The 121,896-nt window shown below is 37.8% G+C and overlaps 1 protein-coding gene across 2 annotated transcripts; it reads right to left on the bottom strand.

Annotated features, from left to right (window-relative positions):
- Positions 1 to 3,161: 3,161 nt before the first annotated feature.
- sema4ba (sema domain, immunoglobulin domain (Ig), transmembrane domain (TM) and short cytoplasmic domain, (semaphorin) 4Ba) lies at positions 3,162 to 86,086 on the bottom strand. 2 transcript variants are annotated; one of them, XM_051724625.1, is made up of 15 exons: positions 85,976 to 86,086; positions 51,493 to 51,893; positions 29,761 to 29,921; positions 29,038 to 29,100; positions 27,967 to 28,065; positions 23,505 to 23,616; positions 22,726 to 22,842; positions 22,021 to 22,178; positions 16,603 to 16,784; positions 15,947 to 16,097; positions 14,225 to 14,435; positions 10,986 to 11,101; positions 10,348 to 10,505; positions 7,878 to 7,966; positions 3,162 to 7,595 (listed from the first exon to the last, which is right to left on the bottom strand). In XM_051724625.1, the coding sequence occupies exons 2-15, from the start codon at positions 51,602 to 51,604 to the stop codon at positions 6,820 to 6,822; spliced, it is 2,505 nt and encodes an 834-aa protein (XP_051580585.1). In that variant the 5' UTR covers positions 51,605 to 51,893; positions 85,976 to 86,086; the 3' UTR covers positions 3,162 to 6,819. The 2 variants fall into 2 exon arrangements, with proteins under 2 accessions (XP_051580585.1, XP_051580584.1); XM_051724624.1 differs by lacking the exon at positions 85,976 to 86,086 and adding an exon at positions 73,043 to 73,199.
- Positions 86,087 to 121,896: the final 35,810 nt, after the last annotated feature.

The following is a 121,896-nucleotide window of genomic DNA, read 5'->3' as shown; positions in this document are numbered from 1 at the left end:
GATCTCCCCAGAGTGGCTCAATGATATTAAGGTCAGGAGACTGTGATAGCCACTCCAGAACCTTCACCTTTTTCTACTGTAAGCACTGGAGGGTCAACTTGGCCTTGTGCTTAGGGTCATTGTCATGCTGGAAAGTCCAAGAGCGTCCCATGCGCAGCTTTCAGGCAGAAGAATGCAAATTGTCTGCCAGTATTTTCTGATAACATGCTGCATTCATCTTGCCATCAATTTTCACAAGATTCCCCGTGCCTTTAGAGCTCATACACCCCAAAAACATCAGTGAGCCACCACCATGCTTCACAGTGGGGATAGTATTCTTTTCACTATAGGCATAGCACTTATGGTTGTGACCATAAAGCTCTATTTTGGTCTCGTCACTCCAAATTGCAGTGTGCCAGAAGCTGTGAGGCGTGTCAAGGTGTTGTCGGGCATATTGTAACCGGGCATTTTTGTGACATTGGCGCAGTAAAGGCTTCTTTCTGGCAACTCAACCATGAAGCTAATTTTTGTTCAAGTATCATCGTATTGTGCTCCTTGAAACAACCACACTGTCTTTTTCCAGAGCAGCCTGTATTTCTCCTGAGGTTATCTGTGTGTTTTTCTTTGTATCCCGAACAATTCTTCTGGCAGCTGTGGCTGAAATCTTTCTTGGTCTACCTGACCTTGGCTTGGTATCAAGAGATCCCTGAATTTTCCACTTCTTAATAAGTGATTGAACAGTACTGACTGACATTTTCAAGGCTTTGGATATCTTTTTATATCCTTTTCCATCTTTATAAAGTTCCATTACCTTGTTACGCAGGTCTTTTGACAGTTCTTTTCTGCTCCCCATGGCTCAGTATCTAGCCTGCTCAGTGCATCCACATGAGAGCTAACAAACTCATTGACTATTTATACACAGACACTAATTGCAATTTAAAAAGCCAGAGGTATGGGAAATTAACCTTTAATTGCCATTTAAACCTGTGTGTGTCACCTTGTGTGTCTGTAACAAGGCCAAACATTCAAGGGTATGTAAACTTTTGATCAGGGCCATTTGGGTGACTTCTGTTATCATTATGATTTAAAAAGGAGCCAAACAACTATGTGATGATAAATGGCTTCATATGATCACTATCCTTAAATAAAATGTTTTTGCATGATCAGTCATATTTTCTAAATCAATGCTAAAATTTCACAATTTCTGCCAGTGTATGCAAACTTTTGAGCACAACTGTATATATATATATATATATATATATATATATATATATATATATATATATACACACTGATCAGCCACGACATTAAAACACCTGCCTAATATTGTGTAGGTCCCCCTCGTGCTGCCAAAACAGCACCAACCCGCATCTCAGAATAGCATTTGTACAGAGTGGTTATCTGAGTTACCGTAGACTTTGTCAGTTTGAACCAGTCTGGCTATTCTCTGTTGACCTCTCTCATCAACAAGGCGTTTCTGTCTGCAGAACTGCCGCTCACTGGATGTTTTTTGTTTTTGGTACCATTCGGAGTAAATTCTAGAGACTGTTGTGCATGAAAATCCCATGAGATCAGCAGTAACAGAAATACTCAAACCAGCCCATCTGTCACCAACAATCATCCGTGCAATTATCTAATCAGCCAATTGTGTGGCAGCAGTGCAGTGCTTAAAATCATGCAGAAAGGGGTCAGGAGCTTCAGTTAATGTTCACATCAACCATCAGAATGGGGGAAAAAATGTGATCTCAGTGATTTTGACCATGGCATGATTGGTGCCAGACAGGCTGGTTTGAGTATTTCTGTAACTGCTGATCTCATGGGATTTTCATGCACAACAGTCTCTAGAATTTACTCCGAAGGGTGCCAAAAATAAAAAACATCCAGTGAGGGGCAGTTCTGCAGACAGAAATGCCTTGTTGATGAGAGAGGTCAACAGAGAATGGCCAGACTGGTTCGAACTGACAAAGTCTACGGTAACTCAGATAACCGCTCTGTACAATTGTGGTGAGAAGAATAGTATTTCAGGATGCTATTCTGAGGTGTGTGTTGGCGCTGTTTTGGCGGCACGAGGGGGGCCTACACAATATTAGGCAGGTGGTTTTAATGTTGTGGCAGATCGGTGTGTGTGTGTGTGTGTGTGTGTGTATGTATGTATGTATGTATATATATATATATATATATATATATATATTATGATAACGTACACATATCCAAAGTGCACACAAACATATACAACTCACCAAAAATAGATTTAAAAGTTGTGTGAGAAATAAAAATATAATACTTTTATAGTCAATGGTGTCTTTTACAAAAAAATAACATGACATCATACAATTCCATTTGTATCAAAGTTCCAAAGGTCCTAGAAAGAAAGTTAGAGACATATGTCCAAAATATTCGTGAGTATACACATTGGAAGAGGACTGAACTAATGATCACACGATTGCGGCCATTGAAATATACTCAAAGTAAACAGTGTCTTTCCAACAATTGCCACATGATGACAGTATAATCAAGGTAAAAAAGGTAAACATTTCTTTTTAGAGTTAATGTTGTTTTTAAACGTTTGCTATGGTAGTGAGAAAATATGAGAAATGAGAGTCGTGTTTTTAAAGTAAAATATTTTCAGGAAAATTTAAAAAGAAAGCCTATAAACCTAAATCAATAATACATGTGGGGGTTATTGATTTGTTTCCATGAATCATACTGGATATGTTTGTTTGCCAGTAGAGGGCATTAAACCATCAGCTACTGAAACAAGACCGGTGAATTATGTCTGGACAACGTTGCTTTTACAAGTAAACTGAATTTTCCATCATTTTTGCACAATATTGCATCGTATATTTACATTTATCTTGTAGCCTATTGTCTACTTTCATTAGGTTCAACAGGTTGAAACATTTTGTTTTGTGACCTGCGACATTTCCATGAAAAGGGTAGCCTACTATTTTTATTTATTTATTGACAAATCCAAAATAAATGTTATTGAAATATTTACCTGTTTATATTTACCTTAGCACGTACAAATGACTAAAGGCAACGTGTCAGTGAGAAGTATGACCTTTAATATATTTAATTCAAATTAATAGTTTGATGCCACTTTCTTCTAAACTTTAAATTGCAAGTTTCAAAAACTATACATTTGACAGTACAAAAGAATGATGAAACTTAACTTGGGTTCATTTATTTTATTTAAAAAAATTAAATTAAAGTGCTTTTATGTACAATATAATAAAAACAACAAAAACAGTAGTGATGTATAATACAAAAAATACATTTCACAACAGGTTTTTTTTTTTCTTTACATTGGCAGCAAAATGTACAAATACACCTTTACATTAAAGTTTACAAGACATTAGGCCAGAGCATCTTGGTGCGCCATTATAAAGAATGTATCTGAGCATTTAAGAGTATAGCAGACTAAGTCCAACAACTTATGTCTGAGTCAATTCAGCACTGAGTCAAAGAGAGAAATGCGAATATATGATCTATATGTGACTAAATCTACCGTTTGCAGGTAGCAGCTGATGTACAGTGAATTTTTCACATTGTCTACTCTGTAAAACAGCACGCTAGTGATAAAAATCAGATGAGTTACTGAAAAGGATTAGTAAATTTACTTACAATTTAAATGATTTTGCATGACATTTTGAAAGTGATTTTCAAGCAGAGGTCAGAGAATATGTAAAACAGTTATATAATTTTTACAAATACATAATGTATTTCTTTTTTTGTGCTTTAAACATATTCAGTAAGTGTAAGTGTTCTGTGTGTGTGATAAATGTGATATTAGCGGACCTCTGTAGATATTAGCACAGTGGAGACATACCCTTGCAGTGGACTGTTGCACAGATGACCATTCAATATACAGTGGTTTGCGACTTTACAAGGAAATAGGTAATTCTACTGTGTAGTCCACCAGAGCAGACATACATGTGAGGTTTGCTTTCTGTTCACATGTGTTTGATTCACGAAAAAGGCTACACGATTACATTTGTTTTTCCACACAACCTTTGACTCACAAAATATTGCTTGGAAGCATTTATAAAAACCATCTAGCTACAGAATTGTTGATAGAACATTCATTCCCAGAACATTTCATTTAAACCTTTCCCACATTCTGTGCAAAAAAAACAAAACAAAAAAAAAGCAGCAATATGCTGCCTGTTTCATCCAATCCCAATATAACATTAAAGTGGTAGTTCACCCAAAAATGAAAATTCTCTCTTCATTTACTCATCATCATGCCATCCCAGATGTGTATGAGTTTCTTTCTTCTGCTGAATACAAACAGAGATTTTTAGAAGAATATCTCAGCTCTGTAGGTCCATACAATGCAAGTGAATTGTGGCCAGAATTTTGAAGTTCCAAAAAGCATACAAAGGCATCATACAAGCAATCCATATGACTCCATTATAGTCATATGATGACTATAAATTCTCATTCCTGCCCAGTAGGTGGCGATATGCACAATGAATGCAAATCGCCAAAAACAAAAGAAGAATGTGGAAGTGAAAGTGGAGATTTATAGTAAAAAAAGGATCTGTTTCTAACCCACACCCATCATATCTCTTCTGAAGATATGGATTTAACCCCTGGAGCCTTATGGATTACTTTTATGCTGACTTTGTGTTTTTGGATGTTCAAAATGCTGGCCACCATTTACTTGTATTGTATGGACCTACAGAGCTGAGATATTTTTCTAAAACTCTTTGTTTGAGTTCAGTAGAAGAAAGAAAGTCATACACATCTGGGATGGCATGACGGTGAGTAAATGATGAGAGAACTTTCATTTTTGGGTGAACTATCCCTTTAAAACCTTTTGAATACCTCCCCTTAAAGACACAATATAATTATACAACTTTGTGATCAAAGTCATAGTCCATCAGCAGCATCGCCAATGCACAGCTACTTTGTCAGATCATGTAAATGTCCCTCTTTCTAACATTTATGATAAATTTAAATAAGACACGTTTCAGTTGAAAGAATATTTTTTGAACACTTTCAATCAATATGTAACTACATTCACAACACAAATGTCTGCACAATCTTTGAAGATCAATAGCTATTAAATTACACACTTGGGTGGTGCAATATACAGTGCTTGTCTTTGGGATTTTTCCATGTGGTAAAACTCTTAATAGATGATACTGGAACTTAACCATACATTTTTACACGGATCCTAATGTTGATGCTATGCAATATTAACATACATATTTGTGTGTCCTGTTTCATTGTTTCCATCCTCATTGCTTCATAGCAACCAAGTACTGTAGCACCAAGTCCAATTTGAAATTAACACACTACAACTCTTTTGGCAGCTGACTAATTATAATGGACTGTTTCATGTACCTATTTGTCATTGCTCCCACCCAAACACATATGTTAGCCTGCCTTTGCCTTAAGGTGTTACAGTGAACATGGCATTTTTTCATGAAAAAAATAAAAAATAATAATCTGCTGGGTTCTCTACATTTTTCCAGAGCATAGATCTCATAACTTAGCTTAAAATGGGCATGTAAAGCCTTAACCACAAAACTGTATGCATTTGCATGCAGCGAGGACAGGAACATTTCCATTCTGTCCAAATGCAAATACATCATTAGAATTTAGAATGTTTGAGTTAACATCATGGCAACATTTATGTCTTTACTCAGAGAGAAGTACAATTTTGGGTCAAGAAAATAGAGCTCTTGACAGATCTAAAGACCAGTTTGAAAAAAAAAAAAATCATTTGGCACAACAGACGACCAATTTGGATCAGTAAACAATCTCAAGATACTTTTGGTCACTTCAATTGACTTCTATTACATAGAGGGTCTACTCTATTTTATTGGTCTGTTAACTACTGATTTTTGTTGTATATATTTTGGCGGTATAGGCATATCGAGATATCTGTCCTATAGACACTGCATTCAAATTTTGGTGTCTCATGTTCAGAACTTAGTTTTTCCTTGGATATACTCATAGTATTGCTAATGTGCCTTATTCGGAGTTCTAGAAACTGAAACCCCACTGTGGGCTCATCTATTATGGGAATGTGCCTCAATCTCACTTGCATACTTTATTTAACATGTGTATCTCTGAGAACATGTGTAGAATACTGAGAACGTGGCATCACTTATTGTACTAGGACAGCTGTGTGCTGTTAGTTAGCTCTCTACATGATGCTTCTCCGTTCAGTTTCCTCTATGTGATTTGCATAGTATGCCTGCTATGTGCTGAGGTCACAATGATATACTGCGTAAAGGTTTTTGCATATATCATCTGGCTTTTCAAAGTTCTTGATGTACCACTTAATGATTAAATGTAAGCTAATCATCTGATGTCACTATATTCAGCAGAGAATCCTAGTCGACTCTGTTATAGACTAAAGTTTGAATTTGTTTCATGTTGTTCAACTATTGCTGGTTCCATTTGCAGGACAACCAACTCTAAATGGCAGATTCAGGGAGAGATGGGAGCATGACAGTTTATTGAACCCTAAGAGCATCATATTGCTTTCAAACAGATGCCACCGGGCAATTAGGACGGACTGGGCAGGTACATGTCGGACCACTGGATCAATGTCACTCAATGCCCATCATAAGTTTACTCTAGCATAGCTACAAAGGCCTTGCGTCCCACTCGTTGCGGCTCTGAGTGCTTCACAGACTTGGCAGTGACTGAGAAATGTGAACAGATCACCAAGACAAAATGAGAGGACAAAGTGCAAAATAAAACCCAGTGATGGTATGTTTCCAGTTATTTCAGTCTGTCCCTCCCTTGGTGCTGTTCAGTCAGAGGCCACTAGTATTAACAGTCATTCCAAACCACGGCTTCACCGCCATATTTCTAGACTTAAACAATCGAGTCTTTGATCTCCGAGCCCAGTCGCACCCGAGGCCGCGGGCACGTCGGCGAGATCTCCACGTGACTCTCCTTTAAGTTCAGTGGTCTCTTCTCAGATTCGGAAAAGCTCTTACTGTTCTCTGGAGAGGAGCATTCATGGGTGGGTGTACTGCAGATGTAGTTATCATTGAGCGTCTGGTAGCCCTTGTGGTCGGACACAGAGGGCGGGATATTGTTGCCATTTAATGGAAGGCTCTCCGTATGCTTTCCAGGAATCCGTGGTTTCTTTTGTTGCATGGCACTCATTTTGTTGGGGCACTCACCTTCCTTTAACACGGACTTCATACGGTCTCGGTTCCGGTAAGCCACAAACAGAGACAGGACCACCAGGGAGAAGACAAGTAAGGCACACACCACAATCAGTTCATTCCAGTAAGTTTTGGTTTTCTGCGGTGACCATGTTTCTCCAGGTAGGATAATAGCCTCCCCCTGTGGCACTAACTGTGTCCGGGAACGTCCAATCAGGGTGGTGCTTTCGGGCTCAGCTTTAATGCAGTAATTAGCCTGAAGTTGTCGGTATCCTTCTTCTTCAGACCAACATTCATAGATTTCCTCCCTGTCCACTTGGGCAACCACCACTAGCCCCCCTCCAGGACTCGGATAGACAAATCGCTCTACGGTATTGCTGTATGCCCATCGTCTCTCGGCTAAGTTGGAACGCAGCTTACAAGGTAGAACTGTAAATGTGTTGGCTGGAATTTGTATCACTTGACATGATTGCAAACCTGTGGTTTAAATTGGGTTATTAGTAACTCATATATTAATAAAAAAATATACATCTTACATAGCGAACCACTTCAGTTACTTACACTCTATTAGAATCCATTGCTGGAGGCACTAAATAAATGTGTTTTGTCATGCCACAATGTTTTACCACAGTGCTTTCAGAATTGGCATAGCTTGATTTAGCTTCATGCACTCTATGGCACTTTGTGGTTTGATGGAAACAGGCTCTTCAATGTTCAAATGTTCAAACTGAGGTTAGATATTGCAAGACTTCTACTTACGTGGTGAAGATATTCTTGCAGAACGTGGGCTAGGCATTGCCAATTTACACATGGCAGTGTTGGCGTCATCTACATCTTGTTGCCATTGACTAGGAGGAAAAGAACAAATATAAGACTAAATGACATTTCAGTTGTAGCTAAATGTAAATTAGGGTTGGGAACCGAGAACCAGTTCTTATTCAGAATTTTGGTTCTGTAAGCAATTCTCGAACATGTATTCTTCCACCGATACAGATGGAACACAGTACTAAAATATTCTGACAGTGTTTTGCTAGCTTTGTGCACAGCTATTGATTCTACAGTGCAACCAGTGTAGTTTGATTCCCGAACGAATGACCCTTTTGGGCCGGTTATTTTAAGAGAATAAAAAATAAATATTTAGCATTTCTTATTTCCAATTATTATACGGCTTTCTAGAATACTCGATTCTGATTGATCAATGGCGCCATCTAATGGTCTGATATTTCTCCGTAACAACCGCACATCCACTCATCCGGGTACTGCGAGCCATCTTTCCTGCTTCTCGGATCACTCTGTGATCTCCACAACTGTAAGTTAATAAAGTAATTAAGCTAATAAAATAAGCTAATAAAATCATTTAAACTCAGATCAATGTCTCATGTCCATTTATTTGTTTATTTGGCAAGTAGTCTTGTAATAGGCTGAATAATGAGGAGTCAGATGGTCATTTTCACATCAACAGAACTCCGACGCAAATCGGAGATGGATTTTAGCTATTCAGTGATTTCTTTCTTCTCAAATTACATAATTTCAATGCAAATCAATATTTGATGTCCATGTATTTATTTATTTGGTTAGTAGCAATGTAATAAGTGGGATAATGTACAGTCAGCCAGTTGTTATCGAAAAATAAACCCCTTCAGGATGATACAATACCCCTGATCACCCTGTCGGGTTTTTTTGTGCGATAACAACCAGCTGACTGTACATTACCCTTCACATATTTACTCAAAGAATCGTTCATGTAACCCTTAAGGAACTAACCTTACTATTCCCATCCCTAATGTCTATGAAATAAAGACCTCAAATGTAATTTTGATCATTCGATCAATTAAAACGATCATTCCTACTCGTGATCGACTGATACCGATAATGGCCGATGCCGATATCCTGAGAGCAGGGTGGCCGATAGGCCAATTCAATGCCAATATATCACACAACTTAATATAGTAAATAAAATAAACATAAAATTGCTAAATAATGAATAAACTCTTATTTAACACTATATTTACTCAATTTCACACTAAACTTTAACTTTAATAATAATATAAAATATAAAATAATATTGTATTTTAAATGGTAGATAGCAGTTTCTTCTGATTTCTGTTTAGTCATAAAAATTTAGTAATTTAATTGCACATGAAGAAATTGTTAATATATTAGGAAGAAGGAAATAACAGTACACACAGTAGTCCAGCAACCACGGATGGCATGTCCACGTTAGCAATCGCATTTTCTCAAAAACACAGAATCAAATCAATTGTACATACAGTACATAGTGAAAAAGACATTTAGCGCACGTGAAGCGCTATTACTTTGAAGTTGCACTCACGCGCTTGTGCAGATCGAGCGCGAGCAGCAATCTCCTGACAGTTTAAACGGCCTGGATCGCCTGTTTGGATTGTCACGGAGTGACCATCATGATTTGTGAATCAGAGGAACTTTTGATCCTGATCCTGAAGTTTTGATTCTGGCTGATAGAATATGCGCTTCAGAGAAATATATTAGATAAGTGCTTGACGGGAAGAAATTTTCATGAGGATTGTGAATTACATCTGTTTAAACAAGATATCGGCACATTTGCAGATTGTATATAATAGAAGTTTTATTGATATTTGCCTTTTATCATTAGAAAAGAAAGTTAAAACTGGGAACAGGGAACTGTTGAGGAGAGAATGAAACATGCGAGCACTTTAACATTATGAGCTCGAATGCGTCTGCCGCGGCTCTGATATGCGGACCATTTAAATGACACTGTGTTGCACACTGGTCTATTATTGTAGTAACACGATGCACGAAACAACAAAACGAACCATGACTGGTTGTTTACATGTCTCAGTCATTTCACATGCAAGCAGGCGATTCTCAGCGCCCTCAAGAAACAAATCGGCCAAATGGGAAATGTTATCAGCCAATGCCGATAAGTAAAAAAAATCTGGATATTGGCCAATTTATCAGCCTTTGTGATATGTTGGTCGACCACTAATTCCTACCAATGTTTTACCAGTATAAATCATTGTCAATTGCGTTGTTGTCTATGTAAGTGTACTCTAGTTCTAGCACTGATTTGAAGTGCACGCATGATTTTAGTATGTGAATGTTAGAAATAGACTGTAACATTGCAGTATGCTTTTCTGGATACAGATTTAAAATTGTTAGTATACTGTACTTGTTGGCTTGTAATTGTAACTGTTGTGGATGGGTTGTACAGTAAGTGAAACATACAAACCCCTTGGGTGGAGCATGTCTGAAATTTGAACACTGCTTCCCTGTCCAGACACAGTAAGGATCTCTAGACAGCACACACTCTTCACAGCTTTGGTAGTTGGAGCAGTTGGCTAAAGGAATTTCAACCAAACCAGAATAGCTGGACACAAACAACAGTCCCTGTTGGAAATGAAAACACAACAGAAATGAGGAAGGCCACTCCAAAGGACAACCACTATCTACAGAACTATGACGCATACTATGTAGACAGATGCAAGTATACATACTGTAAATGCTAATAGGTGATAATTGCACTGACAGAGGCAATTAGACATTTTCAAATAGTTCTTATGGTGTAAGTCTAAACATATGAGCTGTACAATGCCCCATGTCAGCAGCCTGAGTTACACACAGCTGAAGTATAAAGTGAGTGGTGTGTAGACAGAGCAAACTGTGTTTGTCTCCCATCTGCTCACAGTTCCCCAGAGAGGAAACAAGGATTTAATTATTTCAGTTAGCATATAGTCTTTTCTATGTCTCATTCTCAATGGCTGAAGGGGTCCCTTTTCTGGCCATAATGGCATTTCACCAAGACACATTTTCTCCAGTGTGCATAACAAGGACAAAAAGGTAGATGAATTTAAGAGGACAATGAAGTACCTTCTCATTGTCCAGTTCAATGTGTTGTATGGGCTGAGGCTCAGGGAAAACCTCCAGCTCCTCAATGATGTGCATCTTGTTCTTAACGTTGATGGCTTTGTGAATTCTGCTGTCATCTGAAACGTAACATGAATAACATGAGATGTTGTATTCAAGATCCTGGACCATTTTATTACCAGATAGGAAAACATCAATGTCTGCATTGATCTGTCAAGTGTCTTGGAAGTTATAGCGATAAGTAGAAAGAGTTTTGCGCTGCATTATCGCGTTCAGTTGCTTGGAGCTGGAATCTTATCACACTGTGTCTGGTAAAGGGCACTGGGTGCATAGAAGTGCACAAGATCTGTTTTAAGGGTGTGAAAAAACCAGGGGCAGTTTGAAATATAACAGAAATAGAGTTAATTCGATTTCCGAAAAGCACACCTGGAATGTGTCTAAAATTCTCATTGGCCAATGTATGCCTCCGTCAGAGTGTTTTGCAGCAAAAGTTCACAATTTCTCTTTCGAAATTTTTCTTTTGGACACATGCCAGAGTATCACTTTCACAAACTGTTGTGTTTTTCCTCTTCATCCTTGTGATGCACAATCCTCTTTGAAATCAATGGATTCCAACATTCTCTGACATAGCGACTTAAAACTATGTGAAGATTCAAAAATGATTTGAAGCTGCAACAAAACAAGATGGCATCAGTAGCAAGTAACTTTTTCAACTGGATTAGCACAACAAGGGATTAGGGCTGTCAAATTAAAATTAGAATTTCGAATATTTTTCGAATTTAAGAAAAAATAAATAAAAAAAGGAAAAACTGTGTATTCTAATTTTGGATTTGTGCCAAGCACTGATGATGATCTAAAATCATCTAAAAAACAGCGCTCCTGCACGAGACGCTGAAGAAACAAAAACAAAAGGAAACAAAGACGTTCGTCTAGCGTGCGTTTACACAGAAAAACAAATTGATGGTTGCAAAAGCGTTCGGTGTGAACAGCCCCTTACAGTTGGTGGAGGTTTTTGGCCTTTGCATCTTGCTCTCTTATAAGCATTTCTTAGATTAAGTAATGAGTTGTTTAAATGTTTTGTCAGGAAAGATGTTCAACTTGGAAATGTGTGTGTCGAGATTCTCGCATTCGGTTCCAGTCTGTTGTGTTCCGTCTGTTTGAACAGCCTCTGGCCTGGGCTCATAGTCTGAGCCGCTTCACCACCGAGTTCAGCCGAATACCACTGCTATCTGTTAATATTGCTACTCTACATACAGCTGTACTGAATAAAATCAATGTGGTATTTCGCTTCTTATTATGAAGAGTCTGGAGTAGTATACTGTGGCATCAGTAAGTGTAACACCATGTGAACTGTCTAGTGAAGCCCCCTCTCATATTTCTTTTGACTTAACATTTGAAAATATGGACCGGCTAAAACTTTTTATTTATTTATTTTATGCACATGAGTTGAAAATGGATGCTCTTTTTTAACAGCCAGGAATGTTATTTTCAGCAATATAATGGTGCTGTATGGTTTATGTATTTAATGCGCCCTCTTGTGGACTAAGGAAATAACGTCAATTTAAAAAAATCAGCTGACTATAAAATTCGAACTTAGTTTCTCTGCCCAGTTGACAGCCCTACAAGGGATATTTGTTATTTAGCAGATTTCTTTCCACTATGTGCGAAATCTGTTGAAATCAGTCCAGGTTTTCCTGGTTTTACAGAAAAAAGAGTAAAAAAAACCCAAAGGCTTATTTAAGGGCTAAATCTGTAGATACACACCTTCTCCAGTATCTAAGGCAAAGGAAAACATCCTGTAGCATTAGATAAACGTTTGATTTAAAAAAAAAAAAAAAAAAAAACATTCCTGGACTTAAAAGGATAGTTCACCAAAAAATGAAAATGTTCTCATCTATACTCACCCTTATGCCATCCCAGATGTGTGACTTTCTTTCTTCTGCAGAGTACAGACAAAGATTTTTAGAAGAATATTTCAGCTCTGTAGATCTTTACAATGCAAGTGAATGGTAGCCAGAACTTTGAAGGTCCATAAAGCATATAAAGGCAGCATAAAAGTAATCCATATGACTCCAGTGGTTAAATCCATATCTTCAAAAGAAATATGATCGGTGTGGGTGAGAAACAGATCAATATTTAAGTCCTTTTTACTATAAACTCTCCTTCCTGCCCAGTAAGTGGCGATATGCAAAACGAATGCAAATTGCCAAAAACAAAAGAAGAAGAAGAATATGGAAGTGAAAGTGGAGATTTATGTAAAAAAAATTACTTAAATATTGTTTTATCACCCACACCTATTGTATAATATCGCTTGTGAAGATATAGATTTAAACACTGGATTCATATGGATTGCTTTTATGCTGCCTTTATGTGCTTTTGGACCTTCAAAATTCTGGTCCTCTTTCAGTTGCATTGAATGGACCTACAGAGCTGAGATATTTTTCTAAAAATCTTCGTTTGTGTTCAGCAGAAGAAAGAAAGTCATACACATCTGGGATGGCATAAAGGCGAGTAAATGATGAGAGAATTTTCATTTTTGGGTGAACTATCCCTTTAACACACACCACACACATTATGTAATGGATGCGTTACTCCACCTCCAATAATACTGATGAGCAACAGAACAGCAAACTGTGAAAGTGACCATTACAGAATAAAACTATCCTTTTAAATTCCCTTGTAGTGCAGGTACTTGCTTGGGACAGGAATCAGAAAGCCTCTAATGCAAGAATGCTTTAAAATCATTTTTATTCCATTTTTTAATATGATTAGGTGCTAAACAAAATGGCAAATCTGATCCTGACCTGGTACACTTTCTCTGATACTGGGGACAAATGTATTAGCTCAAGCCTAGTCTAGATTTACAGGTGATTAGTCTGATTTCAGCCTGTACTGAGACTCCCAAACTTAACCTACAAGTTACAAGTCTTACAGTAATATGTTTAAATGGATAGTTCACCAAAAATAAAAATTCTGTTATCATTTACTCACCAACTCATGGTGTTCCAAACCTGTATGCTTTTTCTTTTCTTCGTAGAATTCAAACGAGAATGTTAAACTAGGTCACCATTCACTTGCACTGCATCTTTTTTTTTTTTCTCCATACACTGAAAGTAGTGATTGAGGCTAAAATTCTACCTAACACCTCCTTTGGTGTTCCACGCAAGAAAGAAAGTCACATGGGTTGGACACAACATGAGGGTGAGTAAATGGTTACAGAATTTGTGGCTTTTTGCCCTCACCTGTGCCGATGAAGAGCACATCGTAGATCTTATGGAGAGCCTGGACCCGGTGGACAGCAAGCTGTGTGTAGCGCACATTACGTTTGAGCATCAGAGGCTGGCTGCGAATCACGCTATCCATGAGGAAGTGGTCCTTCACGAAGTTCAGCACTTTATCAGGCATGTGCAGGGAAGAGGAGATCCTTTGGGCACGGGCAGCATTGGTGATGCACTGCAGGAAATAGAGATGGAAAAACAGGGTTGATTTCAGGACATGCAGACACTTCATAAAACATTGCAAACCTCTAGCACTCTTTTCCTCAGGCTAATCATAAGATGGCCATCCAACCATGTAATGTATAGGAATGTGATATCTGGTGAGCAGCAGGCTGAGTACCCTGACATTAAAGGGATATTTCACCCAAAAATGAAAATTCTCTCATCATTTACTCACTTTCATGCCATCCCAGATGTGTATGACTTTCTTCTGCTGAACGCAAACAAAGATTTTTAGAAGAATATCTCAGCTCTGTTGGTTCTTTTAATGCAAGTGAATGGTTGCCAGACCTTTGAAGCTCCAAAAATCACATAAAGGCAGCATAAAAGTAATCCATACAACTCCAGTGGTTTAATATATGTCTACTGAAGCGATGAAATCACTTTGGGTGAGAAACAGATAATTATTTATATTCTTTTTTTACTATAAATCTCTACTGTCACTTTCACTTTCAGAAACCTACAGAGCTGAGATATTCTTCTAAAAATATTTGTTTGTGTTCAGAGATGGCATGACAGTGAGTAAATGATGAGAGAAGTTTCGTTTTTTGGGGGAACTATCCCTTTAATGCAAATTTCAACACAAACACCTTTGTTCAGCCAGACTGGAACTGATACAGAGGTCTCACACTCGGATGAACTGAATACATGGTCACTCTGTCTGAGGATGAAATTTGGCTGCTAGAAATTGCATTTGAAGTTCTAAAAGGCAACCAATCACAAACAAGATGTTCTTAAGTACTCAGCAAATGTCATTGTTCCTTTTTACCTTTTTTGTAGGCATTATGGATTTGCAGTGACACAGCTAAAGCACAACAGAAAAGTTTTTTTTAATTGATTGTTCACCCAAAAATTATACATTCTGTCATAATTTATTCTAGCTGATGTTGTTCCAAAACCTATTTCCTGGACACTCTTTTGCATATATATAAAATGACAAAAAAATAACCCATAAAAGTATCTTAAAAGCCATTCGATGCATTGCATCAGGTTTGACATCAAACGGTATTGGTTCACACTTGTCTCATGACCAACCATCATTGATTAAACCTGAGTTGATGTGAAGATTTTCAGTGAATAATGACTTATTCGTCACGCAAATCTATCGTATAGTTTCAGAAGACTTATGCATAAAGCACATGAGTTGTATGGACAACTTTTATGATGCTTTCTTGACATTTTGGAGCTTGACAGACCCAGTCCCCATTCACTTTGATTAAATGGAAAAGTAGCTAGGTGGCTAAAATATTCTTAAAAGATTCGTCTTTTGTTTTCTATGGAAAAAAGTAATATGGGTTTGGAATAACAAGAGGGTGAGTAAATGATGACAGAATTTTCCTTTTTGGGTGAACAACAGTATTCCTTTAACAGCTTGTATTTGCAGAGTGATTTGACTTTAGTAAGTCTACAAAGTAAAATCGACTGAACATGTTTTAAAAATGGCTAACAGAGGACAGTGAAACGTACGGCTCCAGGTCTTGGTTCTGGTACTGGGTGGTTGTAGGTGTACCACTGCTGTGTCTCACGATTAACTTCCCGGTAACGGCCATTAAACGCCTCTTCAACCTGGTCCATGGTGAACGCACATACAGCTGAACTCCCTGAAGCACCTTTGTACCTGCACACACAAACACAACATTTATTTACAATCTGTTTACAAAACAGACTGTACATTACAATAGCAGCCTATTGGACTCACACCTGTACTGTACAGTAGCTCACAAAAATCTAAATGCACACAAAATGCAACATCTTGCTTCTTCTCATTTAGCCTCAGACATAACAGGTATGTAGGTGAGCACAAGAGGGAGGCTATTTTGAGCCACTGCACTCTTGCTGTCATCTCCTGCCTGTTCTCTGTTTTTTTGCCCCTGTTTCAACCCATGTTAATACACTCAATAAATACACATAACTCCCACACCATGTATGGCAAAAGGAGCACAATCTGACTGATTTCCAGGTATAGATCAATAGCAGCATTATAGGAACTGGGAGCAAACTAAATTTCCTCATTTTGAAAGGTGTAAGTTTAAAGAGAAACACAAACAAAGCCACAACTCTATGTATTGTATTGCATATAAACAAAATGTATTTTCTGGTAATATAGCATAATAATATGTTACCACTGAGAGGTGAAGACTCCATAAAACACAGTATTTTTCCAGTCTTCTTTGCTGGGGGTCAGAACAAACATGTCCTGGATGATGTTGAAGGGAAAGCCGTCATCAGGAAGCGAACACAGGAGCTGGGCTTTCAGAAAGGTTGTCCATTTCTTCTGAAGAACCCTCTCTCCACCTTTATCACCCTGTGAGATAACCACAAAAAAGGAGATATCAGTTCAGTTAAGTGTGGAGGATGTGCATAGATTTGTTTTCAACATTTCTGACCACAAGGGGGATCTAGAACCCTCAGTTGCCATCAAGAAATTCAACTCAATGAAACAACAATTCAATGGATATTATCAAGATAATGATGTCTGCAGTCAAATATGGGGGAAAAGCAATGGAACAATTATTAGATAATCAAATACATGCTGTCCTGTGATATATGCATGTCTGATCTGGGGACAGTTTCTCGTTGCCTAAGTGTTGAAGTTATAGTGTTTATGAGAAAGATCAAGATGTAGAACTGGACAATGACCAGTTCCAAAGGACCACTGCTTCTATCACATGTTGTGCATTAGGACTAAGTTTAACAGTATGTTTTTCTCATTGGGGCCCTGGGGGCTTAGTTTTTAACTTTGGTCCTTTATAGTTCCCTTTAAACAAAACAGACAGGATAATTCAAGGGCCAATTCAATGTCTATCAAAAAAAACAAAAAAAAAACAACATGGTCAGTTATGATAATTATCCCTTTAGTGGAGCTACATTGTGGATTTGTTTTGCTTTTCAACATAAATAACATAACAAAATGAATAAGAGAAGGAAAAAAGGGAAAATCTGTTGTGTAATATTTTGTGTATACAAGTCTAAATCTTAATTCATTACAGCTCAGAGTGGTGCAAATAGGCTGCATTTTGGTGTGAAAAACAAGCTATTACAAAAAAGGGAAACCTATCATTTTTAGCATAGTAAATTACAGAATATGCATGCAACTGACCACTTTTTGAAATTACATGAAAGAATGAAGAAAATTAGACTTTCCCATATTATATTATCTGATGAGCAACATACAGTATATACATTGCCTTCTCACTAGATATGAGCTTGTTTTTTTTTTCTTCATATTTACATAAATAAGGACTTGTCCATCCTTTCTTTAAAAAACAGCAAAATGGAGGTTACAGTGAGGCACTTACAATGGAAGTTAATGGGGCCAATGTTTGAAGGGTTTGAAGACAGAAATGTGAAGCTTATGATTTTATAAAAGCACTTGCATTAATTATTCTGTTAAAACTCATGAATTATTTGAGCTAAGTTGTTTGTTTCATCATTTTTAAAGTCCTTTTAGGGTTTTTTGACAATACATTGTCATGGCAACAAAGTTGTAAAATTGGCTATAACTTCAATAATCCAGAAATGGTTAGTAAGTGATTTTATCACACTAAAACTGAGATTTTTGCTGTAAAAATTAGCTTTTGTGGTAATCGACATTATGTCACAAATGCTGTGGATTGAGCTTAACTTGTATTAAACCCACAGTGAATGAATCACACTATGAATCAACTAAATATTTTTGTTTTCCAGGGCAACTTTGCATTATTCCCTCATTTGAGCAGAACCTTCACACCAGACCAAACAAATGGACAGAGAGATAAAATCTAAAACAAGAAAAGAAAGAAAAGTTTAGGCAGAGAGCAAGGCAGAGAAACAGACAGATATGAACTACAAATGGACCGGATTGTCAGCCAGAGTTGTGTAAAACAGAGATCCCAAAAGAACTGATTTATTCATCCATCTCAACTGCTTCTCCAAAGAAAATGAGCTTTCCTCTGATTATAATATTATTGTAATCCAGCACTCTGGACAACGCCTTCTTCTAACAGCAGGACACCAACAACACATTCCAATAAAATCTTTTAAAGGGAACGCCCACACGTCATTGAACAGCAGTGCCAAAGAGTTGAAGCTTTGTGAACCAGCTGAAGGTTGAGTTACACTATAATTCAGGCATCTTAAAACTGAAACACCAAGACCATAAACCCTCTTTCTATACAGCAACATACACAATTGTACAGCTAATAAACTAATTATACTGCCCTAGTGTCACAAGATAAAGTGTCACGTCAATCACTGGCTTTAGTTTCTGAAATTATTTCACTTGGGTCACTGTGATTTTGCCAATTGTTTCAGGATCAACATCTTTTCTTGGTCCAGGAACAATATTTATGTCAGAAAAGATAATCCTAACCCTAACTATGAGCCCTAACCTTTTTCCAGTCTCTAAAATCTGATTGGTTGACAGAAAAGTTTTCTAGGACTAACAAGGATATTTATGCAGGAACATGTCCAACCAAATCAGTCACACTGATCATTTACCATTCATTTCAGATTGGAAATCAAAGGATTACAGCACATGAACAGTCTTTTTTGGTTTTGGATGTCTTTTGCTCATCGTCAGATTAAGTGGAAATGATATAGTACAGTTTCAAATCCAAACCCAGGGCCCTATTCTGAACAATATATCTTAAAAACAATAAGAAATATAGTTCAGAGTTTAAATCTGTTCTTGTAGCTCAACTGGTGCATACACTGCAAGTCAATGAAAAAGTGTCCACCAAATACATAAATTCAAATGCATGATATGAATCACAGTTTCCACTTTAATTTTCCACTGTCATCACTTTAAAAGTGTACCAATACTATCACTGGACTTATAACATAGAGTGAAGATGGAGTTTAGGTAGGATTTAGAAGGGGAGAAACCAAAATTTAGAGAGAGCAGTGGAATTTAAATCATTCTTTGACTTCAAAAGCTGGACAAGAAAGCAAATTAATTTTGCAGACACTGCACTCTGCTCATGCACCGTTCAAAACAGGCAGGGTCAGTGCTGACGGGACTCTGTTAAGATTCAGATCACTCCTTGTGCACAAATGCACCACTGCTTAAACCTCTTTGAGACAAACAGTGAAGCAAAGGAATTTAAATTTCAGAAAAATAAAAAATGTGATAGAAAAGGACTCGAGCATTGGCTCGTGAGCTTGGCTTTGTTCCGTTTCATCACACAGAATGTACAACAATTAAGCCTGCTAATGGGCTTATGCAGGAGTCATTACATTTGTTTACTATATGAGAGGAGATAAGGTACCATACCGAGAAAATGCGGCTTACAGACATAATCATTGCATTCCCTTTCTAATGGCTGGGTTCCAGTGAAACTGGCAAGAGGAATATGGGGCATTCTAAAAAGGGAACCTGGGATAATGTTTAAGGTACTGGAAGCAAATAAGCAGGCCATCCTCCCCTGGCATGCCAGCCATTTAACTGTCAGAAGGTATTTCATGCAGCTTTTGTGAAAATCCATATTACAAGCCAGGCAGTCAGAAGAGCATGAACCTTCAATGAGATGTAAGCAAAATCTCTTTCTTTACTTCCTGCCACTTGGTGAATTGGAAGACAGCAGCCATTAGTTAATTATTGTGAGTAAAGCTGGTTTTAAAAGCCAAATTGATTGAGCCCCACTGCAATCAGTGAAGGTTTCTATTCATCTCTGTCATCTTTCAAATGAGTTTAAAATACTGAGAGTAATGTGTGTGTGTGTGTGTGTGTGTGTGTGTGTGTGTGTGTGTGTGTGTGTGTAGTAGGGTTGTCACAATACCAAAATTTCAGTAGTCAGTACCAGTAAAATTTCACATTTCTCGATACCTATTTCGATGCCACAAAAAATAGGTAATATGTTATTGAACACACTCTTTTAGCCTATTTAATAAAGTTAAATGTATCAATGTAAATAATACATTAAAACAATTTCCTGTTTCCTTGAAGTGTTTCTCAATGAAATAAACATTGCTTCAAGTATTGACTTGGTACCAAAGTACCTGTACTTTTGACATCCCTAGTGTGGTGTGCATTTTCAGCTGCCTTCTATACGAGAGTTGAATGCTAATATTTGCTGAGCAGTGATAAGATTTGGACCTGGACCAAGAAAAGGGAGAGCTCTACACTGATGGAATGCATCTTTGTAACACAAACCTCCAAATCTCTCTGAAAAGCAGTGGACCTCTTTCGCATATGTTGGCAGCGAGACACATGAAACGCTCATACATCCACATTTGTGCAATATCAAAAACATGCACAAACATGATATTTACACAGATGTACAGGCTTCTTTAAGGAATAGACACATTTTTTAAATTCTGTCATTATTTACTCACCGTTATGTTGTTACAAACCTCAACACTGTTATTTTTTCCATAGAAAACATTTTTTTTTTATTATCTTCTCACACACACACACACACACAAAAAAAAGAAGAAAAAAACACATACATACAGTACTGTGCAAAAGTCTTAGGCACATAAGATGCTTCACAAAAACATTTGTCTTAAGATGGTTATTTATATTTTCAGCTTTAGTGTGTCAGTAGGAAATATACATTTTAGACTCCCAAACATTTCTTTTGCAAATAGAATAGAATAGAAGAACAGGGAGCCCTGCAACATATGGCATGGTCTCCACCGAGCCCACCACTGAATACTGAGTCAGTCTAGGATTACAAGAAGAGACTGAAGTAATTGAGACAGCCGAAATAGATAGAAGAACTGTGGCAATTTCTCCAAGAAGTTTGGAACATCCTATCTGCCAACAACCAAGAAAACTGTATCCAGGTGTACCTAGGAGAGTTGGTGCTGTTTTGAAGGCAGAGGTGGTCACACCAAATATTGATTTAGCTTTTTTATGTTTACTGGACTTTGTATGATGGTAATTGATAAATGAAAACTATTTATGGCATTATTTTTGAAGACATCCTCACTATGCAACATTTTTCCCAAGTGCCTAAAAATTTTGCACAGTACTGTATGTACTCGTACATAAAGTAGTACATATGATTTGTGTGCTACAGTATATTTCTAGTTTTCTGAAGCCACTCAATAGCTTTTTGTGAGGAACAGACCGAAATTTATGTCACTGATGACCTTCCCCTCCAGTGAGCTCTTAACTTGAGAATCATTGCGGACCGAATCCGAACTGTGAGTCGGATCCGTCCGATTCATGAACAAACCGGTCAGTCCATGAATTAAAGACTACATTTATGGTGCTTTTTTGTCCTTTTAGGAGCTTAACAGATGTGGTCCCTATGAACTGTTGTTGCATTGAATAGAGCTGCATGAAGATTCTTCCAAAAATTCTCCTTATATGCTCCACTGTAAAACAATATCATAGAGGCTTAAGACTACATGAGGGTGAGTAAATACAGAATGTTCAATTTTGGGTGAACTGCTCCTTTAATTCAGTTCTGATCGATTCCTTTTCACTGCATTGTGGGGAATTCATAAATTGTGTGCATACATGTAGTGTGTGGTTTATCGCTGTAGGGGGAATGGCCCTCATCCAACCCCCTTCCACATACACATGCTGTTTTTACTGAAGCGTCCCTCACCTTACAGATGCGAGCGATGCGTGACACAATGGTATTGTCAAAGAAATCAAACTCCTTTCCCGCTTCACTGAAGAAGAAGTAAATCTTATCATCATCGCCCACTGCATTGCCTTTGGGCAAACTCTCCTGAATGTAGGCTGATCCCACAAAAGCCGGGTCTAAAGGGAATAATAAAAACAAGTGTCAATCCAAGCCATGGAACATACACTCAGATAGCAGAGTTTATAAGTAATGTGGAATTTATGTCTGCTCTACACTAAAGAAAAAAGCTTAAATATAGCCACTGGTCTACTTGATAACACTTTCATATGACAATTTTTATTATATTAGTAATAATTACTGATACTGCATAATGAAATACCCTTGGCAATGTTTTTTTTTTTTCTCTCCCCTTTTTCTTTTTCCACTCGGATTGAGGCGAGTCACTATGCCACCACAAGGACTTAGAGCGCATTGGGAATTAGGCATTCCAAATTGGGGAGAAAATGGGAGAAAAATGTAATTAATAAATAAATAAAAATAAAGTACTATTTAATAAAGTGATTAGAGTATGACTGTGTAAACTGTTGCTACATTGATTTGTTTTGTACTCTGTAGTCTTGTTTTACATAAATAATTGTCTCTCAGTTGTAACTCAGTTTAGAGAAGATGAACATACTAAGAGCTGGAGGGTAGTGGATAGAAGCAGAATATTATGGCTCTTACCATGAAGCCAGTTCAGTGAGTTTTCAGTTTTTAAGGCTGTGCCCTGGCCAAGGCTTTTGTAAATGATGGGTTCATTTCCTTGAAAGTTACTGACTGTGCCGGCATACAGCTCACCATCTGAAAATCAATCATTGTTTCAAATAACAAACATTAACCATGCAAATCAAGCAAAAAGTTGGCAACACAGTGGTTCTTACTGTAACTAAGGTCTGCTCTGGTAGGGTCTTGGACAACACGGAAAAAACAATGATAAATGCACATAATAAAATGCAACAAACTATAAAATTGAGCATAGTTAAGATAGCAAAATAAATAGCCTTATCAACGCTTCCCATATCTTTTGTAACCGACATCAAAGGTCCATTCAAACTCAGGGTATTTTGGCACAAATTCATCTAACACTTGTAAGAAGCTGGACAAATTAGGCAGATGTATGCACATGGACAGATGACATGACCTCATCCTCAAAAGTGTTTATTCCATGTGTCAGGCTGGTAAATCACACTTGTGCTGTTGATATACATTTGCTAAATTAGTTTTTATATTCAGCCTATGTCATGTTTATAATTTTGCCTGTTGTTGGGCCTATGTAGTTCATCACATTAATAAATAAAAGGACATTTTGGCTTAATTTTGTATGCTCAACAATTTTGTTATTGTGTTGGATCGCCACTCAATGTCTGATGTCAAATATACAGTACTGTATGTCCTGAAGCAAACCCAGTTGAGAACCACTGGGCTACACCACATTTACTTCCAATGCTTTTTGTAGCACATACCTGCCATTATAGCGGTAGACTTGTATTCAGGGTTGAATGGGCAACGGCTTCGACCATCTTCTGTGACTATCTCTCCCGTTTCACTTTGCACCAGGGAAAAATCTGATGTATTCTGAAGAGAAACAACAACACAGAGATGTTCTTGTAAAGACAGCATGTCTATTGTCTTAAATGTCCTGACAGCTTGTTGGATGTGTAGATCTAAACACAGACCTTATGTGGCAAAGCAGAACTTCATGTTACTGAGATAAGCCGGGACAGATAGTAAGAACAGGGGAGCACATTCAAAGCAAAAGGGATGGTTATGTGTACACTGGACTGTGTGTGGGACAAGGACACTGATAAAAAGATGTTTAGAGGGAGTCGGCTGGATGCACTCTGATTCATTCAAGTCTCATTGCTTATGTCTTTATAGGGGCAGAAAGGTAAAACTAAGCTAAAAACAGTGGTTAAACAAACTGAAATGAAATGGTAATCAACAAAAATAATTGTTTTCGTAGTTACATTAAACTTTGTTGTTATTATGACAATCAGCACACAGCTTGCTTCCTGACGAGAATCAACAAGTGGCAGACATTGATTGAGTTGATGCATTGTTTCCTGCGATTGTGATTCCTGTATAAATACAGATTATTTTAGATGTAAATCAAAACTCAGGAAATGTTTTATTGGTTTTATCAATTAATTGCTTAACTATAATTCCTAAAACTACATGTATAACTGAGACTAAAATATGTAAACAACGAAAGAGAAATACGTCCATAAAATAAAAGCAAAACTGTAATTAAAGTGATGGTTTATCAAAAACAAAAAAAAATATTTTGTGTTCCATGAAAGAAAAAGGTCATACAGGTTTGGATCAACATGAGGGTGCGTAAGCAGACTTTTAACCCTTTAAGCTCGGATGAAAAAAAAAAATTGTCAAATTATTAACAACTACAGTTTTGACCAACAAAAATAGATATAATTTCAAAGCTTAGAAGCTCTACTTTCCACTGCATGCAGGCATTATGACCAAAATTGAACAAGTGCTTTGAAATTTGCAGACAAATCAGAAGTGTTCTGTTTTGATAATTTATATATAAAAAAATTGCACTGTACATATTATTGCAATCAGTAAAAACATCAAACTGATCAAATAGCCATGTGTCATATGTTGTTGGAAAGCTTTCAAAGAGTAGAATACAATCAGCCTATTTGTTTCACTCACAGACAAAAATATAGCAAGTAATACCTAAGTATATGTCTTTTCCAATTATGTTGCTTATATGCCGCATTTTCACTTATAACTTCACGAAAAATAAATGGAACATAAAATATCACATACCTTACTTAGAGGAGGTGATTATCTTTTAAACGAGCCCACACACAAGTTAATCAAATGCATAGATCAATAGATAATCCACATGAAGCACAATGTTACATAAGGCTACCAGGAGATGGCGCTAAGTACATGACACAGACTCGATGCAGACTCATGGTGTCAAAAGGCATTCATTCTGTGAAATCTCATTACTAAAATCATGTTTCCATGCTATGCATACTTTTAGTCATTGTTGTGTTTGCATGTGTAATTAGTTCTTATGTACAATTATTATGTTTTTTTTTTTTTTTTTTGCTGTTTGGAGAGGCTTTTGGACTCATGGAGAGATTTTTGGACATTATGATAAATTGCTTTTGTAATGCTATAACTTTTGATTGCTTTGTTGTATCAACACAACATTTTTCTCAGATACAGTTGACATGATTGTGAACAAAACAAAAGCAGTTTTTCGGAGCTGCCTTTTTTTACACCCAGAGATATAAAATGTAAAATAAGAAGAAAAAAAAGAAGAAAAAAAAATTATTCTTTTTATTTTATTTTTTATTTTTCAGCAGTTTCTTAGGCTGAGAGTCTCAGAATGTATCATAATCTATATCATTAAAACAAATTCTTTATAGTGATACCAAACACCTGACCCTCCTTGATTTTTTTTTGTTTTTGTTTTTTTGTCGAGTCATAAGCCTATAATTATGGGTATGCCATTGAAACAGGATATCTTTAAAAAGTCCTTCAGAGCATAAAGGGTTAAGAGGACAGGGCAGGATTTTTTTTTTCTGAAATAGTTTTGCATGCCCTCGCAATAAGTTTTGTGTTCCCTTGCAATAGTTGTGTTCCCTCGTAATAAGTTTTGTGTGCCCTCGCAATACTTTTGCATTCCCTCGTAATAAATTGACCATGGTTTTACTACAGTAACCATATTTTAACCATGCTATTCGAAGTGAAACTATAGGAAAACGAAAACTATGATAATATAAATCATTATTTTGTGGTTATTATGGTTTTACTATACAATACTGTAGTTTAACTATATTTTACTATAGTAATATTGTAGACTGTAGTAACCATAGTTTATGGCGGAAATAATTTTTCTATAGTAATATTGTAGTAAACATGACTTTTGTAGGCTAACCATGTTCTGTTTTTGCTTTTTGGCAGAAACCATGGTTTTACTATAGTAATATTGTATTAACTATGAAAAGTAAGTTAATTAACCATGTTTTTTTTTTTTTTTTTTTTTTTTTTTGGCAGAAGCCATGGTTTTAATACATGTATCCATATAGTACAACCCGTTCAATCCAATTTTGACGCTTGTGCAGAAGCCGTCGGCGTCTGCGTGATGACGACAATGGTGCCCCCTGGCATCTCTCATTGACGCTAAGAAACCCCATTGTTTTCAATGAGAAAACTTTATCGTTAGTTATCAATCTTTGAATATTATTTTATGCGTTTAACCTGAATGTTTTATTATACTTATAAATACGTTAGTGTGATATTACATACAATCATATATAATATTTGAGATCCCCTAACCCAGCCCCATTTCTAAACCTAACCGATAATCAACAATATAAAACATGAAAGAGACACTTTGATATACATAATTTGATATACATTACACTATTTATAGATATTTTTAAGCACCCAGCCGCACATTTATGCCTAAACCTGACCAGTTTTCAACAATAGATAAGACGTAACAAACAGATAAAGTACAGTCATGATCATTTATTTTAAAAAATGCACTATAATAATATTCCAAACCATACGATGGCATTGTGTGAATAGTAGAGTGAAACTGTAGGTTTTAATTGGTAAAAATATTCCCCCACCATGAAGGCATCCTGATCCTGTGTCATCCTGATTCTACCGGCACGTCTCATTAAAAAAATACATGTACATCCGAACTTGAGGTCGTTTTTATCGGTCACAAGACATGTGAGTGCCAATGGCATAATCGCTGACATCAAACCTGTGTCATTACGCTTGAGGCGGCAATTTTTGAATGTATTATAATGAAACTTGTGCAGGATGTGTTACGGTGGACGCCGGAGGAACATGATCGGTGACTAAAAACCTACATTTATGTTTGTTCTTCACATGATTGTAAGACTCGGAATACACCCGGAAACGGGTCACTTCAGCAGTGCAGGATGTGTACAGACAGATTAAATAGACAAATAAACAACAGATTATATATTAACCACTGTAAATAAACCTTGCTGATTTCAAATTAAATGAAAATCATTCCCCCAACATAAGTCACGATGACAAAATTGTACCCCAACCTATAATTAAACAATGCTAAAGTTCTAATGCCCATCGCATCAGTCAGTTGTCGTCAAAAAGGTCTGTCGTTGAAAAGAACGCACTTGCCAGATGCGTTACAAACTGAAGCCAGAGGGCGCTTTTGCCGTCTGTGATTGACACGCTGGGCTCTTACACAAGCATCAGTCTTTTACGCCTTGGGAGTGAGAACATGTTGCATAGTAACCATGGTTGTATTATAGATTGACCTTGGTAATTCTTGTGGTTACTGTGGTTTTGCTAAAAATAACATGGTATTTGTAGTAAAAACTTTATGTTCACAAAATTTTTATTTTTATTACCATAGTTTAAACTTTCCTGTATTTTTACTATGGTTTTACTACAAATATCAAGGTTAAAATATGCTTAATATAATAAAACCATGGTAAATGGTAAATTTTTCGATGAACTATACCTTTAAGAAATCCTTTGCTGAAACGAACTAAAACAGAAATGTAAATTCAATTTGAAAATAGTATTAAAAAACAAACAAACTTGGATATGTAAAACTATAACACGCTTGGTAATGCAAGTCCTGATTCAATGAGAATATTCAATGTTACTGGTCAGTGTTGACCTCTCAAGAGCACAGATTGATCTAAGCAGAGCCTACAGTTTGAGGGGTCTAAATAAAGTGCAGGGCAATAAATATTTCTCATTCAAACGGCATTCACCCTCAGGGCGAACGGAAGAGTGTATTTCACAGAGGAGATTTTGATTGACTGAGTAAATTACATGGATAATTAATTCCTCCTCTGCAGCCAGTTAAAAGCATTGAGGGGGGTGGTGAAATCCTACTGCAGCATAGAGCAAAACCAAACATGCAGTACTTACAATGTATGCACAGATAGGGCTGAAGGCATATGTTCCACACACATAGAGATGAGTGCTATTCAAACGCAGTAAAATCTTGACGTAATTGAAGCAGTCAGTCTGAATTAAGAAAGGGTGAAAAAAGAGTGCATTAGAGGGAGAAAGAAAGAGAGAGACATAAGACACTCATAGATGCCTACACTGCAGTTGATACATAGCATGTAAGTGGACTTTTTTAAAATCAACATCAAGATTTTAGGTTAAAATGTAAAATGTATTTGAATTTACAAGGAAAAGTGTACATTTTAGGTCTTGTAACTGGCCATCTCCCCCCCCCCCCACCATTTTTAAACACCCTTTTGCCTTCACAAGTTTATTTGAAATGGTCCTACAGTGTTACAGTGTGACATTTTATAAATATTTACATTTAATGAGCTCATAAAAGCTGCATGTACAATATTAACAAAATGCAGCTTAAAATTGTTTTAAATGGTGTATAGCATGTCAAACGGCAGGACATGTCAACTTCCCAAAAACATTTCATGTCAACAACCGATGTGCTGTATAAAAGTGAAAATTGTAAGTAAGCACTAGGTTGCATGCACAAGAGTTGCATGGCTGGGCCTTAAAACTGGATATCACATCACTAGGCTTGATCTAAATCCTCTTTAATAGTCTGGGAGAGATTTCTGGCATCTGCATGTCATCTATCTCAAGAAACAGCAGTTATTACGGTGTCTTCATCAAGGTCCAAACATCCATCCAAACCTGGCTCACAAGACAAATCAATCTGGCAGCAAATTAGGCATGCAGATTTTTTTATCTAATAACAGCCCTTTCACAGTTTCAAGCTTTCAGGCAAATTACAACGTGGACGTGTCAAGGCAATAATAGCTCTCATTAGCTAAAAGTGGTGCGAAGGCCACTTTCTCTGATTCAAATTTAGCACAATTGTATTGCAAATAACCTACTTTGCAGACTGTTCAAACTTGAGTTGGTTTGAGCACTATCTGTCATTATTCAACTGTAAATGGCTTGACAAGGGACTTCCAGCATTTTTTTTTTTTTTTCATATGAATCTTATCCACTCACCTGTAAGTCTTTTCCTTTGAAACTGCACTCGTCTCTCTTCCTCTGTGGTGTGTGCCATGTTAACTGCAAAAGTGAAAAATGCAAACTGGCATTAGGCAAACTCAAATAGAGTTGAGCATTCTCAGCAGCCATAGTGCATTTACAGTAACATAATGCATTACCACTCACATATACAGTATATCCTTTGACATTGAGTAGTGAGTCACCTTGGCTATAACATTTAAGTGAATTCTGTTAAGTTTAAAACAAATCATGCAACACAGAATATTTGCATTGAACTGTGAAGGTTTATTTACTGTATGACTTCAAGTTAATTTGTTACGAAGTATAATACAGTAATACATATGCAAACAAAGGTTATGGGTGTTATGCTTCAGTAATGGTTGGATCCAACATTAAAGTTCACAAGATATAATCTATATTAGTGCTAACAAATATGGCTTGCTCTCTGCCAAAGGACGGGCTTAAGCATGAGACTTGGCTGAAGCTCACAGTCCACCCCCCCCCCCACCCCCCACCCCCCACCCAAAGGTAATTTGGGATCATGAGTGAAGTGAGATTGATTATACAGTATACTCGCAGTGCGGTAATTGGTGGGATTATATAAACATGCTGATCCTGAACTCCCATTTGGAACTCCATTTACTAATGCTCGTACATACTGTAGAATGCACATACAAGTACTTTTACATCCTTCAATATTAAACTCCTAGACATACTCACATTGCGCTGCAGCTGCGTTCTGCTGATATCGGTGATATTGAGTGCGAAGAGAGTCTCTCGAGCGCCAACGTACAGCATGTTATCCTCTTTACTGAGGAGCAAAGAGGTGTAATTGAAGACTCCATTGGGTGAAAATCTCTTGGCTGACCTCTCATTTGCATCTTTGAGCAGATATGGAGAAAAAAAAAAAAAGAGAGGGGAGAGTGAGGAATGTTGGCAAAACTGAGCCAACAGGATTTACTACTGCAAACATGACAATTGTGTATAAGTCAGATATGTGACACATACTTTATAGTGTATTAGATAATAATGTTACATTGCTGGATACAGAAATGGTTTCCTACAAGCTGGTACTGACAAAGCTACTAAAACTTGTTGCAACCACAAACTGTTTGAATCAATGAATACATGAATGAGTGTGTGTGCATGTTTGTGGTCACATATTGCTCAGAGACAGATGTTCATCTCTTAATCAAAGATACTGTGCTGTATTATTATCAGCTCCTGCAGGCTGTTTCTCTGTTTCCATGACAACCGCAGCAATAAGTAGTGGTATCTTTCTTACCAGTAGAGGGTCTTGGCTCACACCACATTGTATGTTTCTTTTCCCCCTCAAACTGACAAAACATATTTTAGCATGGCTTTTTAGAACTTGAAGAAGATTGAGAATTTTGTGATGACTAAGTCAATGTTAAGGAAGTTGAGGGACCCCCCCCCCACCCCCCGTCTCATTGAATTAAGACAAAAATCTTTCAAATTATTAACATAAAATGACTGAAGGTCAAGTTAATCAAGTAAGTAAATTTACGAACATTAATATCTACACTAAATTGTATCTTGTCTCTCCATAGGTTGGCACAAACTAGCAGCACTCTAATATTAGAATGACAGCCATCCAAATCATCTAAGTCTTAAGATGCATGTTGAATCAATGCCCCAGTTAACAGGCTGAAACACAAGCTTCTTCAGTACATGGCAGCTGACAGTGTCCTCCTCCCTTGTTGTTGGCTTAATGGGTGATCTCACTCATCTTTTCAGTCCAGCAAAACAGAGATCCAAAAATCTGTCTTAAAGTTAACAAAATTACTGACTATAAACTGCACATACTGATGGTCTCAAGCACCGACTGGCACACCTTGTTGATTTGCATATTGCAGTAGTTTTATAAGATAGTCTCAGTTTTACGTGCTGCTTTCTACATTTTGCTGCAGTTTCCTGGTGAAATAAACACTAGAGGCCATAAACAACTGTGCATTTTACTTACTTTCAAGAAAATCCCGGGTATTATGGCTGTTTAGGACTTTAGTTTTTGTTTAGTTTTCACTTAGTTTTTGCTCTTCTACTCACACCCTGCTATGCCATTATATAAAAACACTTTTACTCTAACGCATCATTTGAAAAACGATACATTTTAATGCTTGTATTACAGACCCATATACATTTACACACTTATTCCAGAGTGATTATCTTGCGCGGTTGCTCACCTGACAGAGACCGAGCCTCGAGCCCAGCCAAGGACACTCGAAATGAAAGTAAAGCGAAAGGTTTAGGTAAGGGAGGTATGTTTTACTAATTAAAACACCCATCTACAATATTCACCTTAAAAACCTTGTCTGATTACAACATAATTTCACTCGCATTTGGCACCCCTCGCTGGACATTTAACTGGGAAACAGCAGCCAAATGTGTAATGAAGCACGTAAATTTTGGTTTGCAAAATGTTGCTATTGCCATGTAAATTTCATGAGAATGAAATAGATGAACTTGAGAACTACTCCGACTGGATATGTCTGATTTATGACCAAAACATTGAGTCTGATTTGCAAACCAGTTCAACTGGTTCACTGAAAAGATCCAGATCAAAATAATGATTTGTTCATGAATCGGACATCATTACATCACATCAAATAGTCTATGGGTATAAATGGGTATAAAGCCTTCAAGGCATACAAACTGTGCCATTGATTTACTTGATTTACAAAATCCTAACAATCCTTAATGTGATCTCTTCTAGTAGATCTTACTTAGAGAACATGTAATCATTACACTGATTATGCTCCCATGGGTGACTTTGAGCTGAGGTAAGACTCTAAGAGCAGCAATATTTTGGGTGTAAAGAGTCTGCACGTTCACTTCCTGAGCCCCGGGAGAGACAATGCGGTAATAAAAGAGCATCAGCCCTCAACCAGGAGGGCTTATTGCCACTTAATCCAGTCTGCTAAACCACAGGAGGGGATCAACACGGCACATTATCGCCAGGCTACTGGGGTCTCTGCCTCTTGTCTTTCTCGGTTTTCCTCTGTCTGATTTCAGGATGAAATAGGGCACCACTCAACTCTGGTAGCATTAATTTCAGAGAGTTTGGGGAGAAATTCAATGGTGATTTAGTAAGACAAGGACAAAGGGCAATTGCTGCAACCAAACAGGGCTTTAGAGGGATTTGCACAGACAGAAACTGCTCCCCCAGTTATTCTCTAGAGTAGCATTGCTGTAGCACTCTCCCTGCAGCTCACACATAATTGTGCCCCATTAGGGAAAAATCACACATGTAAATGTTTAGCTTCTAAAGCAAATCTAAAAGAGCATAGTAGGGGTTGTTTCAGCTTCTAAAGTGTTCTAAATACATTATACTTGTCAATATAAAATACATACGACTGTGTCAAAACTATACAAATATACTGCCATGAAGCTAGGATGTTGTGGATGGTTGCCAGGCCATTGCTACGTGGTTGCTAAGGTGTTCTGATATGTTGCTAGGGCTTACTTAGACGATTGCTAGGAAATCTATGATATTGTGCTCCTTCAATTTATTTATCTATTCTTAATAAGCTGCATGATTTGAGGTATCATTCATGTCAGTAGCATAAACTGTGCGGTTATGTGCTAAAGTTCAGTATTTGGGGTTATGTGTTTTAAAAAAATACCCTAACTCTAAAGGCTCCGGTATACTCAAAGTTCTTTGTTCTTTCTTCAGACCCAAAAAGAATTTTGAAACAGCTGAGCAAAGGTATAATGTTTGCGAACATTCAGACACCAGCCACGCCGCTAGGGGAGGCATTTGAAGAGCATTTAAATATGAGGATGTACTAGACTGCATTTAAAACATCAACTGATATGACATTAAAATGTGTTATCAATGATTATATGCCTCATTCTATGTGTAGAATTCATATGAGATCAGTAAAAGAAGCTGTTATGACCACTCGATGATGATTTAAAGTAAAATATATGCAGTATATAATGTGTAATTTGTCATGTTTACATTCTGCATTCATGGCGCTAATGCACTAACACGCTGTACCCGGCCATAATATGCACCGGTTACACTCTGTTATTGTAATTTATAATAACACTGATGCAAAGATTGGTATATTAAAGAGTGCTAATGGGCAGAATACAGACAAATTTAAGAATGATTAGAGGCAAATCTCGCTTTGGGCAGAAGTTTTCCTGAAAGTTTGTGCTGGCGAGCTGTTATGAACCACCAAAAAGAACTCTAAAACACTGTTTTGTCCAGATTTTGTTCGAAATGATGTCACACCCATTGTGGCCCCGATATACATCGATTTCGTATATGAAGTATATCGGGGCCTCAAGTTTAATAATAGTGATGTCAGAAATGACGTCACACCCATTGAGGCCCCGATATACTTCAATTTCGTATATGAAGTATATCGGGGCCTCAAGTTTAATAAAAGTGATGCCAGCACCACTTACACTCACATTGCACTTTATTAGGAACACCTGTACACTACTTATTCATGTGATTACCTAATCAGCCAATGGTGTAGCAGCAGTGCAATGCATACAATCATGCCGATACGGGTCAGGAGCTTCAGTTAATGTTCATATCAACCATCAGAATGGGGAAAAAATGTGATCTCAGTGATTTTGACCATGGCATGATTGTTGGTGCTAGACGGGCTGGTTTGAGTATTTCTGTAACTGCTGATCTCCTGGGATTTTCACGCACAACAGTCTCTAGAGTTTACTCAAAATGGTGCCAAAAACAAAAAACATCCAGTGAGTGCCAGTTGTGCGGATGAAAACACCTTGTTGATGAGAGAGGTCAATGGAGAATGGCCAGACTGTACAATTGTAGTGAGCATAATAGCATCTCAGAATGCACAACACATCGAACCATGAGGCGGATGAGCTACAACAGCAGAAGACCATGTCGGGCACTTTATTAGGAACATAGTGTTCCTAATAAAGTGCTCAGTGAGTGTATAACTTACAATTAGCATAAAGATTTGGAGCACTCAGTTATTAGATCACAATGCAGCTGCAACAAGCTATAAAATGTAAACAGAGCTGTATAAACACCTGTCCAAGTCCATCAGTAAAAACTAAAAAAGCAGAACACTGCACAATAGATGTGGTATTTAAAAAAAATTTTTTTGGAAATGCTGGGCTGTTTTAATTTATGTGATGTGTGATCGCATATGTTATTTTCAAGATCTCTGTTACCATTTATGTTGCCTTTGGTTTTAAGAAAGTGTGATTGAAAATCTTAATGAAATGATTTTCAATGAAAGAACTGAGCTATATTGCAAATGAATTTGAACAAACAACACTGATGAAAAAAGACACAGAATGCAGTTCCAGAGAACTAAATATTAGAATTTTAAATATGCTTGCATGAGGGTGGTGGAGTGAAATTATCTGACCCCATGAAATCCCAGAATTTCCCCACTCTGGTTATAATTTCTGATGCCCTGGTCATCAATTCTCATGTCTTGAAACAGTTCCATTCCCCCCATAGACAATACAGTCTATCTCTGTCTCTCAATGAGTCTGTGGTATTATTGTTTGAATTGACTGAGTTCAGTTCCCCTAGGGCAATTCCATGACGACGAGAGCTGCCATTTGCTTCCTCAAAACTACAATGATGCATGCTGGGAAAAAGGCTTATCTTGTTCCCACTCATGGGGAAAGAGGGCTGAGAGTGTCAACAAGAGAGAGAGGTACTTAGAAGGCAAGTAGATATTGTCTCATTGTTGAAGTGGTACAACATATCATAACTTGGATGTCCTTGTGTTGTTGACCTTCTCTCTCTTTCTCTCTCTATTTATCCTTCAGACCTACATGCCATGGCTCCAATCCAGTTATGCTAATATTTGTGTAATAACTGTGTAATAAAGGCCTTATTATGTTTTCTTTTTCTTCAAAACCAAAATATGATAAAGGCCACATGTGAAGAATATAAAGAGAGCGTGACCAAACAGTAGCAGAAGGGAAAGCACCTAGTGTCTCCCCTCATTTCCTGTAAGTCTGTGACTTTTCCTGTATTGTTTGGCAGGTAAAGAGGTGCTATTGTCTTAGCCAGGTTTAGGCCAGTGGTGCCTGTTTCATGGTTTCATTTTTACAGGTTCCTGACAGACTCTACATTTTCTTAAAGCTGAAGTGTGTAGTTTTTTCGATGTTAAAATTCTCTTACTGCTTAATATGCAGAGACAACTATAAATAAGCATTTTATAGGGTGATTTCCCAGGAAAGTATAAACATTTTGGCTCTTTGGTGCTTTTAATAGCCCTTTTCCACCAAGATTTTGATGGTTCTCGTGCCAAGCCTGTGCTCCACTGGTTCACGGCCGGGGAAATCTGAAGCCTATCGCAAACCGGCCGCACTTTTCCACTGACCTGAGAGCCAAATGGTGACGTAACGGGTTACCGTCTACGTGGTAGTTTCATGTGACTACCTCAAACATAAACAAACATGGCGCATCACAGTTTGTTTGTATACAGCTTTTCCTCTTATTTTGAGGACATATTTAAACATACGGATTAATGCAATCCATATTACATTGCTCAACATGATTGTCAGAGACAACATCTATGCTAAAGACGAAAGGTTATGTAATTACCTTATATTGTATGAACTATGGCTTAAATTGCTATGTTCTATAAATTCTTACAGTGGAAACATTATTAACATTGGTGTAGCAGATGGTTGTATTTGGATTTTTGCCACAGTATATAATATTATTGATTGAGAATCCCACCGTTTTACTTAACAGTTAGCCACGATCTTCCAAACTTAGTGAGTAGCTGGTCAAAAATTCCCTTACAGAACAAAACAATGCACAAAATACGATGACAACAGTGTAAGAAAAGCTAACAAAGTTATTGAGATCAGCTGCAGAGGACACCAGCGATTCATGGTTTATCACGAGTGTTACTGGCTGAATTCAATGCCCCGGTTAGTTAGCAGGCTGGTCGGTGTCCGAGTCCAAAACATTGTTGCTCCGTCCACTTTCGCTTTTATGGTCCCTGTACTCCTTTAAGTGTTTTTCAATTTTTCTATGATTTGGTCAATTGCCTGATTGAAGGCAGCATGCATCATTTTGTGTTGTATCTTCAATCTCGTAGAGTATTTTTTTCCTTTGCAATCTCTCTTGTTTATCTCGGATCTTCGTGAATACTATATCTCAAGTAGAGCACTTGTTTCATTGTGTTACTTGAAGGCTTTTGATGTCTGATAATTTTGTGGGTTTTTCATTGTTGTTATAGAGCGAAGAAGTACTCCTTGCTGCAGACGGTAGCTACTGTTGATGTTTTGGAAAACTTTACCATGGTGACGAAACATTATCCCACCCTACGTCCCCTAACGTAATCAGTTCCTGCATAGAGACCAGCAAGCTTTTGTGGCCTGGGCAGAACCAGGTTTTTGGCCCCGGAACAGCCTTTTCTGTCAGCATGATCTCACAGTGAAATCGGAAAGAGTAGACCAATTTTACTTTTGGCAGACTTTTATACGTTGACCGAAATTTCAAAAACACTGCCCCCAGTGGCAAAAGCGGTAAGTGTTGTAGGGCATATGGGCACGTGTGAGCTCCATTTATGCCCAGGAGAGTTCGCCAAAAGCTAGTAGTGAAGCAAGTTGTTTTCAGCTTTACAGGACATTATACAATGAAGAGAAAAGCATATATTTATAGATTCTATCCCCCAACCCAAACCTTACCTTAAACATTAGCGGAGTAAAAAAGTAATGTTAGAGGGAAAAGTGAAACCTCCGAATCATGCTCGTCATTGATTATTCAAACGTGGTTACTGCCTGGCTTTGAACCCTAGTCTCCCACACAGCTGATGCAACATGCTACCAGTTGCTCCAGGTGGAAAGGTAAACACATGGAAACCACTGCAAACATGTCTGATAAGAATGCTGCATGTCAGCGCGTTGGCATACCGTTGCCGATCTTAGGGTACCTAAACTATCGGAAACATCATGCCGACTTCACGTGTGATCATGTTATTTCTGCGGTGGAAATGCGCGGAACAGTTCGAGAATTCGGCCCAGGAACCCGCACCCGAACCATGTCAGTGGAAAAGGGCTATAAATCATTGCACATACAGTACAAACATTCGAGCATCCTGACTAACCTTACATAGCAACATTTGTACAAACAATGGTGTAAATTTGGGGAGGGAGTATTTAGGAAACCTATTTGAAAACAATCATGATTTTGCAATTCCGCTTAGTGACACTAGTGGTGCAGAAATTACTTCAGCCACTGTGCTACTCTTCTCCATCCTTCTGTTATGAGACACAATAAATCACACAACAGCCATGTTAGATCCTTTGTGTTTCTGTGAGCAATATGAGATCATTACCGCCATTATGCAATTACATGTCATTTTTTGGGAGAAAGCCACTACTAAATGGATTGCCATATCCGCAGCGTTTTGCTTTCTAATCCGTTTAGAGGGAAATTAATTATGCAAGCTTTTAGGGAACCCTTCCATGTTCAGTTTTCAGAGCGAAAATCCCAGTGGCTTTTCTAACAGTGCATGCCCAAAGTTAATCAAAGACACAGAGCATCCAATGCACAAGAAAGAGTGTGTGTAGCAATCTGGCCATCAGTGTGAAAGATCAAAGGCCTGTGTTTTGCTTAGTCCTAAACAGACGGCTCACATAAATAAATTGTAAGTGTTTGATGATAAGCTTTCTAAGAAAAAACTTTCCACAAAATGAAATGCCTGTTACAATACTCTTAAAGAGACAGATCGTATTTTGTCTCACTGTAGAATTGGTAGTGTTACAACAGTCAGTAGCTGAAAGCACTATACTGTAAACATAAAAAACAAGCAATTTACCAAATTAAAAACTATAAACTGACGGGGGAATTTTCTATTAATGAACTGCGCTCACTGATAGCATGGTTTATTTGCTTAAGCTGCCTGCACTGATTTAGCGCCCTATTCGCTAAAAGAATTGTGCAAATCAGGTTACACCGCAACTCTGCCCAGGAATTTAGTGCTGGATGTAATTCGCATGTCGCAACTCCTGAACCTGCAGGTCGATTCTGAGAGGAGGATCCAGCAGACTACCACGATCTGGCATACTATACTGGGACTATACAGCTACAGACTCATTATCACTATTTAAAATGCCCTTTTAAAATGCAGAAAGTGTAGAAAGTGTTGAAAGCTCAACTACAACGCATGACTGGATATATGCCATTTTAACACTTTTCTCCATCATATGCTCATCATTTGAAGAAATAATGCTGTGAATTAGCTACAAATTAATAGAAAATATACACAAACATCTCTTCATAATAAAATTTTATTTTATTAATAAGAGATATTAAAGCAATATTCCAGGTTTGTTACAAGTTCAGCTTAATTAACAGCATTTATGGCATAATGTTGATTTACACAAAATGTATACTCATCCCTCATTTATAAAAAAAAACAAAAATAAAAATGTGGTTATAGTAAAGCCCTAGGTATACTCTCATTTTAAACGAACGTTCAGCATCTGCCTTCATCACCTGATGTTTAGCGTCAATTACATCTTCTTCTAGCGCTTCTACATGACAGTAACGGCTCGAAATGTAAGTGTTGCCACTTTGTGGTCCCACTAATTAGTGCAAATAACTCTAGGCGCATGTGCATTCTGTGCGTTCAAAGACGCCCGGTTAGAAAAATTGGGCTGCACGTGTTCAATGCTCAAGCACTCTGCTGATGACGAAATTTGCGTCACACGTCCTGTACGAAGTATAGCCTACTTAAGGCATAAGGCACTTACAATGGAAGTGAATAGGGTCAGTCCATTAACACTAAATTACCATTGTTCGTTTCAAAAGTATAGCCCTAAGTAAAGTTAAGTTATATCCAATGTTACAACTTTGCTGCCATGTAACCTCGATGTTGATACAAATTTACACAGACAAGGTTAGTAAGCAATTTTATTATACTAAAGTGATGTTAATACATATAAGTTTTACTTCTTTTAACTATACTTTTAAAATAGTGTTTATGGACTGGCTCCATTTACTTCCAAAGTCCATTACTGTAACTGTTTTTAATGAATGAGGGAAGTGGAAATTACTTTTTGTGGTAATCAACATTATGCCACAAATGCTGTTAAATGAGCTTCACTTGTATTGAACCCGATATATTCCTTTAATTGAGACATTAAGATAGCGAGCCATTAATTGCACCAGGCAAATACTGCTGAGTTTGTGAATAAAGTGTAATCTATTATAAGCCTAATATGCATAGAAAGGAGGTGTATTTGCACTGAAAAAAATTTAAATTTCTTAACTAAAATACACATATTACAGCACTATTTCAGTGAATTTAGTGCCTGGTTAAGCTTGACTATAGGTAGTTTGTGATTAAGACGCAGGCTTTTGCACCAAAATACTGTGTAAAAGTGGCACAACTCTTTAGTGAATTCGCCCCCTTTGTGTTTAATGTCAAGAAAACAGTTGCGTTCACATTATCTCTCACCTTCCCATGTGCCAAGTAAACAACTGATGTGGTGCAGGAGAAATGATGTCATCCCCAAGTGTCAAGAGAATGACAAGCCCCCTGTTGCCATAATGACAAAGTGCTGTCTGCTCAAGCCATTTTTGATGTTGATGCTGTCTGTACAGCAACCAATCTGGAAAAACACTCTCCTCAATTATTTTGTTGTAAACAGTGCTTAAGAAATATGATGACAGCTTTTTCAGAAACATCAAGAAACATTCCTTTTTTGAACAGGCTATAAATTTAACATCATGTGCTTAAGGCGTTGGCAGACAAAGGTGTTGTTCATGAGTCAAGGTGAACAGATGAGTTACGCAAAATGGAGCCATACACCACCATTTTTGTTGTTTTATTTTTAGGGCATATACTGTAGCTTAAGTAAATGCACATAATGCGCATTTCAATTCGATATCAGCATTCTTTCATATCAATGATCTTATTACGCTTTGGTAATTTTTTCATTTCATTGACTTTGGAATCAGAGACCTAGCCTCAAGCCCAGCCAAGGACGCTCGAAACAAAAGTGAATAGCCATAGGAGCAAGACGATATGACATGGTAGCTTCAGTAAATGTGCTTTTCATGTCGAATTTGCTTTTAAAACACTATCGGTTAGGATTAGGTGTAGGTTATGGGTGAGGATGTCTGTTTTGTTTACCTTTCATTTATCTTTCAAGACACTATTTGTTAGGTTTAGGCGTTGGTTAAGGGTAAGGATGTCTGTTTTGTTCAGCTCTCATTTATCTTTTTTTAACACTATTGGTAAGGTTTAGGTTAAAGTTTAAGGTTAGGGAGGTACGCTTCACTCATTAAAACATCCATCTAATATTCACCTTAAAAATTTTGTCTGATTACAACATAATTTCACTCGATTTTGGCGCCCCTCGCTGGACATTTCACTCGGAAACTGCAGCCAAATGTGTAGTGAAGCACGTAATTTTGGTGTGCAAAAATGTTGCCATTGTCACATACGTTTTATGAGATCAGGCTGCCAATAACAGGGTGTTACAGAGATAGTGAATCATTTTCAGTGGGTTATATGATCTGAACATGATGGCCACCATGAGGTAACCCACTCCTTTTAAAATTGACTGAAGTCGTCATCACATGTAAGCATACATGATTTTAAACATAATTTTAAGTGCTATTGATTTCTTTATTTCTAAAACATTTTAATTAGGAAAAGAATACTGAGTGCACCTTTAAGAACAAAAAGACATGCATTTCTTCAGCAAACAGCAACAAGAAGCAACTGTTGAACCATCTGTAACAGAAATATCTCAGTATCATCTTACTGCTTCCAGATCCCTAGCTGGATGTTTTAACTTTTGAACACTCCATTTTTTTATTCTCTTATTTTATTGCATGGGCACATGCTTTGTTTTACCCTAAACAGAATGAATTAAAACTGCAAAATCTGATTATTTTCAAATAGGTTTCCCAATCACTCCCTCCCCTCTGCCACTGGTTGATAAACAGATAGTCCCGTCCCAAAACTCACGCCATTGGTGGAGTCAGTGATGTTGTGTTGGGCTGATCAGGATGCTCCAACAAACAGAGAAATACTTCAATAGGGCCACACTGTTTACACTTTCTGGAGAAATCAACATTCAAATGGCTTACTTATAGTTGGGTGTGGAGAAAGTATTTTAACATTGAACAAAGCTCAATTTCAGCTTACACAATATGACATTATATGTACTTCTCAAATGCTTAGTAACATCCAGAGGAAGTGGTCAGTAAAGTGCTCATGGAAAACTGTATACTTTTATACAGTGTGTTCTTAGTGTCTTTCCCCTTTAAGGAAAAAACACATTCCCAAGAGGGTGGGGATTAGAGAGAATTGTACATCTCCTTCTCACACTGTTCTGTTTTCATTACTGCCCCAAACTGATGAGAAATGGAATTGAGAAATGAATGACGCAAAACTATACACTCCCAAAACATTCTGTACTCTTTCATTTGCCTAGTGTGGCTGGGTCTCCATGTTGCAAACTTAGAACATCAACATGAAATATTGAAATACAGATGATATAATAAGAGAGCAGTTTGAAGTCACAGGAAGGAAGAGGGAGAAAGAGACAGAAAATATTAAGATATCAAGTAAAGGGGGATGATCTGTGAAGACATTCAGTAGAGGGTTTAGTGTTTGTTTTGCGAGCTGGCACAGGATCTTTCTTGTTAGAGTTAGAAGAACAAATGTGGCAGCTTTCACCAACACCTAGGTGACTGCTGAAATTCTGTGTAGTCCAAACAAAGTTTAATTTCCAGTTCAAATGCTTTGTTAAGACACTGACAGGTAGCAAAGATCTGATATTTTGTCATATCCAACTCAAATTTGTGTAGTTATTTGTGGTATAAACAGCATAAATAAATAAATAAATAAAATCCATATGTGGTTTGAAATCAAAAAGTCTGAATTTGCTGATTTACGCACACATGGCAGTCTCTGTCTAATGAACGGTGAACGCGTGAGCGGTTTCAGACACCTGCATTAATGAAAAAAATTAAAGGGATAGTTCACCCAAAAATTTAAATGTATTCATTATTTACTCAACCTTGTGTTGTTCTAAACCAATTTGACATTATTTATTTTTCGTTACACAAAGGGAGAGAGAGAGAAAAAAAAAACATTCTGCTCAGTGACGTCATTCAATAGCAGTGGATAATGACCACCTCTTTAACTCTGAAAAGGACGCAAAAGTGTAATTCAGAAGTCTAATAAATTATTACATTTGACTCATGCCTTGTTCTGAAGGAATCTATAAGTTTTGGTGAGGAACAAATTCCGAAATCTTATTGATTATTTAGTGAAAATCTTGATCGACTGTTGCTCTCCTGTGTGCATAACTGCTGCTCTCATGCACTCTCATGAATGCACACAGGAGAGCAATAGTCGATCAAGATTTTCACTAAATAGTCATTTCGATTTCCATTTGTTTCTCACCAACCCTTAACAACAAGAACAAGGTTCTGAAGAACCTTCAGAACAAGGCATGAGTCACATTGAATAATTGATTAGACTTCTGAATTATCCTTTTGCATCCTTTTGAAGCTGGAAAAGGTGGTCGCTATCCATTGCCATTGTATGACATCACTGAGCAGATTTAAAAAAAAAAAAAAAAATCAAATATCTCCCTTTGTATACCGAAAAAGAAAGTCATATTGGTTTAGAACAAGATGAGGATGAGTAAATAATGAATTAATTTTCATTTTTGGGTGAACTATCCCTCTAAGAAGTTTGGAATACAAAATATTCTTACATTAAGAATATTTAGTGCAATCAGCCCCAGATTTGAAAAAGTCAAAAAGATGAACCCTCCAAAACAAAATACAAGAGAAATAATGTGCATGATGCCAAGTTCTGCAGTTAAAAGGTCAATCAAAAATATGTGTTTAATGAATTTACAGCAATTTATAAGACTGGAAGGTTTTTGAAAGTTGCAAAGAAAGGTGCAATTACGAGAAGTATGGTAACATTTACAGGGAAAAAGGGGCTTGTTAAACTTACCAATGAAACAACAAAACAACTCCTGCACCTACACAAACCTGCAATTTACAATAAACTATATCTATAAACAATCTGTATGATATAACTAGACAGGATAGTCCCTTTTCAGGGTGGCTGCTTGAACTCCCAGGTAACATGGAGCAGGTACCAATAAACAAAAAAACAAAAAAAAAACAAAAAATGCAGGATGCAGTTCCACAAACACATACATCTAGGGTGCCCAGGAAATGGGTGTATGAGTTTTTATGGGTGTTTTTGCCTGACGGGTCTGACAGGTTTGATTTATTGGTAAAACTCAGCAGTATTTCACAATGTGGCTCTAACATACTCCTCCCTGTGCCAAGATCAATTCAATCACAGTAGATATGCAATGAAAATTAGTGGGTTCTATTTTGCAGCTCATGGCTATATTAGTGCCGCGACAGCAGTGTGTAAAATTCCTCCATGCTGTAACTGAGTCTGCATTTGCTGAAGTCTGATTGGCATTGCACTGAACTACCTTAATACTGTGTGCTCAAGACAGTGTCAAATGGCATAGCGTGTAGGTTTGGGCAATATACTGATGATTCATAATATATCCGTGATGATTTTGCAGCCGATATAAAATTAAGCAACACTGTAAATATCTGAATGACTTTAATGCACTTTTGTGTTGAAGTGTCCTAAAGAGGGTGTCATTTTCTTGCAGCAGGTATGAGGGTGTTAAGACAGAGATGTTTAAATAGTGTCTCCAATTTAAACTTCAGAAGCAAAAACAGCTTCAGTCCTAGTAAGTTCGAATAATTTCAGTGAATCAGTTCACACTGTGCATTTAAATGAATTGATTCTAAACTGTGATTCAATAATTTGTTTGCAGCACCACTTTCAGCCTTTGCCACAGCCTTTCTGCATGGCATTTTTCATATATTTAAATGTTTAAGTAAGATGTTTATTACTATGAAATTTTATATTGGTGCATATAAATGAAATAATTAAATATTCTGCTTTAGTATTACAGTAATTAAACTAAAACCGTGTGGAAAACATGCTTTGGTTGTTTTAACAAAATTCTTACTGTATTTTACTTCTTTCATTAAGCACTTTGAATCTTTCATGATTGTTCCTCTGACAGTAAAAAAAAAAAAAAAAAATATTGAGATACAATATATATATATATATATATATATATATATATATATATATATATATATATATATATATATATATATATATACATATATAAAACTGAATATCATCAAAAGGCTGAAATTTTGATTAAATATGTTAGCTCTCTTGCACAGCCCTAATAGCATGCATAGGTTTTCATTTGTAACTTTTGGTTGTAAGGTTTAAAAAACAACACCTCTAAGTAAACAAAAGGCACTCCTTCCTCTCACGTTACAGTGTGCCACATGAAAAGCTACGTGATGTATGGGACTGAATATGAATGGACCATTCTTTCCAGGAATGTAGTGTTTACCACTTGATGTATTACGTTTTGGATGCCTTCCATGGGCATCATTTAGCACAGGTCTCTGCTGCAGCAGAACGTGTTGATTGTTGAGCATGTCTGATCACCTCCAGCCAAAATACTTATAAGAAAAAGCCACTGCACAAGCTTGACCACTAGGGGTGTGCAGCGGAGCCATTATATGTATTCGTATCTGTATCTGTTCATATGACAACATTATCGGTATCTGTCTCTGTATACGGATAGAACCAGGTGTGGTTAAACAGGAAGTGTGTCAAAACTAAATGAAAAACCCATTTTTAAGTATTATTCTTGTAGTTTATATTAATAAAATATGCCTTTTCATAATAATAGCCTAATAATAATAATAATAATAATAATAATATACAATTATTATTATTAAAAAAAATATTATTTTATTTTTATTTATTTTTTCTTACCAGATGAAGCTAAATTTGTAGGCTATATTAACTGTGGAATATGTTGTGTTTTCTCTTGGTATTTCAGATAATAATACCTGCATGAAACAGAATTTTCATTTGTCTGTTCATGTATAACAACAATATTCTGGAGGCAGGAGGTGTCAAGTAAAATGCTAAATGTCAAGCACACATTTAGCAGTGAATAATAAATACAAATTCAAACATTAAAATAATTTAAAATCAATATAGCCTACAAACAGGTGAAAGTTCCATAAGTCTATCAGGAATTTTTACAATGGGACACCATTATTTAGTTAAATAACAACAATAATAATAATAATAATAATAATAATAATAATTTATAAAGTTCAAGAACACTTAACATTCTCAAATTTAGCACAGTTTAAAGAAGAAGAAGAAGAAGAAGAAGAAGAAGAAGAAGAAGAAGAAGAAGAAAAGCATGTTTCAGTTTCTTTGTTTTACATAAGGAGGAATATTCCTAATAGGCTAGATGAATACTCTATGAAGCATTTAAACCTTTATGGAGCATTTAACTTTTTTGGAATAAGTCTTAACCAGTTAATTACCTTAATCTCTGATGTGAATATAAGTGTGGTCAACTTTAAGAGACGGCTAGATGAGCTCCGACATGAAATCATCACTTCAGGTCAGGAATTTCACATCGCGCTCAGGTTTAGGCTATAAATAAATACATGGAAATCACGTGTGAATCGTGTGATACATTAACAGACATTTCAAGATATGGAAAGTGCATATAATGTCGTATCTTAGTTAATGTTACATTTGACAAGCTCCAGACGTGCACAGTTAACAGAGACCGCAAACTGAGGTAAGACCACGCCCATCCGATCTGAAATCCCAATGTGCGCATTTTCATTAATAAGGTTTACACTTTAGAAACATTGTCTGCACAGATTCATAAATTCGTTGTAATTATGGATATGTTTATTTAAAATGTCACTTTATCCTTGTGCTCTTTGAATAATCAGTCAAACAAATATTTTTTATATTATTCGGATGAATCCATTAATCATTTTGAAGTCGTTATCCGTGCCTTTCCGAATAAGGTATTTGGCTTTGGGCACATCCCTATGGACCACCATACCATATGCATGCTATATATTATACTGTTTTGAACTCAGATGTGCATACACTTGACAATGCTGTCACTTTAATTTTAGTCTATGCCAATAAATCTAAAAGTATTACATAGCTCAAGGACAAATCACAATGCATGGATATGCTGATTGTAACCTCCACTCATATAAATAGCAGTAGCAGTGCAGTTAACAGCCAAAAGCTTCCTTCTGTGCCGTAGCTGGGAATGCATTTTCCAGCTTTACCAGGGAGAAAAACATATAGATAAGCAAAGAGCTCTAGTGTAAACCGTTTATAGGTTTCGTTTTAAATAGCCTTCTAATGCGCTTTAAGCACTGCAGCATAGTGTGTATTAAAGTGAGGAACAAAAGAAGCGAGGCTGAGCAGATGTAGTCTCTTCTCTCTCAACCCCTGATCCATCCTGATAGGCACATAATGAGAACCAGACCAACGTTCATACTGTAACACGCACACACGCAAATCCCCATTCATTATTCATGCCAGATTACCTTCTTTATTAGCATGGAGGGAAGGTGGAAACCATTAAAGGGAGGAGCACCTAGGAGAATGTTTGTCTCACTGTGATGGAGGGACAGTCCAGGCCCTTTCCTTTGGTGAAATGTGTGCTGATCTGAAGATCTGAGTCTGTTTTACATCACTGTACAGGGCAGCGTTTCCTGATAATGATCGATCTTAGCTCTTAAGACCATTCTCTATGTGCAAAGTTACGAACGTTCTTTACTTTTTTTGTGTGTTTCTCAAAACTGAACTTAACACGAGCGCTCAGTGATGCTTTTTAAGTGCTTCTTAACTTCAGCAAAGTTAAACCTTTAAAAGTGATAGCAATGAACAAAAGAATGGGACAACCTTTGCTGAAGTTGTGTCCCAAAGTTCTTTTTGTTTGGCTCCTTTTTAAATCATAATGATAACAGAAATCACCCAAATGGCCCTGATCAAAAGTTTACATACCCTTGAATGTTTGGCCTTGTTACAGACACACAAGGTGACACACACAGGTTTAAATGGCAATTAAAGGTTAATTTCCCACACCTGTGGTTCTTTAAATTGCAATTAGTGCCTATGTATAAACAGTCAATGAATTTGTTAGTTCTCACGTGGATGCACAGAGCAGGCTAGATACTGAGCCATGGGGAGCAGAAAAGAACTGTCAAAAGACCTGCGTAACAAGGTAATGGAACTTCATAAAGTTGGAAAAGGCTATAAAAAGATATCCAAAGCCTTGAAAATGTCAGTCAGTACTGTTCAATCACTTATTAAGAAGTGGAAAATTCGGGGATCTCTTGATACCAAGCCAAGGTCAGGTAGACCTAGAAAGATTTCAGCCACAACTGCCAGAAGAATTGTTCGGGATACAAAGAAAAACCCACAGGTAACCTCAGGAGAAATACAGGCTGCTCTGGAAAAAGACGGTGTGGTTGTTTCAAGGAGTCTTTTATTTAAGGATAGTGATCATATGAAGCCATTTATTATCACATAGTTGTTTGGCTCCTTTTTAATTCATAATGATAACAGAAATCACTCAAATGGCAGTCATATTTTCAAAATCAATGCCAAAATGTCACAATTTCTGCCAGGGTATGCAAACATTTGAGCACAACTGTATATATATATATATATATATATATATATAGGGCTCTCAATTTAATGCGTTAATTCAATGCAATTAATTATATAAAAAAATAACATTTACACAATTAACCATGACTCCGGACCATAATAAGGGATATTCCTATCATCAGAGCAATTCCTTTTTGAAGTACCACCAGTTTCCAAATGACGCAGGTGTACATTGACGTGCACTCAGACAGATTGATTAGTCAAGTGCAAAATGGATTGTTGTGGATTGTAGACCACTGTAAGACTTATGTTCAATAATATAGAAATACAGTAAACAATACATTGTTTCGAAAGCCACTTTTTGTATTGTTTTATCAATGCTTTACTCATCTGCCACAATGTAATGCATTTTAATGATCTGAATTATAATTTTTACAATATACATAATATTTTGATTATTTCAATATAACTTTTTGTAATTATTTAATCATTATATAGTGGATTATTGTTATTTGAGAAGCTTTCTTCACAAATATTGATATATGACAGCTGTTCTATCTATCTATCCATCTATCTTTCTATCTGTCTGTCCGTCTGTCTGTCAGTCAATCAACAGGCTTTTTTAACATTTATACAACTGCATTATTCTGCTTTTAGTAAACAAACTGTGTATATCTTAAATCTACAATTTTAGTGCAGGTGTATTTCACAAATAAATATCCACAGGAGCTGGGTGTTTTTTTTTTTTTTTTTTTTTTTTGGCATGTAGTGTAAATGTAATGAATATTGAGACATTGCAAAGACCGGAAAACACTTACAGTTTTTCTCAATCGCTTTGGCTAATTTTTTGAAACAGTCTTAACATTCTCTAAACTGTAAGTGCAACTGTCACAACTGTTTTATGGGACATCACAACTCTATTGCATGTTTGTAAAATGTAGTAACTCACCCAAAATATTTAATTCATGCTTCAAAACCTAATTATTGTGTCAGTAAATTGGCCATTGCCACCAAAATGAAACGTTTTTTTGTCATCACTGGTCAGAATGTTTAGATGTTTTTTCACCATGGCAGTCAACCCGGAAATGTTTGTTATATACAAATTTCATTTTTGTTCAACTTTTTTGTTGACACTGACTGCTTACTGAACTGTACAAGAATGTTAGTTTTGTCTAGCTGAATGCTATTGTGTTTCACAAGCTTTTTAGATACTGATTTCAACAGTAGGTAAATGTTTACTGGGAAAAGTCAATACTGTACAATACTGTAGTACACAGAAAAAAGGAACTGAGTTTATTATTATTATTATTATTATTATTGTCATTATTATTGTCATTATTTGTTGTTGTTTTTACTATTGTTATGTCTGTTATACATTTCTAGATGTTCTTTTGTTTATATGGTTCCACCCCAACACCCAGATACACTTATACACACACACACAATATATATATACATACAGGAGATAGACTTGTCATGTTGGCTGTTGGTATGTATGTTTGTTTGCCTAGGTTATTTTGTATTTGTTACATGTAAATACTGTCAAATTCCTTGTTTGCATAATAAAAAAAATAAAAAAAGAAGAAAAAGAAAAAAGGATTTGCACATTTGTATGTATACAGTACATTTATTTTTGCAGCAATGTGTGACATGTAAACAGAAAATTCACATTTGCATGTCCATTTTTACACATTTCTTACATGTAAAGTCATATGTAGTGAACAGAAAATTGCCACAAAATGACATCCAAAAAAAAAAAAAAAAAAAAAAAAAAACCCCACAACAATGAAAAAACATTCCATGTCATAGATATTTATGGAATATACCTGTATGTCTGACAGAATTTGATAACTGAATGGATCATCTTGCATGTGATGGCACACACGATGAAAGAATGTTTAGAAGTTGTGAAGAGTATAACAATTTCACTGAGAATCAACTCATCAGTTTTGATCAGCAAGCCATGTGCATTTAGTTATTGTGCAAATTGTAGACAATTGTACTTACTCTTTTGCACTCATGTGACAAAGCACCTGCAATTTGCTTAAATGAATAAGAAATTCAAATCTAATGAACAAGAAACTAATAGTTCAGAGATTTGAACAATGTTTTGAAAAAATAATTCTCATTCGAGAATTGAGCCAAAGCGATTGAGGAAAAACTGTAAACAGAGAAAGAGCAGAATTCCTTGTGGCATTAGAGAGACAGGTAAAAAAGGCCAACAGCATTATTCCGAGGATAACACAAGAACAAATAGCAAAGAAACAAAACACTAAAATCAAGAGAAGAGAAGAGAAGAGAAGAGAAGAGAAAAGAAGAAGAGAAGAGAAAAATTTATGGGATGTGTAGTTGTCAAATGCAATGTCAGGGCTCTAAGGGACGCTTTTTGTGTAGGTTGGCAGGCGTGCAAGACAAACTATGCAGGTAGACCCTCAAAAGAAGGATCAGGCATGTTTAGGCAGGTACGGCTTAACCCCCATGATTCCCTTTTTAAATAAAGGTTGAGAGTAAATGTGGAAAATCATTCACAGGTGGGTGTAAATAGGTTGACATAAATCTAAACTCTTTGTCCAACACAATGAAGACACATAGGACAAACATAACAAGCTCACAATAACTTGCCTTTTCTTGTTGACCACTCTGCCTCAACAGAAGTAGTATTTGTGGACTTGAAAATAACAAATAAATAAATAGTCCCAGACATCAATGCCTCTGACTATGTATTATGCAATTCTTTTTAGTAAATGAGTATGTGTCTGTATATTCAAACCAATGACAGACAGCCACGTACATGTGTCGCATGTCACAGCTTGAATAAATCCATGCTTTTGTCTTAAAAGGCGTCAATGCTCTTAATCACAAAAGATTTGTGATAAAAACATCATCACTAACACCATCAATAGTGCCATGGTAACTTAATAGTGCCATAGTGTACAGTGTTTACAGACACATTGTATTATATCATGCATCTTGCCTTCACAATTCACCCCAGCCTGCAAAAACTTGAATGGACCCACCCTAAAGCAGCTGCCATTCATGCGAGAGGAAGTGGGCTGTCTTTAACGTGACAGAGGTTAAGTTTTAGATGTTGCAGAAGGATCATTATAAATAAAAGGGGAATTATTACGCTGTTGTAGAATAAAGGAGCCACACCGCATCTGCTTGAAAGACAGAATGTTTCCAAAAAGTTTTAAATAGATGCTTTGTTGTCCTTTGATGACTGACAAGGAGATGCATGTGTATGTTAAACATTAACTTCTCAGCGGCACACTGGTTATGTAAACACAGTAATCCACCACTAGATATACATGGTGGAGGCCATCGTGAGCCAATCAGCCCCTGATATCTGTCTTCTGTTTATCAACACTTCAGCAAGTGTTACTGTCCATGGGAGATCACAGGGGATCCAACAGCCTGTAGCCCCCTCAGAGCTCTTCGCAGTCGGACTGCGTAAGGTTGGCTCCACACAAGGCTTTATTTATAGTCTCCTACCAGCCACAGGAGCCAGCTCTTTTACACACTTTTCAGTAAATGGATGATCTACACACATGGGTCAGTGAGGGAGGGGCCAGTGTAAACATGGCTGCCCACCAACCCCCAGTTCTGTGGTACTCTAATGGAGACTGGAATGTGAGGGGTAGGACAGCTGATGCAGGGGCAAAGCAACAAGTCAGTGTATACCAGCCCAGTTTGATATGAAGTAGTGCTTGCACAACTACTTATTTTTACTAGTCGTCTTGTTGTCCAGAAAGGCAGTCAACTAGTCTTATCAATGTTTACCTCATTTAAAAGACTCACCACACATCAGCAGTGTGAGTTGCTGCTGTGTGCATGTTTGTGTGTGTTTGTACATATGTGTGTTTCTGTGTGTAGAATGAATCTATGTGCTTACTGTAAGAGAAACTGAGGCGTGGTGTGACGTCATCCTCTGTTGCTTGACCCAATCCAACCAGGAGAAGATGGAGCAGGAACAGGCCACTGGCTAGGAGAGAGAAAGAAGTCATTTTGCTTCTTGCGTCTCAATGTGTTGTTTAACTCTCAGGATTTTCTGGCACTCATGAAGATCTTTTTTCTTTTTTGTTTATTTTCCTTCTTCTCCTCCAGCAGGGAACTTGTGCTCCCTGAACAGGAGAGCAGTGTGCTGATGTGGCGAGCAGTGATGCTGGTGCACTTCCCTAAGCAGGGCTTCACAATGGTGGATTTCCACTAAGAAAGAAGTCCTTGAGGACAGTGGTACAGCCCAAATCAGTCTCCATGTGGTTGTGTAAACTTTCACACAGGCTTCTCACCAACCTGTAATAAACAAGACACAAAAATTGTTCCATAAACACTTTGTGCGAAAAAAGACAAGATGAGAAAAGACATTTTAGTACTAGTGAGAACTGCTACATCAAAACACCTTATAGCTACTCAGTAGAGATGTCATAAAATATCTATATTTTGATTATTGATCGGCATGTTATTTTATCGATACATTTTGAGGCATCGATATATTAAAATTAGCTGACATTTAAATTATAATCCTAATTCGAGTGCTTTCCATTTCACTCAGTTCGCCTTCTGTTAAATGTAGAGTGGCGTAATAGTGTCGGGAGATCACAAGAGGGTGATATAACATCAACATTTACTGATTGAAGCCAGTCATGGGTAGGCCAAGGCACAGGTTCTGTTGCAGTCCTAACTAGATTGTGGAACACCATATACACAAAAGTTACGAAGAGTTTTGCACTTCTTCAAGAATGAACAAAGTGACGTTGATGAGTTTGCAGGTTAGTGTATGAAACGGGTACAACTGCAAAAACTGAACGATTAGAAATGACGGCATTTATTTTGCAATTTTTCTGTATGTACTCGTGAATAGGCTTCATTCAAGTGGTCAAACCACAAAAATACATATCTGTAACTGAAAATACTTTGTTTAGGCTATATGAAAGATTCAAACACATTATATCATCCAGTACTGGCTATATTTGGGTCAAATTTAATGGAAAACTATGCGAGTTGCACTACATAGCACTGCAGAATTTTGAACAGCTTCCTCTGGAGTCGTTGTTCGGCATCTATCGGCGCGGTGTGCATAGTACTGTAACAGAAAATAATTGTTTGGTATTTTAGAACTTGCCACATTGTCCGCCAGATGCATCAGGTGTGCTAATCCCTTTTATTTACACTTCCGCTCACACTTTACCAAAATTGTGTTGAGAAATATGTTAGAAAAGACAAATTATTAAGACAATTGTGCAACAAACATCCCTATTTATATCTGAAAAAAATCTGTATATACATCCTATGATCATCAGGAAAATCTTTTGATTACCGGTGCGTGAAAAAGGCATCGATCCCAAGCCTACTATTCAGTGCTCATGGGATATTTAGGGGCAAATTTACTAAACAGTTGCACAACTTTTGCATGCATTTCTCTATTTTAGCACGAAAATACTGAAATTAAATTGAACTAGGTACTGAATGTGCTTAAATAGCACTGCGCCTTGAGTATTTAAAGTTCCTTAAGTTACTTATAGCTGAAATATTTAACTTTTTCTGTGTTAAAATACTTTCTCCTATCCCAGCTTAATATGCAGACAACTATAAGTGAGCCATCCATAGGTAAATTTTCTTGAAAACTGTAAACAATGTGTCTCTGTGGTGCTATGAAAATTCCTCTTAGTTTTAAGCAACATGACTCAAAAGAGACAATAACATTGACTCAACCAGTGGTGTGAGTTAGGGGTGTGACTATCTGTTTGTTTGAAAAATTCAAAATTCAGCTTTAAAGTTTAATTTCTGCAATAACTTTTATCACAAAATAGAATTGCAAAAATAAACACTGTTTACAAACAGATTCCAGGAACTCCACCTGTCTTCTATTAGTTGTACAAGCAGATAGCACCGCCCCAAACTCACAACATTGGTCAAGCCAATATTGCAGTGTCAGGCTGAACAGGCATGTTTTATTAGCGCCACAGTGTTACACTTTTAGGTGAAATCAACCTACAAATTGCTTAGTTGACTCTGTATGTTAAGCAGGTATAAAAAAATAAATGTAAAAAAATTACATCGAAAAAATGTTACACACATCCCCTTAAAATTAAGTCAAAGACACACCTCCTTTCTATGTAAAAGAGCCTTATTATAGCTTGGGATGTTGTACAGTCCCAGTAAAGCATGCCAGATTGTGGTAGTCTGCTGCATCCTCCACAACCAAGCACTTACAATCAACCTGATCTTGTGTTCAGTAACAATTTTGTGGCCACATTTGCACTGTTACCTGGTTTGCCCAATTCCTTCAGTGAGTCTGGCACTACAAGAGGCAAATAAATGGGCAAATAAATACAGTAAATACCACTATTAGCAGGCACAATTCACCCTCAGTTCCTTGCAGTGGACTTGGGAGTACATTCGTCCATTGTCTGTGCTTTGTTCAACTTAATTAAGACCATGCATTCTTTTAAACAAGCATTTATCTATTTCTAAATGGAGCACATCGTCTTCATGTTAAACAAAACCCACAATACCCAGTATGAGCAAGTCACAACAGGTCACGCTTGACAGCACAATGAGACGTGGGAGTATAAACCAAGTGCCTTTTACCTGCATGGTCAGCTCTCCATGTGGGGTAATATCACTGAAAATCATCAGTAAACTTCTGGTTTGTGCCAAGAATCTCTGCCTGAGGAAAAATATATAGCCTTAAGGGACACAGATTTATAAAATATTTACTCATTGCTTAGCAGAACTCTATGTTTGAGCTTAATCTTAGCGCTAATCACTAAGGTCAAAGTGTGAGTGTGTGTTTATAGAATGTAGATTAGTGCAAGAATGATAAGGCAATAAATGAGAATTTCCTGGAATCTGTGGTTTCGCTTATGAGACAATGGAAATGTGCTTCATCCTCTGTTTACACGTCAGTTAACTAAGACAGTTTGGAGATCAGTTTGCCATAATCACCTACACTGGCTAGATCATCATTCGTCTGTTCCAATCTATAAAGTACTGTTCTCTGAACAGCTATTCTAGGTAATGTCATAAAATTTACAGCCTCCAGCAAAGATGACTTCATTTGGTCCCATTTAGATAAGCATATAACGGCATACATTGGGTTTGACTGCAAGTCGAATGTAATGGATTGTAAATTATTTGAATAGCTTGATATGCAATCTATAGTTAAAACACCCAACCCAACCCTGTCATCATCCCAATATGTCAGTGGTTTCCATTACTCTGGTTAAAGAGACCAGCTTTTAAGTACAACCACAAAGCTAATCCGACTGCACTCATATTAAAAGTTTAAGATTTAATATGAATGTAAAGTGCCTTTATATTAATGAACTGCCAACTGTACAGAGTGTCATGCAAGAAAAATCGGTTTTGAAGGAAGAAAAAAAGATAGTGCCAAAGGTTACAACAGACAGTGGGTCTCATTCATTAATAATTGCATCGATTTTGTGTACTTATATGCACAGGAAAACTTCTCACATTTTTTTCCCGCCAGATTCACAACAGGTGCGTACACACACAAATTTGTTCTTACCCTCGTTCTATTGTTAATGAATCCAGATTACTCTAAATAAAGGAATGCGTGTCTGTAGAAGGTAGAACACGCCCAAACCATCCCCATATAAGGGCTTTCAGCACCACCGCATCTGTGAGTTGCAAATGTGAAGAGAATGATGCATTAATTTTTCTTATCTTGCCTCGAGCCCCCTCAAAAAATATAGGTGCATGACACCCCTGGAAGCTGACTATACTAGATACTAGCTAATACAACATACAACAACAGCCTCCCGACAAAATATTGTGTCTATTTATGCTTCATAACCAAACACTAAGAGCTTCAAAATTGAGCCAACATTCTCATATGGCACCAAACTCTATAGTTGTATACTGCAGGCCAATTCACTGTACAACTGCCAAAACAGCAGTGATGCTTTGCTCTAATATAGACAACACGAGAGAGCCCATCAATCTAGTCACATGTCGTCCCTGAAGAAAGTGAAGACAGAAACAAGGCTACTTTTCCATCTGGAAAACGATAGAGCTGAGACTCCCACGGAAAAATTCACGTCCTGAATCGGAAAACTGTTGCTTGTTTAAATAGCATCTGAAAATTAAATCATATAGGCACAAATTTGAATGCTGGAACTTTCCTGTTCTTCTTTTTTCTTTTTTTTTTTTAGGACTGTGTTCTTGTGCTCTTTATCCAAATAATTTTCTGAATAACTGCTGAATATTGATGATCATGTTTTATCTACATCAGATAATGACTGATCCATGTGACAGCTAAAGCAATATTTCAAATGTAAGATGGTGTGATACCTACAAACAATATATGGCAAACATGAAACAAAGTGGTATTGAGTAACATTTAGCTGCATGAAAAAGACACTGTAAGTTCAATTTGAACAACATATATACACGCTGCATATAAGACATCCTGAAATTACATTTAATGCATTGTCTGATTATGAAAATACATTTTAAATTTTTTTTTAATTTATTATGTTTCATTATTTACTTAGCATTTTCTACAATGTATATCTAAAATCTTCTGTATGAATACTATCTCAGTTCACACTCAAGGTCACACTCCCACTGCCACTGTCCATATGCTGGGGTTGGAATGTGTCCTGCTGGTCAAGGCTTTGGAATCAGCCATATTGGTGTGGGAGGCTCGATTACCAAGCACCACTGGTTAACTGGGACATCACAGTTAACCAATGGCAGTGTGATCCCATTAATTTAAAGTTTTGACAAGAAGAGGATAAATGCTGGTGAGGCATGTGGGGAGCTGAAGTAGGATGTTGAAGGTCTCTCAGATCATTTCAGATATATATGCAGTTATATACACATTTCATTTATCTCAACAGTCGTGTTAATCCAAAAGCAATGAATCAACTCAATTCTAGTCCTCAAAGGCATTTACTATGATGAATGACCAAACACTGATTAGTGATTACAATCCCCAAATCCTGAGACTAACAGCCCAAGTGAACAAGAATGATATTTAAACATTCATAATTTAGATAAAATAAGATTCAACCACTACCAAAACAAAATGATAATGATTTAAAATGATCTGTAATATGGAAATAATCATCATTCAGAGAGATTTGGAGAGTCTCTCTTCGGTGGATTGGAGATAGGTCATTGCACATTTTTTATTACATTTTTCCATTTAGATGTTCATTTGAGGTGTTTACTGTAATGTAGGTGTTACAAATGTGTCCAAGAGGACAAGAGGGCTTTGCAGAATGGAAATGGCTGGGCTACTGAGCTGATAGAGTCAGGCCAATCAACTGAGTGTTGAAGTGGCCTGTCAATCATTAGTCTGATAAGTGTCAGAATCCTTTCAGGCTGTCCAATCACAGTTTTGAACCAGTTACTGGCATCAAAACACCTTCAAGTGTCCCTTCAAAGCATCATCCAAAACTGATGAACCTGCATGAATGGCTTTAAAGTGCATAATGGCTTTTTTTCAGGCACAGGCAAGTGGAATACAGTTCATTTAGCACAAAAGTAGGAAACATTTTATGTTTCATCAACAGACCACACAATTAACTAAAATAATGTCAAATGGTAAATGCTAAAGCGTACCATACGTAAATAATCTAAGTTCAGCCAATGGCCAGCCCAAAATTATGTGTGATTCCAGTATGTGAGCCATATTTGATGATGGCATCGCATGACATTTCCTGTCTGTCATAAAAATAGAAGCGGATTTACTACTAAAGCAGCTGTCTTGACTATCAGGTTTGTCAGATGGGATAAAATACATGATTGGAATGAAAGACAAAGGGCTAATGCTTTTCTTTCTTTTAATACGCAATAGTATATCTTCCTCTTCTGGCAAAATGTGTCATCTAAAATCACAACACCCTTAGACACCTGTGATCTAAATCCTAGGAGGTGTTTGCATGTGTGTATTGAAAAAAGGGGCAGCGCTTTGGTTTTTCCCTCCTTCCTTAATGCAGAAAAGCAGTGTTTGTTGTGTACAAGTATGTCTGAGTGAGTGCAAAGCAGATATGTGGCATAAAGAATGTGTCACGACTCAAGAGGGACTTTAAAGGATAACTAGCACATATGTGACATAACTATGACTCACTGCTCTTGAAGTTCTAGTGTTGAACAGTCTTTTGCAGAAGTTTTGCAAACTCTGAAATCAGAATCAGATATAGATGGACACCTGTGAAGCAGGTAACACAAGCTAAATCACTTCCTGTGGGGCTGTAAATACCAGCACAATATGACTTAGCAGCACAGGTATTGAAACATTTCCCAATAAATGAAGTAATGCTGACACCTCAGGTTCATGTGCATTGTGTCATCAGAGTAGAGCACCTGAATCAGTATCTGTTTGAAGATCTTTGACCTCCTACGCTCTACAGACAGTGAATAATGAAATGTGGAATCTGAGATTGTGGTGACTTTCCTGCCATGTCATCGGCTTCGTTCTGATCTTCAGACCCAGCTTAGAGTAATTAATGGCCCACTCCTCCCTGGGTGATCTGGCCAGCCCTAATTACATCCATATGCTCCTTCAAATATCTTTAATAGCCTAATTAAAATCTTATTAAATAGCCAAAGCAAAATGGAAAAATTTCAGGCTCAGTTCAAGTTTAGAAACGTTGAAAAAGGAGCTTTGACAAATGATCAGGCCAATTTTGTGGAGAAGACTAGCCAGATAAAAAGAATCACATTTTAGTTTAATTAATCGGATAAGTTAACTAGATCAATGAAAATATGACCATTAAATGATACAGGAATACCATTACCTCAGTCTCTCTTAACTAAAATGCTTCTAACAGGGACAGAATCAGATGTGTATATATTTCTAGCAGAGATTCATTTTGTTCTCTCACTCGTGCTTAGAAATTTCCATAACAGATGTGTGGTCTGTGAAATGTGGAACAGCTCTAAAGTGTCTGTGAAAAGACCTGCTAATGCTATCATCTCTTTGTCAGGTAAAATGATATTAAAATGAAAAGATGTTTCTGGTATACTATTAATTTTTCAGTGCATATATATACTTCTAGTCTAGTTGAAGCAATGTGATACAAGATTTCAGATCAGCATTCTAAAAGTGAATAAAGGCCCAGTCAGACACTAAGTAACACTATTACTGATTCATTCTATACAGAAAGAACAGGCTGACCGGATGTACTTGAATGCCAAAGTGTAATTCGAGTAATTCCAATATCATTATTTGTAATGCAGCAAATGTCACAGCATTGACTCATCCTTTATGGCATCCCCAATGGTTTCTGTTTTACTGGAAGGGAAACAAAGATTTCTTAAGAGCATATGGAAGAACTGAACTGTTTTCAAAGAAAATCTGTCTCACAGAAATGTTTTACAAAGAAATGCAGTTCTCAGAAAAGGATATATAAATCAGCTTCCCAGATGCAGGAGCCAAAATCAAAATGAATAGAATGCAAAAGGTGGAGCTCTGTCATTTGAATTGGTAGTTATTTTCAATATGTTTAAAATGTTCCTCTATATTTGCAAAATGAAAGCAGGATGATATAAAGCCTAAAGCTTCTCGCTTTTGATTACATTAGTGACCTTATTTTCAACATTATGATTGCTTAGACAGTGAGTTGGCACAGACTCCCTTCCTTTTCAACAGGCTTCTCTGCTCCTTTCCTGGCACTCAGACAAAATATTCCTGTCACAGTATATCAGTCTTTAAAGGGGTCATAACATGCCTTTATTATTATTATTATTGTCTGTTCCTTGAGGTTCACTTATAATATTAGAAAAGTTTATTGCACAAAACAGACTTTCACAGACTGAGTCACTTTTTTGTAAAACACGATAATTTTCCACACTTATTCTGACCCTCTGTCAGAAACGCTCAGTTTTGGTGCTACTTCTCCTTTAAGACTTGACAGTAAACGCCCACTGTAATGATTGGCTCTCTGCTCTTGAGTGACCTGCTTTCTCCTTGACATCTCACTACTCACCACTATTAGGTGGGCTAAGGAAGTGATACGGTAAATTAAGGCTTTGATGTGTTGTTTCGGAGTCGGTCAGATGCAAATGTCTACCACAGTGTGACATCACAATGTGAAGGAAGTAGAGGCAGAGAGGAGAAGGTTTTGAGCTCTGAAACTTACTTCTACTTATTTTTTTTAAATTTTATTTATTTATTTATTTTTTTAAATCCTGAAACTTTGTTTATGCCCAGGTTTAAATCAGATTTTGAATCCCAGATTTTCAATGTGGTCCCATACTTTTGGACCCCAGTGTATATTAAAAATCCTGAAAAGTTCTCAAAGGGGACTGCTGATATAGTTGATCATTCTTTATGAGTAGAAATGCTGAAAGTTGATCGTCCTGAGGGGAAGTAACCTCTATGATTTTCTGGAAGTGGCCTTAATCCTCGAGGACCTCCCTCTTTCTCACAGTCCTGTTTGAGCAAAGGGAGTATCTGTGCCTCATCTTTGCTTTATCTATTCAGTACAGGGTCCTTGGAGATTTGATGCATAGCGTGTCAATGGGGGCATGCTTAAGTCAAGACCTGGGTTGTATGTTTCTTTTGATGCCTCAGTAGATGTAATCTAACCTACTGAAGCACAAAGCTATCAATACCTTTAGGGCCTCCTTAAATAGGGCTGATTGCCCAATAAACAAAAGAATACCAGTTACAAATTTTTAGACATAAAACAAAAGAGATCCGGTAAATTTAGGTGAAATGAAGATGCAAAATGTGCTCCCATTGCATTACTAGGAGCATTGTTTAGTTCTTGGGTCAAATCTCATTATGTTTATTTTATGAACAATGACTATTCTCTCCTGGAGCATCTGGCATAAGTGATACTCTGTAATTACTCAAGTAAATAATGCATGCTGACATTAGCTTTGATATCTATAGTGCACAGGATTTAATTTCATTGTTTGCAACTGTGCAACAGCAATGTGTCTGTTTGCAAAGGGATTCAAGGAGATATCTGCAATGATATCTGCTCAATCATATCTGCCTGCTATTAAAGGGACAGATCACCCCAAAATGAAAATTTCCGACCTCTTGTACTCACCCTGATGTTGCTCTAAACCCTTATCACTTTCTTTCTTCCATGGAACATAAAAGGATATGTTAGGCTGAATGTTAGCCTCAGTCACCATCCACTTTAATGCAATGAAAGAGAATGGTAACTGAGGCTAACCTTCTTGTTAAGTAAACTATCTCTTTAAGGCTCTAGACTTTTCTAATGCCAGCTGGGCCTTTTTCCTTCTATCTTGATATTCCAGAGCTCTTAACAGTATCTAATGGACTCTCTTTTTGCTCTTAATCACAACAAACAGCTGTTACAGAAGTCAAACATCTGCCTCTTCAGAGAATCTCGGCTCCATGCCACACAAACTCACTCAGAATGCATTTGAACAATTACTGTGTCAGCAGCATATTAAAAGCATCGCAGGGACAGAAGATAAGTGCTCGGAGGGCTCAAGTCTCAAACTCAGACTGAACTTTGTGGTCCAGTAATGATGTTCCATTGAGGCAGTTCATTTTCTTTTAGCCTAACATCAACAGAGGCAAAAGTGCAATTGGCAATTACAGAGACTTTCACTAATAAAGCTCTGACAGTCAGGGCATGGAGCTGTCAGTCCATTTGCCCCATGCTACTTAGTATATAACAGACAAATATGACTAGTGGGTTTCAAACAAAGGCTATCAGGGGACTGGTGAAAGTTTCTGCTTTAGATCCTCTATAGGAATCCTTGTATAATTACACACAAACCAGTCTGGAATGATGCCAGTGCCCTGCAGCCCTACTGTATGAGTCTATTGGACTTACTGCCTCTGTGTCTGCATTGTATTTTTAAATAATAGTAAAAAAAAAAAGAAAAAAAAAAGTTTATTAGGGAAAACTCAGACACATCATGAGTTACATTGTGGAAAGCAGGAAAACCTAAGTTTTAACCTAACATTAACTTTAAATTTTCTAAAATTATTTTTCACCTAATTGCAATGATGCAGATGAAGAGACTTAAATAATAATAATAATAATAATAATAATAATAATAATAATAATATATCATTTGTTTAAATATATTTGAAGCAGAAAATAAGAACTGAGCTGCAAAATTTTCTAGCTATGTGATATCCACATTTACATAAGTTTCCAGCCAGCTGTTTTAAAAATCAAGCGCAAATCCAAACACACAGAGTGACGTTTGCGTGACCCAGGTGTGGAGAGCTGTAAAAGTAGTCTGGTTTTAAAAGTAGGTCAAAGCCTGCTTTACCACTTTGCTTCCATTCCTAAATGTTTCCAATTGTTCAGCATTATCTCACCATCTATGATTTTATGCATTTACGGTGGTGGCAGTTTTGGCCTGATAGCCTGAGTGCTGATAAGGGCACACTCAGCACAGTACTTCTGGTTCCTGTTATGCCTGAGATGCTGACAGTCCAATAATAGTTATATTTTTAGGCAAAAATATTACATTTATTAGGAGCAACGAAACTGAGATTTTTACTGAGATTTTTCTAATATTTCTACCACAAATATTAAAAAAGACAAAGAATATATGGGAGAGGCTCTAGAATACAGTTAATTAATTTAAGAAAGGAAACCTTATCCAGTCTTTCAAGGACATTCATCTTTGTTTGAAGAAAATAATCAATTTAAAAATATAATCAGATTTTTCCATTATGGTGTGGTTTATTTCCTCAGCTAATGCAGGAATATTGGAACATATTCTTTTTATTGGCTTTAACACGCAGGTTTGGTCAGTACTGATTGTGATTTTAGTAACAAGTCTTATTACCAATACAAAATGCTACATATTCCTGCTGAGAAAAAAATATTTTTAACCAGCCTAAAGTGGTGTGCTGGTTTTAGCTGGTTTAAGCAGGTCTAGCTGGTCTACCAGCCTGGCCATGCTGGTGATCAGCAGCCTGCTCAGCTGACAAGTGTTTTAAACCCCTCTAAAACCAGCAGAAAACCAGCTCAGGCTGGGATAAGCTCTATCATTAAAACTATTTGTATTTTACTCCTTCCTTTTATCTCACTTTGTTAAAATCATCAGATATAGGTATGTATCTACAAAGCACTAAACAAGCATGATGGCAGTTTTGTTTTTTGTATGCCATTTTGCTATAGATGGGCAGCGTGGAGAAAGTGCCTGGATTCCTGGGCCTTAACATGCATAAGACAGATGTTTAGGGTGCTGGTAAGTGTGCTACACCCATCAATCACATCAAAGGGCATGGTGCATGTGAGGAGGCCTTCAGAACGCTTGGCCCCTCCTAATGTCCATCAATATCTCTCCCATCTCTCAACCTGTCTTTCAAAGAGAGATAGATTTAGGCCAGTGCCTCCTGTTAAACCTCTCCAAACAGATGGATCTCTAAGTCCATAGCCACCAATCATTTTAGAAATCTTCACCCTTCTTAACTACGCTATGGCCCTAGACTGTGGTTAGCACAACACAAACCCCCAAGCTCCAGACAATGCTGTTAAGCTCAATGTACATTTTGTAAAGAAAGCAGCAAGCTGTTTATTTATACCTTACCATTAACAATTTGCAGTGCTGCAACATTATATCACTCTACATAATCAATACACCATACTGCCCAAAAAACAGGATAGGATTCGATCAATATGACATTGAGGGAATGGAACACAAACAATAATGTGTCCTGGAACATACTGTCTGGGTTTAGAGCTAATTGTGGCATAGATTTATGAAGATCTTTTTAAGTGGCAAAGTTTATAAGAAGAGGAAGACCTTGCCAATTATGTGCTTGTGGCCCCATTTACCCCTGGTCTCGTGGTCAGCGCTAAATACAGGGTCTAAAATGTTTTGTGATTGGATCAATAAAACCACATTCGGAGGTAGTTAGAAACTCGTGACCACAACGCACTGATGCGTCTGGACAACAGCGAAGGACCACCTACAGTAGGTGACCTACTCATATGTCAATCATCAGAAACACAGTGGTTGTGGCATCAGGCCTCAGACAGACATTTAATTGAAATAATAATAAAAGAAAAGGGGAAATAAATTGTCCATTGGGAAATGGTGTCCAAAAGAAAGGAGGAATCTAGCATCCTCGGCATGAAACAGGGCTTAGTGAAGGTAGAGAGAGTACCCATGGTATGGTCCAAGATATGAGCAAGGTCCAGCGGTCGCACATGCCCCACTCCTTGGTCCAGGACATGTGAGGTGGCGGCTTCTGTGGTGGCCTGTCTTCCCAGGGCAAGGGTGGCCTGGCATCCTAGCTCATCAACCGCAACGCGTGCTGTCATCCCCAGCAACACGTCTAACTCACACCGGGGTTCTGGGGCTCTGTTCCTGGACCTGTGAGGACGCCAGTGTGTACACAAGGAGATAGAAGCAGTCTACTTTTTAATGGCAGCGGAAATAAGGCTCTATTTTCCTCAGGTGCACCCCATCATCCACTGCCAAAACGAGACTTATTAAATTGTGCCCCTCCTCTATCCTGCCCACTCCCATTGTGAGCCTGGCTGAAGGACGGCCCTTAGTGGCGAGGCGATAACGAGAGGGAGGGGTGGGTCGTTCCGCCACATTCAAAATAGGAGCTAAAACTAAAATAACGATAAGCATTCTGCTTCTGAAGTGTCACATTTGCAGTGAGATAAAATTGGGAACTAATTTGGAAGCAATAGCTGACTTTTCATGCATTATCAATATACAGCAAAAGTAGTCAAGAAATCAGAGACTCTCCCTTTAAAATCTGATCACTAGTGTGCACATACTGTAATTGCATAATGTTAATACCAGGTGTTAATAACAGGGCCTTCGATTTCTAACATTATCACATTTTCTGCATAGATTTTATCTTTACGATCTTAATTTATACTACAATGTAAGTATCCTTCTTTTGTATACAGAATGATCACACCACTTAATCTCATCTTCAGTTCTGCTTATCCTGTAGATATTCAAACACTAAGCGATAATTATTCACTGCCAGGAAAAAGTTGCTCTTCATCCTGACCTTTTTCTGTCAAGGTGATTGTCTGCACACTTATTTGTCTGTGCATCAGAGCACATTTTCATCTCCTCCCTCTCCATTTTCACATTCTGTTAATCTGATAGCTGATAGTCAATCTAAAAAGCATTTAATGTGGGCTTTTCATTGGAACCAGAAAAACCTTTTAGTGTTAAAAAAAAGAATGATGGTGGGAGGTCTGGGTAGCTCAGCAAGTAAATATGATGACTACCACCCCTGGAGTCGCGAGTTCGAATCCAGGGTGTGCTGAGTTACTCCAGCCAGGTCTCCTAAGTAACAAAATTGGCCCGGTTGCTAGGGAGAGTAGAGTCACATCCTCGTGGTCGCTATAATGTGGTTCGCTCTCGGTGGGGCACATGGTGAGTTGTGCGTGGATGCTGCGGAGAATAGCATGAAGCCTCCACATGCGCTATGTCTCCGCGGTAACGTGTTCAACAAGCCACGTGATAAGATGCGCGGATTGACGGTCTCAGACGTGGAGGCAACTGAGATTCGTCCTCTGCCACCCAGATTGAGGTGAGTCACTACGCCACCACGAGCGCATTGGGAATTGGGCATTCCAAATTGGGGAGAAAAAGGGGAGAAAAAAAAAAGAAAAGAAAAGAATGATGGTAGTTGTGGTGGCATAGTGGGCTAAAGCACATAACTGGTAATCAGAAGGTTGCCGGTTTGATCCCCACAGCCACCACCATTGTGCCCTTGAGCAAGGCACTTAACACCAGGTTGCTGCAGGGGGATTGTCCCTGTAATAAGTGCACTGTAAGTCGCTTTGGATAAAAGCGTCTGCCAAATACATAAATGTAAAATGTAAATGATGACTGTTAATTACTGCCCTGCTCTTGGAAACAACCCAAAAACATCCAAAACGTGAGACGGTGAAGCAATCACATAAGCCCCCAACAGAGTTGTGTCAGAAAGACTGTGGCGGCAATTTCTTTGGCTCTTAGTCCTGACACTGCAGTCAGTCTGCGCTATGCCTGAGAAGAGCTCTTGATGCAAGTCGATGAGATGAAACAAATTCTGTGCTTTTAGATGGCAAACTCTAAAATAAACATTACAAAGGAAAAGATTCATTCTTTGGGCATTTTCCTCATTTTTCATCAAAACCATGCATGTAAAATCTACCAGCAGACATATGCAATAGGATCAGCAGCTTTTGATTTACTGATGGTGGGATTTTTTTATGCAGCGCTCATGCTGTTAAAGAAGCCTAAGGGTCATTTAGGGCTTTTACGCTGCTGTAGCTAAAGCACTCTGCTAGCGTGCCCCATGCAAACACTGATTGGTGGGTGATCTCATTGCAGGCGGCTCAATAAAGCACTACTCATTCTATGGCCAAAGAGTGCATTGTCACCCAGCCAGTGGCATCTTAATCATTCCTGTGATCCAAACAATTCCCTACAGCCCAGATATTTTGAGTAAATTCCACATCATTGACATTTCAGTCCTAGACGACGGGCTGTGACCCTGGGGGACAGGTTGACCCATAATAAATAGGGCAGACATGGGTCATGTCAATCAAAGTGGCAGCTCACTAGAATAATGCTATGCTTCTGGAAGATCTATAATTTGGGGTTTTCTTTGCATGGAAACAGATATGTTAGTGTTATATTTGCAAGTAAGCAGTAAATCACAGAATAATGTTTTTTAAAAGTTGTGCTACTGTAGACTATTTTAAAGTGCTGTTTATCAAAGTTCTTCCTTAATTTGAACCCATTGTTTGTGGGTCATTTTTAATGTTTACACATTAACCAGCCTTAACCATGCATGATGCGACAAGTTTCTAGCAACAAGCAATTGTCCTGTCCACATTTGCCCATAAACAAGTATCTGCCAATATAAACATATTTTATGTGCATCTCACTGTGCATGCAGCATATGAAAACCTAAAGAAAACATTTGCTTTTAGGCTGAAGGTACACTGACCACTGACTAGCTTTATTAACAGGTTTACAACTGGGAATTTACAGTGGTTCAGATGACAATCTTCAAAATACTGCTCTCAAATTAGAGGATAGGTGGTAGGAATGGCACCACAAGCTGAGACATGATGAAATATAGGTCCATTTAATACACTATGAAACAACAAGTTCTAGCATAGCATGCCACTTCTTTTAAAAGCTTCTTAAAGGAAACCCTTTTCATTAACCTCTTTTTAGTTGAGTGCTGGCAAGGTTTCAAGTGAAGTGTAGTGAACTATGAATTTCTAAAGGAAGAACTTTTTATAAAGGATTTATTGCAGAACATGTTGTAGATTCACCTGGAGGTGTGATTCTGTGTGTAATACTACAGTGATTGCACCACTCAGCTCAAGTTATGCAGGTCAGAGCTGAAGGCACAGAAGATGAAAATGAAATTGTGCATTGCTGGCATATGAATCTGGTGTTTTTGTGCCAACTGGCAACTCAACCAGATTTACATGGCTGATCATTTTTAAGATTCATAGATCTTCAGACGCTTTCATGATGCGTGGAACTATAAACATACACCTTGATGAGAGGATGAGATTGCATTTAAAAGACCAGTCATGGCCTGTTATCACTCACATTTCTAGGTTAATCTGAACAGTGGACAAATCTGGATTACTGTCGGGTGGTAAAGACCTTTTTGTTGCTTCGAACTAAAAATTACACTGCGCAACCAACATTTTCCACTTTCAGCAAAACACACTAAGCTACATCAAAACGGGAAATTAAACTCTTTGAAGAATGTTAATCGACAGACATGAGAGGCATTTTCAGTTGCCAGAAATGTACATAGATATGTATGCTTTGATCTCACTTATATTAGAGTCCTGATAGCAAGATAAGGGTGCATCTCTCTGCAGCTCTTTGAAGCAGTGGATGAGCTTTCAAACTTGGAATTGGAATACACCATGAAACCAGCACTTAGATTTTTTTTTAAATGTACGAATGTACGAACCAAAATGAAAAGCGAGACAACAAGGAATTAAGGCACAAGATCTATACCAGAAAGAATACTTATTAAGCAGTTAGTATGGTTTAAAAAGGTCTGGCTATACAAGACAGTCTGAATGCTGTGATCAACATTGCATGGACTGAACGAAGCTGTTAGTCGACATCTAAAGTACAAATACAGGACCTGAGCCTCTATAAACATGCCACATCTTTGATCCATTTTAATAAATCATTCAAAATTCATGCATGTCCTACCTCTCTCCTTTTCTCTCATATACTTCCCCTACTTCTAAACAAACACAAGTTAACTGTACTGTACTTTTAGCACAGGAAGCTTTCAGGCTGTTGTTAACATTAGAGCACGTTGTTCCAGTTGGCTTCACTTCACTTACAGTTACACAGAGAAGCTTCTGCATAGGTAGACAAATGGTAGAAAATGGTGCTGTTATGACATACTGGACAATACGGCATCACTGGACTCTCTTGTGGCCATCTGGGTCAGAGATGGATATGTTGGATTTGCAATTGGATTTGAACTATTTTTGTTCCCAAAAAATTTTGAACTTAGTTAATCATTTTCGGTAAGAAACTTTACTGTTTGAGTAGTAATTTGAGCAGTTTCAAGGAGCAAAATTGCAGACACCAGAAACAATAGTCTGTGCTACCAAAATTTTGAAAAGCACTAGCTGCCAATGGTCCTGTCCCAAATGGCAATCACAATAAAAGTCTGAGGCACTTGTGAGTACCCTTATGAAACCTAAAAATACAAATGGGACACCCTATGGTCTCATGGATTTCAATGACACATGTGAGCGAATGGCTCAAGTTTGCATCAAGTGCGCCATTTGGTTCAGGGCCTAAAGCTCTGGTCTGCACTCCCTTCACTCACTCACACTGACACACAATCACCAGTCCTCAATTCTCAGATACATACTTGCAAGGTTATAGAGGCTTTAAATAATTAAATATCTCAGAAATAAACCTGTCAGCTTAGATCAGGTAACAGCGGGAAAAAAGTAGTGTGGTGTGATAAGCGTTCTGCTGAAGGAGAGCAGTTGTGTGGTGTGAATCTCTGTGTGGTCAGAGTGAGTTATGCTTCAGAGGGTCCGAGAAGCCATTAGTGGAGTAAAGGGCACAACCTGGGATGCTCTAAGAAGACATCAGATCACAGAGTGTATGTCTGTGTATGTGTCAGAGTGCGAGAAGGCTAGCGGTTGCAACCTGGTTCAAGTCCATTTATCAACTTGGAAAACGAATTTATGCCAAATCTCATACATTACTTCTCATGCAAACTAATACAGATACAGTGTATGATTCACACACACACATACACATACATATACACATACTACATTACCACTGGTGAAAGAGTCACGGACATGCTTCAATGGCCTGTCTGTTTAAAATAGACCTGCATAATACATACTGTATAACCCAGACACGCAGGAGGAACAGGTGTGAGGCAGAGGAGTTGTCAACGTGTGTGTATGTGTATGTGACAGCGGCAGACAGCGCACTAAGAAAACAGACATAATTGCCCCCTTCACATGTGTGCGTGATGACCATAAATAACTCATTCCAGAAGGTTGCTCTTAAGAAGATCAGCATATTGTGACAAACCAAAATGCCCCCTCTGCTGTTGGGATTCCTCTCTCTCTTTCTTGCTTGCTCTCTCTCAATAGGGCACTAAAGGTCTAAGAGACAAGCAAGCAAATACTGAGCTTTTGTCTGTTTCAAACTTCAGAGCCAGTTCTCATGTAATGCCCTTGGGAGAGAGAGCTGGACTGGGAAAACCAGAGGGGAGCCCACTGACGTCACTTAAAGATGCATGTTTAAAGACTTCCCAGCAGTGAATAAAAACATAGTGACTGATCCCCCCTTCAGGCCTCAAGTCATGCTTGCTTTACAAGATTGTGAGCAACTACATGAACCAAGTAGGAACTTTTAAACTCTTGTTCCCAATGTCTGTCACCTGCAGATCACACAATATGGGTATATAAGCAGTGAGACCTTCCGATGACACAATCTCTATAAACAGCACTCTATTAGAGCATTCCCAGCCAGAAAAGTAGCACAGTTTTCTGTCTTTAAACACCCAATGAAATCAAAAGTCCATCTACAAATGTTAGTGTTCTCCAAAAAGTTGACCAAATTAACCTTTGGCAGATATACATGTTTAAAAAATATTTTTTAAACATACTTTTGCTCTCTTTTGGGAAAACAAACCAAAAATGCACTACATTGGTTTTGGTCCAATCAAATGCTCTCTAGAATGAGAATGTCCCTAACCTTAACAACACATGGCAACAATTAGCAAGTAGAAAATCATGGTTCACGGCTATGATATAACTCAAGCCTATTGGCTATTTAAAAAAAAGGGGACGAGCCCTTCAATATGTTCCGGTCATAATTCAATAGGAATTTGTCACACTGGAAAGAAATGCGGGTCCGTCAAATTATTTCATGGGGTCTTGAATAATATAAAATGTTGAGTATGAAACTGAAAGAGTTGGTTCAAAGTATACAAAGTGCTTTTTGGGAGGAGGTTGTTGGGGAGTGTCATCAACAGTGGAATTATCATATTATTATCAGCAGTTAATGACGTAGAGCAAAAAAAAGGGATTGTGTTTGTGTAATCTTGTTTGCGTCTCAGGAGAGTATCGCAACACTCAACAGAGTTTGAGTTTGTGCCAGAAGGATCTAAGAGAAACTAAAACTTGCGCTTATTTAAATTCCTTAATTCTACAACCAGAGCTGATAACTGACCCAGTTCTTTAATCCATTCTTGTCTTAAGTTAAACATCTCTTACTCAAACACACATACATGTAGAGTCAGGTATATAGTAGCAAGCCAAGCAGGAGGAATCAAAGCTAAAGCTGGAAAAATAGCCTTGGGATCTAATGACTGGGATGAGAAACAGGTGGTGTGTAGAGGCCTGAGAATGGGGAGTTTTATGCTTCGGTAAAGATACTACTAAGATATATGGCCTGCATCTGATCTACTATTATTCTTGACCTAATATGCAACAGGCCGCTGCTACAAACACAGCAGTGCCTTTCTTATTGGTACCAAGAAGGTGAAGGTAACTTGGTGATCTGGCTTTCAAACCCTTCTGTCTGGTATTTATGGTGTGACCATGTGTGTGACAGATGTAACTAGCTGCAGACAGGCTGTGCACTATTGGTATAGCAGGCACCATCTTTTACCAACTAGCTAAACACTTTCTGACAGCCTCACACAGGCAGACCATTGTCAAGGCTCCTGTAGCCAGAACACTATTGCCAGCTGCTGTCTTTGTGGATCAGACCAAAGAAAAACACAGGGGAAAGGCTACCAGTACAGTCAGCCCTCTCTCAATGGTCCTCTTCTTTCATTTCATCTTCTCCATCTTCTCTCTGCTTTACCTCTCTTCTGTTATGCTCTTTCAAACTTTCCAAAAACTTTTCCTTATTATTCTCTTAAATTCTCCAGAGAAGTAAGCTCTGTTCCAAAACCTAGTGATCCTGCCTTGCCTTCTAAGGCAATGTCCACACTAATACTTTTTTGTTTGAAAATCCATTAATTTCACTACGTTTATGCTTCTCACCCACACTACAATGTCCTTTTCCTTTACCGAAAACGGAGCTTTTCGAAAACCTTCTCCATTACCGTACACTTTGGAAAATGTTAGGAAACTGAAAACTTAGTTTGGAAGTGGCCTACAGTAGCACTCTAACTGAGAAGGCACCTTATGAGCAATTTGGAATGCCCTATATATGCAACTACAAAAATAATAAAATCATAAAACTACTTAAGACACAAACATTGGCTAATTTGGCTAAAATAGTCATGTTTAGTTAGAAACACCAATGTGAGTCTACTATAAGGAATAGTTCACCCAAAAATGAAATTTCTCTCATCAATTACTCACCCCCAATCCATCCCAGATGTAAATGACTTTCTTTCTTCTGTTGCACACAAACAAAGATTTTTAAAATAGTACTTCAGCTCTATAGGTCCTCACAATGCAAGTGAATGGGTACCAACATTTTGAAGCTCCAAAATGCACATAAAGGCAGCATAATAGTAATCCATAAGACTCCAGAGGTTAAATCCATCTCTTCAGAAGTGGAATGGCATGAGGGTGATATTTGTTTTGAATGAACTATCCCTTTAAAAAGTTAAAAACTTAAACTTGAAAAAAAAAACTTGTGTTTTGTTTAATTTGTTATACTGTGCCTAGCTTTTGTTAGTGCAATAATGTGTTCGATCTGAATGGCCCTTTAGAAGGCAGCATAATTTTGCCTAACTTTTGGAACAGCATTTGCATCAAAGCTATCTATGATGCCTTCAAATGCTGCCCACGTAAAAGAGCTATAGTTTATATTGCACACTGAGCAAATATTCAGCTCTTTGAAGAGGGCTAAAATTGCTGTGTTTGTTACTGTTACCTTTAGTTCTCTGGAGTTGTTATCTCCCATGTGCAGCTGACACCGCTGGCTAAATAAATAAATAAATAAATAAATAAATAAATCTCTCATTGGACATGAACTTAATGTGTTACTTGTGGCTAAAGGGAAGTTAAAAACACCAACAATAGTTTTCCATGTAATAAAAATCACTCTTGCACCCTGAAAGAGTTCACACATAGAAAACCAACCCACACATGTCAAAAAGGTCACATTTCATGAAGTAGTTTCATATTTACTTCTGTGGAAGGCTTTGAGTGGCAATCAATTAATAGTCACCAATCTATGGATGACTGACAGTGCAAAGCAGGCTAGAAGTTTGTGTTTTCTTACTAAAAGCTGTAGTCTCCACCCCCTACATGCCCTTGACCCAATCACAGATATCTAAAGATGCCAAAACTACATGAGCAAAGAAAGCTCAAAGGAGTTAATGCAGAACCTAACACTTCTCACTTTTCAGTTTTTCCCTTCACTGGTAAAGCCGTCCGGTCCTGAGTTCATGGAAAGTTCCTTCATGCTGACACTGGTGTGGAGTGCACCATGTGCCACATATGCTCCTGTCTGCTGGCAGAAGCCCCAGCTAGCGGGGAGTGCAGCGAGTGTGCGCAAAGGCACAAACTCCAGAGATCAAGAGACAGAGCATTCAACTTCTCCAAGAAAAAGTGCCAAAGGGCTCACATGCACCAGCCAACCCAAACCCCAACACACCCTGCAAAACTGATCATTTGAAACCATATCCAAACAAACACAGGCACTCTAGAAACACATACAAATAGAAGCGGACTGGGCTCGCTGGCCTGTGATCCTCTATGACCGGCTATCACCTTGCATATAAGGTCTTACAGTGGAAGGATTGTCTTGTGTCAGCAGACACCCTCCCCCTTACACCCAGCAACACTTAAAGAGACCCTTGCAATAACAAACCCCCATGCTGCCACGGCACTCGCCTGGAGCTTATAACAGGAGACCAGCACTATTAAACCCTTTAATTTGCACACTAACCAAACACCCCCACACCCCGCAAATCAATCATTAACGGGAACCAGTTAAAAAGGCATTGGAACAAGGTTTGAACAGTTCTGAGTACTTACTCTTTCACACACAGATTCCAACTTGTTCCCTAGATGTTAAACAAAAATCCCTTTGGCAAATCAGAGGAAATCAGAATCCTTAAGGATAAGAGTGGGCTGGCAGTAGATCCAGCTTGAGATTGCCAGTTTATAGGTCTGGATGTAAGGCTCACGCTCTATCTACTGCTGTGACTAAGTGTGTATCTGACACACTGGTGTAGTAAAGCCTGCCTCTGGTTTAACCATTGCTCCTCCCCTTACTCTCAGAGAGGGAGAAGGAGGGGAGAGAGAAGGAGGCAGCACTGCCCTTGATGATCATCAGAGAGTCTGAAAAGAAATCACAAGATTTCTCAACTTAGTTTTACTTTTAGAATCACTTGAATTTCAGCATTCAATGATGCCAACCATTTAAATATTTTTAAGCATAAATGATTCAACACAATATGCTATATCTAGTTGAAAATCACAGGTGAAGATAAATAGCTAAATAATAATACAGCTAGGAGGGAAAAAAGGGTAAAAATAAGTGTTACGAGTTCAAAAACCATGGTTTTAAATGTAATTCACTCTGGAATGGAATGCTGAATTCCATTTAGCAATTTTGGACAAACAGAGCAAGAGTTTAGTCCACAAAAGCCTTGATAGCCAGGATGCAACCAAATATCCAATAATGGAGGGGACCAAATGTAAAAGTCGTTAACTATGCTATATTCCATCATGTTCATTATGATCGCAAAATTCTGGCCTGTTAATAGTTCCTAGAATATCAAAATCCACAAAAGGAGGTAGATCCTTCTCATATTTGGTTCCTAAACTATGGAACAGTTTTGACTAAGGACTGTTTTGATCACACGGACTGGGAGATGTTCTGGTCCACCTCTGATGACGACATCGAGCTTTACGCTGATAGCATAATGTGTTTCATCAAAAAGTGCGTGGAGGACGTAGTTCCGACCAGAACAACACGGATCTATCCGAACCAGAAGCCATGGATAAATAGCGATGTTCACGCGGCACTTAATGTGCGGACCTCCGCTTTTAATTCCGGGAACGCGGAGGAGCATAAACAAGAAAACGCCAGTACAGGAACAAGATTGAAGGACAGTTTAACACCACCAACTCTAGAAGCATGTGGCAGGGAATTAACATCATCACGGACTTTAAAAGGAATAAAAACTCCGCCATGAACACCACTGCCTCTCTCCCGGATGAGCTAAATACTTTTTATGCTCGTTTTGAGGGAAATAACACCGCCCTCGCAGAGAGAGCTCTCGCGGCCGAAGCTACAGAGGTTAGTTCACTCTCCGTCTCTGTAGCGGATGTAACCTGATCCTTCCGATGGGTGAATATCCGCAAAGCCGCAGGCCCAGACGGCATTCTGGGCTGCGTCATCAGAGCGTGCGCGAACCAGCTGGCTGGTGTTTTTACAGACATTGTCAACCTTTCCCTCTCTTTGTCTGTAGTCCCCACATGCTTTAAAACATCCACCATTGTGCCTGTTCCAAAGCAATCAAAAATAACTTGCTTAAATGACTGGTGTCCTGTTGCTCTGACCCCCATCATCAGCAAATGCTTTGAGAGACTAATCAGAGATTACATCTGCTCTGTGCTGCCTCTCTCTCTAGACCCATTTCAGTTTGCTTACCGCAACAACCACTCCACTGATGATGCCACTGCATCTAAAATACACACTGCTCTCTCCCACCTGGAAAAAAAGAACACTTATGTGAGAATGCTGTTTGTAGACTACAGCTCAGCATTCAACACCATAGTGCCCTCCAAGCTAGATGAGAAACTCCGGGATCTGGGCTTAAATAGCTCGCTGTGCAGCTGGATCCTGGACTTCCTGTCAAGCAGACGCCAGGTGGTTAGAATTGGCAGCAACATCTCCTCATCACTGACCCTCAACACTGGAGCCCCACAGGGCTGTGTTCTCAGCCCACTCTTGTATTCCTTGTACACACATGACTGTGTGGCAACACATAGCTCCAATGCAAACATTAAGTTTGCTGATGATACGACGGTGGTAGGTCTGATCACTGACAATGATGAAACAGCCTACAGAGAGGAGGTGCACACTCTGACACACTGGTGTCAGGAGCACAACCTCTCCCTCAACGTCAGTAAGACAAAGGAGCTTGTGGTGGACTTCAGAAGAAAAGACAGAGAACACAGTCCCGTCACCATCAATGGAGCACCAGTGGAGAGAGTCAGCAGCTTCAAGTTCCTGGGTGTCCACATCACTGAGGAACTCACATGGTCCATCCACACTGAAGTCGTTGTGAAGAAGGCTCATCAGCACCTCTTCTTCCTGAGACAGCTGAGGAAGTTTGGAATGAACCGCCACATCCTCACACGGTTCTACACCTGCACTGTAGAGAGCATCCTGACTGGCTGCATCTCTGCCTGGTACGGCAATAGCACAGCCCACAACCGCAAAGCACTGCAAAGGGTTGTGCGAACTGCCAGACACATCATCGGAGGTGAGATTCCCTCCCTCCAGGACATATATACCAGGCGGTGTGTGAAAAAAGCTTGGAGGATCATCAGAGACTCCAGCCACCCGAGCCATGGGCTGTTCTCACTGCTACCATCAGGCAGGTGGTATCGCAGCATCAGGACCCGCACCAGCCGACTCCATGATAGCTTCTTCCCCCAAGCAATCAGACTTTTGAACTCTTGATCTCCCACGATCAAAATACATCAGCACTGCACTTTATTACTCTTACTCTTATATCTCACACCGGACTGTCATAAATTATATTATTATTATATTATATTCTCTCTTAACAACTTACTATCAACCGACAGCCTGAATGTCAATACAGTATAATACAACCTACTGTACATTCTATATATACTACTATATATACTTTTTTTTTTAATAATGTGTATCTATATTGTGTGTATTGTATACTGTACAGTGTATGTTATTATTTGTATATTGTTGTGTGTAATTATGTGTATATTAGACTTTAAATTGTGCTGTGTTAATTTGATGTTATTGTAAATTGGTATATGTCTCATCACTGTCACGACTGCTATGTTGATCGGAACTGTACCCAAGAATTTCACACACCATTGCACTTGTTTATATGGCTGTGTGACAATAAAAGTGATTTGATTTGATTTGATTTGATTTGAATATTCTCCCTAACACTGTTCGAGATGCAGACACACTCACTCAGTTTAAGTCTATACTAAAGAGTCATCTATTTAGACAGGCATACACCTAATTTATCCTTCAACTCACAATTAGGCTGCTTTAGTTAGGTCTGCCGGAACCAGAAACCATAAACATTGATCATGATCTATATCTCTGCAATAAATTGAATGGCATCTGTACTAATATTATTCTATTTGTTTCCCTGTCTCAACCTCGGGACTCCTATCCTGAGGTCACCAGACCCGGCTGGATCCAGCTCCGTTACTGCTTCATGTTGGACTCAATGCTACGTGTCTCTGAGTGATGACGACTAATAGCAGCCGGTGCCAGCCAAACATCACTTCAGTCTATTACGATGGACTTCAGAGGATGAACTGATGCCAACTCCAACCATAAGACATGGGATGCTTCATATGCCATTGCCTGAACCTTGGATTTAGGATAGACCCCACTGAACCTCACCGAAATTACCAGCCAGTTGAACTGCGATGCACCTAACTGATCTCTGCCTGCATCACCTCGGTCTAATGATGGACTACACTCTAGAAATGGAATACATAGACTATCAATTAATTGCCAACAAAACCCTTCACAAGCCAACTAACAAGGACAATTGCATCTATGTGAACTTCTGCAGTTAATCCAGGATGGACTTCAAAGACATTAGTCATTAATCTTACAGTTCATACAAAATCTTTGTTTAAACACTGACCTTTAACACTTACTTAGTTTAATACTTTTAAACCATGACTTGCACTATACATAATAATAATGGCATTAAATTCATGATATTAGCCAGAGGGGAACTTGGTTTCTCCCAAGATTATTTTTCTCCATTATCCAACATGTTATGGAGTTTTGTGTTCCTTGCCACAGTCGCCTTCGGCTTGCTCACTGGGGTTCTAAATACAATTATTATTTAATTGCTAATTTTTAAACTCAATTCACAACCTTATTTGATCAAACTACACAATGATGACTCTAAGACATTATAGATATTACAGTTTCATTTTCTGTTAATGCATGATTTTCTGTAAAGCTGATTTGAAACGATGTGTGTTGTGAAAGGCGCTATACAAATAAAAAATAAAAAAAACTCAAATAGAGCTGTTAATCAACAACTGCTAATTAACATTTATAAAACCTCATAAGAGTGCCAAGACATCATTTTGTACTCTGAAAAGGACTCTGTGTCATTATTTGAAACTAAATACTCCCAAAGATCAACAGGCACTGGTGGCACTTGGCTCACATTACAATACTGAAAAGCATCTTTCAGCATATCAGTGATAATATACGCAACTTACATATTGCATTATAAAAACGTCTGTTAAACTATCATCTGAGCTTAAATGGATAGTGCACACAAAAAATTTAAATTCTGTTATAATTTTCTCACCCTCATTTGTTGTTACAACCTTTTTTTCTTCTATGGAACACAAAATGAGATGTTAAGCAAAATGACAGCCTTCGTTTCTCACTGACACCTGTCATATTGCTTCTGAAGATATGTGCTTTTTTGGACCTTCAAAGTTCTGGCCACCATTCATATGCATTGTATGGACCTACAGAGCTGAGATATTCTTCTACAAATCTTAATTTGTGTTCAGCAGAAGAAATACATTTTTGAATTTTTGGGAGAACTATCCCTTTAAAGAAGACTCACATTGGTGTTTCAATGTCAGATAAATGCTTAAAACGATTTAGTGCTGGAACAACTGAAAGATTTCAGTGACAAATCATCTAATCATGCCCTCGTTAACAAGGAAAGAGAACTACTGAGTGGAATAGAGGAACAGTCACAGTTGGGAATCCCAGGGACTGAAATAGTGCTGCTAATTATGTATTGAGGGAAATGCTAAGCAGGCAGATGGAATGTTAGGTTTGGGGTGTCAGGCTTCGGGATGCCTTCATTAGGAGATGGGGATGAGCCAAATGCAGACACCAGTGTGTCATGAGAGCTGGGGAGCAGAGCCGAGCCAATTATCAGCCTCTTACTTACAGACGCCAGATGCCGACTGAGACTCCACCCCCTTTCCCTTCCCTTATACCAGTCAACCTCAGCAAACTATTATACACGTCATATTGAAAACAACTAAATGGAGTTACCTACAAGAACATGAAGGATTGCAGCAGGAATAAATCAATAAAAAAATCTATGAAAAAGCAAGAGAAAAAAGGTAGAGAGTATGAGAGAGGTAGTAAGAGAGAGAGAGAGAGAGAGAGAGATGAAGAGAAAATATCGATCTAACCAGAGAAGCCACAGGCCAAAGAAGAATGGTGTCAATTTTCATTATGTAATTTCAGAAAAGTTACACAATAAAATAAAAAGTATCACTTATGCATGGTAAAGTTACATTACCATGCACCATATTCACTTCCCTTCTCCCCAGTTAAGCAATGTTGTGGTCCTCGAATATCATTTTCCTCCTCTTCCCTGTAAACATGCATATCATGCAATTGTTTTTTTGTTTTTGTTTTTCTATGCAGCTATCAGTAATTTCAGTAGCATAAAGTTTTCCCTTTCTTCTTTGCAAATATATGTGCAATCACTCTTGTGCAATCAAATGACAGTACCAAGGACTGCCTGTATGACATGTAATCCAAATCAGGAATCTACTTTGTTTAGATTCATGAGTAAACATTTCAAGATAAACATTTTGTCATTTGACCATTGAGCAGCTAAAATCAGAATGCAAACGATTGCATCTTTCTCCAGCTCTCACATATACAGCACCAAATGAGTGCCTTTTTTCCCCCAAACCTCTTAGTTGACTGATGTGGCGTGAACATTTTACAGGCAGCTTTGCCGTGGTCCCCTCTTTCTCATTTGTCATCTGAAGTTAAACTCCCAGGGTCTCATGTGTACCCAGCAACAGGAAGTTTTGGCTCAAAAGTTTTTGACCATGTTAATCTCTCCATAGGGGGTGCGTAATCCCCTAAATTGGAATGCAGATTAAGAGTTGCTTAGATTATTCAGAACTACATATTTAGGCATGTTTTAGTTAAGCAGGGAAGCAATGCATTTCATAAATGAACACAAGTATGTTTAAGTGAGCAGATTCTTCATTGAATAATTGTTAATTTTAGTAGTAAATACATGTACAAGCAACCAAAAGGGCAAAGTTCAAAACACACTAACATATCTTGAGCAATGTCAAAATTCCTAATCAGCGACAAACAGTTATTCTGACCTCTGTAGATTACAAAGGGTATTGCAATCAGTCTACAATCTACTCATTTTACATTTATGCATTTGGCAGACACTTTTATCCAAAGTGAGGGTACTTGTTACAGGGAAAATCCCCCTGGAGCAACCTGGAGTTAAGAGCCTTGCTCAAGCACACGATGGTGGTGGATGTGGGGTTGAACTGGCAACCTTCTGCTTACCAGTTCTGTGCTTTAGCCCACTACGCCACCACCACTCTACTCAAGTGCTCTGACTTGTGAAATCAAGAATGTGACTCCTGTTGCAAAGGGTACAGCTTTCTCAAGCCTATTTTCTGGCTGAGAATAGCAAGAATTAGAGCATAGGTTTTGCACTGCATAACTTCATAGTTTGCTATGCATCCAATGTGGAGCTCCATTCTCCTCTAAATCTGAACCAACAATTGTGTCTCTGTAAAGAAAGACTGACAGATAGCCAACTCCACAGGAGGTGACGGCAAAGCTCCTTCTGAGCAGGATTATGAGAATATGACAAATAAAGAAGCTTGGCTTATGTTGTGTAAAGCAAAACACAGATTACAGCCTCATCCTAAAATGCGCTGAATTGACATGTTAAGTGAACAGTCTTCTGTTACTAAACCTACTCTGACTGGATACAACAGAACAATAAAAAATCAGAGCATGCCATCAATCTCTGATTATGAGCATAGAGCTTTTTAAAATGTATGATACTGGATATTATTTAAGATTGTGAGTTTAAGGGCTTTTAATTAAGTCTATTGTCAAATCAATTTTGGTTCAGGTGTAATAACCTTCCAGAGCAGTTTTACAGATGAATAACTGTGTTAAAATAAACTGTGTTTACTTTCTCTGAGCAATGTGTAAATCGTGCAAATTTATTCCATAAATAGTGGCATTAACCTGTTTTTGCAGCACCTTTGAAGGGGATATCCAGGGGACAGGTTATATTTTCACTGGTTAAAGATAAAAAAAAAAAAAAAAAAGACTTCTCCCATTTACTTTCATCTGTATGACTAATGTACCACACTCAGACTATCTAAAAAGCTCTGCCATCAGCCTGTGTAGACACCAGTATTAGTCAAGAGCCCCCAGGTCTTTGACTTTTTTCTGTTAACTTTGGGATCACTACATTTCTGGTTACTTTAGTTAGCAACATTAATTTGAGTCTAGTATTCATGAATTAGGAAGAATCCAATCTTTTTTTCCATGTACTGATTAATTACAAATAAATAAATAATAGTTAATAATGATAATTATTTAATTATAACTAATTATCATTTATTTAAATTATCATTTAATTACAAATAACAATAGTTTACTTAAATAATAATTAATTAACTATTTAAATATTAAAATTTAATTCTTGGAATTGTTAAAATAATATTCCGGGTTCAAAACAAGTTAAGTTCAGTCGACAGCATTTGTAACATAATATTGATTACCACCAAAATACATTTTGACATGACACTCTTTTTCTTAAAAAAAACAAAGATAAATCTGGGTTTTAGTGAGGCACTTACAATGAAAGTTAATGGGGCCAATCTGTAAACGTTAAAATACTCACTATTTCAAAAGTATAGCCACAAGACATAAACAATATGCGTGTTAACTTGATTTTAGTGTGATAAAATGGCCTACTAACTTTTTCTGTGTAAAGTTAAAGCTAATTTTACAACTTTGTTGCCATGACGATGTCAACAAACCGTAAAACTCTAAAACGACCTTAAAAATTATGATTACAGCTCAAATAACACATGAGTTTTAACAGAAGAATTCATGTACGTGCTTTAATAAAATAAAAAGCTTCACATTTCTACCTTTAAACCCCAAAATTGCCCCCATTCACTTCCATTGTAAGTGTCAATGTAACTTTGCTTTTTGCTTTTTTTTTTTGTTTTTTTTTTTTTTAAAGAATTTATTTATTTATTTTTATTTTTTTGTGGTAATCAATATTATGCCACAAATGCTGTCGATTGAGCTTGACTTTTATTGGACCTGGAATATTCATGACTGTTTAATTTACAAAAAAGTATTTTTGAAAAGTGTGCTTTGCCCAATTAATCTGTCTAAAATTGAAATATTGAGTAAATCAGTTTAAGGGCGGCTTTTACAGAGAAATAGAGAGAGACAGAAAGAGTTTGGCTTTATAATTCAGCTGAGACCTGGAGTGAAGAAGACAAACGTCTCCTCAGGTGCCTCTAAATGTCCATATCAAAGGAACTATGGCTTGCTTTCATGTGTCTGCTACTGCAATTCCCCTGGCAGTTTGTAATAGATAGTTCATCCTTTCCCCTCCCAGAATTCCCCCTACTGTCAGTAAAAATAATTAAACAGACAATAGCACTGTCAGTTCCTATTCATGTCCAGCGATGACATATGACCTGATTTGCTATGCATGACAATACACTTATTCAGCAATAAGTGTCTGAATTTAAAAACAATCTTACCTTGATGTAACAAACTAAGAAATGTATATTAAAATTGAATATTTACTTGGTTTAATTTAATATTTAATATTTAACTGGTCATACGCATATAGTTCAAGAACTGCTGCACTTGACCTACCTCTCCCTGTACTGGGTAGTTTGTCCCTGCAGAGAAAACACAGCTCAAGAAAAAGGACTTGTCATTCAAGCCATTCAGCAAGACCAAGAGCAGACAGAAGTCTTGTATTTGAGCCAGACCTCAGGGGGTCTTCAAATAAAACACTAATTAACTCTGTTTAATGAAAATAAAAATACTTTCCACTGCTTTTCTTTTCAACTTTGGCACACTGAGCATGGTATGAGGCAAAAATGGACAGTCAACTCCAAAAAAAAAACAAAAACAAAAAAACAAAGGGACTTCAATAACCAGGACGTGTCTGGAAAAAGTGCAGCAGGACATTTTTTTTCTGCTCTACAGCTGATAAGCCTGTAAAGGGAGCATCTGTTTTGTTTCAGCACAGCTGAGAATAATGAACTTGGACAAGAAATGAACCATGACCAAAAAAACCTTGGGCAGTCAATATTAGTTCTTAATATTACCTCCAAGAACACTTGCAGATACAAACAGAAGGCATAGAGCTGTAGATAAAATAAATGGAGCTGTTAGAAATTTAGGTGTCTTTTTCTCAGTGTTGACATTCCATCTGACATAATGTTTTGCCTCTAACATTTTTACAATATCCTTACAACGTCTCAAGATACAGACATGTGAACTTCTGTCCATCCACTCTAAGATAGTCCCTACTTTCAAAACATACATACAACCCCTGCTGAAAAGAGCAGCTTTAGACTTTGAATTCCCTTTTCCTGGAGATGCTGGTTGACCAGGAAACTCTTTCTGGTTAAGCTAGTTAGAAAGATTATTGGGGGCACCAGCACCCAAAACACAACAAAGATATGAAACAAACTTTGAACAATTTGAAATGTCAAAATAACACATCCATTAGTTCATCACACTTATATCTGTGCATCATTGTACAGACACATTCATGTAACTCAAAACACAACAAACTCAATTCAATGTGGACACACAAATTTGGAATTTACTATGGACTATATGACTGCTGTTGTACCCATCTGCCTCAAGGTTCTATGTGTTGTCCATTCTGGGATGCTATTCTGCTCACTACAATTGTACAGAGTGGATATCTGAGTTACCGTAGCCTTTCTGTCAGCTCGAACCAGTCTGGCCATTCTCTGTTGACCTCTTTCTTCAGAAAGGTGGTTCCATCTGCAGAACTGCCGCTCACTGAATGTTTTTTGTTTTTGGTACCATTCTAAGTAAACTCTAGAGACTATTGTACGAGAAAGTCCCAGGAGATCAGCAGTTACAGAAATACTCAAACCAGCCCATCTGGCACCAACAATCATGCCACGGTCGAAATCACTGAGATCACATTTTTCCCCATTCTGATGGTTGATGTGAACATTAGCTGAAGCTCCTGACCCGTATTTGAATGATGTTATGCTTTGTAGTGCTGCCACACAATAGGCTGATTATATAATTGCATGAATAAGTGGGTGTACAGGTGTTCCTAATAAAGTGCTCAGTGAGTGTATACGATGAAATGGTACATTTACACAGACTGTTTAATGCTGCACAGAGGCAGCATAAAAGCACTTACACAGAAAATACGATTGCAGAAATAATGTTATGAAATTAATGTTTTAAGTATGAATTATGTATATAGACATGATGAATGAAAATATTATATAAAAAAAACATGAAATCATTAATAACAAATGCTCTGGCATCCAAACAACAAGGTTTAATGCTGCACTGATGCTGCATGTAATCTCTGACACAAGGAGCTGAGATGGGTCTGAGCAGGCATGTCTTTGTAGGAATTTTATGCGCCATTGCAACTTTACACTGAACACTTTTCACATTTCTGGGTTTGGAACGTGGAAGTGAACTTTAGCCAGGTAAAGTTCAAAGAGGTACATGGGAGACCATAGCAATTATTATTTTTGTATTCCCATTTGCTTTAAGTCTCCAACAGCAAAATAAAAACAAAATCCACTATAACACTTCCACGACTTTACAAAAGAACAAAATATAGAGAGCAGTGGATAATGGCAGTCAGAAGAGAAAAATATGACAAATTTACCATCACTATAAGCAGCTGTATTTGAAACCCCATTGCAGCAGTGTATTTGTTATACCAGGGTAAAAAAAAAAAACTCCACAAAGAATAATATACATTTCCATTATATAATTACAAAATTGAAAACATGAACATTTTTGCTAGATTTACACTGCTCAATTAAGGCGGACATGCATCATCACAGTTCCTTAAAAGGGTCCATTTGGACTAGGCACAGACAGCCTGCTCAGAGCAGCTTTAACTTGTCTGTGTATAAATGCCTTTAGAGTCCAACTGTCTCTTTCAAGTGCAACTTTACCACTGTGCATTTCCTGAGAGAACATGACACAGTGTTGAAAAGGGAGGCAAGGGCATTTTTTTCTCCTTTAATTCTGGCTCACTGTCTGGTAGGGGGGAAATCAATTAAAGCACTTGCTGAGAAAACTGTTTTTGGGCACCACACGATACATGGGCTAATCATTTAGGAGATTTTGGTCCAGAGCCATTTCATGTTTTGCTTTTTGGACAGAGCACATGAAGGTCACAGTGACAAAATCTTAAGATTTATCTTTATTTAAAAGAGAGAATTCATAGATAAGTGTGCTTATTTGGATCACACACATTGGATCAATGTATTGATGCATGGAATATGTGATTGTAAGGCAACGCTCACATTTTTAGCCTCACAGATAAAGCGTGCTTGCTACAGAAGCCAACCACATCCTGAGTAAACATAACCTTCTCCCCGCTGGGAAATCATAAATTGACCCCGACAAGCCCACATGGTCTCATTCCACCAATCACAGCGGGCCACTTTTCTCAGGTCTGCAGATTTTACAGATCCATCACAAAAGAAAACCTTTACACTGTTTGATTCTGACACTGAGACAAGCCTACTGTTTCTTTATCAAACCCCACAGGATATTTAAAAGGCATACACCATTAATCTGTCTGAATATTCTCACAGAGACAGAAACAATTAATACTGAAAAAGTCTAAATAAGCAAATAAAAAATAAAGCAAGAGATTTATATGCACACAGAGTAGTAATTCCTCAAACTTAGCAAATCAATTATTTATGCAAAATTGACATGCAGTGTTTTCTGTTTCCTAATATAACAAGGAAAAAATTATCTGGACAAATTAGTCATGACCACATTTACACGTGGAACAATCCAGAAATACTGGATGAAATATAAAAAATTGCAACAGACAAAGTATTGGGAAAAAATAAAAAATAAAATGGGAGAAGTGGACATTTAAAATGACAAATTGTACATTTTATACAGCTGGTGTCTAATTGTCAATTGTGTTTCAGCAGATTTTGTCCACATCATAAAGGGAAAAAAACTGCATGAGCTGCATGAGGGCTTACCCTGTCCTTAGTATGTATTGTAGCATTGTCCGTGCACACACCCAATCCCTACTCATGCATAAACATGCAAGAAAATGTATAAATTAATCTACATTTCATATTCATGCTGACCAGAAACATATTTATCAAATGAACTAAGCATAAAAAGTCACAGTGATAGAAGCAATCAATTCCTTACCCTAAAACACTCATTTGGAAGTTCACCTGTTCATTTAGCCCAACAGAATGAAATATACATTTTTACTTTCAAAGCCGCAATGAAGATCCATTCAGAGCTCAATTCCCTTTTGAAAAATGCTGCAGTCCATGTGAAATGCTGAACCAGCTATGAGCCAGCACAGGAATCCATCCTTTGCTATCCATGGTAACCAACACCTTACTAGAAGCAGCATGTGTTTGCGTGCGTGAGAGAACGAGAGAGGAGAACTGACAGTGGCAGCCACAGGAAACAAAATTCATTCTATTGCCATGGCACCCGGTGCTACAGTGACAGCAGTCTTTTAGCATAAAGACCTTTTCATTCAGCTGTGCACTAGACCCTAAGTCCAAAACCCCTGTCCTGCCTGGTTCCCTTTCTATGCCTAAGATTACTTGCTCCCTTTCCTTTAAAATCTGCAACACATGCTATTTGTCAGTATTGAGAGGAATTACCTTGGCTGATGGGCGAGAGGGTCTTTTCCACAAGCGAGCGAGCCCCAGCCGTCACTGGCAGAAGAGGAACAGTAGCTCTGCAGAGATCCCCAGAGATGCCCGGGGCTGCAGCTCTAACACAGCACAGCACATACAAACACCAGCCACCACCAGCAGCGGTATCAGAGGATGGGAGGGTAAGTGGAAGAAAGAGAGAGAGAGGGAGAGAGGAAAGAGAGAGAGAGAGAGAGAGAGAGAGAGAGAGAGAGAGAGAGAGTGGGGGGGGGATAAAAAAGCAGCAGAGGGGGGCTGCTCATTCTGAGGCAGCCAGGCACATTACATCATTGCTTTCCACTCCTGAGCTAGGGAGAGGGGAGAGGAGGCACTCCCCTTTACACCTTCTGTCTGATAACGTAAGTGTGTTATCACAGAACCTGCAGAGGATATAATACGTGCTATCCACCTCAAACTGTGAGAGGAACAATTATGAAACAGATTATCCTCAGATTCAGAGAGATTTTACTTTTATTCATGGTGGTTTTATATATATCCACCCTTTTTCTATCAATAATGGACCATCGAATTAATATAAGAAGTATAATAATATAATAATAATAATAATAATATAATATAATCTTTAGTGCAATTACATTCATACCTTTCATGTTTGCAATCTAACCTTTATGTAGAAGGATTGTAGAGAAATGGCTATATCATCTTTTTTGTTATTTACATCCACACTCATTTATAATTTTAGTGGTGATTGCTGAAGAAAAGCATCACTACTACTATTTATCATATTTAGGCTTAGGGATTTGAACAAATTACTAACTCTAAGTATTAAACTTCGGCACAAAATTCGAACATACCATTTGTTCTAAAGACATAAATGAAAGCTCAAAATGTGTGGCTTGTTGAGGAGAGGTGTTTTTATTTTTATTTTTTATTTGGCCTGGAAGACAATAAAATTGGTGCTCAAAATCCCATAAATTATATTAAAAGTGTCTAGGGACCAAAATATCATAGAGACTTGGGGGTGGACTCTTTTTACTTGGCCAGAAAGCAACCACTGAGAAAACCCAAGGAACTGCAAAGCATCGGGCTAAAAATATACCCAGAACACCTTAGCAACCACAAAGCTATGCCCTGTCAACCACACACAACATCCAAACAACAGGATAGCAATGGGCTAAAAACCAGTTAGAACACTTAGCAGCAGCATAGCAATGCCCTGGCAACCACATACTGTAGCAATGCAAAAAAAGCCACTCAGAACACCTTAGTTGCTATATAGCGATGCCCTGGCAACCCCCTAGCAACCTGCTAAAAATAATTCAGAACACCTTTACTAGCTTCATAGCAACACCCTGACAACCCACCACAACACCCTGACAAACACACTAAAAGCCACTTAGAACACCTTAGAAGCTGCATGGCAATGACCTGGCAACCTCCTAGCAACTGCATAGCAACGTGCTACAAATCATTCAGAACACCTTTACTAGCTTCTTAGCAACACCATGACAACCTACAACAACACCCTGGCAAGCACACTAAAAACCACTCAGAAGACCGTAGAAGCTGCATGACAACAACCTGGCAACCCCCTAGCAACCGCATAGCAATGTGCTAAAAATCATTCAGAACACCTTTACTAGCTTCATAGCAACACCATACCAACCCACCAAAACACGCTGACAAACACATTAAAAGCCACTCAGAACACCTTAGAAGCTGCATGGCATTGAACTGGCAAGCCCCTAGCACCCGCATAGTAACACCCTAAAAATAATTCAGAACACCTTTACTAGCTTCTTAGCAACACCCTGACAACCCACCACAACACCCTGAAAAACACACTAAAAACCACTCAGAAGACCTTAGAAGCTGCATGACAATGACCTGGCAACCTCCTAGCAACTGCATAGCAACGTGCTACAAATCATTCAGAACACCTTTACTAGCTTCATAGCAACACCATACCAACCCACCAAAACACGTTGACAAACACACTAAAAGCCACTCAGAACACCTTAGAAGCTGCATGGCATTGAACTGGCAAGCCCCTAGCACCCACATAGTAACACCCTAAAAATAATTCTGAACACGTTTACTAGCTTCATAGCAACACCATGATAACCCACCACAACACCCTGGCAAACACACTTAAAGCCACTCAGAACACCTTAGAAGCTGCATGGCAATGACCTGGCAACCCCCTATCAACTGCATAGCAATGCGCTAAAAATCATTCAGAACACCTTTACTAGCTTCATAGCAACACCATGACAACCCACCACAACACCATGGCAAACACACTAAAAGTCACTCAGAACACCTTAGAAGTTGCATGGCAACGACCTGGCAACCACATAGCAATGCGCTAAAAATCATTCAGAACACCTTTACTAGCTTCATAGCAACACCATGACAACCCACTACAACACCCTGGCAAACACACTAAAAGCCACTTAGAACACCTTAGAAGCTGCATGGCAATGACCTGGCAACCCCCTAGCAACCACATAGCACGCACTAAAAATTATTCAGAACACCTTTACTAGCTTCATAGCAACACCATGACAAGTGACAACCCACCACAACACCCTGGCAAACACACTAAAAGCCACTCAGAATACCTTAGAAGCTGCATGTCATTGAACTGGCAAGCCCCTAGCACCAGCATAGTAACACTCTAAAAATAATTCAGAACACCTTTACTAGCTTCATAGCAACACCATGACAACCCACCACAACACCCTGGCAATAATACTAAAAGCCACTCATAACACCTTAGAAGCTGCATGGCAATGACCTGGCAACCTCCTAGCAACTGCATAGCAACGTGCTACAAATCATTCAGAACACCTTTACTAGCTTCTTAGCAACACCATAACAACCCACCACAACACCTTGGCAAGCACACTAAAAACCACTCAGAAGACCTTAGAAGCTGCATGGCATTGAACTGGCAAGCCCCTAGCACCCGCATAATAACACCCTAAAAATAATTCAGAACACATTTACTAGCTTCATAGCAACACCATGACAACCCACCACAACACCCTGGCAATCACACTAAAAGCCACTCAGAAGACCTTAGAAGCTGCATGGCAATGACCTGGCAACCCCCTATCAACCACATAGCAATGCGCTAAAAATCATTCAGAACACGTTTACTAGCTTCATAGCAACACCATGACAACCCACCACAACACCCTGGCAAACACACTTAAAGCCACTCAGAACACCTTAGAAGCTGCATGGCAATGACCTGGAAACCTCCTATCAACTGCATAGCAATGCGCTAAAAATCATTTAGAACACCTTTACTAGCTTCATAGCAACACCATGACAACCCACCACAACACCCTGGCAATAACACTAAAAGCCACTCATAACACCTTAGAAGCTGCATGGCAATGACCTGGCAACCTCCTAGCAACTGCATAGCAACGTGCTACAAATCATTCAGAACACCTTTACTAGCTTCTTAGCAACACCATAACAACCCACCACAACACCCTGGCAAGCACACTAAAAACCACTCAGAAGACCTTAGAAGCTGCATGACAACAACCTGGCAACCCCCTAGCAACCGCATAGCAATGCGCTAAAAATCATTCAGAACACCTTTACTAGCTTCATAGCAATACCATATCAACCCACCAAAACACGCTGACAAACACACTAAAAGCCACTCAGAATACCTTAGAAGCTGCATGTCATTGAACTGGCAAGCCCCTAGCACCCGCATAGTAACACTCTAAAAATAATTCAGAACACCTTTACTAGCTTCATAGCAACACCATGACAACCCACCACAACACCCTGGCAATAACACTAAAAGCCACTCATAACACCTTAGAAGCTGCATGGCAATGACCTGGCAACCTCCTAGCAACTGCATAGCAACGTGCTACAAATCATTCAGAACACCTTTACTAGCTTCTTAGCAACACCATAACAACCCACCACAACACCCTGGCAAGCACACTAAAAACCACTCAGAAGACCTTAGAAGCTGCATGACAACAACCTGGCAACCCCCTAGCAACCGCATAGCAATGTGCTAAAAATCATTCAGAACACCTTTACTAGCTTCATAGCAACACCATACCAACCCACCAAAACACGCTGACAAACACACTAAAAGTCACTCAGAACACCTTAGAAGCTGCATGGCAACGACCTGGCAACCACATAGCAATGCGCTAAAAATCATTCAGAACGCCTTTACTAGCTTCATAGCAACACCATGACAACCCACTACAACACCCTGGCAAACACACTAAAAGCCACTTAGAACACCTTAGAAGCTGCATGGCAACGACCAGGCAACCCCCTAGCAACCACATAGCACGCACTAAAAATAATTAAGAACACCTTTACTAGCTTCATAGCAACACCATGACAACCCACCACAACACAATGGCAAACACACTAAAAGCCACTCATAACACCTTAGAAGCTGCATGGCAACGACCTGGCAACCACATAGCAATGCGCTAAATATCATTCAGAACACCTTTACTAGCTTCATAGCAACACCATGACAACCCACCACAACACCCTGGCAAACACACTAAAAGCCACTCAGAACACCTAAGAAGCTGCATGGCAACGATCTGGCAACCCCCTAGCAACCACATAGCACACACTAAAAATAATTCAGAACACCTTTACTAGCTTCATAGCAACACCATGACAAGTGACAACCCACCACAACACCCTGGCAAATACACTAAAAGCCACTCAGAACACCTTAGCAGCTTCATAGCAATGCCCTGGCGACCACCCATGACACCCCAGCATTGTGATGGCGAGTTTTTCACTGGCAAGCACAACTCCCATTTTCTTCAAAGAAAATTTTAAAAATCTATTTTGCTTTAAAACTAAATCAGGAAAGAAGCCTCCAATTTTAGTCTTTTTTTCCAAGGTGGCTCCAAGGATAGGGCAGCTTAAGGACAGAAGCCGATGTGGGGTAGTGTGGTTACAGCGGTTGGCTGATGGTCCTGAGGGACAGACAGGATGCCTTCCAAGCACACAGCCTTTCCATCCCCACCCACTACCATACCGCTCATGCCTGTATAGCAACACCCACGGCACACCACTGTTGACTGGGACATGAACGTTCTCTAACTCTTTTTCAAAGGTAATTTGAGAAGCAACATTACATTTATGTAATACTTAAGACAGGACATTCTTACAGTAAGACTCATAAGCTGATTCTACTGTATGTGTGCTTACAAACAAATGCAAACAGCAGATGTACGGGATTTCTATCAAAAGCAAATTGAAAGGAAACAGCAGATAATGTTATAAGCCAGTCCACACATAGACACCGACTTTGGACTTGCATCACACACTCACAGCACAAGAAACAGGGGATTCGGGAAAAGTCTGACATAGCACCTTTTGTCAGGCAGCACAAAAAAAGGAAAAAGAAAACACATTTTATTTTCCAGCTGGAGGGGTCTGAATACAATTGGCTTTGCAGAGTGCACAGCATTACCTGCAGATTGCAGCAAAGTACTGACACTCAGATTTTGTCGGCTTAGAGGCTGATCTTCAACCGAAGCACAACCACCATCAAAACAAATGTGATAAACAGTTGCACCAAAAAAGATCAAAATGTCCAGGGAAGAGAGAGAGGGGGGATCTGCTATTATTTCATTCTAATGTTCATCTTTACACTCCACATAGACCTCCCAGGAGGTCTGGAACATCTTCCCAATGTGTTCCCATTCTACACTGCTTTGCTGTTAGAGACTTCTGCTTTTCAGGAACACAGTCATATGACAAGCTGCTATGTGAATCCGAGCAACACCAGACAGCATGTGAAAACAGAGCTTTTTGTACTGAACCAGTCCTAACTAAGTGATCATGATTTATTTGTGCTAATTCCACACTCTTCAAAAAAGCCATTGATTTATAGCAAGAAAAATCTCCCCAACAAGAAAAGCAGGCCTGTTTCTGATTAATGGCCTCCGCTGTTTTCACTGGCACTTGATTTCATAGCAGCAATTTTTCTCAATAGTGGCAGCTGTAGGTCAATTGATGGAGGGTTTGAAGAAGAAATCACAGCCTTTTGCTGCAGTGCACTCTTTACTGGGTTAATGGCAGATGTTATTGCTCAAACTCTCAGAGATAGAGGATGATATTGATGGGGTTTAGTGTCCTCTATGGATTGCGGCATGTTATGCATTCTTTGCCCTGTCCTATCAGTTTACTGCATGCTGGAAAACAACCACTTTGTTGCTCAGTTGGCTCACAGATCACTTTGCTACCTGCCAAATTTTTCATGACTCTTGTCCTTTAGCTGTTATCAGTGTGATTATTGACATCTTGCTTTATGGAGCAATGATAGGTCTGATTTGCTTCCATTATTGTACCTCTGCCAGTCCACAAGACAAAGCTAAAGAGACAAAATCAAGCCAACTTCCATTTGAATTTACATGTTGCTTGTTACATATATATATATATATATATATATATATATATATATATATATATAGTGTGTGTGTGTGTGTGTGTGTGTGTGTGTGTGTGTGTGTGTGTGTGTGTGTGTGTACTTATTTTTTTTTATTTGGTTGATTTTGGCTTAAAAATCAACCAAACTTAATTGACTTAATTGTGTTGTATTAGAGACTTTTGCAGACAAATGAGGACGGGTTGACCAGTATAACTTGGTGATGTGCCCTTCACCACATCAAAACAGTATAAAACATAATTGTTCATGTACGCCCAAACAGACCAGTAAAATAATGGAACATTGTCTGTCTCATATTGGACTTAATATGTATGACAAGGATGGGACAAAATAAATCTTTTGTGAGTCCCTTAGTGTTTTTCACAGCCAATGAATGACATTCCAAATATGCTATGTTTTGTAGGTTGACTGGAATGCAGAAAACAGACCGGTCACCAGACTGTACTGTTTTTCATCGTGTACAAAAACTCTTCTTACAGGGCAATGCCTCAGGCTACATACAGTAGAAGCTCCACAAACACAAAAACCATGGCAAAAGAAGATGACCTCTTGCTGTGAAGATTTGTCCTGCCTAAAATCCTTGAGATTTTAGAGTGGAACAGTGGGCTTAGTGTTTTTTCGTTGTTTTGGAAATGCTGAATTCTGCCAGTTTTTTTATTTCAGTTCAGATCAGCTTTATGTATACAACGCATACAATAATGGATACTGTCACAACGTAGTTTTACTAAGTGTCAGGTCTATACCTCCTGTAACTAAGCACAAGGTGACAGTGGCAAGGAAAAACTCCCTAAGTGTAAAATAGAAACCTTGGGAAGAACCAAAGCTCAAAAGGGAAACCCATCCTCTTCTTGTTGACCCGGAATAATATGATAATATGATATTTTATGTTTTATATGGTTACAATGGTTGCATATGGATACTGGTGTGAAGTTGCACAAAGAATAGGAAAACAGCTAGCTAGGAGAAAATAGACACAGGCAGGAAATAAGAGTATGATAGATGGCATAAGATTGCAAAGTGAGAAAAAAACAGTAATAAAATGATTTAAAGAATAGTTCATCCAGAAATGAAAATACAGTAATTTACTCACAATCACGTCATTCCAAATGCATATTACATTTTTCTGTGGAACACAAAATGAGAAATTTTGAAGAATATACTGGTCACTCTTTTTCAAACAATTGAATGGAGACTGAAGCTTTCAAGCTTTAAAAAGGATGCAAAAGCAAAATTATAGTAATAAAAGTAGTCCATAAGAGTTACACACAATATTCCAAGTCTTATGAAGACCTATGATAGGTTTGTGTGAGAAACAAACTGAAATTTACACTCACTGAGCACTTTATTAGGGACACCTGTACACGGACTTATTCATGCGATTATCTAATCAGCCAATCGTGTGGCAGCAGTGCAGTGCATATAATCAAGCAGATACGGGTCAGGAGCTTCAGTTTATGTTCTCATTAACCATCAGATTGGGGAAAAAATTTGATCTCAGTGATTTCGACCGTGGCATGATTGTTGGTGCCAGATGGGCTTGACAGGTTTTAGTATTTCTGTAACTGCTGATCTTTTGGGATTTTCATGCACAACAGCCTCTTGTTTACTCAGAATGGTGCCAAAAACAAAAAACATCCAGGGAGCAGAAGTTCTGCGGACAGAAATTCCTTGTTGATGAGAGAGGTCAATGGAGAATGGCCAGACTGGTTGGAGCTGACAGAAAGGCTACAGTAACTCAGATAACTACTCTGTACGATTGTAGTGAGCAGAATAGCATCTCAGAATGCACAACATGTCGAACCTTGAGGCGGATGGGCTACAACAGCAAAAGACCACATCAGGCACTTTATTAGGACCATAGTGTTCCTAATAAAGTGCTCAGTGAGTGCATATCGTCATTCACTGAAAATCTTTACATCTGCCCGAGTTCTCTTTTGCACATTCATGAGATTTCATGAGAGAAGTAGTGATGTCCGACTCATGGATGAAACATTTTACACAGCCTAAGAGTGTTGTAAATGTTGGTTAGGCTAATTGTGAAGTAATCACAAAAATGCACACACACGAAGGAAGTCCAGTCTTCTCAGGCATGTGGTATGATGCTGATTGATTATATTTAGCAGTGGCAGTGTGACTGCCCTTTCCCAAGAGCATATCACTAATTACACTGTCAGAGGTCAAAGCGCTGGCCCCTTTTTGTGTCCAGTCAATACTGCCAAGAGAAATCAGATCTCCTGACAATCTCACTTTGTGTGTGATGCACTCTTTAATCTAGAAAAGATGATGTGGGCTAAAGTTCTGCTCTGAGTAGATAATATCAAATCTTAGAATATTCGTCATGCCAGTATGGCATCCAACCTTGATTGCATGAGTTGGAGGCACTAGCATGTTTCTTGTGCTGATTGATCCACTTGAAAAGGGATCAAAGGTAAAGAGGTCAAAAACCCTCTCTTGTCCTGCATGAGGAAAGAATGAGAAAAATGTGACGTGGTAGCAAATACACATACGCGATCAATTAAAAATGTCATATCTACTAAGCTTAACTCTCAGGGCTTGTCCTTTTAGGTTATTAAAGTTTGAATGGACACATTGTACAGTATCCAGACTAACCCTGGTTAGTTTTTTTAGCATATTTTGGTGAATATCATCAAGCAATTTCAAAAACATCCTGCTACCAAACTTCATAAACCATATATAACCACTGAGTGCCAGCACCAATGGCTGATTAAATTTAAGGGTCTTTAACTTTGAGTAAACCCCACAAATTAACATCCAGGACCAAAACACCCTTTCCAATGCCTCAGCCAAGAATCTGCACAATTCATTACATCAAAGCATTAGTAGCATGTTTTTGTTGGATTCTTTCATCCCTTATTTAACACTCTGTTCATGTCTCCCAGCTGCTATCACTAAAAATATACAATGTAAATAACTTAGTCTAAGGTAATGAATTACTGAAAATATAGAGCACTATATGATCTTTTTCTTTTATTTTTTTCCCTCGAGAGATGCTGTTGGTTCCCCACAGAGAAAGACAATTCAGTTGCACAGACTTATACAAATGAAAAGAATATCATTGTGTTTAGGCAATATACAGGCACCACAGGAAATTAAGATGTAGTTATTAAACATCACTTATCATACTGTAATTTAAGGAACAGCTTGGCTTTGTAAACAAGCATATAATACGGTACTTATCACAGATATCACACAGCTGTTCTACACACAGTTAAAAATCTAAATTGACCATTTAACTTGTTTTATCCAGTCAGGCTGTACAAACTTGACCCCAAATAATCTAATTATTTCAACATATTGCTTTAAAAGAGATACATTTTGAATGAATTTTCATGCCAAAACCATTGAAAGACATTATTTAACATAAATTCCTTATGATAAATAATCCCTCCTAACTGACCATTTTAATGATATTATAGTCATAGCATACAACATCATGTAAACACAGGAGATCTATGACATGCACTCTATTATTGGGATATGTGCAGTCATTGTGATGCAAGATTTTGTTATGAATGGGAATGGTAAAAGTCCAACTTGGCTTGGAGGTAATGTAATTAGCACACAAAACAAGGCCAACATGGAACATTACTGACGAGTTGAGCCATATCACTTGATTGTGGGATTTTCTACCAACCAATGAAATGACAGGGGTTGGACCTTAATGACTTGTGAAATGGATTAAATTACAAATAATCAAGTTTCACTCTGTACCATGAGAGCCATTTATCTTTGATTGCTGTACCATGAAGAAGGGATGGGCCATCCATGAGTGCATACCAGCCTGTAGAGTCTAAAAAGCCCAATTAATTTTCCATGTACTGCATGCAAAAAGTACACATTTTCAACTTGCTATTATAAGCATTATAAAAGCTCCAAACATATCCTTTTCTCTTTTAAAGTCACCATTAAATCAAAACTGATCCTGTTTACTTTCTTGTTACATGCTCCTGTTGTTATTTTGAACAATTTATCGGTGCATGTTATTCCAAAGAAATTTTATTTTTTTCGTATTTGTAACCATTAATCAAAATGTAATAACTTCCCTTAAGAGGGAAAGAGCCGAATATGTTTCAAGGGCTGAGTTCAGAATGGAATACTACAACTCTTACCACTTCTGCCTGTATAAATGTCAGAAATAATAAGAGCAGTATAACAGCATGCCATTCCAAACTTGGCAAACCACTCCCATCCAACCACCTAGCTACTAACTGCAACCACCAAAGTTAGTGTTTTCTTTTCTTCGTAATCTTCAAATCATCAAAATGCAACAACTTGCTTTACCTATAAAACAACATTTTTTTTCAGATGATTTTATGAATCCCTCTTACATCTTAAACCCCTCCCTTCCAACCACTTAGCTCCATACTAGTATATAATGGCCACTTTCCGCAATCCAATCAGTTTCCAAAGGATAAAATCAAGTCTCACCCTTGTCCCATACCTGAAACAGTAAATCGGAAATACATCAAACGTGTATGACTTTCTTTCTTCTTCTGAGCACAAACGAAGATTTTTATAAGAAAATCTCAGCTCTTTAGGTCCATACAATGCAAGTGAATGGTGATCAGGCCTTTGAAGCTCCAAAAAGGAGATAAAATCAGAATAAAAGTAAAACATAAGACTCCGGTGGTTTAATCAATGTCTTCTTAAGTGATCCAGTTGGTTTTGGGTGAGAACAGACCAAAATATAACTCCTTTTTCACTGTACATCTTGCCATTGCAGTCTTGAGGCACAATCATGATTTCAAGCCCGATTACACTTCCTAGTGCTTGATGCATGCGCAAAGCACTAGATGGCGCTATAGGAAGTGTAATCAAGCTTGAAATCATGATCGCCAAGGAGACTGCTGTCAAGATGTACAGTGAAAAAGGAGTTACATTTGGACTGTAATGATGTGATTCATGTTGATTACAAGGCTAATGGATTGGCATGTGGCAAAACAAAATCAGGAAACATGAAGCAAGGAAGAAGTAATTTGAATAAATTATCATTTTTTTTATTGTGAACAATGTGAGGAACAAATCACTTCTGTAAGCTGGTCACATATCAGCCATCTGTCTTCATAAAAAAAAATAAACCATAAGACCCATCTCCACTGTGAGATAAAAGCTACCAAATTCAACCAACAAACACTGTGTACTACATCAAAAAGCTCACATAAAGGAGAAACTCACAACATACTTCAAGGAAAAGAACATTCCAAGCTCAGCCAAGCTCTTACTAAACAGTGACATACTTTTTTGACAAACTGCGCTGTGCTGTGTGCTGGGTCAGCGCTTCATCTTAAAGAGCATGTTTTTTTGTGTCATGAAGCAGGGCTTCCCTAAAATTCTTGGTGAAGTTGAAATTATTACACATGACATGCTGGAAGTTTAATGCTCTCTTATTTCACTCCTACCTGTCCTGCCATCTCCCTACCTCGCTCATCCCTTGCTCTCTTTCTTTTACCGTGGTGTACTGTTCCACGTTACCTTGGCAACGCAGCGGTTCTGTTCTGCTCTCCATTCAGGCAGTTTTCTCTTGCCCTAGAGGTCAGATGCACTCTGCTTGTCCTCCTGTCATCCACACCAAAAAAGCACATGAGGAGTAGACGGCTCCATCAAACCCCTGTTTAACCTTCATGGCACCTTATAAATGGACTGCAGAAAATGTGAACTACAGATATGACATATCCCCAATGAAAAATAAAGTGTTACCAGATGCTTTCTTTGTTTTTGTTTTTTAAATGTCACTCTTTATAAACCTTAAATTTCGGTGCAAAGATATTAAAACCTTGCTCTCTGTGGGGGTTGAGGAAATTTCTCTAATTGAGGAGCCAGGTTACTATGACAACATATTGAACTGCTGCATAGGGTAATGGGAGAACACCTTACTGCTGCTTGGATTCACCTAGCTGAAGTGACATCCTACCATTTCTGAGCTGCTAGTCTAAATCTAGCTGAAATCTCCAGGGTATACAGGCTGCTTTAATCTTAAGCACACTTCAGCTGCTTTAATCCATTTATTTCAACATTACACAAGTGGAAGCCTAAAGATAGTCTTCCAGCAACAATCCATGCTTTTAGAGGGACACACGTCCCTTTAATGCAACACAAGGCAACAAAACCTCAACATTTCCTTACAACTAGACATTACTTTGTTTATCTTCTCCAAGGTAAGCAGAGATGGAGGATCTTGAGTGTTATTAATGTTAGTGCTGACAGAACAGGTATGTTAGTATGATTAACTAACATAACCACAGTGTTTATTCTGTGCACACGCCTTGTCTGTCTCACAAAGGTAAAACACAGTTACATATAAGCCAAAGTTAAAGAACGAACCATCTCAGAGATAGAATACTGTGAAGGTTCTCACACTTTTTGACCAATGAATTTCCATTACTTTTCCATGATCTTTCCAGTCATTTGTGATATTGTGATATAATATTATATTTAAAATAATATTGATTCAGACCAATTTGCTTCATTAATCATTCAGATTTATTGAGAAGACTGAATCTGGCATCACTCTGGCTACAAAAGAGCAGTATCTAGCTGATGAGGGTATAGCATAACTAGAAAAATATATTCAATATAGAAATTTCCATGTCTTTTAGGATTCTAATTGTACTGTTTCTGAAAGAGCTTGGATTTTTTAAAGCTCAAATGGTCATAAAAGATTGGGAGAACAAGGACTTCAAACGATACAATGTAAAATCTAAAGTGCAAAACGACACAGTAAATTAAAACTATCTGCAAAATAATCTGCAGCACAGTGGGGGTTCCTCAACTCAGGATCTTCAGAGACAGAAGCTGTGCATGATCCACTGGCCCAATTCAAAGACAGAGACTGATAGTGTTTGTTTATGAGCCTACATACTCCAATATGCGCCCATAAGGAAGCCGTGATCCATATTATTGCATCCCTTGCCTGAAGATGGGGGACTGAAACAAGCCATTTTCACTGATTCCGCATTAAATTAACAGGGAGTAATTGCTACAAAAGTACAAATGCCCTGGGGTTTATAATTTGCTAATGTGTATGTGTGTACTTCATACTGACCCATTCTGATGGTTGATGTGAACATTAACTGAAGCTCCTGACCCGTATCTGCTGATTTTATGCATTGCACTGCTGCCACACAATTGGCGGATGAGATAATCACATGAATAAGTAGGTATACAGGTGTTCCTAATGAAGTGCTCAATGAGTGTTTAAATATACAGTATAGAGCTTGACTGTAGCTAATCGACTTGACACTAGTCAACTAACCATTTTTATGCCTTACGAGATGCATGTATAGGGGCATCTGCAGCATACAAAAGACCCCTATCATTGTCATTATGAGGGAAGTAGTATTAGCACCTGCTACAGTATTTTACCATTGCTCAGCCAGGCTAAGCAAGCTCATCTGCTCATCTCACCCTTCTGACTGAGGCCACAGGCCACATACAGCTGTTGATTTAACGCAGGAGTCATTAGAGCATTCATTAATGTCTGTGCAGGATGTATTTTAATAAGACATGGCTGGTCCACTATCACTGATTAGATATACAGTACTGTGCAAAAGTTTTAGGCACATAAGCTGTTTCACAAAAGCATTTGTTTTAAGATGGTTAATTATATCTTCAGCTTTAGTGTGTCAATAGGAAATATAAATGTTAGACTCCCAAACATTACTTTTGCAAATACAAAAGATTAGAATAGAAGAACAGGGAGCCCTGCAACAGATGTCATGCCCCCCACAAAGCCCCTCACTAAACATCGTGTCAGTCTGAGATTACATAAAGAGGCAGAAGCAGTTGAGACAGCCTAAATAGATAGAAGAACTGTGGCAAATTCTCCAAGAAGCTTGGAACATCCTATCTGCCAACAACCAAGAAAAACTGTGTCCAGGTGTACCTAGGAGAATTGGGGCTATTTTAAAGGCAAAGGTGGTCACACCAAATATTGATTTAGCTTTTTTTATGTTTACTGGACTTTGTATGACATTAAGTGATAAATGAAAACTATTTATGTCATTATTTCTGAAGACATCCTCACTATGCAACATTTTTCACAAGTGCCTATAAAGTTTGCACAGTACTGTGCCACATTAACTTATGAGCATTTATTTAGCATCATAGTTGAGGATTGTTTTGAAGTTATTGTATGACATCATGTTCATTGCCCATCTCTAGTCTTTCTCTCATCTACCTATCTTACATCTGTTAGCTTAATTGATTTCACTATGTAACACAATTTTTGTTCCTGGGTAGTAAGTGTTATTTCTTAATTGCTTGTGCCTCAAAAGTATAGAAAATAGCTATTATTCCCTACAAACTTTGCTTTTGTGACCGGGATAGTGATATTTTGAAATTTACCTATTTCCAATTAGAAAACAGGCAAATTTGTGTCTTTTCGTTCACATAAAGTCAGAAAAAAACAACATATGAATCCAAAATCCTTCTTTATCTGTGGTCCGACGAAGACACTGGCTTTGACCTTTGCCTCAGAAAGCTTTGGGAAGAAGTCTTGAAGGTACTTGAAGGCTGCCGACTCCTTATCTAAAGCTCTGACAAATTGTTTCATAAGGCCCAATTTGATGTGCATTGGTGGCATCAGCACCTTCTGGGGGTCCACCAGTGGTTCCCTCTTGACGTTGTTCCTCCCCACAGAGAACTTGGTCCGCTGTGGCCAGTCCCGCCTGTGGTAGTGCACCTTGGTGTCCCTGCTGTCCCAATGGCAAAGATAGCAGGGAAACTTGGTAAAACCGCCTTGGAGACCCATCAGGAATGCCACCATTCTGAAGTCTGCTATGACCTACCAGTCGTACTCATCATACTTCAAGGTGTCCAGCAAGGTCTTGATGCTTTTGTAATCCTCTTTGAGTGAGCCAGGGGAAGAGGCGGGTACTTGTTATCATTATGGACCAGCACGGCTTTGAATATTTCTTTAGTATAAATACATGTTAATTTGGATTCATATGTTGTTGTTTTTTTCTGACTTTATGTGAACAAAAAGACACAAATTCACCCGTTTTCTCATTGGAAATAGGTATATTTCAAAATATCACTGTCCTGGTCACAAAAGCAAAGTTTGTGGGGAATAATAACCATTTTCTATACTTTTGAGGCAAAAGCAATTAGGAAATAACACTTACTACCCAGGAAAAAACAACATACTTTTCACACAACATACTTGTTTCAGCTAAAAAGCTTTTGCTCAGTCTTAAGGCCCTAAAACCCCATTTACCCCAAGGTCGAATGCAGAGGCATGGGTGCAGGCAGATGGGTCCAAAACACTCTTAAAGGAAGACTGATCAAACAGGGTAATAACACACATCAGCATCTATATATTCCTCACCATAAGTTGCACAAACAGGAGGATGGAAGCCATTCTATTTCACACAAATATGGATTCAACATTTCTCTTCCCAGTCTAGACTAGCATCTGATTTTCACACTAAGGAATACAGCCGAAAGAAGGGCCCACTCTCCCTAAGCCCCCGGTTTACACCTGGTATTAACGTCAGCAGGCACTGAAAAGATCAGATTAGAAATACAGAACCATTTTTCAAAGTAAATACAACTACGTTATGTGCACTAGTTTTAAATCTGGATTTCTTAACTGGGCAGGACTACCTTGAGAAAGGCATTCCAAAGATTAGCAGCTCTCTCTTAGCTGAAGTTTGCTTGGCAATCAAGTACTAAAAAGCATGGCACTTGTCTCATCTTTGGTGATAGATCTCATGCCTGAACCTAATAATACACTGACTGAAGCATGCACACTGCAGCCACCACAAGGCTCCCTGCGTCTTTCTCTCTCTGAGCCTCTAAACATAGCCCAGTCCGAAATGCACAGAGAATTAGAATGATGTCTGGCCTGCTCCATGCCACATGGACCACCTTGTAAGAAAAAAGGATTTTGGACAACTGCTCACATTCCAGGGATCATAGTGTGGACAGCAAGGCACACTGACAACAGTTTTAATCTCTCAGCGTCTGTTGGTGTAAGCTTCCACCAAGGATTCATCTTGTGTCTCTTGAAGATATTGTTATCCGTGACTCAATTTAACTGAAATGGTAAATATCTAAAAAATCATATTGATGAGACCAATTCTTCTGTATGTTTTACCATTCAATATAAATTACACATACAACTTTATATAACACAACTGCAATGGGATCAATATGGCATTTTAAACAACAATGTAGCCTGTAGTCAGATGTAACAATCATTAAGAATCAACGTTAGATGATAGAATGGACTGACATAATATCAGACAAAAATGTGACAGACTAAAGCCTGTGATGTTTCATAAACACTGAGTTGAATTCAGCTCAATTTCGAGTTAAATTCAGACAAAGGTTAGATCAAAGTAAGTGTACATATAAAATTAAAGTGTGTTTGTATGAGAATTCAGTGATAGCATGTGGCTCAGACATGCTTTACTAAGTTTAACTAAATTAAATAACATTTAATTTAACACTTTTCCTATGACTTAATAAAATAATTGGAATTAGGAAAATTAAAGAGGGGTTGATCAAGGATATTGACTACAGATTAAACCAAAGACACTGAAAAGCTAATTACAAAGGGTTAAAGGAATATTCTGGGTTCAATATAAATTAAGCTCAATCGACAGGATTTGTGAAACGATGCTGATTACCACAAAAATTAATTTTTGACCCATCCTGCCTTTTCTTTAAAAAATATCATTTTATAAAAGCATCAATCTTCTTTTGAAACTTGTTTATCATTTCAGCTAAAGTAGTTTTAAATCATCATTTGTGGGATTACAGGGTTTACACCATTGCGTCTTTGTTACAACGAAAAATATTTGAAAAGGTTAGTAAACGATTTTACCACACCAAAATCATTGTTTACGTCTTGTGGCTGTACTTTTGAAACAATTAGTATTTTAACGTGTATGGAGTGGTCCCATTTACTTCCATTGTAAATCTAAATGAATTTTTGTGGTAATCAACAATTTGCCCCAAATGCTGTGAATTGAGTTTAACTTGTATTGAACCTGGAATATTTAACCTAGAATATATGTATTTTGTTTTTAAAGCAAAGTGTCTATAGTAAGACACACACAAAAAAGAAGCAATTAGCTGATTTGCAGTACTATAACATAGAACATTAAACATTAAATGTCACTTTGTGAAACTCAATCGAAGGTGTTTGAATATATTTCAGCTTAAGGCACATAGTATTTTGCAGTCCTCACTTTCATTCAACTAACTGTAATTTGAATTAGTTCCCAGAGGATATATGAGATTTGTGATTCTGGTCTTTGCAGAGATAAACATATCTGATACCATAATACCTGTTGAGGAAATAAATAGCATACTGTTTCCTGCTGCAAAGGCTTCAATAAGGGTATATATTATGAACAGATTTGTAATTCATACCTTCTTTAGCCTGCTAGTTTGCCTGTACCAACTATATAAAATGCATTCACTTCTGAAAGTCTAATAAAGCATACTATCAAAATCTGTAAGGTTTTTCTTTTTTTTTTTTTTTTTGAGGATTGTCCATTTTATGTGGATCTGTATCATTTCCAGTATAAATCAAAGGTTTTGTTTTCTCTTTGTTCATAAAACCACTGAGACAAGTCTTGCAGGCATTGTCCTACAGTTTACCTGTCTTGCACTTTTTCGAAAAACAATTCCATAAAAACAACAATGACCTCCCTCTGTGGTTACAAAATACAGTCACTCGGTTTAGGATTGCAACAAATCAGTCTGATGAATAGGCTGGAAGGAGGTTTTTAGGTTAGGAAGAGGAAGAAGACAAAGCTCATTAAAGGAGCTATCCCAGAACAATAACATTGTGCAGGCAGACAAAGGCAGACATTGCATTACAGAGGCAACCTCTGTGAAATATGTACAACACAAAAGCCACAGAACACACTGTTGGTACAAAGGAGAACTAAAGATGACATTTAGATATATTACAGTTAAAATGAATGTAAGTGCTCTGACTGGCTCAGGGTTGAGGGGGTGGAATAGGAAAATAAATATAAATTATCATTCATTATACTGTATATCTGTGGCACTGTCAAAATATGGCTTTTTAATTTTGATGGTGTGGATTTTTGTCTTTATTACATAGGACAGGGGAGAATTGGGATAACAGCTTTGAGCCGGGACTCGAACTCTGGTTACCCTCGATCAGGCTTGGGGAGAAATGGAATACATGTAACGGGATTACATATTTAAAATACAAAATATATGTAACTGTATTCCACTACAGTTACAATTTAAATCATTGGTAATCAAAATATAGTTACATTCAAAATGTATTTTGATAACTGGAGAGATTAATTTGAATTTTATTGTCATTTGTTTCATTTAATATTTAGCCTATTCAGTTAGAAAACATTTATCCACATAAATAATGCGATCCGAGGAGCGTTTGAACAGCAGTGAAACACTTTCTTATGATGTTTTACATTCATACAAGTTCATACTGTTGTATGGTGGATATGAAGTCATTGAGGAACTTTCCCTTGGGAGCTTAATAGAGAAGTTACATCGTGTTTATACAGCTTAACAAAAAACAGTTAGAAACACTTTGACAGATGAAACATAAATCCAGAGGTGGGTAGTAATGTGCTACATTTACTCCGTTACATTTACCTGAGTAACTTTTTGGAAAAATTTTACTTTTATGAGTATCTTTTATGGTGGGTACCATTTCTTCACTCCACACAGTGCCTTCATTTTACACCAAGACAAGGATATATTTCAAGATTAAAATTGCAACTCCAGCTTAAAGAGGTCATCGTATGCTGTTTTACATTTTCAACTTCTTTTAGTGTGTAATGTTGCTGTTTGAGCATAAAAAAAGGTCTGTAAATTTACAAAGCACAAAGTCCACTCCAAAGCGAGTTATTGCCTATATTAGCTTAGCACTGTTTCTGAACTCCCTAAAAGTATTACATTGTAGTCCTGAGTTTTTTTCCGGGATCCATCTACGTCACTCATTTAAACAATTCCCGCACAAGGCATGTTCAAAAAAGAAAGGGGGCGAGGTCTGGTTGAGTTGCTGTAGTAAAAAAAAAGCGAGCCGAGCCGAGCTGTACTGTGCAGTGGAAAAGTGCCAGTGTGTTGTCGACATGTCAAAGAGACGCTGTTTTTCAACCCCGGTTCCAAACCCCCTTATTCTGGCCTTCCTAAGGACAAAGAATGTAGAGAACAGTGGTTAAAATTAATTTTTAACACTGTTCCTGAACATTATCACCCTAAAGTTTGGGGGACCTGGGTAGCTCAGTGGTAAAAGACGCTGGCTACCACCCCTGGAGTTCGCTAGTTCGAATCCCAGGGCGTGCTGAGTGACTCCAGCCAGGTCTCCTAAGCAACCAAATTGGCCCGGTTGCTAGGGAGGGCAGAGTCACATGGGGTAACCTCCTCGTGTTCGCTATAATGTGGTTCATTCTCGGTGGGGCACGTGGTGAGTTGAGCGCGGATGCCGCGGTGGGTGATGTGAAGCCTCCACACGCGCTATGTCTCCATCGCAACACGGTCAACAAGCCACGTGATAAGATGCGTGGGTTGATGGTCTCAGACGCAGAGGCAACTGGGATTCATCCTCTGCCACCTGGATTGAGGCGAATCACTACGCGACCACGAGGACTTAAAAAATAAAAAGCACATTGGGAATTGGGCATTCCAAATTGGGTGAAAAAAGAAAAGAAAAAAGGAAAAGGAGGACAGCTTCCATAACTTTGGGGAATACAATGCCAGCTTCTCTCAAAAGCTTGCCTTGAAAGATGAAGCAGTTCCTACTTTGTCAGGACAATGACTGCGTTTCTGGATCACAACCTGTAAGTATGTTTTATTATTTGTTAATGTTTCTCTTATTGACAGTTCTAATTCAAAGTATTGTGTTGTAGCTATGATGTAGACTAAGTGCAAAGATGTTTGGCTCTGCTAGCTAAATTGTGTTGATATATTTTTTAGCTGCGGTCCCACTCTTTGACTATTCAGATGAATTTACATTGTGACTGCACCTCAGATGTAATCAGCTGCATCTTTGTCTGTAAAGGTGTGAACCAAATGGCCCATACAGTCAACACTGAGAAACTATTATGTGGGCTATAGAAAATACAGTGTACTTTAACGTTACTTGTTTATCTCCTTATATAATATTTTAGGGTCTGAGTCATATAAACATTTTAGTAAAAATATAGAAATTGTATGTTTTTTTTTTTACTTATAGGCACCCAGGCAAGGGTTTCCTCTCTTGATGTTGGCACTGAAACCACTCCCATGTTACCTGATGTACCACTGCCTTCTACACCAATAAGTGGCTCTGCTTTCAGGCCACGCAAAAGACCTCGTCTGGTGTTTGAGGAGGAGGTGGAAGAGGGAGACACTGACTCAAAATTAGATGTTGAACCCCATGACTCTACGTACAACCCGGAACAAACTCAGTCACCACTACCAAACATCATCGCTGGAGGCCTTCCACAGCTTGATCCTGCTTTTTGCACCAAAGAATGTTATTTACCCTTTTATGGGAATGTTGTACAGGTAATACACTTTAAAAAAAGATTTGGTAATACCTTAAAATAAATATATTCTTTACCGTGTACTAAATTTGAAGTATTTCATGGATTGTTCATTGATTGCGGGTTATACCTTGCGGTCATGCACTACAACTAAAATGCTGACCGCAAGCAAGCAACAACATCTGGTGGACAAGCTATGTTCAAAGTCATTTTCCCCAAGTCGAAGAATGGTGAATGCACAGTAAAGCCATTGAAAAACAACCCATCATACAGTACGTTGTAAAATATATTTTATTTACTAAAACAATAAATAAGTAAATATAAATAAGTAATGACTATTTTAATATGAACAGAAAAGGTTGATTATTGATCATTATTAATTTTGTATCTCTATAGTGACTTTCTGTATTGTCTGAATATTCTTACAGACTATGTAAATTCTTACAGACTATGTAATATTTTTACAGACTATGTAAATGACCTGATGAGGCTCGTACTCAACGAGGTGTTTGAGGACCCCAAGCCATTTGAGGAAGAGCTACATAAAATCGTCATTCCCCCATTTCTGTCATCAGAGTTTGAAAAACCCTCAAAGGAAGAAGGGATTGTCAGCCATGTATCTCGCTTTAGTCGAGGGGTGGTCGAAAGCCAACAAACTGTCCAGCCGGATCAGGAAACTGCTGGCGGATCCAGCGAACAACACAGGAAGGGATAACAACCCTGACATTCCGACCTAAATAATCCCAGCACCAGCTGACAAAGCTGAGATAGGCGAGATAATGGTACCACCTGTATCGATAGGATTGAACACCATTACAGTTGTAGATAAAAAAAAATTGTTACATGTGAATATGTGCAGAAGTGTATATAAATTTTTTTTATTTTTTTTTTTGTTACAAATAAAGAAATTTTAAGCAAAAAAGTAATGGCACGTGTCTTCCATTTATTTTTTAAATTTTTTTTTGTATTTTTTTTTGGGTTTGAATGAAAATTAATTATTGCTGCTATCATTTTACACAGTATTATGTCATAACATGTCAGGAAAACGTACTCTTCTTCAGTTCTGCACCTCAAAGGTCTATAGTCAGCTCGGTAAATGTTATGGCTGTTTTGCAAGATGTAAGGATTCAAACAGTTTGCTTCAAAGCCTGGATGGTGTACCATACATGTTGGAGGGTCTGGAACCTGCTTCATTTATTTTACAACCTAAAAGGTAATATAAGACTGACTATTTATAGTGCAGTAAACTCAAATTCATCTTTTATGATAAATAAAGTAATATTCAACTGTATGAAAACAGTTTCTAAATATTTTTCAAAAAGAAAATTGGTCCTCATGCTTAATTTATATAGTTATATATGTAGTTATTTATTAAACTACCTTTTGTATTTCCTTGCAGCAGATGTTTTCGATTTCTCTGGGCATTCTAGCACAGTTATTACATGTACAACTAAATAAACATATATATATATATATATATATATATATATATATATATATATATATATATATATATATACACTTAAGTTTGTTTATGGACAGTTGTTACAGTTATATGAATATACATTTCAGTTTACTTACAAGAAAAAAAAAACAGTATAATGACATACAAATGCGTACAATTGAATACAATCATGAATTCTGCTAAATTAACAAGTACAATAAGTATAACTGTATAACTATATCTGTATAACAGTTTTACTGCAGTTTTTGTAATACTGATGTACTTCTATAGTACTACATTGAATATATTATTGTTGCACTTATCCTATATGGAGAAACTGCAGTTACTTTTGAATAATTTATAATATCGCATCTGAAATGTATAAGAGAATTACAAAATAAAAACATACCATTGTGAAACAACGTCCTGTTCAAGTCTTACTTGTAAACGTGGTTCTGGTCGATTCGCTTGTTCTTCTACATTCTCATTATCTGACTCGGACTCGAACTGATAAGGCAAAACTGATGCCATTGTTAATGTTTACACCTAAGAAGCCGAATCTCATGGTTATGGTAAGGGCCGTGATTTACCGGACACACTCTCTAAGTAGTCGACCAATCACAACACACTGGTCCACCCGACCAATCAGAGCACGTTGTTCATTTCGGAAGGAGGGGCTTCATAGAAACCGGAACTAAACAGAAGCATTTCAGACAGACTAGGAAGAGAGGTAATGCAGAAATGTATAATATGTGAAAAATAACATTTAAAAAAAAAAAAAAAAGCATAAATACCTTTTGTAGTAGACCCACCCCAAAAAATAAACACAAAATTCTTGCATCATTTACTCACCCTCATACCATCCCAGATGTGTTTTTTTTCTTCTTCTGCTGAACACAAAGATTTTTGAAGAATATCTCAGCTCTATTAGTTTATACTAGAGTGCAAGTGAATGTGAATCAAAACTTTTAAACTCAGAAAGCACATAAAGGCAGCATTAAAGGAATTCAAATGACACTGGTTCAATCTATGTCTTCAGAAGGGATATGATAAGTGTGGGTGAGAAACAGATCAATATTTAAATCCTTTTTTACTAATAAATCTCCACTTTCACATTCTTTTTCTTGTGTTTTTGGTGGTTCAATTCTTTGTGCATATCACCACCTACTGGACAGGGAGGAGAATTAATAGTAAAAAAAGGACTTTATATATTATAAAGATATAGATATTTATCTGTTTCCCACCCACACCTATCATATAGCTTTTGAAAATCACTGGAGCCATATTAATTATTTTTATGCTGCCTCTATGTGCTTTTTGGAGCTTCAAAGTTCTGGTCACCATTCACTTTTTTTGTATTTGTATGGACCAACAGAGCTGAGATATTCTTCTAAAAAACTTTGTTTGTGTTCTGCAGAAGAAAGAAAGTCATACACATCTGGGATTGCATGAGGCTGAGAAAATGAGAGCATTTACATTTTTTGGTGAACTGTCCTTTTAATTTGATGCATGGAAGAAAGAAGTCATATGGGTTTGCCACAACATGGTGGTGAATGATGACAATTTCCATTATTTACAATAATACTAACAGTATTATTATTATTAATCATTCTGTAATGCATGTTAAAGGAACAGTTCACCCAAAAATGAAAATTTGCTGATAATTTACTCACCCTCAAGCCATCCAAGATGTATCTGAGTTTTTTTCTTCATCAAAACAGAATTTAAGACTTTTAGGATTTCATTTCAGGCCTCCTCCTCTAAACAATGCAAGTGAATGTACTCCAAATGTGTATCATGTACTGGAATATAGGAGAGTAAACCTCTATTACGTTATATGTGAAAGTAACTAGTTACTCACTACTTGAGTAATCTTTTTATTGGATACTTACTCTTACTCAAGTCATTTTTAACATTATTATTTTTACTTCTACTTGAGTACATTTACACTTCACGCTGCTTCCATTGATCATGGTATAAATAATGGGGGGGTTGTAGTTGCATGTTTTGATTTTTGGTGGGGTTTGCTGCCCCCATCCCCCCAGAATCGATGCTCCTGTAAGCAGCAAAGAAATCCCAAACCATAAGATGCAACCCCTCTGGTAAAAAAGCAGTCAAGCTGCAATATATTCATTAAAAAATGTAAAAAAAAAAAAAAAAATAATAAAAAAAAAAAACTCATAACCCTTTACATCAAATAAAGTCATGTCTTTCCTCGTGACACAAGATGTGATGACAATGTTGACACATTAGAGGTGTGAAACAACAGCTGCAGAGGGCTGAAGCTCAGGGTGACTCTTCCACTGAACAGCTTTTCCACAGAAACATACTGAGATATGTCACAACTGAGCTTTCATGTGATCACAGGCCAGGAGTCTGTTTTCTGGATGATTAGTAGACAACTGCTGCATTTTATTAGATATACCCCTAGCCATGATTCCTTGTTTACAGATATCACTCGACAAGGAGATATCCGAACAGATTTGTTTTCAATAGACAAGACGTAACCTGCTTAGATCAGGGATAAAGTGTTTCACCAGAAGACTGGCACAATTGATTTTGATTGAATACATAACAAATCATTTTTTCTATCTTTTCTTTCATTTATTTTAAGCAAAGCACCATCATCTTCATGAAATACCCACTTTCTATGGGTCCAGCACAGGCTTCATCCATGCACGGCTGCTATCGATGAACAAATCTTAATACCATTTGTGCTCTAAATCTGGCATTAAATCTACTTTCTTTAGACATCCACATCTTAATCTCATTTCAACATAAACAAAATCTTAACCTTTTGTCCCAAGGAGCAAAACCCTGTATAAATTGATCATTTTTTATTTTTATGTGGTTCAGTGATTGATTTCACATGTGAACATGATTATGTATGTCCCTTCAAAGATTCAGTGAATAGTTTAACTTTGGAGACCATGTATATCACGTGTTGGATCCTAATTGTGTTTGTATTGCAACATGTTATTGCAGCTGGCAGGGAATGTGTGTCTTAATGAGAGTGGATGTACAGATGTGCAAGGTCTCTTCTTGGAATAAAAGACACGGTTCCGCAGCGTTGGGTGTGTGGAGCTACTGCTATTGCACAACACAGAATAACAAAACCCATGGCCAAACCCATCTGGCAAAGAGAATATCTCCCTGTTCCCCCACGCTATCTAAGTCAATGGGAATGGTTTAAATAGGCATAGATCCAGCATGTTTAAATCACACGGTTCTCCTTAAGAGAGAGCAAAAAAAGTGAGGTATTATATGTTAGGTTGAAGTTCACTTTATTCACTTAATGTTTGGGAGCCCAGAGACCCCAATGCTGTATGAATAAAAATAATATTAGTAATCAAAATGACCATTTGTTTTACCTATTTATATTCCTCTCACTTAATCAAATCAGTAGACAGATATTATTTAGCTTTATCCTTCTGTTTTACAATGAAGTAGTCATGCACTTTTTTTGTTTGTTTAAAAAAAGCAGCTGGTACACAGTATAGTAATATTGCATCAGTTAGGGGTAAACTTTTATCCCAGCAACAACACATTGCAGAAAAATACAATAAAACAAACTAAACTAAACTCTTAGGAGTGCACTTGTACACTCAGAAAATCTTGTCACATTACATTTATTTTCTGTTGTTGTACATGGGGTCTCTTATGGAGGATGTTTAAAGCATGATATCAGGTTGAAATTATGATTATAATCAGTTCTCAAAAGTTTACCTGATACTTCAATGTTAAGCACGTTTTTCTGAGATATAACAAAAGGGCCTCGGGATCACTCAGACCCCAAACAGAATATTAGGGTTAAGACTGATGGCTTATGAGGGGTGAAGAAAAGGGAAATAATGAAAGATAATACCACAAAAGGGAGGTTGGATCGGTGAATCTACATATTTCAGTAACTGCAGCATCTCTAATCTCATCCAGTCACCAATAATAGAGAAGAGACAAGAACTGATATGGACCCAATAACCTTGAGTGAATTCTGAATCACAGTCAGATGTGGTGATGACTCTGAAAAAGGAACAATGAAGAAACGACCAACCCGATCTCATGAAAAGTCATACATCATTTACGAGGTGGCTATTTCGTTTGATGATGTCACACGATTTTGTTTGCATAAACCCGTACGATTTGATCACGTGCAAATTATTATGCCCTTACCCAAACCCCTTATCTAAACTTAACCGATCAGTAGAGTGTGTAAACATGATAGGAAGCTGCTGTGTATGACAGAAGCAAGTAACTGTCGCGTTTTAGATGTAAACAATATTCAGCGATGTCATTGGCTATAGTGAAAGTCATGGGAATTGAAACAAGTGCAGTCGCACGATATCATACGAATTAGCCAAATTTATAAAAGTCGTTTGAATCCTGACGATTTCGCTGTGAGAGTGTGTTGGAAACGACATACTGTACAGATAAAGGAAATGATTCAGAATTAGCAAAATGATGAGAGGGTAGGACATGTACAGGACAAAGAACAAGTTAGAAGTTTTGTCCGGGAATGCATTTATACTACACACCTGCATATCTACAGAATGTAATTCATTCATGTTTGAGAAATAAGCTCTTCATCGAATTCAGGACATACTATGAAAGTATAGGAATGCGGACACAGCCTAAAACTAACTGAACAAGCAGAAAGTGAGGTAACTGTTACTAGAGCAAACCAATTTGTGTCATGGCCAGATGTAAAACATCAGAAAAATGGCAGTGTATCATCATACATAACGTACATTTAGATGAAGACTATTTCAGATCTTTGTGGTTTTGTATCCAGTGTCATTTCTGAATAATCTTGAGAGAGAGAAAAAAAAAAAAGAGAGATGAGTAACTTACCAAGCTTTGATGACACCACATCAAGCACAAAGGTCAGGATTTACACTGACATGTCCATACAATGATTAACTGTGCCTTAAAGGCCTCAAAGAAATCTCCAGTCATACCAAAGCGATCACAGCTACAATTACATCACATCTCCCTATCTCTAAAATAGAGATCTAGCTGTTATTAAACTAAAAATACTGGATTCTATTTGATGTTTTTACAGCTGCTGCTTCATTCTACAAGAAGTCACTAAGGTATGAAAATATTTGAATTTGACATCGAAAAGGTTTCTTTACAGGCTTCACTTCACTTACCAGAAATGACAACAGATTACAATCAAAGTGCATGAATGACGGGGGCAAACTCGCGACAATGGCCCAAAGACCAAGATGTGTAACCCAATAACAAAGTTCAAGCTCAGATTGGATTTCACAGAGCTTCTTTCCCCCAGTTTCATCAAAAGGGTATGAGGGAACTTCCTTTCATCATCAAAGACATTTTCCAGGGAATAACACTTAGACATGAATAAGAAGGCTGATGCCAATATTGGATTACTATTCAGTGCTTAAATGCTATGGTGTTAAATAGTTTACCATCATCAATGGACTGGAAAACAATATTCACACTTAAAAGTATTTATCCAATTCATACACATTTACTATGAGCATGAACTACTAGTACATTAATTTATAAAAATAAATAAATAAAAAACAATAAAACATTGGCCAATTTTGAAACTTATCATTTAAAGTCAGGGTTTTTCAAACCAGGAAAGATAATGCAGGGGCTCTGTGGAGATGATATAAATAACACAGAATTTAATACTAAATAATTACATGACATTTCTATCTATTTGAAAGACCATTAAATAACTAATGTCTGTGTAGCACTATAAAATGAACAAAGTTAGTAACCGTAATGTTCTTAATAAAACTTTACACTTTACAATGAGGTTGCATTCGTTAACTTTACTTAACACAATAATTAACATGAACTCAGTACAACATGAACACAATACTATTACAGCATTTATTAATCTTGGTTAATGTTCATTTCTAAATACACAGATGAGCCAAAATATTATGACCACTCACAGGTGAAGCGAATAACGTTACTAATCTCCTAACAAGACCACATGTCAAGGTCTGGGTAGATTAAATGGTAAGCGAACAATCAGTTCTCATAGTCAATGTGTTGAATCCAGGAGAAATGGACAGGAGTAAAGACCTGAGCAACTTTGACAAGGGCTAAATTAGTGTTAGTTTTCAGGGTTAGAGGTAAGGTTAACAGTGTAACTACAAATGTAATTGGATGCAGGTACTTTAAATGTAAGTACATTGCAACAACACCTATGAAATAAGTACACTGTATCAAATGTTTAAGTCCATAGTAAAGACACCTAATATAAAGTTGGACCAACAAGATTTGTAAACTTTGCCGGTTACATGCAACTTAAAAGAAAATGTCTCGTCATAAAATTTGAAAATGTGTAGACATACATGAACAAGACATCATTGTGCCTGATACCAACTTAAAGTGACACAGTTGAGAAGCATGCACATTTAAAGCTCAGTTAAACAGGTACTCCACTAAAATGATGGAGAATTCTGCTCTAAATGTCATGTTTGCACTAAGATTAAATGCAAGTATAAATAGCAGAAACAGTGAGCCGATCTTTTTGCACTTTGTTATCATGCAGTAACATGCTAATGTAATGATTGATGTATACAGTCATGAAATCAGAGACTCCCCTTGAAATTCAAACAAAAGTGGTCAAAAGAGACGATCAGGTGTAAATGGCGATGGCGGTGGGTCCACCTGTGATCGGATCACCCCAGATGCATCTTAATAACAGGCAATAAACAGGTTACAAACACACTCACACAATGTGTGAGTGAAAGAGAGAGAGAGAGTAAAGTCAAACCTGATGCACTAGATTTAATTGGTTTTCTTGTTTCTTATGTATCAGTCAAAATGGCGGAAAGCATATTATCCTTCAGCGTTTCAAACAAATCTGTAAATGATGGAGAATTTTCTGTTAACGCAACCACTGCTCCCCATCCTTTGCACCAAAGCTCAGAACATCTACGCCATTATGCCTCCATGTTCCCAGAACCCTCAGTGACCAGTATTTAACTGGATCATTGGTTTCTGCTGGGCAGTCCCCAGGCATTCCTCCTCTGATTAAAGTGTGGGCTCAGTTAGTCTGAAAACAAAAATGAAGGAGGTGGAAAAATAAAGTTTTGCTCACCCTATTACACAATGGACAAAGATCAATGTCACCCACAAAAAAGCAAAGGCCAGAGTAAAAGACTTGTGGGCCATTTGGGTTGTCACTGGGTCATTTAGCTAATCAAAAGGGGCTTTTTCCGTCCATCGTGGTGAGCCTGTCCGGTTAACTAACAGGATGTGATGCAGAGGACAGTGTTTCTTTGTCACTATGTGTGGACAGAGACAGTGAAGCAAAGCTCGAGGGCTGCATTTAGGGTGGAGTTTATGTAAACTCACAAGCTGGAGAAAATAAAAGATTCAAACAGCCTACGCAAGGCTTGGGTCTAAACATTTCTATGACACTTCTCCTAAAAGCTCCACCCCAGTAAAAATATTTGTAATATAAAGCATATCAATTCAATCTCAACAGTGGATTCTCTAGGTCTCTGCAACTCAGTGAGTGACTCACTGAAAGTAACGGGGCACATTTATGTCAAACAAAAGCTTCAGTTAACATGGTCCTACCAGTTTTTTGTTAGTAATCTATTGCTTTGTCACGCAACCCCCCCCCCCCCCCCCAAAAAAAAGGATTAAAAGGCAGGTCTCTACATGAATGCTGGTCCTATCCCATAAACTTGAGCAATCCTGCCCTCTCATAGACTATGTGTGAGTAGTGTTCTTTCTCAATCGCTGAAGCACAGCACCTGTCTATTTGGTAAGGATTAGCAATGACCCACTCATGCATTCATCCCGTAAATCCAGAAAAAAATGTAATAATCTTTGGTTCTCACCATGGTAGGCCTTTTTTAGGGACAAATCTGATATTATTTTTCCCCCTCATTAATAACCTAGTAACAAGGACAGAGAATGAGACATGTTGACCAATAAGCAAAGAAAATGTATATACGTATAGTTTTAGTATTGAATAAGCATTAATATTCAGGCCACATTTGATGAATACTTTTGGCAAGCTCAGAGAAGTTTCAATGTGCCTGTAAATGCTCTGTTAAGATTTTTTTAATCATTGCATGACACTGATACACAACAGCAATAAGAAACCTAAAGCCTACTATTTGAGTTAAGCAATGTACACAGATTAGGAAGGATCTCTTGCATCTAATCTTCTCTTTAAACAGGAAAACTGGTTCTGTGGACATTGCCATGGCAGTCACTAAACCATGCGGTAAACTGTAGAAACTTGAGATTCTATTTTATGTGTAACTGCTGAAACTGCTGATTACCATGTTTTAAGGACATCTGAACTCAACCTGGCCTTTAATAATCTAGCAAATATATAGAATTCAATTTACCACATTTACTTAAAGGAATAGTTCACCCAAATATGAAAATTCTGTCATTATTTACTCACCTTCATGTCGTTCCATTCCTATAGGACTTCCTTGTGCTGTACACAAAATACTACATTTTAAACAATATATTGCTGATGTCTATACAATAGCAGTTGATAATGACACATTTAAAGATTAAAAAGCACCCAGAAGTGTTATAAAAGTAGTCCGATCTGGCGACACATTAGGAACATCAAACCTAATTGGGTCTTGTGTCATGACGTCATAACATTTGGTCATGGGGCATGCAAGAACCAATTATGTTTGATGTCACTGACATGTCGCCATATTTGATTTGATATATTTGAGCTGATAAATGATTTGATTTGATTTGTTATTTTTGATACTTTTGTGTAATGCAAAAGAAAGACATATAGGTTCAAAACGACACGAGAGTGAGTAAATATTACGAATATTCATTTTTCGTGAACTATTCCTTTAAAACATTAAATAGAACCCCACAATTCAAAGACTTCTAGTAAGCCTCAATTTTTATGCAACACCAAAAGTACTACGTATTTAAGAAGGTATAGAAGGTATTATAGCTTTAGGCTAATACCTCACATATAGGCCTAACATGGCTCAAATGTTATCCTTATACACAAAAGATTTATATATTTCAATGTATTAACAAAATGTCATCAAATTAAATTGTGTAATGTTTAACAAAATTACATTAATAAAACATATATATACACACAGGGTTGGGAGGGTTACTTTTTAAATGTATTCCACTACAGATTACAGAATACATGCTGTAAAATGTAATTTGTAACGTATTCCGTTAGATTACTCAAGGTCAGTAACGTATTCTAAATACTTTGGATTACTTCTTCAGCACTGGTAGATATTTTCACTTGTTCACTATAAAAACAGTAAGACAAAATACACGTTAAAAATACATTCTCTGAAAAACCTAAATATCTTATGCAGTGTTGTTTCTAAAACAAGATAAATCAAATTTATCCTGTTTTAAGGATTTTTTGATATTTTTACAGGAAAACAATAAAAAAGAATATTATCAAAAATAAGATTGTTGCCCTAATATCAAAGGTCTTCCTAGAAAAAAGAAATTATGATCCAACGTGAATTTTCTTGATAAAAAAATATGATCGTGCCTGGTAACGTGCATGTAAAATGGCTAGAAAGAGCATTTTAGCTTAGCGTAAAGCTGACAAATTACACAAGGTTTATTTCTATTTCTTGTGCTCCAAACGTACTTCAAACTTACTTCTCTGTCTGCTCGTATGAATGTACACAATAAACCTTGTGTAAAAAGTGTTTCATCGCTGTTCAAATGCACTTTGGATCGCATCATTTATATGTATAAATGTTTTCCATCTGAAAGGACTAAATATTAAAAATGAAACAAATGACAATACAATCTTCAGTAATCAAAATACTTTTTGAATGTAACTGTATTCTAATGACCAATGATTTAAATTGTAACTGTAGTGGAATACAGTTACTTAAATTTTGTATTTTAAATACGTATTACCGTTACTTGTATTTCGTTACTCCCCAACCCTGTATGTATATATATATATATATATATATATATATATATATATATATATATATATATATATATATATATAGTGTGTATATATATATATGTATATATATTTGATTGATTGTGGAAACAAATTTTAACTTGTTAAGTTTAAATGTCAAGATCTTTCATGGGATATAAACAGCAGGTTTACCTTCAAACAAATAATCCCTACAGATATTGAGAAACACAAAATAAATAAATAACCTCACCTACTCTGAAAAACTGCTCAGATTATGTTAAATCAGAACCTGCCAAACAAGTGCTGTTATCCAGGAGCATTGCCAGTCAGAATCACCATACAACTCTCCTATTGTTGATATTTTTCATTTAATAACCTCCAATCTATAACATCACATGAACTCTTAATTGTAAAAACACATCAATCATGAACTGATATGAAACAGCAAACTCAAACAAATCAGGGTGAAAATCTGAACCTTATAAATGACAGCACACTCCAATTGCTGTTCAGAGAAGAAGGCGTATAGTACTGTACTTTACTCCTACGCTTTTCACAGACTGGCTGGTACTACCTCACTGCATGAACAATATTCACTTCATGGTGGATCAGTCTTGAGAGCTGTATAAATAGACATTTGAGAGCCATTGCCAATGCAGGTGGTCAAATCTCCCTGATATTGTGCATAAACATATGTGCAGAGCACACTTTGAAAGCTTCTCCTCAGCACTTTGCAGGATTCTGCACTCAGATTGGACGTGACAGCTGAGACAGCGTTATTATTTCCCATATTATCCCTGCAGTCACAACGCTGAGTGAGGACTTTCACACCTCTCCACGAACACACGCTCACACACGCGAGGCTTCTGCAAACCTGACTGAAGTGTTGTCACGATGAATTGCCGAACTGGAGCAACAACATGGAATCAATTAGCCAAAATCCTTTCAGCAAGGTTAAACTTTAGCATAGGTTATCTGGGTGCAAAGAGCAAATGGCAAAATAAATAAATAAAATAGAATGTCAATAAAAAGTGGGAGTTAGGGTTATTTTTTCAATTTTCATATTCAGCACTGATTAATAGTTATTACTGACAAATTTGGTGCAGGAAATGATGCAGTACAGATGGTGCAAATAGAGTTTTCAAACGAAAACAGATTAAGAGGCAGTCACACGAGGCTTTGAGCATGCAAATTTTTTTCGGACAGCGCAATGCGTACCAGGACATGTTACACGCCAGGGCTTCTAATTTTAACAAATAAATCAGAATCAGAATCAGAATCAGCTTTATTGCCAAGTATGCTTACACATACAAGGAATTTGTCTTGGTGACAGGAGCTTCACGTGTACAACAATACAAAAACAGCAGCAAGACATAGATAATAATAAAAAATAAAAAAAAGAATTATACACATACGTACATACACACACAGACACACACATACATACATACATACATACACACATACACATACTGTACGTAGTGCAAATCTAATACAAATCTGTTATCTGTTATGTACATTGCAAAACATTTTGGTTTTGGTTTTTTTCAGAGGAATGAAATGGCAGAAGAGGTTGGATGTGTTGGATAAATATAAAAAAGACTAAACTGTGTATTGCACATAGTTATTGCTCAATCGGGCAATTTAACTGTTCATGAGATGGATAGCCTGAGGGAAAAAAGCTGTTCCTGTGCCTGACAGTTCTGGTACTCAGAGCTCTGTAGCGCCGGTCAGAAGGCAACAGTTCAAAAAGGTAATGGGCAGGGTGAGTGGGGTTCAGAGTGATTTTTCCAGACTTTTTCCTCACTCTGGAAGTGTATAGTTCTTGAAGGGGGGGCAGGGGGCAACCAATAATCCTCTCAGCAGTCCGAACTGTCCTTTGTAGTCTTCTGATGTCTGATTTCGTAGCTGAACCAAACCAGACAGTCATAGAAGTGCGGAGGACAGACTCAATGACTGCTGAGTAGAACTGTATCAGCAGCGCCTGTGGCAGGTTGAACTTCCTCAGCTGGCAAAGGAAGTACAACCTCTGCTGGGCCTTTTTCACAATGGAGTCAATGTGAGTCTCCCACTTCAGGTCCTGTGAGATGGTAGTGCCCAGGAACCTGAATGACTCCACTGCTGTCACAGTGCTGTTTAGAATGGTGAGGGGGGTCAGTGTTGGGGTGTTCCTCCTAAAGTCCACAATCATCTCCACCATTTTGAGCGTGTTCAGCTCAAGGTTGTTTTGACTGCACCAGACAGCCAGCTGTTCAACCTCCCTTCTGTATGCAGACTCATCGTCATCTCAGATGAGGCCAATGACAGTGGTGTTGTCTGCAAACTTCAGGAGCTTGACCTTGGCGATGCAGTCACTGGTGTAGAGGGAGAAGAGTAGTGGGGAGAGCACACATCCCTGGGGGGCACCAGTGCTGATTGTACAGGTGCTGGAAGTCAATTTCCCCTGTCTCACAAGCTGCTGCCTGTCCATCAGAAAGTTGGTAATCCACTGACAGATAGACATGGGAACAGAGAGTTGGTGTCATTTATTCTGGAGTATAGCTGGGATGATGATGTTGAAAGCCGAACTGAAGTCCACAAAAGGATCCTTGCATATGTCCCTGGTCTGTCCAGATGTTGCAGGATATGATGCAATCCCATGTTGACTGCATCATCCACAGACCTGTTTGCTTGATAAGCAAATTGAAGGGGATCTAGAAAGGGTCCAGTGATGTTCTTCAGGTGGGCCAACACCAGTCTCTCAAATGATTTCATGACCACAGATGTCAGGGCGACAGGTCTGTAGTCATTAAGTCCTGTGATTTTTGGTTTCTTTGGGACAGAAATAATGACTGAGTGTTTGAAGCAGCATGGGACTTCACACTGCTCCAGTGATCTATTGAAGATCTGTGTGAAGATGGGGGCCAGCTGGTTAGCACAGGATCGAAGACACGCTGGTGAGACGCCATCTGGGCCTAAAGCTTTCCTCGTCTTTTGTTTCCGAAAGACCCGGCTCACATCATCTTCACAGCTCTTAAGTGCAGGTTGAGTAGCAGTAGTGGGGAAATAAATCACAAATAACAAATAATATTATATTAAAAATTTTAAAATATACCGTTTACTCCCCTTCCTGCAATAATAAATGCATACAGCTTTGTAATATGTATTTTTTTAATTGAGCCAAGGGGTCGGTCAGCGTGTGATGTTTCGATATCCTATTAGTCACACGTCTTATCATCATCCAGATTTGCAGGTTAGAGTTCACTTTTGTATGTAGTGAACTGAACAGTGAGCGCATTTTGTGTCCATCTGTGCTCTTTTCCCATTGTTTTTTATGTTAACATGCACTGCATCAACGTCTTTGACCATTCAGCTGTTTTTTCAGCATCTCATGCAGCAGCACAATGTAAACCAGCCTGGCCAGAGGACATCTGAATCAGAGCTCTTTTTATTTTATTCAGCTTATTTTATAAGCTGGCTGTTGGTCTTGGTCAGCAGGGTTGACTACTGAAGAAAACAAGGTGCCTCACACAACACAAGCCACGTGGGATTCTGTCTGTACTAATTAGAGCCATGGCCATTGAAAGATAGAGGATAGAATGTAATTGTGGC

This window comes from Myxocyprinus asiaticus, chromosome 18 (genome assembly GCF_019703515.2).
Source record: "Myxocyprinus asiaticus isolate MX2 ecotype Aquarium Trade chromosome 18, UBuf_Myxa_2, whole genome shotgun sequence".
In the NCBI taxonomy this organism is placed as follows: Eukaryota; Metazoa; Chordata; class Actinopteri; order Cypriniformes; family Catostomidae; genus Myxocyprinus; species Myxocyprinus asiaticus.
This window is presented reverse-complemented; position numbering and strand designations above follow the sequence as displayed.

Coding starts and splice junctions, on each gene's coding strand:
- sema4ba (XM_051724625.1), bottom strand. CDS start 51,604: ATGACTTCTTTCTCTCTCCTAGCCAGTGGCCTGTTCCTGCTCCATCTT. Junction 29,101..29,760: donor GAACGCAGCTGCAGCGCAAT/GTGAGTATGTCT, acceptor TCACTTTTGCAG/TTAACATGGCACACACCACA. Junction 14,436..15,946: donor CAGAACCAAGACCTGGAGCC/GTACGTTTCACT, acceptor TATTTCCTGCAG/TGCATCACCAATGCTGCCCG.